This window comes from Esox lucius, chromosome 11 (assembly GCF_011004845.1).
Source record: "Esox lucius isolate fEsoLuc1 chromosome 11, fEsoLuc1.pri, whole genome shotgun sequence".
Taxonomy (NCBI): Eukaryota; Metazoa; Chordata; class Actinopteri; order Esociformes; family Esocidae; genus Esox; species Esox lucius.
The window spans coordinates 4,373,359-4,517,537 of NC_047579.1; the positions used below are offsets into that span (position 1 = coordinate 4,373,359).

Here is a 144,179-nt window from a genome sequence, read left to right on the forward strand (position 1 = left end):
CTCCATCCCTTCCAGCCTAAAGGGCACTGGTCTGCCAGGAGCCTGGAGGAAGAAGGATGCAACCACAAAGCGGTCAAGTCCTACAGGAAGTCAGGGGACATGCGGAGAGACTGCACTGTAGACAGAAAACCCACAAAACTGGTACCGCTTGGAACGGGGGGCGGGTTAGCACAGTCAACCCCCCAACCATTCTACCGCCAGATGACACAGATCATAGAACTGTGGAGCATAATGGGATAAGTCGCACAAGCAGAAACAGTAAGGAGCTGCGACAATGTGGTCCAAACCAAGACACATCAAACACACCTAACAGGGACCCCTAACAGCAACATATAGAAGCCGCCAGATCGAGGACGCCATGATGGACCTGACCTGTAAGTCTTTGCTGTCTTCTTCCCAACTCATACCGTGCAAAGGAAGCACGGCCAAACTCTAAACAAATGCAGACTAAGGGATGTATCCTCACCACAAACAACAACGCACAAAGGGAATATGACCTAAAGGGAAGGTTCAATTGCAGAGAAGAGTCAAGAAAGGTAAGAAGCATCATACAAAATAATCTCAAAACAGGCAAGACACATCCAATGTAATGTTTTTTAACTGCTTATGGTTTTATGTTGTCTATTTGTTATTCTTAAATAACACTTAAACTTGCTGCTGCCTATCTTGGAAAGGATGCTCCTTAAAAAATGATTTTTAATCTCAATGATCCTTTCCTGGTAAAATACATAAAGTGTTGGAGACTATTATTGAGGAAGCCTATTTGAACACTTTGTAGCCTTTTTCTTGAACACAAGAACTGTGTTACCTGTAGGAATGTATCAATCATAGATCTCCAGGTATACTGTAGGAATAACTTTGTGTGTGTGTGAATGTAACAATAATAATGTGCTAGAATGTAACATTTGAATGTAACATGACAAATCATTTAACTAATGAAGCACTGTTATTTCAAGACTCAACATATGCCCATGTTTTGTAAGCTGTTTTACCACAGATTTACTTTGCAAATGTTGTCTGCTGTGCCCCTTAAAATTGTATAACTTAAATTAATACATACTGGCCATACTGCATAGCTATGTTCACATTATGAGTTTGGGTTAGTTCTGTTCCACAGCTAACTAGCTAAATTATAACACACTGTTATTTGTATGTACCTTTTTCAGTTACTGTACCCCCAAAATGTTTTACACTGCTTTCAGTACCCATGAAGTACCCCCTCATGTTAATTTCACTAGTAAGTCTATGGTGTCATGAGTGTTTTCAAGTACACCCTGTGGAGAGGCCAAGTACCCCCAGGGGTCCTAGTACCCCTGGTTGGGAACCACTGGCCTATTAGATATCTAACATAGGTGCACGAGATGATTGTTCAGTGAATACAATCGACACGTCTTATATATGGAATTTGATAAAGCAACTTCATGGTATGCATAGAGTAATAAATAAACAACTAGCCATTTGCTTCAGAAACCCCGACTGGGTGTATATTTTTTACTCGCAGAAATCCAAATTAAGTTCCATACACAACAGCATGTCTACTTGTAACAGGCTAATGTAAAAAGCCTAAAGTGTAAACGAACTGGAGCTGTTGATGTTGCCCAGTCTGGTTGACCAATGGAGATGCATTTCCTCTCTTAAACCCACCCACCGTGAAAATTGCAACTGCAAAAAAAGAAATTGAGAAATCCAAGGTAACATAAACAAAAACTGCAGCCAAAGACCGTCGTTTTATCGCAATAGCGTTAATGAGTGCTGTACATGCTCATACTTTTCAGTTGGCCAACATTTCTAAAAATCCTTTTTTTGTATTGGTCTTAAGTAATATTCTAATTTTCTGAGATACAGAATTTGGGGTTTTCATTAGTTGTCAGTTATAATCATCAAAATTAAAAGAAATTAACACTTGAAATATATCAGTCTGTGTGGAATGAATGTATACATTATACAAGTTTCACTTTTTGAATTGAATTACTGAAATAAATCAACTTTTTTATGATATTCTGATTTTTTGACCAGCACCTGTATATCCCTATACACTTCAGAATGTATCTGTCTGCTTCTGTCTTCTGTCACATCATCAATAAACACTATTGACACAGTGCCATCAGATGATGTGGTATGCTGTTCCAGAACTGGGCTGGCTTTTTTAGATGTTTTTTGGCAAAGTCTAATCTGGCCTTTCTATTCTTGAGGCTTATGAATGGTTTGCACCTTGTGGTGAACCCTCTGTATTTGCTCTTGTGAAGTCTTCTCTTTATGGTAGACTTGGATAATGATATGCCTACCACCTGAATGTGTTCTTCACTTGGCTGGATGTTGTGAAGGGGTTTTTCTTCACCATGGAAAGGATCCTACGATCATCCAGTACCAAGGGCATAAGAGTCTTTTTAATATGTAGTTCTTTGTCTATGACTACGTTAGATATAGACACACTCAGGTTTAAAAAAAAAATTAAAAGGTGTTGGCATTATTTACCAATGAACTGCGAATAGGACCAGTGCAACCAACACAGTTTCGCTCAGAGGTAGTCTGGTTGAAAATAATGGGGGCAATAATTGTTTCCACAATGCTAACTTGCAATACTCATTATGTCTGGAAAGGTTGTAGCAAATAGATAGTTACCCCAAACGATGTTGTCTACTCAATATGCTTTCTGTACCGTTGCCTTGCAGGTGTTGATAGGACTCACACGTTCAGTGTGAACATTCCAGTTTGACTTAAAGAAAGCAGAGATGTCTGAACATGCAATAGCATTGGTAAATTATACCTTGTGTGACTTCTTTTGCATGCTGGAAAGGCATCTCAGATAGATGATAATATGACTAATACTATAATGATGTTGGTAACATATCAGTCAAGCATGTTAGTCCAGCTTTAAGTTTTCCAATCTGCTCCTATAGACCGCATTGAATTATTACTTACTATCCTACCTGTTGGTTTGTGGCCTCTCCCTCCCTCGCTCAGACTACCTTTCTGATCCATGCTATTGTTATGACTCCCTCTCTCCTGAATGAAGTAAACACATACAGCACAATCCTACGTTCAGCTGCTGTCCTGCTATTAGAGATCATATTTAATGACTCTGATTGATTTACAGGATGACAGATCAACAGTCTATCTTGGCCTTGCACTTTCAATACTTTACCTGTTGGTTTGTTGCCTCTCCCTCCTTGCCTGTTTGTTCATGCCTATCACATTCCTACCATGATCATACGTAGCATGAATCAAATTCTTAAAATATTGAACACACTTTGGCTATATCTAAATGATTCAAAACATAAACTGAAGATTTGTTTTTGCCAGCTTATGTGTGTAGATTGTTACCAAGGACCGTGGCTACTTACACTCCATTCTTGACTGGTGGTAGCTAGCTACTTGCAGACCATATGGTGCTAAGACAGAGATTGTGCAAATCATTTTAGCAGAGGTTCTTCCTTTCAAATCATTCACTATCACTTTTTCAAACCGCAACAGGAACTACAGTGTTATCTAGCAAGCAAGCTACTGTAACTTTTGTTGGATTAAACTTTAAAGTAAAGATAACTAGCTAACTATGTCAATTTTTTTTGCCAGAAGAAAGCTTATTTTATCACGTTCGTTCTATAGCTATGAAAATCTATTGACGTTTATACACGTTGTACTGACTGTGAAAACAAAACGTATAGCTACAGTAATACACTTAGCCAGCCTACACAAACCGCATGTAATGAAAGAATGAATGAGAATGTTGGATTCGGAAGCGACCGAGACGTGACAAGTTCCTATTTTTTTCTAAATAAAGTATTACGCACAACATTATTATTGCGGGGGACACTTTAACCGTTTCTAATATTGGAAACGTTATGCTGGCAACATTAGAAATTCCGTAGCAACAATAAGACTTCCGGTTTTCGGATTTTGCCTTCAAAAAAGAAGTCCGCGGTAAAACGCGATTTTAATAATATTATAAGTATCGATTTTGACAATTTGCTTAGTGTATATTGTAAAAATGTACTGTAGGAAATGTTCAGGAGACTATATAGAGTGATTATATGCAAAGAAATCAAGGGGCACTATGTATTTGCAATTGTTGCTGGTGTTTAACTCCGGCCATACCATTGGCCACAATGTAACTCAATGCATATGAAATATATATTGCCCTATAGAAAAAAAAACTATTTTATACACCGCAGTGAATGTATTGTAGGAAATGTTTAGGAGACTATATAGATTAAATATATGCAAAGAAATTAAGAGGCACTGTGTATTTGCAATTGTTGCTGGCATTTTAATCCACCCATTCCATTGGCCACAATGTAACTCAAAGGATATTAAATATATTGGCCTATAAAAAAAACTGTTCTATACGCCGCAGTGAATGTATTGTAGGAAATGTTCAGCAGACTCTATAAAATGATTAAATGCAAAAAGAATCAAGGGGCACTGTGTATTTGCAATTGTTGCTGGTGTTTTACTCCGCCCACCCCATTGGCCACAATGTAACTCAAAGGATATTAAATATATTGGCCTATAAAAAAAAACTGTTCTATACGCCGCAGTGAATGTATTTGATTGTTAATGTGCAAAGAAATCAAGGGGCACTGTGTATTTGCAATTGTTGCTGGCATTTTACTCCACCCATTCCGTTGGCCACATTCCAAATTGCTGAATAGCCTTTAGATCCATTATTCCTTTTGTTAATGGAGGTGATTATCACCACTTGGTGATTACTTAACAGTTCAGCCAATGATCTAATGTAGTTGTCAATTACTTAAATTAACTGGCCATTAGCCTGCTGTATCACCTTTAGAGATGTAGATGTAGGATTTTATCTGTAGAAATATAAAATTAATGTTTAATGTGAATGTGATACTGAAAAGCAAGGGTATGTTTGCATACTTTCTCTGTAAGAAGTTTTGTTCCAGTTTTTAGCTCCATCAGAACAGTACCAAATGTTTTTACTACTGATAACACCAACATGTAATTACAGTAGGGCAAAAAAGTATTTAGTCAGCCACCAATTGTGCAAGTATTCCCACTTGAAAAGGTGAGAGAGGCCTGTAATTTTCATCATAGGTATACTTCAACTATGAGAGACAGAATGAGAAAAAGATATCCAGAAAATCACATTGTAGGATTTTTTATGAATTTATTGGTAAATTCCTTGGTAAAATAAGTTTTTGGTCTCCTACAAACAAGCAAGATTTCTGGCTCTCACAGACCTGTAACGTCTTCTTTGAGAGGCTCCTCTGTCCTCCACTCGTTACCTGTATTAATGGCACCTGTTTGAACTTATTATCAGTATCAAAGACACCTGTCCACAACCTCAAATAGTCACACTCCAAACTCCACTATGGCCAAGACCAAAGAGCTGTCAAAGGACACCAGAAACAAAATTGTAGACCTGCACCAGGCTGGGCAGACTGAATCTGCAATAGGTAAGCAGCTTGGTGTGAAGAAATCAACTGTGGGAGCAATTAAAAAGAAAATGGAAGACCTACAAGACCACTAGTAATCTCCCTCGATCCGGGGCTCCAAGCAAGATCTCACCCCGTGGAGTCAAAATGATCACAAGAACGGTGAGCAAAAAAATCCCAGAACCACATTTGGGGACCTAGTGAATGACCTGCAGAGAGCTGGGACCCAAGTAACAAAGGCTACCATCAGTAACACATTAGCCGCCAGGGACTCAAATTCTGCAGTGCCAGATGTGTCCCCCTGCTTAAGCCAGTACATGTCAAGGCCCGTCTGAGGTTTGCTAGAAAGCATGTGGATGATCCAGAAGAGGATTGGGAGAATGTCATATGGTCAGATGAAACCAAAATTTAACTTTTTGGTAAAAACTCAACTCGTGTTTGGAGGAGAAAGAAAACTGAGTTGCATCCAAAGAACACCATACCTACTGTGAAGCATGGGTTGGAAACATCATGCTTTGGGGCTGTTTTTCTGCAAAGGGACCAGGACGACTGATCCGTGTAAAGGAAAGAATGAATGGGGCCATGTATCGTGAGATTTTGAGTGAAAACCTCCTTCCATCAGCAAGGGCATTGAAGATGAAACATGGCTGGGTCTTTCAGCATGACAATGATCCCAAACACACTGCCCGGGCAACTAAGGAGTGGTTTCGTAAGCAGCATTTCAAGGTCATGGAGTGGCCTAGCCAGTCACCAGATCTCAACCCCATACAAAATCTTTGGAGGGAGTTGAAAGTCTGTGTTGCCCAGTGACTATTAAATTTACTTGTGCTATAGTTATCCCAATCAGTTGCCAGGTAGCATCTCGTTCACAAATCTCTCATTTGATAGGCCTGTAATATATAACCAGGTTAGTAGAACCAACCCCATTTGCAGACAGTCCTTGTTTGGACTCTGCTTGGATCAGCTTACATTTGTACTGAATCACTGTTAAAATTTTTTAAGAGGCTTCGTTTCTTCATCAGGTTGGCAATTTCTTCTCAATTTGTTGGTTTTCTGTTTGATTCATGTTGGTATGCATATGTTGTTAATTTCATTTGCCTGAGCAAAATTCTGATTGATTGAATGATTTTTATAGCCAAATGTAGAGACAGAAAATCAATACACACAGCTTCTCCTTATTGGCTTATTTAGATTATTTACAATAAAACTGATAATCACCTCCATTAACAAAAGGAATAATGGATCTAAAGGCTATTCAGCAATTTGGAATGTGGCCAATGTAATGGGTAGAGTAAAATGGCAGCAACAATTGCAAATACACAGTGCCTCTTGATTTCTTTGCATATTATCAATCTATAGAGTCTCCTTGACATTTCCTACAATACATTCACTGCAGCGTATAGAACAGTTTTTTTTTATAGGCCAATATATATTTCATATGCATTGAGTTACATTATGGCCAATGGGGTGGGCGGAGTAAAACACCAGCAACAATTGCAAATACAGAGTTCCCCTTGATTTCTTTGCATATAATCATTCTATAGAGTCTCCTGAACATTTCCTAAAATACATTCACTGCGGCGTATAGAATAGTTTTTTTTCTATAGGCCAATATATATTTCATATGCATTGAGTTGCATTGTGGCCAATGGGGTGGGCGGAGTAAAACACCAGCAACAATTGCAAATACAGAGTGCCCCTTGATTTCTTTGCATATAATTACTCTATCCACCTTCCTTGACATTTCCTACAATACATTCACTGCGGCGTATAGAACAGTTTTTTTTTATAGGCCAATATATATTTCATATGCATTGAGTTACATTATGGCCAATGGGGTGGGCGGAGTAAAACACCAGCAACAATTGCAAATACTGAGTGCCCCTTGATTTCTTTGCATATAATCATTCTATAGAGTCTCCTGAACATTTCCTACAATACATTCACTTTGGCATATAGAATAGTTTTTTCTGTAAGAGTCAATATGTATTTCATATCCTTTGAGTTACATTGAGGAAAAAGAGGGTGTGGAAATATTGTGTTGCTAGATGTAGCACACTGTTCCCCATGATTAGACAGGTTTGTCTTACTCTACACATTCTCCTGGACATTTCCTACACTGCTTTCTCTGTGGAATATTCAATAGTTTATTAGTTATGAGGCAATATGTATTCCATATTCTTATTTTCGAAATTACTCTTAAATATGATCATATTTGAATTGTTGTCAATGTTTTGAGAGGTACATGTTCTCAAACAATTAATAAACTCAATTTATCTCAGTTTTTAAGTAATTCGTTGTTCTCTTTTATTTTGAAAAATTCCAGATTTTTGTGACCCGGAAGTGTTTCTTTAATGTTGCTCACAAGACGCAGATAGCAACGTGCTTTCTGAAGAGAATCCTGTAGTATTCTTTAGGTATGTTCGTTAAGTAATACATATATATTTACAGTTATTACATGCGTATAAACGTGCGCATTTTGTAGTGAAGTGTTGTGTTTAACTAAGTAACTTTAATTACGCCAACTAAGTTACTAACGTATTTTGCTTCGGAATAATAGAACCAACTTCCGACGTCTATTTTGGAATTTCATTAATTAGCAAATTACTTACAATAAGTACATTTATTTATTTACCCTAGGCTAAGACTGGCCCTGACCTATTTTGAATCCTCGGCTGAAAGTCAGTTGCATTCCTATAACCTGGGAATATTTTCTGGCATGCAAATGTTATGTGGTATTCAGTTTTTTTGCGACTTTTCGATCATAGTGGATTGTAGTGTAGTTGTAAATCTCTTGGAATGCTGAAACTGTACATTACAAGTTACAGTAAATTGCAAATGTGTGAACAAGAATTATGGTTGGTCATATACAGTATATAATCCAACTCAATATACTGTATACTTAATCAGTTGGAGAATATACTGTATGTATTATATAGTGTTTTATATGCTGTATGTATTTTACAGAATCACCACCCTAAGGGCATAGATGTTTATGTGACCGCAGTAGTATTCAAACCCACAACCTTGGTGTTGGTACTTTGAGCTACAAATTACCACTGCATTGCCTATGTATTACACAATACTGTCATAAAAAGGACATGATTGCCACCCACAGCAAAACCACAACTGGTAACTGTATTACCATAAAAACCATGTGAACACTGGCAATCAGGGTTTTTCCTGGCTCAGAAGGGGCCTTTTGGGAGTGAATACGCATGACAGTAAGCATGATTGGTCTGTGTAAAGTAAAGGAAATTAGTTACCATACGACAGAAATCTATGCATTTTCTTATTATTTCTGACCATTTGATAAACAAAAATGTCTGTCATGCTTCAATAAATGAAACCCCATTAACAAAACTGGTTAAAAAATAAATAATTGTATTACAACATTGGAAGGGGGAGCGGGGAGTGAGTTTGAGGGTGAGGGGTGTGGGGTTGGGAGAGGGGAGTGAGTTTGAGGGTGAGGGGTTGGGAGAGGGGAGTGAGTTTGAGGGTGAGGGGTGTGGAGAGGGGAGTGAGTTTGAGGGTGAGGGGTGTGGAGTTGGGAGAGGGGAGTGAGTTTGAGGGTGAGGGGTGTGGGGTTGGGAGAGGGGAGTGAGGGTGAGGGGTGTGGGGTTGGGAGAGGGGAGTGAGTTTGAGGGTGAGGGGTGTGGGGTTGGGAGAGGGGAGTGAGTTTGAGGGTGAGGGGTGTGGAGTTGGGAGAGGGGAGTGAGTTTGAGGGTGAGGGGTGTGGAGTTGGGAGAGGGGAGTGAGTTTGAGGGTGAGGGGTGTGGGGTTGGGAGAGGGGAGTGAGTTTGAGGGTGAGGGGTGTGGGGTTGGGAGAGGGGAGTGAGTTTGAGGGTGAGGGGTGTGGGGTTGGGAGAGGGGAGTGAGTTTGAGGGTGAGGGGTGTGGGGTTGGGAGAGGGGAGTGAGTTTGAGGGTGAGGGGTGTGGGGTTGGGAGAGGGGAGTGAGTTTGAGGGTGAGGGGTGTGGAGTTGGGAGAGGGGAGTGAGTTTGAGGGTGAGCGGTTGGGAGAGGGGAGTGAGTATGAGGGTGAGGGGTGTGGAGTTGGGAGAGGGGAGTGAGTTTGAGGGTGAGGGGAGTGAGGGTGAGGGGTGTGGGGTTGGCAGAGGGGAAGCAGTCAGTTGCAGAGGTCACATCTTGCTTCAGAGTATTTCACCCTCCTCTTTTTATTAACTAAATAAAAGGATCTGACAAGACCATGGTAGTCCATCTCATCAGCCTTCGGTCTGTCAATGGCCGCCCTGCAGCACACGTCAAGGTGGTCATTCTTCAGCTGCTTCCTAAATTGTGTTTTCACCTGTTGAAAATTGAATGGAGAATGTAATGATTGTGCTATCAACAAATATTATTAACAATCTTTTAACATTTTGGAGTGGGGCATACACTGCATATTGCAGATTACACATCATGTTAACTTAATTCACCAGCTTGAGATCACAGAACAACTGCTCAGCGTCTGCAGTCTGGACAGGGGCAGTGATGGAAACTGCAAGGGAGAGATAAATTAATTACATTGATAAATGACTTGTCTTTCCCTGTCAGCAACTCATGATGTCTCTGTCTGTGTTCAGGGGCAGTAATGAATGCAATATCGGCTGAGCAAGGCTCCTAGTCTCCATCTGTTTACAGTAGACTGGGCCTTGGGCCGAGCAGAAACCACTGGAAGACTCCCTTGTGGGGGTTAGATTTAATAGCAGCAGGGGGCTCCTGTTTCTTGTATTCTACAGATGAACAGGACTCTAGTACCTTATTGGGGGAAGCTACGTTAACCAAAGCCCCCCATATAGTAACTGTCCAGGTTGACATACATCAGCCTTTGGGTTGTCTGGGCAACTGACATTCTATGATTTTCTGTGCCTCCTGGAGCCAGCAGTGTGCAACCTTGCATTTTCTAGGCTACCTCACAGTGGCAACTATTCCTTTTATGTGCATTCTGCAGATACTAATTCCGTCACCTACACTGTTGAAACAGAATATAAGCTTGAACCTAGCAATGTTCACTTAGAGCAATTATCTGAGCAATTGTCAGGCTTGTACTCTGACTTGTTTTGATGATTGCTCCCATGGATCCATGAAATTGAACTTGAAATAATCAACTGTTATACGAACCAACAGAAGTTCCAACAGAAAATCTTCCACACCATGTTGAATGGTAATTATTAAATGTCCTGCAAATTGTCACTGACCCTTAGGTCTGGGCTCTTGACCCTCTCTGTGAGTATGTCCCACTCTTGCAGTTGGACAGACTCCTCCAGTCTGGGAATCTGCTGAGCCAGAACCTGCCTCTCCTTCACACCAAAGTTTGGAGCAGGGTTTGCCAGCAGTTTACTTGGTGTGAAAATACCAAAGATTTGCGGGGCACTGGTGCTGGGGAAGCGGTTATCAATGTTTTCCACCAGCATAGTGAGGAATGGTTCCATCAGCTAGTATGAAAATAAATCATGTCAAATTAATAAATTATAAATAGAATTTATATATAGAGTATATACACTGTATCTAGATGTACTGTATTTACAACTCCAGAAAAAATGAAGAGACCACTGCAAATTGAACGCTTCTGTTCCTCACTCAAAACCTTCCTTTTCAACTTAAAAGTAAATCCGGTGGACAACATCTGAATCCGAATTAGACACTGAATAAAAGTAGCAGGGTTAACACTGTACAGTGGTTGTGGTATTTCTGTAATAACAAACAATATGGAAATTGGCTTTCAATATTCAAACATCCTTAAAGTTTTAATAACAATGGCCCCTACAAAGGTATATTCAATTAATAAACATTCACCTTTTCATTCTTTTTTTGAAGTACGCATCTGTGCATGCTTTTTGGGGTAATAGCCTATTGATCACAAGTTCTTGTACAGTAAAAGAGGAGGGGTTTCCACAATTCTTTATTTTACTGTATCAATGTTATTCACAAATGAAAGAAAAACGAACGTTGTGTCATGACATTAAATAGCTTTGGCAGTGTAAAGTTAATCTTCCGTCTCGCTAGCAATTGCACAGTACTTATGTAAAGTAAAAAGTAGATGCTAGTAGGCCTATTACTGGCTAATAAAAGCCATACAGTCCATAGATGCGATTTGTGGTGGAAGTAAACTTCATACGGAACGTTAGTCACTTTAACACAATGATTAATGGTGTCTAGCTAAATAATCAAACTTGGCGTGATGTTTATGCGTGACAAAATGATCTAATGTCAAGACGCAATTTTCTGATGAGGTAGTATGTCGGAGATCACAGTGTAGTGGTTAGCTATTCAACTGTTATTGTATGGACAACCATCTACAGTAATATTTGTACAAAAGTACACTTACTTTTGTACAAATACAAAAGTAAGTTCACTTAATAAACGTTCTGATGCCCATGTTACTTCAGCAAAAGTGTAATGGCTGGGATAAAAGTGGCATTTAGAGACTATACAGAGGTAGACTGACTACCAGCAAGCCCTGTGTTATCCCCAGGTTATGACCCCGGTTTAATTCCCTGCTCAGATGTTCCAGCTTTTGTCTCAGAAATATTTATCCACTCTGCACGTTTCAGCCGTTGCACAACAATATATATCCACTATGTAATACCATGAATCTCATATACACTCACCTAAAGGATTATTAGGAACACCTGTTCAATTTCTCATTAATGCAATTATCTAATCAACCAATCACATGGCAGTTGCTTCAATGCATTTAGTGATTTAAGCAATTTTGAGTGTGGCATGGTTGTTGGTGCACTTGAAGTTGAAGACTGGAAGAATGTTGCCTGGTCTGATGAGTCTCGATTTCTGTTGAGACATTCAGATGGTAGAGTCAGAATTTGGCATAAACAGAATGAGAACATGGATCCATCATGCCTTGTTACCACTGTGCAGGCTCGTGGTGGTAGTGTAATGGTGTGGGGGATGTTTTCTTGGCACACTTTAGGCCTCTTAGTGCCAATTGGGCATTGTTTAAATGCCACGGCCTGCCTGAGCATTGTTTCTGAACATGTCCATCCCTTTATGACCACCATGTACCCATCCTCTGATGGCTACTTCCAGCAGGATAATGCACCATGTCACAAAGCTTGAATCATTTCAAATTGGTTTCTTGAACATGACAATGAGTTCACTGTACTGAAATGGCCCCCACAATCACCAGATCTCAACCCAATTGAGCATCTTTGGGATGTGGTGGAACGGGAGCTTCATGCCCTGGATGTGCATCCCACAAATCTCCATCAACTGCAAGATGCTATCCTATCAATATGGGCCAACATTTCTAAAGAATGCTTTCAGCACCTTGTTGAATCAATGCCACGTAGAATTAAGGCAGTTCTGAAGGCGAAAGGGGGTCAAACACAGTATTAGTATGGTGTTCTTAATAATCCTTTAGGTGAGTGTATTTAAAATAATAATTGTATTACGTGACCCTTTTATACAGTTATTGTTTTCTAAAGAAACTAACCAGCCATGGAGTGATTGGAGTCATTGTTTTCATTATGATAGTTATTAGCTAGCCATCTACAGTAATCTTTGTACAAGAGTACACTTTAATTCCGTAAATAAAGATTCTGTCCACGTTATTTCAGCAAACGTAATCTCTGAAGTAAAAGTTGCATTCCTGCTGTTTAAATAGCTTAACAGTTAAAAACTGCCACATAGGAAACCACAGATCAAAACCAGCCAGAGACAACCACATTCATCTTTTCTAATTGTGGGCTGGCTGACCTAGGCTTGCCTGGTTCCTTTTCTGGTTTTAAAGTAGGCTGTGATTGTGCCTACTTTAGAATCAGGTCCAGACAGATACCGGTTCTCTTTTCACATTTGTAGCACACAACAGGAGATTGTGTCCGACGCTTTCTCACCTACTGGAAATACTCTGGTTTAGGCGAGGGGTGCAGGAGGCTGGACATAACGGAAAAAGTATGCTGTAGTTGTAAATCAGCGATATATGATTTTCACCAGACATGAAACAGCTTTTATTTTGTAAGAAATCACAGGAAGGCCTCCCCCCCATTAGCGCAAGCTTCGTAGCGTAGCGTTCAGGTGCAGTCAAACCGATGCATCTGCTGGTTTATAAATCCAGAGCGAGCTGCCTGTGTAAAATATAGCGGCTGTGGATGGGAGGGGAGTTGACTGCCTGGAAGTGAAAGACGTCGTATATAAGTTCATGTTCTGCTTGTTCAACAGTTGTTTGATAGATTACTGTTATTGCTATTCAACATTCGGAGAGGATTAGACTTTTTTTCTTCAATTCTTGTCATTTTGGTGCTGGTGATTTTCCTTTGGCACTCGCTAAAACCTCTTTGGGAGGCATCAAAAATTCCTCTGCAGGAAAAACCCTGGGCAATGTCTTTGAAAATGGAGCGGGATAGACAGCAAGTCAGGAGTAAATTAGACCTCTGGATAGTGTCAAAGTACAATCTGAGCTGCTGTGAAAGGTACGTCTTTGTTGATAAAGTAGCCTTCTACCAAGCCAAAACTCCACATTGTCGGCTCAAAATCATTGGCCAGTTAGCAACTTTCAATGTACCTGGACAATGTGGGATGAACATATTCATGTGTGTAGCCATATCCAAAGACGGTGTAGTAGGACAAAAGCCCCATCTTGGGTCTTACAGTTCTGTGGCTGCTGTTCTTCAATGAAATTCTGTGCAATAATTCTGTGCGAAATTCTGTGCGATAACTTAAATATACAGCTCCGGGAAAAATTTAAGAGACCATTGCACCTTTTTCTGTCAAAAAGGAAGGTTTTGAGTGAGGAACAGAATATTTCAATTTGCAGTGGTCTCTTAATTTTAACCCTTATGTTCCTCACTCAAAACATTCCTTTTTGACTTTTTTGGAAAGGAAAGAAAAAGGTGCAGTGGTCATTTTATTTTCTGGAGGTGTATTTTTGTCAAAATTATTAAAACTAGCCTAAATAAAAATGTTTAGCCAAAAAGAACAATGATCTGATCAAGATATGGTGTGGCTCTCTGGAGTCATTAAAATGTTTTAATCCAGATATTGTGTGTTACATTATGTCTTAACAGGTCTATGTAGAGAGAAGACAACAGGTGCTGCCTCAAAAATTTGTAACCCTGAAGAAATAGATGAGTGGTGTCCTGTCTCTAAAATGAGTCATGTTTTTTCGAAAAAGGAGACCAAAGCTAAGAGGTGAGGTGATCATTTTCAGAATGTGTTTCCTCATTTGAGTTCAGAATTGATGAGTTGAAGAGACAAATATAATGTTTGTTCCTTGTGTTTTGAAGACCAATCCAGCCGGAGAGACAGGCCCCCCCTGTACCCAGCTGTGTGTCCGTGAAGAGTGACCAGTCTATGGAACTACCTATAGTTTTCAGAGGGGATGACTCTTCTGCTGAAAAAAGGTAAAAGCAAATGGGTCATTATAACTTCAAGAAATTCCCATTTAATTTAATCTTTGACTATCCTTTTTCAACAGTATTCATAAGGACAGAGAAAGTGAATGGATGTCTCGAGTGAAAGAATACTAGTTAGTTAAACTGGTTCTTGCCCTTCAGTAATTGCTGAGAGAGCAGGAAGGAAACATCAATAGGCCATAATGTTATTAATAAAACAGTGGTTGGATTTTGTACATATTTTGAAATGACTGAGTTAATGTTTATCTAACAGTTTTTTAATCCTGGTCCTATATTCTGAAACATGCCCAGCACTAACATCAGGTTAAAATAATAATCTATTGTATTCCTTAACTGATCTGTTCAGTATTGCTAACATTTATAATATTCTAATATTAAGTAAACGTAAGTGGAGGAAAACTAAACTTCAAATTCACTATGACATCTATAAACAAAGCCTTGGTAGCTTCAACAATGAGTTATGCAGGGCCAGACAGCAACATTTATCAGGAATGATCAACAAAAATATCAATAATACCCGCACTCTATTTGTCATGGTCGACAAGCTTACAAACCCAATAAAGCAGATAGCATCAGAACTTATGTCCTCTGTGAAATGTAATGACCTTTCGTGTTTCTTTAAGGAAAAAATTATATGTATTAGACGGAACATCAGAACTACACAGTCTAACAAAGACTCTGTACCGTCACCACGACCACTAAGACATAACTCACATTTTAATACAATTGATCAAAAATCCCTAGAAGAAACAGTTGGACATATAAAAGCTTCCACTTGCTGTCTCGACACACTGCCATCAGACTTTTTAAAAACTATTTTTAACTCGATAACAATGGACCTACAGCAAATAGTTAATAGCTCTCTGCAATCAGGCATTTTCCCACCGTCTCTAAAAACAGCTGCCATTAAGCCCCTATTAAAAAAGAGAACACTGTATGCATCTATAATGAACAACTATAGACCTGTATCAAATCTCTCTTTTATAGCCAAGATCATTGAGAAGGTTGTCTTCAATCAACTCAGCAATTTTGTGACCTCAAGCGGTCTCTTAGACAAATTTCAGTCAGGTTTCCGACCTCACCACAGTACTAAAACGTCCCTGATTAAAGTTTTAAATGATATACGGCTGAATACTGATTCTGATAAAATAACAGTTCTGGTTCTATTAGATCTCAGTGCAGCATTTGATACTGTAGATCATAGAACACTTATAGTTAGGCTGGTAAAGTGGGTAGGACTCTCCAGGACAGTCCTTGATTGCTTCAGATCTTATCTAGATGGCCGGAGTAACTTTGTCACCATTGGTAATCATGAATCTGATAGGCTGGCTATGACATGCAGAGTTCCACAGGGATCAGTTCTCGGACCGCTTCTGTTCAATCTCATAAATACCTGGATGAACCAAAATTGTCTACAATTAAATCAAGATAAGAGATTATTGTGTTTGGCAACAAAAATAAAATAACAAGTATTAGTAAAGAGTTGGCCCTTAAAACCAGGGATCAAGTGCTTAATCTTGGTGTTTTGATTGACTCAGACCCCTCATTTAACAGTCATATCAAAGCGGTCACCAAAACAGCATTCTATCATCTAAAAAAATATAGCCAGAATCAAAGGCTTTGCATTGGCTTCCAGTCAGTTACAGAATAGATTTCAAAGTGGTGCTTTTTGTTTATAAATCTTTGAATGGTTTAGGACCCGAATACATTTCTGATGTGTTTGCAGAATATATGCCGAGCAGGGCTCTTACATCCATGAACACAGGTAAGCTAGTAGAGCCCAGAGTCCAAACTAAACATGGAGAAGCTGCGTTTAGCACTTCCATCCATCCATCTTCTCCCGCTTTATCCGGGGCCGGGTCGCGGGGGCAGCAGTCTAAGCAGGGATGCCCAGACTTCCCTCTCCCCAGACACTTCCTCTAGCTCTTCCGGGGGGACACCGAGGCGTTCCCAGGCCAGCCGGGAGACATAGTCCCTCCAGCGTGTCCTAGGTCTTCCCCGGGGTCTCTTCCCGGTGGGACGGGACCGGAACACCTTCCCAGGAAGGCGTTCCGGAGGCATCCGAAAAAGATGCCCAAGCCACCTCAGCTGACCCCTCTCGATGTGGAGGAGCAGCGGCTCTACTCTGAGCTCCTCCCGGGTGACCGAGCTTCTCACCCTATCTCTAAGGGATCGCCCGGCCACCCTGCGGAGAAAGCTCATTTCGGCCGCCTGTATCCGGGATCTTGTCCTTTCGGTCATGACCCAAAGCTCATGACCATAGGTGAGAGTAGGAACGTAGATTGACTGGTAAATCGAGAGCTTCGCCTTGCGGCTCAGCTCTTTCTTCACCACGACAGACCGATACATCGACTGCATTACTGCAGAAGCTGCACCGATCCGTCTGTCAATCTCCCGCGTTTAGCACTTATGCTATACAAAACTGGAATAAACTACCAGAAGATCTCCATTTTTAAATCCAGGTTTAAAGCACTTCTCTTCTCACGTGTCTATGACTGAGCACTTAAACTTAACCACGCTGTTTAGCCTTATAGCTTCCCACTTTTAATCGTTAGTCATATAGCTTCCCACATTTAATCTATTGATGTTTTCTTATTCTATTTTTTATTTTTATTATTATTATGTACAGTAAACCCCCAGTTATCCACGGTTCCACATTCGGGAACTCAAGTAAAAACGCGCAAATTTCAGCCATCCAAGTCTATTTTTTTCTATAAAAATACATAAAAACACATTGTTTTATGTATATTTAATGTAAGTGTTTTATATCTTCTATATGCCAATCAAAAAAGTAATAAAGTGAAAAATATTAAGGGTAATGGGGCATTTTGTGTAGGGTAACTTGGGTAATGGGGCATTTTGTGTAGGGTAACTGGGGTAAAGGGGCATGTTGTGTAGGGTAACTGGGGTAATGGGGCATGTTGTGTAGGGAAACTGGGATAATGGGGCATGTTGTGTAGGGTAACTGGGGTAACGGGGCATGTTGTGTAGGGTAACTGGGGTAATGGGGCATGTTGTGTAGGGAAACTGGGATAATGGGGCATGTTGTGTAGGGTAACTGGGGTAACAGGGCATGTTGTGTAGGGAAACTGGGATAATGGGGCATGTTGTGTAGGGTAACTGGGGTAACGGGGCATATTGTGTAGGGTTACTGGGGTAACGGGGCATGTTGTGTAGGGTAACTGGGGTAACGGGGCATATTGTGTAGGGTTACTGGGGTAACGGGGCATGTTGTGTAGGGGAACTGGGGTAACGGGGCATGTTGGGTAGGGTAACTGGGGTAACGGGGCATGTTGGGTAGGGTAACTGGGGTAACGGGGCATGTTGGGTAGGGTAACTGGGGTAACGGGGCATATTGTGTAGGGTAACTGGGGTAACGGGGCATGTTGTGTAGGGTAACTGGGGTAACGGGGCATATTGTGTAGGGTTACTGGGGTAACGGGGCATATTGTGTAGGGTAACTGGGTGTTAGGGAGTGATTTTTAAGGGTGCGTCACTTATCCGCCATTTTCCACATCCGCGAGGGTTCTGTATTCATTTGCTTTGATGTTTTCATTTGAGTATTTGTTTTTATGTTATTGTTTTCAAATATTTTTCTTTGTAAAGCACATTTAATTGCTTCGATGTATGAATTGTGCTATATACAGTGGGGAGATCAAGTATTTGATACACTGCTGATTTTGCAGGTTTTCCCACTTACAAAGCGTGTAGAAGTCTGTAATCTATATCACAAGTAATCTTCAACTGTGAGTGACGGAATATAAAACAAAAATCCAGAAAATCACATTGTATGATTTTAAAGTAATTAATTTGCATTTTATTGCATGACATAGGTATTTGATACATCAGAAAAGCAGAACTTAATATTTGGTACATAAACCTTTGCTTGCAATTACAGAGATCATACGTTTCCTGTAGTTCTTGACCAGGTTTGCACACACTGCAGCAGGACTTTTGGCCCACTCCTCCATAGAGACCTACTCCAGTTCCTTCAGGTTTTGGTGCTGTCGCTGGGCAATACAGACTTTCAGCTCACTCCAAAGATTTTCTATTGGGTTCAGGTCTGGAGACTGGCTAGGCCACTCCAGGACCTTGGGATGCTTCTTACGGAGCCACTCCTTAGTTGCCCTGGCTGTGTGTTTCGGGTCGTTGTCATGCTGGAAGACCCAGCCACGACCCATCTTCAATGCTTTTACTGAGGGAAGTAGGTTGTTGGCCAAGATCTCGCGATACATGGCCCCATCCATCCTCCCCTCAATACGGTGCAGTCGTCCTGTCTCCTTTGCAGAAAAGCATCCCCAAAGAATAATGTTTCCACCTCCATGCTTCACGGTTGGGATGGTGTTCTTGGGGTTGTACTCATCCTTCTTCTTCCTCCAAACACGGCGAGTGGAGTTTAGACCAAAAAGCTCAATTTTTGTCTCATTAGACCACATGACCTTCTCCCATTCCTCCTCTGGATCATCCAGATGGTCATTGGCAAACTTCAGACGGGCCTGGACATGCGCTGGCTTGAGCAGGGGGACCTTGAGTGTGCTGCGGGATTTTAATCCATGACGGCGTAGTGTGTTACTAATGGTTTTCTTTGAGACTGTGGTCCCAGCTCTCTTCAGGTCATTGACCAGGTCCTGCCGTGTAGTTCTGGGCTGATCCCTCACCTTCCTCATGATCATTGATGCCCCACGAGGTGAGATCTTGCATGGAGCCCCAGACCGAGGGAGATTGACCGTCATCTTGAACTTCTTCCATTTTCTAATAATTGCGCCAACAGTTGTTGCCTTCTCACCAAGCTGCTGGCCTATTGTCCTGTAGCCCATCCCAGCCTTGTGCAGGTCTACAATTTTACAATCTTACAAAGCTCTCTGGTCTTGGCAATTGTGGAGAGGTTGGAGTCTGTTTGATTGAGTGTGTGGACAGGTGTCTTTTATACAGGTAACAAGTTCAAACAGGTGCAGTTAATACAGGTAATGAGTGGAGAACAGGAGGGCTTCTTAAAGAAAATCTAACAGGTCTGTGAGAGCCGGAATTCTTACTGGTTGGTAGGTGATCAAATACTTGTCATGCAATAAAATGCAATATCTATAATATCTATAATATAACTTATTCCTATTAAGCTTCCTTCCAAGGATATTTCTTTATTCACTGGAAGTAGAACGCATCGGTATGTTTGTTTTATTTAATGCAGACTGTAACGTAACTCTCTTAGTCTATATATTAAGTGTCGTTTTATTTGGAAAGTATAGTTTTAAGGGACTGTATAAAATAAATAGCTGGCTAGATGGTCTAATACATTTTGTATTTTGTTGTTATGGACAGAAAACATTGACACAAAGACGTTTGCTAATGTAAGGCAATTTATACATATCTCTGCATAACATATTACACTTTACATTAAAAAAATTATTTAATACTTCTCTTTTTGGCAGGAGTGGGTAGGGTCGACTATTCAACGTTAAAAGCTGAGGATTTATCGATAGTGAAAACATTTGTCATGCACATTCCTAGTTTAAGCACACACATCGTTTGTGCATAGGTGACATGAATAAGGTTTTGAAAAACCAAAAGGAGTTTTCGGTAAAACAAAACATAATGTTTGCCAAATGAATAGGCTATGAGAACAGGGCATCTCCACGGGTCTGTCCCAGGAGTCCTTGCATGGAAATGGGTTTATTTCAGTGCCAGTGCATAAGACCAGACTCCTTAAGCGTTTTGGACTGGTGTTGAAATGAACTCGTTATCCCCATCGGAACCCCGGTGAGAGACCCACAAAGACACGCCATGAAAATAGATGACTGTCGCCAAAAGAAATTCAAAGAATTCCTGATGAATTACAAAAGAACACGTTGGTCGTTGAATGTGTTATCAGAAATTCAAAAATGGTATGATAAATTCCTCAAAGATGGTCTTGAAAGAACTTTGAAGGAGAGAGTGTTGGGGCATCAGCTGAACTGGCAGGCAGAGATTTTACATTGTGCTAAGGTTGGATATTTCTCATTATTTTCAGTGTGACATAAAGCTAATTCAGCAAATGTTGAATATGAATAATTGTGGGCACTGCTGAACTGTGACTTCCCATCACTAACTATACCCACCCTATGCACTTCTGGACTAGTCTGATAAGATTTTTCTGTTCACTTGTCATTGCTGGTATTCCTGTATTTCATTTGCACATGCCGACTTGCACCTTAAACTTGCACTTTTACCCTGCCCTCACTGCACATTGCACATTTAGAACTGCCACTGTACTTGCATTTTCAATTGTTACATGAACATGTCCACCTTGGGAACCTTATTGGTGCTATCCCTGCATTTCAGTTGCACTATCCCTACTCCTTCAATTTGCCTTGTTTTATAAATTCAGAATGCCATTGAGAATATCCACAACTATTTATCTCACTGGTACATACATTATACTTAATACCTGTAAATGTTCTGTAAATTTGTTACTTTTCCACTGCACATTTAGAATTGCCATATGTAATGCATTTTCATAAATTGCACACCTATTCATTCCACTTGTATATTCATATACTTGTATTTGTAAATTTTTCTGCACTCCTCTATTTGCACTTCTGGTTAGACGCAAACTGCATTTTGTTGTACTCGTACAGGCCATGTTTCTCATTTGACTTAAGAGTACATTTGAGCAGAAATGTTTGTCTATTTTCTGTTGAAGGCCAATTCAGCAGGAGGGAATAGTCTCCCCTGTATTGAGCTGTGAGTCCATGAAGAGTGACCACTCTATGGAACAGCCTATATTGTTCAGAGGGGACGACCTTTCTACTAAAAAGGGTAAGAAACAAAAGGGTCATTTTGAGTTGACAAAATTGATATTCCATTTCAGTCTGTAGTTTTAATATTTCTTCCTTAATAACCATTTATTGAAATAGGCTATTAAACGTAATAAATTCCTCTGTGTGTGTGCCCCTGTGCATTTGTGTACGTGTGTTTGTATTGGGGTTTTTGTTTCACAGACTTAATCGAGGCCAAAATCCTTTACATATGTTTTTTTCTGCATATAAATCTCAAAGTTCTCCCCAAAATCTCAGCTCGCCTTTGTGTGTCGGCATGGTTAAACATGATTTTGTGCAGTGAATATGACTTTTTTCATATTGGCAGTGTTGACAGATTTCCTGCCCAGTTGGGTTATTTGTAAAGACAGTGTGGGGGCAAAAATGGACTTGCAGATATGGTTGTATAGAAAAAAATATTGTTTGGGTGTTTTAACATTTGTTTTTACCTGGAGTCCACTGGTAAATTTCGGTTTACTGTCAATGAAACCTGGCTATCCTGCATGAAAGATGAGACCTGTCCTGACATCATGGAGGTGAATAACGTCGGGAAACAACAAGTAGATCTTTGACCCGAAAGCATATGAAATTATTTTAATGAAACTTGAATTGGTTTATAATTTGGTCTAAGTATAAACTATCATTTTGTCTGATTTACATTGTAGTTGTCTTGACTCATCATGAAACTGAAGTGCTTCTTTAGCCTTCAATGAGGTACAGGGGGGCTGCACTGAAAATGTCTCTCTGTCAATATTTGAAGAATGTCCTGTTCATAGTATTTGGAATATACAAAGCTGAAGCTAAACATTGAATGTTTGCCCCCTAAGTTGCAGTTATGTTTAGTAGAATTTGATGAACTTATCTTTTAACATTTTTGCTGTCCTTTCAACAAAATGTATTTTTATGGGAAATTACTCTCAATAGTAATAGTAACTCTAACTATTTCAGACCCCTGTTTCTGTAACATTACAGTCGATGCATTCATCTAAGTTGGATATAAATTATTACCTATAAAATACTATCTAGCAGGAGATGCCAAAATGTTGTTATTAATGTTATCAGGGTCTGCTAGGAATATGGTTAAGCTGAAGCTGAAAGTATTTTTTTCCCTTTCAGGATTCCTTTCAAGACAACAAGAGATAAAACAAGAAACATGTAAGAGGAAAATCAGGAAGTAAGTATTTCAGAACAACAATGTTCTGTTAATAACTTCAGAGCAATAATGTATTTTAATGGACAGGGTAGGATGAACACCTGAAGTAAAGGACTTCTAGTCACACCCTGCTTCACTCCACCTGTGCTGTCTTTATGGTCCACCCACACCAGGTGTGTCGCATCTCCCCATTACCCCTTGAGTATTTAATTTGTGCACATCCCTTGTTCCTGTGGCAGTTTGTTTTGTGTCATATGCCAAGGGTCTTTGCATTTTTTCTTATGCTCCCAGTGTTTATCTCTAAATCCCCTGTGTACTGTATCCCCGCCTATCCACGACCACAAACCTGCTTATGGCCTGCAAGCCTTAACGCCTGTGTACCGAACCTCTGCCTGCCCCTGACCTACACTTGCGTTTGCCTAACAATAACTTTGTTGTTGGAACGGTTCTTCTGAGTCTGCATTTGAGTCTAACTCCTGAGACCTGAGATTTAATGATGGGAAATCAAGGCTTCTGAAGCATTCAAGGCTTTCATGAAATTGGGCAGAAAAACTGTTGATGGACCAGATAAATGGGCCTGTGGCTGGATCACTAATGGACACACGGCCCCACTTCAGTCAGGTGCCAGCCAGGTGGAGGAGGGGTTCTGGTATGGGCTGATATCACTAAGGATGAGGTAGTTGGAGGTAGATGGACTTTCTTCAAACAGTGGTACAGGAAGAAGTCATGAATGCCATGATCTTCATGCAGGACAGTGCTCCATCACATGCATCCAAGTACTCCACGGCAGCGCAACAGGTCTAGGGGGCTCCGCTCCACTCATATAACCGGAGTTACATTTATTACATTTATTTTTTAGGAGGACATGAGGTCCTGGTCCACACCTGCGGAGTACCTGGTTTGGGGGGCCCGTTGCTGTCCCGGTCCTTGTCCATCTGGTCATGCTTCTCACCTAGTCTAAATGTAAATAGACTCTGGATTGAGCCCACATGCATTTATTAATTATTGCAATTGGACTTAATATCTCACAGCCAGAAGAGGACTGGTCACCCCTCTGAGACTGGGTCCTCTCTAGGTTTCTTCCTAAATTTCAGCCTTCTTAGGGAGTTTTTCCTAGCCACTGAAATTCAACTGTTGTTTGCTCCTTGGGGTTTAAGGCCGGGTGTTTCTGTAAAAGCACTTTGTGACAACTGCTGTTGTAAAAAGGGTTTTATAAATAAACCTGATTGATTGATTGACATTCCCGGTAACTAACGTTATATGTTGTGGAGCTCCGCTCTCCTAGTGGTTCACAGCGGAGCGAGCGAGCCAAGGATGTACTCCCTGCCGGACCAACAGGCATGACTCGCTAAGTTTAGTTAAGAAACGGTCCTCTAAAACCCCAAGACGAAACATCCCCAATAACTGACAAAGTCATTGAAGGAATGATCGAATGCGTTAATGACGAAAATCCTCCCCCAGGGCAGACCTATGAACACATAGGCCACCCCAGGAAAAGAAAGGATGTTGAGCTCAAGCGAAACTTATCCGTTCCACATAAAGCACAACAATAACTCACGCACCACACATCACGAGATGAGGGGGATGCCGAGCAGCGCCGGCAGAGATTGGGGGAACAGGTAGTGAGACAGGGGCAAGAGCCGACGATGATACCTGGCGTTTGAGCCTGTCATAGCGAGTGTATTGAGAAGCCACAACGGTTATATCTGTAACCTTCTGTGCAATTTCAGGACGCTTGGTAGCCCGCGAAAGGCAGGAAAGAGAGAAGCCCGACATTTGCATATGCGGACGTTTTGCTAAAGGCGACTGGACATCTTCATGGCAACACCGGGCTGAAAGAGCGAATACATTTGGGACTGGCCGGCAGTGGAAAGAGAGACGTCTCTGAACCCGCTAGCCAGCCCTTAAGTCAATGGGAGGTGGCAGGTAGAGAGGATAGAGTAGTTATACCTATAACGTCCTGAGAAAACTCACTACCCTGAACATAGCTAACATAGCTCTTACCATTACACTGAAGGACTTCACCGGAACGGGAATCTTGCGGAGGGAATCTGCAACGGAGGAGCGGAGGGAATCTGCAACACAACCAGGACAAATTTGGACAGGGACAGCTATGAGTCGTCAGGCCAGTTAGTCCTCAGAAGTGACCCGTGTCTTCCCCTGTCCCTCCTTAGCGTAGAGGCAGAGACTGAGCAAGAAGCATTGGTAGCCGCATCAAAGCAAAATGACTGTGGGGTATAAACTCAAAGAAATCTCACAATGTTAGCTGAGTGAGCAGATCTGGGACGAGAACGAGTATTGTGTCATTGGTTTGCGGTCATTGATGTAGAATTATGACTCGTCAGGCATGACACATGACCACCATTGCTAGTAGCAACACATGGAATGAAAAAATCTAAAGCATCTTTAAATCACAGCAATTACAAACATGAATTGCAGCAAAAAGAGAAAGACATGCAGATAAAAAGTATGGCGCTCGGCGCCTTGGAGCTGACACTGGACGTAGAGCTGGCCGGATGGACAGGCGTCTACCCATCCAGTCCACACGACGTTGGGGAGGCAGTATGGAAAGGCTTGGGCCAAGAACAGAAGGCACCCCCCTAAAAATTGTCTGAGGAGGCCTCATGGGGTGCTGCTGGACGAGGTACGGAGGCAAGCCGCGGACCCAGGTTTGGGGACCGCGCTAGCTGCTTGTCACCCCCGCCTTTCTCCGGGAAGGCTGGGATCATCTGGCACCGAACAGGGTCCCGTTTGAGCACCCCCTCCGTAGCGTCCTCGTCCACCTCGTCGTACTCCACCTCCGAATCGTCCAACGAGAGGGAGTCCGATCCCCAGTCTCCCTTCCAGTTGTACTCCCCTCTTGTCTGTGACATTGGAGGGGAGTAGCCAAAATTAGCTCGGAGATTCCTCCTTTAGCATCTCCGGCTTCTCCCATGGCCACTGGAAAGTCTCCATGTGACAATGGCGGGGTTTTTCAGACCTGCTGGTTCCTTTCTTTAGATCGGTTATTCTGTCATGATTTGGTGGTGGAATGGAGGGAACCAGGCGCAGGCAGAGGACTTTCAAGCGTGTATTTATTACAGCAAAAACAAACAAACGTATACATGAAAACAAAATAAACGGAAGCACACTCACCAACACGTATAATGACAAGCAACAATAAACGAGGGGAGCAGAGGAGAAACATTTAAACACATACTAATATGGGCTAATTGGGACCTGGTGTGCGTGATTGAAGACATGTGACAGTCCAGGATGTGTTTGTGAATGAATGGAAACCGGGAAAAGCGGAAGATGAAGGAGCCGTCTGTTAATTTGGTGCAAATTAATGTGCCAATAGATGTGCTGGAGAGGCAACAGCAAGACAACCACAAAAAGGGAATGGTTTTGCAGGAGGTAGCCACAGAAAAATAGCTCTCTCCTTACCTTTCCTGACTGATTCTTCTTTAGTTTTGTGTTTTGTTAGTGTCCTACTGGTAGCATGAGGTGGTACCTGCAGCCCATTCAGGTTGCAAAGATAGTCCAGCTCCTCCAGGATGGCACATCCATACATGCCGTCACAAGAATCTTTGCTGTGTCTCCCAATACAGTCTCAAGAGCACGGAGGAAATATCAGGAGATGGGCTGTTACACAAGAAGAGTTGGACAGGGCTTTAGAAGGGCATCAAGCTTCTTTGTGTGAGGAGGAACAGGAGGAGCACTTCTAGAGCCCTACAAAATGACCTCCAGCAGGCTACGTACTGGAGTGCATGTTTCTGACCAAACTGTCAGAAACAGACTCCATGAGAGTTGCTTGAGGACCCATCTTACTGCTAATGTTTGTCTCTGGAGATTTCATGGCTATGTGCTGGATTTTATGCACCTGCGAGCAATGGGTGTGGCTGAAACACCTGAACTCAATATTTAGTTGGGGTGTCCACATACCTTTGGCCATATAGTGTATGTCAATATGCAATAATGTATGTCTCTTGGCATGAAGTGTATTTGGTCTTTCTCTATTAGTAGTACTTAAGTAGTAAGATAGAAATAATGGTCAGGTCTTGTACTGCAACCTGCAAATATATCAAAGCCCACAATTGTAATTTAAGGGAGTCTGTTCGTCTGTCTATTGGGCCCAAACATGTTTGATAGACAATCTAACTTGGATTGTAAATATCTACAGTTGTTTTATCAAAACATTTTTTTACTTTCAGTCTGGGAATATTACATATTTGAGTCTTCGGGGCCGTCTTTCAAATGTAATCATCAGAAACCTTTGTTTAGAGTTTTTTTGTTAACAACAATACAACAACATTTTTATTATGCCTACTAGTCAGTGCCTGAATTGCAGTTGTATTAATCACAAAAACTCCAAAAGAAATGTTGTGTCAAGAAGTCTCAAACAAACAGTAGTTGCAAGTCAAAGCTGACATACAGGGATATACTAACACTTAACAGTATAGTTGCTCAATGCCCCAAAAACACAGCATTGAAAATGACCACAGATTTGAATTTGCATCTTTGTGATCCAGTCTCAATAAAAATATGTATGTCATGAGCTTCATGAAGCTGGATTTTATGGCAAGGCTGCCATTCATAAACTGTTTTTATCCATGGCCACAGCGCAAAAATGCATAACTTGCTGTAAGCAGCACAAAACCTAGACCCCAGAGGAATGAACAAAGTTATCTGATTTTTAACCCTATTTCATACATCCAGGCAGGTTTATGTTTGAAGACTGCCAAAGGATGCCTTCAAAACCCCAATACACACCTCTAAATTAATTCAAAATTCAAACCTGTTCCATGGCCTCTCCAAAAACCAGATCTGAACATCACTGAAACTTTATGGGAAGTTCTGGAGTGCAGAGTTCAAAGTGGATTTCTACCTCCATCAAAGAACAAGAGGCTATTCGTCTTGAAGAATGGTGCAATATCCCACTACACACAGTTCAGGGCCTGTATGACAGCATTAGAAAAAAGACTGCAACTGATATAAATATATTTATGTTGTTTTGTGCACCCCTGTATATGCCTATATATTTATCTTTGAATGTGTAGATGTAATAGAATGCTTGTCCACAGAGACCAACTGCTGCCATCAGAGTCAAAGATTCTTAGTGGCCAGTCTTTCCAGAGTCATCAAAAAGACCTGTCCTCAGTTTTCAGTGTATGTTTTTCTGCTTTTTTCACTATTTTCTTTCAAGTAAAATGTATGTCAATCATTATTGTTTTTCATATTGTTCTCATATTTAATTAACTTTGATTTAGTATGATGTTAACTTTTTCACAATGCCTATTTCAGTTGCTTGAAGTGAATATCATGAAGTTTCTGAAGAAAGAGTTGAAGAGGTTTAAGGAAATGCTGAGTTCAGATCTCCCAGAAGGCTTTCAGTGTCAGGAGGAGGATGTGGAAGTTGTGGCCCCTGAAGATGAGGAGGTGAGCAGTGCCAAAGAGGGGGCTCTGAAGATCACACTGCATTTCCTGAGGAACATAAACCAGAAGGAGCTTGCTGACAAACTGGAGAAAAGTAAGAGTTTATTCTATTGCTGTTAAATTTTGAGGGAAAATGCTGTATATAGTATGGCATCCAATGGGATCCAATTTTATCCCCGGATAATGTAGAATTGCTATCACAAACCGGCAGCATTTTATTTCTCATTGCATCTTCTCTGCAAAATAATGTTTGAATAGAGAATTACACCTATATCCTACACAGTAATAAATACAGGCTGTTTGAACCTTTTATATCTAGTAAATGACAAAACCATAGCTACTTGTGTAGGCCAATGCAATACATTTTGTCTAGAACCGCAGATACTGTCACTTTGCCTAACAACTACACCTATCGTACTCGAGCTGGCTTTATATAACCTTTAGGTCCCCTTGTGGTCCGTTTAAATATTTTCAGGTTTTCTCCCAGGTGTGGGTATTTCCCAGCTATAACTCACAAACCCTTTTTAAAAATCTTATCTAACCAATGCTGATCTTCTGTCCGTCTGTGTTCTCTGCTCAGAAGGGGTCAGAGATCAGATCTTTTTATGGCGGGGACTCAAGTCTCGTATTCTTTCTCGGGAACGAACCTGCTCAACCCATGTCTTTTTACCCTAACATATACTATCAAAAATACTTTATTAAACCCAGAACCAACACCTCAAGGAATTAATGTATTGTTTACCCAACCTTGGAGCAAACCATAGTCCTTATTTGGGTTCTATGTAGGCCCTCCCCATTTCTTCATAGAGCTGTTGAAAGTTTTCTGTTTTACTGGGGTCTTTGTTCGGTTCACAGACAAACACCAAGGGGGAGGGGGGTAGTTGTACGTCATCCGTCTCAGGTCCTGGTGTAGATTAACACCACGGGGGAGGGGGGTAGTTGTACGTCTTCCGTCTCAGGTCCTGGTGTAGATTAACACCACGGGGGAGGGGGGTAGTTGTACGTCTTCCGTCTCAGGTCCTGGTGTAGATTAACACCACGGGGGAGGGGGGTAGTTGTACGTCATCCGTCTCAGGTCCTGGTGTAGATTAACACCACGGGGGAGGGGGGTAGTTGTACGTCATCCGTCTCAGGTCCTGGTGTAGATTAACACCACGGGGGAGGGGGGTAGTTGTACGTCATCCGTGTAGATTGATGATCCGTCCTCAGCTGCTGATCACAAAACCCTCGGCTCACCTCCTGTACTCTGCCCTTTTTCTCAACAAGACCTGGATGTTAGTTTTTTTATGCATGCGGACATTTAACACACCTGGTGTTATGAAAGGCACACAACTGGAGACGGTGCACCCTTTATTTCAGTTGTAAAGGGTTGTTTGGGATATCAGCATTGTCAGCGTTTGTGGCACATCTTGGTGTTTTGCCCAGTTATGGTAAACATCACTGCAGTCCTTTATGAGGACAGTTTGGAAGTTTTGTAAACAATGAGATTCTTATTTGTCCAGACAGTTTGGCTAACAGAATGGTGTATGTACAACCCCGTTTCCAAAAACGCTCTAAATAATGATCGCGTACCCAGTCGTCAAGGGAGAGAGTAATTCAATTATTTCTTGCAGCATCTGATAGTCCATTGTTCATGAGGTTACAGACTCAGTGTATCATCTCACTCAATCATTTAATCTGTATATTTAATTGAAAATAGTACAAAGACAGCATATTAAATGGTGAACCAGTGACATTTTATTGTTTTTGGAAAAAGATATTTCCATTTTGAATTTGATCCCAGCAACACTTTTTAAAACATGTGGGACAGGCATGTTTATTACTGTGGTTTTTGTTTTTTCCTATAAATTGGTTCCTCGTTCACACCTAAACAACCAGTTGAGAGTAGAAACTAACCAATTAGTGACCTAATTAATCAATTAAGTATAAGGTGAGACTGAAAACCTGCAGACACTCAGCCCTCTGTGGAACTGTTTGGACACCCCTGGTTTAAGCGTTTGAGAACTGAGGAGACCAAGTGCTGTAGTTTTGAACGGGAAATGTTTTCACATTCTTGCTTGATAGTGGATTTCAGCTTTGCAACAGTTCGGGGTCTCCTTTGTTGTATCTTTCGTTTCATAATCTGCCAAATGTTTTCAATGCAGGCAGGCCAGTTCAGCACCTAGACTCTTTTACCATGGAGCCATGCTGTTGTCATATGTGCAGAATGTGGTTTGGCATTGTTATGCTTAAATAAGCAAGGCCTTCCCTGAAAAAGACCTTCCCTGAAAAAGCCAGCATCACAGATGCTGGCTTTTGAGCTGTGCACTGATAGGTAGCCGGATGGTCCCTCTCCTCTTTAGTTGGGAGAATACGGTGTCCATGATTCCCAAAAATTATTTAAAATGTAAATTTGTCAGACCACAGGACAACTGTTTTCCACATTGCCTCAGTCCATCTTAATTGAGTTCGGGCCCAGAGATGGCGGTGGCGTTTATGTATCTTGTTTATATATGGTTTCTTCTTTGCATGGTTTCAACTAGCATTTGTGGATGCAATGTACTGTATTCACAGATTTCCACTACAGAGTCTTGTCTTTTTGTAATGTAGTGCCACCTGAGGTCCCGAAGATCACGGCCAGATTAGTGAATCTTCTTTTTTTTAAGATCTTTGGTCAATAAAGTTGACGACTCCCAAAATCCAGTAAGTACCAGTTGAAATCATAAAATAGCTACATAACTAGTAGTGTGGAAAACCTGCCAGTTCCAAAGATGGCTGATCTGCCTGGAAGCATGCCTCCATCAACCCGTTTTAGTCCACATGCAAGGGCTGTTTTGGGCCATTCACAGTGAAGATAAGTCACCGGCATGAGAAGCAATAGGATATTATCTTTAAATGCATGACAACGTACTATGTGCATCTGGATTTACTCCATAACATGGACAGTGACTCCTTGATAGCCTTAAAAAAGGTTTACACCCAGAAGAGGTAAGCTTTTGGAACTTCTGATAAGGGTACATATTTCAGAGGCGGTGGGAAGGAGCTACAAGACTCCTTTGCTGCTCTGTTGCCTGATCTAGTTGAGTGGCTAGTTGAGCATAGCCTAACTTTCCGGTTTAACCCGCGTCATTCCATTCATTATGGTGGGTCCTGGGAAAGGAAATATGGTCAATAAAGAAATCTCTGAAAGCTGTTCTCAGGGATCAGACTGTGTCTGAAGAGGTGCTGGGCACCGTTGTTGTGGAGGTCAAAAGCATATTAACCTTTTCAGGCCTAATTAAACGAGCGTGAGGTTTTTTGCATGTGATTTCAGTACTTGCTCAGAGTTCCGGAATGATATCATGACGTCACAATAAATGTAATCTACAGCTGCCCAAAAGCAGTTTTGTAGTACAATATTCAGTATTGTAGTACCTCCTACAAGCATTCCTATTGGTTGTCCGCTGTGCTCTGATTGGCTTTCCGCCAACCCCTCATTCACACATAAGTGGCATGTAGTTGTTGAAAGCGGAATTGCTCCACTCCTAGCCATTTAAAAAAGGCTTCCCGACCCGCTCCTTGAAGTGGAATGGCAGATCGCAAAAAATAGAGCAGTTTTCTTTTCTTTTTTTCTTCTCCGACATTTTCACTTAGGAGTGTATTCACTTTTGTTGCCAGCAGTTTAGACGTTAATGGCTGTGTGTTGAGTTATTTTGAGGGGCCAGCAAATGTTCACTGTTATACAAGCTGTACAGTCACTACTTTACATTGTAGCAAAGTGTCAGTTCTTCAGTGTTGTCACATGAAAAGATACACTCAAATATTTGCTAAAACATGAGGGGTGTACTCACTTTTGTGATTTACTGTATGTTATGTTTTTTCTTCAGGTAAGCTTCCTGTCATTAGCCATGGTGAATTCAAATCTAATTTAAAGAAGAGGTATCAGTGTGTATTTGAGGGCATTGGTAAACAAGGAAGACCAACACCTCTCAATGCAATCTACACAGAGCTCTACATCACAGAGGGTGGAAGTGGAGAGGTCAATAATGAACATGAGGTGAGACAGATTGAGACAACAACCAGACTAGCAAGATCAGAGATGCCTATCAAATGTAACGACATCTTCAAACCCTTACCTGAGCAAGATAAACCTATCAGAACTGTGCTTACAAAGGGAGTCGCTGGTATTGGAAAGACAATTTCTGTGCAGAAGTTCATTCTGGACTGGGCAGAAGAAAAAGCCAATAAGGATATCCAGTTTGTATTTTCACTCCCTTTTCGAGAGCTCAATTTGATGAAAGGGCAAAAACTCAGTTTGATTGAACTCCTTAATCATTTCTCAATGGACATAAAAAAAACATCAATCTTTAAGTACAACAAATACAAAGTTCTGTTAATCTTTGATGGTCTGGATGAGTGCCGACTGCCCCTTGACTTCAAGAACAACAGGATCTGTTGTGATGTCACCGAGTTAACGTCAGTAGATATGCTGGTAACCAACCTCATCAAGGGTAATCTGCTTCCCTCTGCTCTCCTCTGGATAACCTCCAGACCTGCAGCAGCCAATCAGATTCCTGCTGGGTGTGTTGACCAAGTGACCGAGGTACGCGGATTCAACAATCTACAGAAAGAGGAATACTTCAGGAACAGATTTATTAATAAAGACTTGGCAAACAGAATCATATCACACATAAAGGCCTCAAGGAGCCTTCACATCATGTGCCACATACCAGTCTTCTGTTGGATTTCTGCAGTAGTCCTTGAACACATGCTGACACATAAGAGGGAAGACATTCCCAAGAATTTGACTGAGATGTACACACACCTTGTTGCATTTCATATCAAACAGAAGAATGAAAAGTATTCTGCAATAAAAGGGGCCGATCCACAAAAAGAGAGCATTCTGTCACTGGGAAAACTAGCTTTTCAACAGCTGGAGAAAGGTAATTTGATTTTCTATGAAGAAGATCTGAAAGAGTGTGGTATGGATATCAATGAAGCATCAGTATACTCAGGACTCTGCACACAGATCTTTGAAGAGGAATGTGGGCTGTACCAGGACAATGTGTACTGCTTTGTGCATCTGAGCATTCAGGAGTTTCTAGCTGCTGTATATGTGTTTTTCTCATTTGTTAACAAAAATGACGATCTAATGGACAAACCAAAGGGCATCTTTTCATTGCACTCCAATGACAAGTCTGAAATCACGTTCTACAAGAATGCTGTGGATAAAGCCTTACAGAGTGAGACTGGACACCTGGATCTATTCCTCCGCTTCCTTCTGGGCCTCTCACTGGAATTAAATCAGAAGAACTTACAGAGACTACTGACGACACCGACCAGAAGCAGCTTACAGGGCCATGGAGAAACAGTCCAATACATCAAGAAGATGATCAGGGAGAATCCCTCTTCAGAGAGGTGTATCAATCTGTTCCACTGTCTGAATGAACTGAATGACCATTCTCTAGTGGAGGAGATCCAAAGATACCTGAGTTCAGGAAGTCTCTCCAGAGAAAAACTGTCACCTGCACAGTGGTCTGCTTTGGTCTTTGTGTTACTGACTTCAGAAGAGGAACTGGATGTGTTTGAGTTGAATAAATACTCCCCATCAGAGGAAGGTCTTCTAAGGATGCTGCCAGTGGTCAAGACCTGTAGAGCTGCTCTGTAAGTACAGCCATAAATACTGTAATATAAACAAACAAATCAGTGTGGTCACATCAAATGTTTTGGAGTCCACTAAATAGGGCTGTGATGGTAATCAAAGTATGTGTACCTATGATAAAAATTACCGACTTCTATATGCTTTGTAAGTATGAAAACCTACAAAATCGGCAGTGTATCAAATACTTGTTCTCCCCACTGTATATGGCATGTACTACAATCAATTGGGGTTCACAAATGCTGTGTTTCCACTGTGACAGAACATTTTGTTTTTATGTAGATAATCAAGGAAGCGCAATATAACCCCTCTAATGCTGCACATGTCCCTGCTCTCCATGAGTGAGAGTTGCATGCATACTGTTTCATTTGACAAGCAGTAATGTAATGTTGCCATTGTTTTGAAACTATTCTATACACTATAGTGGGCATGATGACAACATACTCGTATTTCTATCCAGACTGTCAGGTTGTCAAATAACAGGGGAAGGCTGTGCTTTTCTGGCCTTAGCACTGAAGTCAAACCCCAAACACCTGAGAATGCTGGATCTGAGTAACAATGACCTGAAAGATTCAGGAGTGAAGCTGCTCTCTGCTTTGCTAGAGGATCCACAATGTAAACTGGAGACTTTGAGGTGAGTTATTGTATTTTAAACACATTCCCTATGATAACACAACACTTCATTATTAAACATGACAACAACATGTGGAATCTGAGCATTAACAATTACAATATGAATGTACGTTTCATTGGAAGTGAACGTGCCTAGTAATGAGAACAACAGAAACATCTCTCTGTAGGTTGTGCTTTAATGACCAAAGGAATGTTTACGATAGCCATTTGGCATGGAGGTTACTGTCTTGGAAACCTGATCTTTGCTAGTTAGAAACGCCCTTAAATGTATAGGCTAGCTGGTAACCAACATTACAGTGAGAAGATAATGGAACGTTCACCGAATGACATCTGTGCTGTAATTTTCCAGATTCCACACTTCAAACCGGGAACTTTAAGCTGATACACGTATGCTGTGGCTTCACATTCATTAAAGGGATAATTTGGCTCAGATTCATATTTGGGTAAAAGTACACTTACCCTGAGTTGTTCCTGAAGGCACATACAGACATTTTTCTAAACAATCCATTATTCAGCTCTGTCCCAGTCTGTAATTAGCATTATTAGCATCATCCAAATTCATGAATGGAAATGGTACGTCCCACATTACAAAAGCTGCGTTACAAGCAGAAAAATACTTTGTTTGCAACTCAGAGATTGAGCCTTACTTGTTTGAACCAAAATGCACAGAGGATGAATTGACCAAACTAGAGGCTCAGACAGCAGCTGAGGAGGAGGGCAATGGTGAACCAGTTAATCCCCAACCCTTGCCCAGAATATACAGAGACTGTTGGTGTAGTTGTGGATCGTGCAATCTAAAACTGAAATGGAATGCTTTTGTTGGAACGAGTGGGAACTATTTATGACAACGATGGAGAACATCAATGGCTCAGTCCCAGAAGTTGGACTTGTTCCAAGATGTGTAGTTGATCATTCGGATTTCGCCCCTCTCATAACTCCTGGGTTGCTGGAGATTTTTTTTACATTCCAAAAATAAACTGGAAAAGACGTTCTAGGCCCGAGGGCCCCAATGTCCAGCTCTCAAAAGACTATGTAGCTACCTAATATTTGCAAATAAGTGTGTAAGGCAAGGCAAGTCTATTTGTATAGCACATTTCATACACAGGAGCAATTCATTGTACTTTATATTATTAGGCTTAAAATTTTTTATAAAATCAGACATACTAAAAACTATATTTAACAAAATCTATGTCCAAGTTAGCAATACAAACCTAGTTATTTGCCAACCCAGTTCAAAGTAATTTGATGAGAGGAAGTTTTAGAATGTCTCATTGACTGTAGGTTTTTTATTTGGTCCATACCCAGTGTCTTGTGATGAGACAATCTATTTATAGTCAAAAGCACTATCTTACTGCTTTGATTCAAACAGCAGGCTAGATTGCTGTTTTGCTGAACATAGCCAATCAGGCAGGCATTTCAATCAATCAATCACATTTATTTATAAAGCCATTTCTACATCAGCAATTTACAAAACAGTTTACAAAACACCCGGCCATAAACCCCAAGGAGCAAACAACAGTGGTGTTGAATTTCAGTAGCTAGGAAAAACACCCTAAGAAGGCTGAAATTTAGGAAGAAACCTAGAGAGGACCCAGGCTCAGAGGGGTTACCAGTCCTCTTCTGGCTGTGCCAGGTGAACATATTAAGAGTACAAATTGTAATAATTAATAAATGCATGTGGGCTAAGTTTGAATAGTCCAGAGTCTATTCAAACTTAGTCTAGGTCGGAAGCATGACCAGATGGACAAGGACAGGGACACTTCCCTTGTACCTTTGCAAACAAAACATGGCCGAGGCATTTTCCTCAATTATGAATATAATACTGAAGTCCACCGACAAAAAGGGGCAAGCTAGCGAATCTATCTATCTTCACTTAGCTTGTTGAGGTTAAAGTTCATGCCCACCTCGATGACATCATTGCTGAAGAACCGAAGCTGTGTGTGGTGGATATAGGAAATAGTTTGCTAATGCCAATTTGACGTCAGCTTGCTTTTTCTTCAGTATACAGTTACAAAAATTCACTTCTGGCGCGACAGATTTCCAAATGTAGTTTGAAGTGTTTTGGATTAGTTTTCCAACGAATGCGGTTCCGCATCCGTCCTGCTGCTTTTTGATTTTAGTGCTGCTTTTGACACTATTAATCACTCCCTCTTCTCTTTGAGAGACTGGAAACCCATATTGGGCTACGTGGACATTGGGCTACGTGGACATTCTAGCCTGGTTTAAATCTTATGTATCTGAAAGATATCAGTTTGTTAGTGTGGATGGCATATCTTCTGACTAGTCAAAGGTATGCTTTGGTGTTCCTCAAGGCTCGGTTCTGGGCCCATTATTGTTCTCACTATATATGCTGCCTCTGGGCGAAGTAACCCGAAATCACAATGTACATTTTCACTGTTATGCTGATGACACACAGTTATATATACAATGAAGCATGGAGAAGCCCCAAAATTAGCTACTTTGGAAGCATGTGTTTCAGATATTAGGAAGTGGATGACAGAGAACTTATTGCGCTTAAACTCAAGAAAAACAGAAATGCTTGTTTTAGCACCCAAGAAACAAAGAGCGTTAGCAGATCTCACTGTGAACCTCGACGGCTGCATGGTCATATCCCAAAAAACTGTAAAACCCTCGGCGTTACCCTTGACCTTGACCTCTGACGAATCCATACATTCGTTACTTCTAGACTAGATTACTGCAATGCTCTTCTTTCCGGTTACCCTGGCAAATCAATAAATAAAGTTCAATTAGTGCTGCACATGGCTGCTAGAATCCTAACTAGAACAAAAACAATTGAACACATTACTCCTGTACTAGCGTCCTTACAACTGGCTGCCTGTTAGGCTCCTACTTACCTTGCTAAATTATCCAGCCATACATACCTACACGTAACCTATGATCGCAAGATGCAGGCCTTTTAATTGTACCTAGAATTTCTAAACAAACAGCCGGAGGCAGGGCCTTGTCTCATAGAGCTCCACTACTGTGGGATTGATCTGCCAATTAAGGTTAGAAATGCAAACTCCATAAAAACTTTCAAGTGTCTACTAAAAACTCATCTCTACAGCATAGTCTATGATTAAGTGTAGCCTGGCCCGGGGGCGTGAAGGTGACCAGTAGGCTTGATACTGTCCACCCTTGCTGTTTTGCCAGGTGGGCTCTCATCGCCACTGGGATGCCCTCCCTCCAAGGCCTTTCGGGGGAAGAGTCACTGGCTTGTTGTTGTGTCTCTGTTGTGCACTTGTGCAATTGGGCTGTACTCTGCTGGCAATACTCGGCCCTCATTCAGGGTGGTTGCGGTTGGTGGGTGTCCCTTTGGTTGATGCCTGGCAATGTGGGTGGATTGATTTCCTGCCTGTTGGGCCCTGTCCGGGACCTCCCCCGGGTAGGGCCACAGTGTTGCCGGACCCCCCCGTCTCAGTTCCAAAGTCTTACACTGCAAAACTATTGTGCTGTGTCAGTTCTCCTTCCCCATTAAGTTCTCCTTCTCAACTATAAATCATTGTTGATATGATGAATGCATTTTCTGAATTTTCCCAGTCTCCTCCCGTTTTAAACTTTAGGAGGAGTACCTGGTTTGGGGGACCCGTTGCTGTCCCTGTCCTTGTCCATCTGGTCATACTTCTAACCTAGTCTAAATTTAAATAGACTCTGGATTTAGCCCACATGCAATTATTAATTATTCCTTTTGGAGTTTTTCCTAACCACTGAAATTCAACACTACTGTTGTTTGCTCCTTGGGGTTTAAGGCCGGGTGTTTCTGTAAAAGCTCTTTGTGACAACTGCTGTTGTAAAAAGGGCTTTATAAATACATTTGATTGATTGATTGATTGACTGTGCAGCTTTTGTAAAGCGGGACGCACATGTTTCCATTCATGAATTTGGAGGATGATAATAATGCTAATTACTGCTGAATAATGGATTTATTTTTTTATTTTTATAAATGACTGTATGTGCCTTCAGGAACAACTCAGGGTAAGTGGACTTCTACCCAAATATTAATCTGGGCTGAATTATCCCTGTAACTATACAACCATGCAGTTGTAGCTCCTGATTAACTGAGTAGTAGGGGCAGCGACAATATATCTCTTTACATTTTTATATTTTCACATACATGCATTCATTATTGATTTCCTGGCATAATATAATGACCAGCTTGATTATAGGGCACTGTTTTTCAAATCTCTGAACAGAATTATTGTGGATATCATGATGTGTAAAATAACACCAGTGTGATTAGAACATGTCATTAGAACCCACCATTAGAATGTCTAGGTACGAGTGATGTAACAAGGGCTGGTCAGACCGCACTTTTATTTACTCACAATAAGGTCTAACATTGTTTATAACTTTTCATTAAGTAGTTAGCTAACAATAAGAAGGTAGCTAAAATGTTTGGACCCTGCTATGTTTGTTTCAACCAAAGATAAAGTGAATAAGATGAGTGTCTCGATGGTCATTTACATTTGCTCGTCTTCCGGACAGACATGCGAATCTTTGGTCAAATATACTGTCACGGCTTACAAGGTATGTATCTAGAGCTGGTTTGGAAACTTGTGTGCCTGAGCTATTCAGATAAACTTCCACAGGACTTTGTTGTTAAAAAGGGTAAAAAAAGAAGAATCATTTATTACGTACAAAATTCCTACTTTGTAATTACTCTTATCAACAGAAGTTAATCTTAAATTAAGTTGAACTAAAACGACACAACGCACTATGGTAAGGAAATCGTATCGCTCCCAAGCTAAGACCTTACGAGTAACCAGCAGTGGCAAAAACGCAACTTAAAACAATAACGTGGCACGAGACCTTTTTACCAAGTAAATACCCAATCATCCTAATGGAGTTAATCTGTCAACAGTAATCTAAGGACTAACAGTAAATGATTACTAGTCATTTTCAAATAACAATATACACCAAAATGCCATAAACAAATATTCAATATATATATATATATATATATATATATATACACACACACTCACCTAAAGGATTATTAGGAACACCATACTAATACTGTGTTTGACCCCCTTTCGCCTTCAGAACTGCCTTAATTCTACATGGCATTGATTCAACAAGGTGCTGAAAGCATTCTTTAGAAATGTTGGCCCATATTGATAGGATAGCATCTTGCAGTTGATGGAGATTTGTGGGATGCACATCCAGGGCACGAAGCTCCCGTTCCACCACATCCCAAAGATGCTCTATTGGGTTGAGATCTGGTGATCTGGTCATTGTCATGTTCAAGAAACCAATTTGAAATAATTCGAGCTTTGTGACATGGTGCATTATCCTGCTGGAAGTAGCCATCAGAGGATGGGTACATGGTGGTCATAAAGGGATGGACGTGGTCAGAAACAATGCTCAGGTAGGCCGTGGCATTTAAAAGATGCCCAATTGGCACTAAGGGGCCTAAAGTGTGCCAAGAAAACATCCCCCACACCATTACACCACCACCACCAGCCTGCACAGTGGTAACAAGGCATGATGGATCCATGTTCTCATTATGTTTATGCCAAATTCTGACTCTACCATTTGAATGTCTCAACAGAAATCGAGACCATCAGACCAGGCAACATTCTTCCAGTCTTCAACTGTGCAATTTTGGTGAGCTCGTGCAAATTGTAGCCTCTTTTTCCTATTTGTAGTGGAGATGAGTGGTACCCAGTGGGGTCTTCTGCTGTTGTAGCCCATCCGCCTCAAGGTTGTGCGTGTTGTGGCTTCACAAATGCTTTGCTGCATACCTCGGTTGAAACGAGTGGTTATTTCAGTCATAGTTGCTCTTCTATCAGCTTGAATCAGTCGGCCCATTCTCCTCTGACCTCTATCATCAACAAGGCATTTTCGCCCACAGGACTGCCGCATACTGGATGTTTTTCCCTTTTCACACCATTCTTTGTAAACCCTAGAAATGGTTGTGCGTGAAAAAAGTGTTCCTAATAATCCTTTAGGTGAGTGTATATATACAGTACAGGCCAAAAGTTTGGAAACACCTTCTCATTCAATGCGTTTTCTTTATTTTCATGACTATTTACATTGTAGATTCTCACTGAAGGAATCAAATCTATGAATGAACACATATGAAATTATGTACTTAACAAAAAAGTGTGAAATAACTGAAAACATGTCTTATATTTTAGATTCCTCAAAGTAGCCACCCTTTGCTTTGTTGATAGCACTGCAAACCCTTGGTGTTCTCTCAATGAGCTACATGAGGTAGTCCCCTGAAATGGTTTTAACTTCACAGGTGTGCCTTGTCAGGGATAATTAGTGGAATTCTTTCCCTTATTAATGGGGTTGGGACCATCAGTTGTGTTGTGCAGAAGTCAGGTTGATACACAGCCGACAGCCCTATTGGACAACTGTTAGAATTCATATTATGGCAAGAACCAATCAGCTAAGTAAAGAGAAACGAGTGGCCATCATTACTTTAACAAATGAATGTCAGTCAGTCAGTCTTTGAGTGCAGTTGCAAAAACCATCAAGCGCTACAACGAAACTGGCTCACATGAGGACCGCCCCAGGAAAGGAAGACCAAGAGTCACCTCTGCTGCTGAGGATAAATTCATCCGAGTCACCAGCCTCAGAAATCGCAGGTTAACAGCAGCTCAGATTAGAGACCAGCTGAATGCCACACAGAGTTCTAGAAGCAGACACATCTCTAAAACAACTGTTAAGAGGAGACAGTGCGAATCAGGCCTTCATGGTCAAGTAGCTGCTAGGAAACCACTGCTAAGGAGAGGCAACAAGCAGAAGAGATTTGTTTGGGCCAAGAAACACAAGAAATTGACATTAGACCAGTGGAATTCTGTGCTTTGGTCTGATGAGTACAAATTTGAGATCTTTGGTTCCAACCGCCGTGTCTTTGTGCGGCGCTGAAAAGGTGAACGGATGGATTCTACATGCCTGGTTCCCACCGTGTAGCATGGAGGAGGAGGAGTGATAGTGTGGGGGTGCTTTGCTTGTGACACTGTTGGGGATTTATTCTAAATTGAAGGCATACTGAACCAGCATGATACCACAGCATCCTGCAGTGACATGCCATCCCATCCGGTTTGCATTTAGTTGGACCATCATTTATTTTTCAACAGGACAATGACCCCAAACACACCTCCAGGCTGTGTAAGGGCTATTTGACCAAGGAGGAGAGTGATGGAGTGCTGCGCCAGATGACCTGGCCTCCACAGTCACCGGACCCAATCGAGATGGTTTGGGGTTAGCTGGACCGCAGAGTGAAGGCAAAAGGGCCAACAAGTGCTAAGCATCTCTGGGAACTCCTTCAAGATTGTTGAAAACCATTTCAGGTGACTACCTTTTGAAGCTCATCAAGAGAATGCCAAGAGTGTGCAAAGCAGTAATCAGAGCAAAGGGTGGCTACTTTGAAGAAACTAGAATTTAAGACATGTTTTCAGTTATTTCACACTTTTTTGTTAAGTACATAATTCCACATGTGTTCATTCATAGTTTTGATGCCTTCAGTGAGAATCTACAATGTAAATAGTCATGAAAATAAAGGAACGCATTGAATGAGAAGGTGTGTCCAAACTTTTTGCCTGTACTGTACATATATACAAAACACACACATACAATATACTATGGCAGAATGAAGCTTAACACACACACACGGCAGTATTTACTATGGCAGAATGAAACTCAACACAGCTTGATAGGCAGTCACTAGAGAACATCAGAATTGGCAGGTCCGCCAATGACACCCCATTTTCTACACAGGTGAGAGCAGGTTCACACTGAGCACATGAGACAGACGTGAAAGAATCTGGAGAACATTATGCCGTGGTGAACATTATGCTGCCTGCAATATCATCCAGCATGACAGGTTTCGCAGTGGGTCAGTGATTGTCTGGGGAGTCATTTCCTTGGAGGGTCACACAGACCTCTACGTGCAAGCCTGACTGCTGTTAGGTATTCATTCATTCATTCATCTTCTTCCGCTTCATCCGGGGCCGGGTGGCAGGGGCAGCAGTCTAAGCAGAGATGCCCAGACTTCCCTCTCCCCAGACACTTCCTCCAGCTCTTCCGGGGGGACACTGAGGCGTTCCCAGGCCAGCCGGGAGACATAGTCCCTCCAGCGTGTCCTAGGTCTTCCCCGGGGTCTCCTCCCGGTGGGACGGGACCGGAACACCCTCCCAGGAAGGCGTTCCGGAGGCATCCGAAACAGATGCCCAAGCCACCTCAGCTGACCCCTCTCGATGTGGAGGAGCAGCGGCTCTACTCCGAGCTCCTCCCGGGTGACCGAGCTTCTCACCCTATCTCTAAGGGATCGCCCAGCCACCCTGCGGAGAAAGCTCATTTCGGCCGCCTGTATCCGGGATCTTGTCCTTTCGGTCCTGACCCAAAGCTCATGACCATAGGTGAGAGTAGGAACGTAGATTGCCTTGCGGCTCAGCTCTTTCTTCACCACGACAGACTGATACATCGACCGCATTACTGCAGAAGCTGCCCCAATCCGTCTGTCAATCTCCCGTTCCATCCTTCCCTCACTCGTGAACAAGACCCCTAGATACTTAAACTCCTCCACTTGAGGCAAGCACTCTCCACCAACCTGAAGTGGGCAAGCCACCCTTTTCCGACTGAGGACCATGGCCTCGGATTTGGAGGTACTGATTCTCATCCCCACCGCTTCACACTCGGCTGCAAACCGTCCCAGCGCATGCTGAAGGTCCTGGTTTGAAGGGGCCAACACGACAACATCATCCGCAAAGAGCAGAGACGAAATCGTGTGGTCCCCAAACCTGACACCCTCCGGCCCCTGGCTGCGCCTAGAAATTCTGTCCATACAAATTATTAACAGAACCGCCGACAAAGGGCAGCCCTTCCAGAGTCCAGACTTTTTTGGAAAGGAAAGAAAAAGGTGCAGTTGTCTCTTATTTTTTTCCGGAGCTGCATATTAGAGTTAATTTCAAAACGTTTAAAGTTTCCATAGGGGTCCACACTCCAGTGTCTTTATAACACCTTTTAAAAGTGTTGGCATTTTAACACTATAATAGCGTTAATATCAACTCTTTGAATAGTTGACATTTAACAGTACGTATTGTTAGTTTTTCAACACCAGTGAGTAGTGATAGATATAAATTCTCATAAGAGTAATTAATTAACTCTCAGTGTGATTTGCATACTACAATATATGTATAAAAATGTGTTCAAAGAGACATAGCCCTATTTAACAAGGTACTCAAAAACCAGCTTAACACTAGAACCGCCAAATACCTACGCCAATTGATGATTGAGTCATTTTGCTAGCTACACCCTCCTCCTTTCATGACTTTTCCTAAATAGGCCCCAACATTGTTGAGTTGTCAGAATTCTAAACTCACAAACCGAAAACGATTTAGAGCTCATTTTCTATCGCACCCAATTTACACGAGCATCAGAGCAGAGCAATTTCCCAGATTTTTTTACCACAGAACTTGCCGTTGGTATCCAGGCAGCCACAAATGTTACCCAGGCGCTAATCAGCCCTCAATGACTGCATGACGTCAATGGATGAATGCCCGATACTCCCAGATCATCTGGTTGAATTTAAATGAACTTACAAATGAAATACAAGATTTCCAAGACCATTCAACAAATTAATTAGGCTATTATTGAAACATAATACAAAATATATTGGCTACTCGACAGTTCAACCTATGTATCACACATTAGTTTTTCATTAGGGGATTCAGCTTCTTGTGTCGGATAATTCCTCAAATGTTAATCTAAAATGTAAATCTAAATAATTATTCACAAAAGAATTACCAACGATATTCTTTACCAGTAACCAATTACCAATCCAACAAACATATTACACATTACTGTTTTAATTAGGAGAGAACAAGAAAAAAAAAATCAATGTCTCTGCTACTCTGCTAATCAAATTTCGTTATTCATGTATGTCATGGTGTGGTAAGCAAGGAGACCAGGCGCAGGATAAATTGTGAAACAAGGGTTTACTAAGCTGAAAAGCATCAAGTGTAATACAAACAATGAAGGGCTAAATGGCTAGAACTGATGCAAATGAACAAGAGCACTAGGCAAGAAAAAGAACTAACACACACGGACAACTAGCAGACAATACTCCACAAAGACTCCAACAAATACAAGGGCAGTTATAGGCTGTAGCAGTGAGGAACAGGTGTGTGTAATGATGGGGAGTCCTGGGTGATGGGATGAGGAACAGGTGTGTGTAATGATGGGGAGTCCTGGGTGATGGGATGAGGAACAGGTGTGTGTAATGATGGGGAGTCCTGGGTGATGGGATGAGGAACAGGTGTGTGTAATGATGGGGAGTCCTGGGTGATGGGATGAGGAACAGGTGTGTGTAGTAGTGGAGAGTCCTGGGTGATGGGATAAGGAACAGGTGTGTGTAATGATGGGGAGTCCTGGGTGATGGGATGAGGAACAGGTGTGTGTAATGATGGGGAGTCCTGGGTGATGGGATGAGGAACAGGTGTGTGTAATGATGGGGAGTCCTGGGTGATGGGATGAGGAACAGGTGTGTGTAGTAGTGGAGGAACAGGTGTGTGTAGTAGTGGAGAGTCTGGGGTGTTTCGTGAATGCGGTGCTAGCAGCTGGAAGAATGGACAGTGGTGGCTAATAGACCGGAGACAGGGAGCAATGTAGTTGAGCTTCCCCAGGGAGAGGCGTCACCACAGGAGGCACAGTAACAGTGTAGGCTACTGTAAATCATCCTTTGATCATCCTTTTACTCTGCTAATCAAATTCACAAATCAAATTCATTGAATAATACAAGAGAGACTTGGAAAGAGGCTACATATCCTTGGATCTATCAGTTTTATTTCTACGAATGGGCTGTAGCTGGTTATTCATTTAAATGTATCGTGTTTATCTAACAACCGTGCTTTAGGCCTATGTAGGCTATTCATGTGGATATTCTTTGATCTTCACAAATTGATAATGTCTGTTATTTTATCATCATTAGAATGAGATCAAAATGAAAACAACATTTTATTGGATTTATCTTTGAATAATATAAGTGTGGTGTAATTTTCATTTTGTACATTTGTAGGACCTAATAAATCATTCTTCGTATTATTTTGTAAAAATGTTGTATATTCTTGTATTTTTCAAATTCATTTAATATTTAATACATACACATTCTGTTGCTATTTTTAGAATATTCTATATAGTTTGATGACAACCCAGTAGATGAACTGATGCTCTGGCTGGATGGTGATGCTGCGGAGGAGAATGTCTATGTTAATAGGGTCAATTCGTATGCTAATGACGAGAAACTGTGTTTGGCCCTGGCGATTACTGGGGGTCTAAAAGGCCTGGCGGTTCCAGTGTTAAGTTTGTTCAGTACCACACTCTCTAGCAGATTGTGCATGATGTCAACAGGATTGTTATCAGTGCTATGGAAATACTGTAATGAATTGAGGACACTTTTTAACACCATATATTGACTGCAGTTCAGGATTTTCCTGTAGTGCATTACAATGTTCAGTATGAACCTTTTTGGAACAGCAAATTACCCCAGGATGATTATCAGTAAATATAGATTGAACTTCTTCTTACCTGATTAAACAAAACATACCGCAATGAGTTGCACTGAAAGATTCCACAAACCCTAACAAGTGATTTAAAGCCAAATTATCTCCTGTAACATGAATGACTGAGCCAAACAATGGTTGTTCAAAACAAGGAAGCCGTGTGCTTTCGGTTTCTTTGATTTTCAGGTAATCAATAAGAGGCTTTTATTATCACATCAAAACTGTATGTTTTCAGAACTTCAGTACAGAATAGAGCTGCAAGATGTACATTTATCATTACTGAGTTTCACTTGGGTGGAAGATTTTTTAGAATACATTTGACGCAACCAAGTTTGTGGATCCCCCTTATGGAACCTAGAGGTGTAGCAGTTTCAAAATCGTCATAATAGAGAAGAATCTGTAAAGCATGCTTTTGCTGTGAGAACAGGACATGGTTTTGTAAATATGACCCATCATTGATGTCTTTGTAAATACCATATACACCCTTTGGGCCCTGTAAAAAGCTCTCTCTTACTTGACTGTTTTTGAATATGGATGCCAGAATGGGCACATACATGCATGTCCGTAACAGGAACCTGACTTTAGACACCTGTAATTCTATCTTTGTGCAAATCCAGTCTCACCCCACACAAACCCTAGGGCCTAACTATTTCATATTAACATCATAATATTTGTGCCTCTTTGACTCTGTTAAGCTGGAAAAAGATTATCTAATTTATCTAAGTAAATGTCTGAACTCGCACTTTCATGAGAAACCGCTTTAAGAACTGCTAATGTTACTGACATAATTGATCTAATTAGTCTCTAATGGGCCTCTGTCCCAACTTTTCTTTAAACAAGTTGCTGGGATCAAATTCAAAGTGGGCATATATTTTTCAAGAAACAATAAAACAACATTTGATATGTCATCTTTGTGCTACTTTCTATTGCATATATGGTTTAAATGATTTGCAGATCATTGCATTCTGTTTTTATGTACATTTTATTCAACGCCCCAACTTTCTGAATTTTGTTATTGTTTATAACAAGCTAACCCTGGCTTGCTACAGTCATAGATCACTCAAATCTCAGCATGGACTTATTATCCTAGGAATATAAAACAGTATTCTTGACACAGTTGTCATGATGAGATACATGGGCATAACTCCACGTTGCATACTGCACTACACAACATTGCACGATTGTATGATTTTGAAAGGTCAGGAGATCAACTCGTCCAAGACACATTTGCCTTTTGCACAGGAAATTCTTGTTTGCACCACCCTATGCTGGAATACACAATTCAAACAATTCCTATTCTCTTACCCTAAAGGACAGCATTTAATGTTCTAGTGAATTTGTGTTTGTCTCATGAATAGGATTTTAATGTCAGTAACAGTTTGAGAAATCTTATTGATCTCTCTACAGGCTTTCAGGCTGTCTGGTCACAGAGCAAGGCTTTGGCTATCTGGTCTCAGCTCTGAAGTCAAACCCCTCACACCTGAAAGAGTTAGATTTTCGCTACAATCAGATAAAGGATTTCGGAGTGAAACAGCTCTCATCATTGCTTCAAGATCCACAATGTAGACTGGAGGCTCTAAGGTGAGCTATAGTATGTATTTAAAAGATATAATTCCCTGGAAACACATGATGTCCCCTCCTTATATTGGTGGACATTTTCGTCCCACAAAGAAGATTTTATGTGAATATTAGTTTGTGAATCATCTTAAACTCTATACAGGCTGTCCTGGTGTTTGGTCACAGAGGAAGGTTGTCCTTCTCTGGTCTCAGCTCTGAAGTCAAACCCCTCACACCTGAAAGAGCTGGATCTGAGTAACAATGACCTGAAGGATTCAGGAGTGAAACTGCTCTCTGCTTTGATAGAGGATCCACAATGTAAACTTGAGACACTGAGGTGAGTTGTATTGTGTTTTTATGTACCCAGACGGAAAACTTAATTTCATCAAGATGATAACAACACCAGAGGCTTTGCTAACTTGTGAAAATTATGGTTTAACCTTGGCATGACAGAGTTGACAAACGCTTTATTGGCTGAACTAGAAGAGAACACAATAGATTAAACCACAGGAAACCCTTAAGCAATACTTATTTCCGGATTACATTTTTGACATCACGGTAATTGCTCTTCTACATACTTCCAAACAGACGGCTCAATCTGTAAAGCTTGTGGTTCTGACATTAGGCAAAGTATCTGAACATCATGGTACCAGCTGATGTCCTCCCGGGGACCTGGCCAAAATAACTTCTGTGAGCCATTGCGGTGCAAACACTTAACATTCACAAAGTGTCCTTCTACATCCATGATGACACCTGGGTGACCTTTGTTGTCATTATTAACGACGCACCACTCTCCAATCTGCTTTAACTCAATCATTTCTGGTCTCCTATGGATATCTGGTATTTTTCCACATGCTTGGGACTGAACATCAGCTATTGCTGGTACCTATAGTGAAAAAAACAAAAAACATTAATACACTTTTAACCACAACACATGAAAAAAGATCAGATTTGACAAAGCTACAGTCCGTAATCCAGATAGGAGAGGAGGGCAGGGACTTCAATTTGATTGGCTGTAGCAGAATATAAAATACCAGTCAAATTCAAGTCCCTGCTCCCCTCTCTCGACCCACAATAGCCAAAACAAACCAGGGCAGATGAACTAGGGGACAAGGCCATGTAGCTTTAACTGACTATTACCAACTGACTATGAAGAACAGCTCAACAGATGTGTCCAGGCATTTCAATATGTCATATATGCTCTGGGCATCAGGGATGTCACCTCCATGGCCCACAGTCTGGTCTGCTGACCTCTTGAGGGTTCCACCCATGCTGTCTGGCACCCCCTTACCATGGCTAGCCTCAAATAAATTCCATGTTATTTCTTTGTAGCCATACTTGCAGGGTTCCATTGAGAGGTAGAAGAAATGTCCCTTTTGTCTGTACTGTGTAGCTGGCTTTCTCTTACTACCTTTAGAATTGGATCAGGGTGTGCCCAGAAGGGTACAATGAAGAACTATGCAAGTTCCTCATTGCATCGGTAAGCAACCTCTTCTGCATCTATTTCTTCAGCCGTGTGATTGTTTGTTTGCGGCTGGTCATCATTCAAAAGACATCATCTCGAAGAATACAGGATGTAACTTTTTTTTTATCCCAGTTCGACTGGCACACTTCCTCCCACGGTAGATAAGATCCACACGATACCTTGCCCTCTTTAGAGTAGCCAAAAACTGTCAGGGCATACTTTTGGAGCTTGTACTTCTTCACTATATTTCCAACACAGTATCACAGGATTTTGTGACATCTAGACAAATTCAGTATTTTCTAGTGATCGTAAAAGGCAGTTTATTTCATGTACAGGACAAGATTTTCTTAATGACTCATGTCATATACAGATCTAGTTTTTATATATATTACACAATTTTCTTCATAATTTCTTTCAGCAACAGCTTCAGCTTTGCATGTGTATTACACAAACATCTTTCTAATGCATTAAATACAATACATTGGCTATTGATCCCGCACTTATGGTAGCTGGTTTTCACAAAAACTGCAAGATATTCATTTGGAACACATTAGATCTGGGAATACATTTCAGGCTGTGTAACGACGGTCTCAGTATAGGCTACATATGAGGTAACTGCAGAAAAATCATGTCATGTACAGGAAAAGTGGTTGCCTACAGTACGAGGTTCGCCATAGGAAGAAAAACATGTCCTACACACGAAGAAATGCCCTTTTACATGTGCATGTCACACATTTCTAATAAGAATTTCTAATAAAATTTGTTGTGTTGATATTTCCAGTGACCACTTTCACAATCAAATGGTTCCCTTTGTTTGTTTTTGCATTTTTGTATTTTCTCCTAATAACCTCAATGTATGGAAAAAAGGAATGTATGGAAAAGAAGAGTTCTTCTGATGAGTGAACTAACTTTTTGATGCCCTAACACAGCATTGACTGTGGCACAGGGCGATTTGGATTAGACTTTCTTTCTTGGCCCTATAAAACCTCTTCTTAGATTTCTCGGTTTTAGTTCTCTTTTGCCAGCTGTGCCTCAACAAACTCCTTCAATTGCTTTCCCCTTGATGCCGTTGGCTGAAAAACTAATTATTAGTTAGAATTTCTTGTAAGATTTTATGGAGTTAGTTATCAGTATTTCATTTTATGGTGATAGTAACATTTGACAATTGTCCTTCAAATACATTTAAACTTTCTAATACATACTATAGCTCAACTTCCATGTTCTAACCTGGAAAGCCCTGGCACAGGCTGATTTTAAGGAATTTTAGGAGATTTGGGAGGTGTATCTAACTTTAGCAAAGTACTGGCTCTGGCTCAACTTTTTGCCCCCTCTTCTCTCTCTTACTGAGTTCATTAACACCCTTCTTCTTTTCAGTTTCTCTGTCTTTGTTCCATTTGTCCCTCTCTTTCTCTAGGTACTTTCTTCTTCTGTCTGGGCCAGCATCAAAGCTTTCTCTATCTCCGAGCTATCTCAGCTCCAAATGGACTCATTCCCTGAAAAATATAATTCAAAATGTTCCCTTACAAAGAGTCCCCCTTTAATTGGTGGTCCGGCTTAACTAGGCTTGCCTAGTCTTTTTGCACAGCTGTATTTTTTTTATAACAGGCAATGAAATCCATTAAACTGAATTTTGTTTTAATTAGTCTGTTGTTTTTATTACATAGAAAAAAGTTTGTAAAATATTGTCAAATTAGGATATTATTCTAGTAGCGCTAACTCAGATTCTATTTTTCAAAATAAAAGCCGTCATTGAAATATACAGCTTTGGAAAAAATTAAGAGACCACTGAACCTTTTTCTTTCCTTTCCAAAAAGTTGAAAAGGAAAGTTTTGATTGAGGAACAGAAGCGTTCAATTTGCAGTTGTCTCTTAAATTTCTCTCTTTTCCAGAGCTGTATAAGGCAATATAGTTAACAATCTAGTCTGCACATTTTATGTTTAATGACCAATGTTATTCTTGTCTGTTCTTTTTCACAGACTAGATTTTTAACTATATTGCCATATACATTTCAATGAGGGCTTTTATTGTGATAACAAAAATCTGAGTGCTTCCTGCATAATATCCTACTGTCAAAGATGTTGTGGTGGTGTGCAGGGAAAAGGAGCCAAACGCAGGAATTGTCATTGTCAATTCTTTATCCAAGGTATAATTCCCAAAATTAAAAGGAGAAACAACTGAACACATCCGTACAAAAATCCCCAAGAAAAGGAAAGCGTCGGACGGGCGTGCGTGCGTCTTCCACGCACGTCCTCATTACACCTACTGCTAAAATAATGCTAATGAATCCTCGAATGGCCATCACTACCCATAATGACAGGGTGGACAGCAATTTCAGAGACACATACAAAATGTTTAATATTATATATATATTGACCTGTGCATTGTTTGTCACTATATGTAAAATCATGTTAATATCTCTGCAGGCTGTCATGCTGTCCAGTGGCAGAAGAAGGCGGTGCTTCTCTGGTCTCAGCTCTGAAGTCAAACCCCTCACACCTAAAAGAGCTGGATCTGAGTAACAATGACCTGAAGGATTCTGTAGTGAAGCTGCTCTCTGCTTTGCTGGAGGATCCACGATGTAGATTGGAGACTCTCAGGTGAATTTGCCCTATAGTATTATTTTTTTGACGCTTTGTTCATTGTTCTGATTAGGTAGTTTTTTTTACCATTTATTTCCAAGTAAAGTGATGAAACTATACCATGCATGATTACAATTCTCCCCCTTGCCAATGAACGATTCCACAAACCTCTTCATCAAATTCTCAGACAATTGCTCACATGCTGCTTAACATAGAACCTAAACAGCGTAACTGTCTATCTCTTCAGGTATACACTACCGATCAAAGGTTTGGGGTCACTTTGGGTATCCATTAAAGTCACACCAATTGGATCTGAAATACAGTGCAGACCTTGTTAGTGTTGTAAATTACCTTTGTAGCTGGAAATGGCTTCCTTTTTTTATATTTTATATCAGTCGTTAATGTCAACCAAGTCAATGGTGAATACTGTCATTATTAGCCTCATTTCTGCACCCACTCTTTTTACCTTTTTCTTTCTGTAATGCATAATTTCACACTTAATCACACAAACTCACACAAAAAAGACTAAATACAGACAAACACAATACTATGTAAGTGGTTGCTTTTATATCTGGAAGATAAACCACAGAAAAACCACAAAAACAATCAGCACGTAGGTTAGTGCATCAGTCTCCAGTGAGACTGTAACAATGTGTGCAGTTGAGAATCCAATGCATTTGTCTGAGTGACACTCAACAACCTCCCCGGACATGGAAAGCACCACATGTTCTTGGTGTAGTCATTATGCTATTTATTCAGCACAGATCCTGTTTCTGGGATATGTACACATGTACAGTGGATATAAAAAGTCTACACACCCCGGTTAAAATGTCTGGTTCTTGTGATGTAAAAGAATGAGATAAATCATGTCAGAACTTTTTCCACCTTTAATGTGACCTTTAATGTGAACAATTCAATTGAAAAACAAACAAATCTTTGAGGGGGAAAAATAAAAATAAAAAAACTCACAATAAGTTGGTTGCATAAGTGTGCACACCCTTAAATTAATACTTTGTTGAAGCACCTTTTGATTTTATTACAGCACTCAGTCTTTTTGAGTCTATTAGCATGGCACATCTTGACGTGGCAATATTTGCCCACTCTTCTTTGCAAAAGTGCTCCAAATCTGTCAGATTGCGAGGACATCTCCTATGCACAGCCCTCTTCAGATCACCCCACAGATGTTCAATTGGATTCAGGTCTGGGCTCTGGCTGGGCCCAAAACGTTAATCGTCTTCTGGTGAAGCCATGCTTTTGTGGATTTCAATGTGTGCTTTGGGTTGTTGTCATGCTGAAAGGTGAACTTCATCATCAGCTTTATAACAGACGCCTGAAGGTTTTGTGCCAAAATTGCCTGGTATTTGGAACTGTTCATAATTCCCTCCACCCTGACTAAGGCTGAGGTAAAACAGCCCCAAAGCATCATGTTGCCACCACCATGCTTGAGTGTGGGTATTGTGTTCTTTGGGTGATGTGCAGTGTTGTTTTTGCACCAAAAATACCTTTTGGAATTATGGCCATAAAGTTCAACCTTGGTTTCATCAGACCATAACACATTTTCCCACATGCTTTTGGGGGACTTGATGTTTGCTGCCCTGGCAACATGACTTCAGCCGGGCATGGATGTTTTTCTATGTAAAAAAAATCTTCCCTCTTGCCACCCTACCCCATAGCCCATTCATGTGAAGAATACAGGAGATTGTTGTAACTTGTAGCACACAGCCAGTACTTGCCAGAAATTCCTGCAGTACCTTTATTGTTGCCTCTTGGATGCCTCCATGACCAGTTTTCTTCTCGTCTTTTCATCAATTTTGGAGGGACGTCCAGTTCTTGGTCTCATGTCTCAGTTGTGCCATATTTTCGTAACTTGATGATGACTGTCTTCACTGTGTTCCATGGTATATCTAATGCTTTGGAAATAGTTTTTTACCCTTCTCTCTTTCAACAATGAGATCCCTCTGATGCTTTGGAAGCTCTCTGCGGACCATGGCTTTTGCTCTGAGAATTATATATAGGTTATTGTACGTTTTTTTTCATTTTTCCCCCTCAAAGATTTCAGTTTGTTTTTCAATTGAATTGTTCACATTATAGGTCACATTAAAAGTGGAAAAAGTTCTGACATGTTTTATCTTTGTCTCATTCATCACAAAAAACAGGCATTTTCACAGGGGTGTGTAGACTTTTTATATCCACTGTATATACTGTTGGTTGGTATGCTATATGCCATTTCTTCATAGGCAAAATACAGTTTTTTATGATTATTTAAAAGCTTTTAATTTAAAGGACAGAAGCAGGTCCTGTAAATGAGACACGGTTGATGGATCACTTACATTTCCCAGAGTTTATTGTAGCCCGCATAAGAAATATGCTGTTAGATGTTTTCTACAAAGCTTTTATATTCAAAAGCTGTACAATATAATTTAGCAATTTATGTTGTTACTTTATGCCTCACCTTTTGTGCCTAGACCACTTTGTTTTCAAAGTAATACTTAGCCATATGCAATATTTTAAAAAGCATAAATATTCTGTAGCAATTAAGTTTGAGTTGTAGGTTATTGGCCAATTATATAGACCATAACACATTGTCACAGCTTGAATTCCTGATGTTAATTGTTGATGTTTGTAAATTAATATTTGGGGGTACCAGATAACACTGGTTAATACAGTGTGTTGTATTACTTTTGGAACATGATGACACTGGTTATAGACTGTTTTGTATTACAAACCCAATTACAAAAACGTTGGGACACTGTTCAAATTGTGAGTAAAAAAGTGCAAAGAATAAATTACAAATCTCATAAACATATATTTAATTCACATTAGAATACAGATAACAATTTCAATTGTTGAAAGTGAGACATTTTGTAATTTCATGCCAATTATTGGCTCATTTTGGATTTCATGAGAGCTACACATTCCAAAAAATTTGTGACAGGTAGCAATAAGAGGCCAGAAAAGTTAAATGTACAAATAAGGAACAGCTGGAGGACCAATTTGGTACTTATTATGTCAATTGGCAACATGATTGGGTATAAAAAGAGCCTCTCAGAGTGGCAGTGTCTCTCAGAAGTCAAGATGGGCAGAGGATCACCAATTCCCCCAATGCTGCTGCGAAAAATATTGGAGCAATATCAGAAAGGAGTTTCTCAGAGAAAAATTGCCAAGAGTTTGAAGTTATCATCATCTACAGTGCATAATATTGTCCAAAGATTCAGAGAATCTGGAACAATCTCTGTGCGTGATCTTCGGGCCCTCAGACGGCACTGCATCACATACAGGAATGATACTGTAATGGAAATCACAACATGGGCTCAGGAATACTTCCAGAAAACATTGTTGGTGAACACAATCCACCGTGCCATTCACCGTTGCTAGCCAAAACTCTATAGGTCAAAAAAGAAGCCGTATCTAAACAGGATCCAGAAGCACAGGCGTTTTCTCTGGGCCAAGGATCATTTAAAATGGACTGTGGCAAAGTGGAAAAGGTGTTCTATGGTCAGAAGAATCAACATTTCATTTTGGAGAACTGGGACGCCATGTCATCCAGACTAAAGAGGACAAGGACAACCCAAGTTGTTATCAGCGCTCAGTTCAGAAGCCTGCATCTCTGATGGTATAGGGTTGCATGAGTGCGTGTGGCATTGGCAGCCTACACATCTGGAAAGGCACCATCAATGCTGACAGTTATATCCAAGTTCTAGAACAACATATGCTCCCATCCAGACGTCGTCTCTTTCAGGGAAGACCTTGCATTTTCCAACATGACAATACCACGACAATGGCTGCATAGAAGAAGGATCCGGGTACTGAAATGGCCAGCCTGCAGTCCAGATCTCTCACCCATAGAAAACATTTGGCGCATCATAAAGAGGAAGGTGCGACAAAGAAGACCTAAGACAGTTGAGCAACTAGAAGCCTGTATTAGACAAGAATAGGACAACATTCCTATTCATAAACTTGAGCAACTTGTCTCCTCAGTCCCCAGATGTTTGCAGTCTGTTATATAAAGAAGAGAGGATGCCACACAGTGGTAAACATGGCCTTGTCCCAACTTTTTGAGATGTGTTGATGCCATGAAATTTAAAATCAACTTATTTTTCCCTTAAAGTGATACATTTTCTCAGTTTAAACATTTGATGTGTCATCTACACTCACCTAAAGGATTATTAGGAACACCACACTAATACTGTGTTTGACCCCCTTTCGCCTTCAGAACTGCCTTAATTCTATGTGGCATTGATTCAACAAGGTGCTGAAAGCATTCTTTAGAAATGTTGGCCCATATTGATAGGATAGCATCTTGCAGTTGATGGAGATTTGTGGGATGCACATCTAGGACACGAAGCTCCCGTTCCACCACATCCCAAAGATGCTCTATTGGGTTGAGATCTGGTGACTGTGGGGGCCATTTCAGTACAGTGAACTCATTGTCATGTTCAAGAAACCAATTTGAAATTATTCGAGCTTTGTGACATGGTGCAATATCCTGCTGGAAGTAGCCATCAGAGGATGGGTACATGGTGGTCATGAAGGGATGGACATGGTCAGAAACAATGCTCAGGTAGGCCGTGGCATTTAAAAGATGCCCAATTGGCCTTAAGGGGCCTAAAGTGTGCCAAGAAAACATCCCCCACACCATTACACCACCACCACCACCAGCCTGCACAGTGGTAACAAGCCATGATGGATCCATGTTCTCATTCTGTTTACGCCAAATTCTGACTCTACCATCTGAATGTCTCACTAGGTGAGTGTATATATATAAGAAGAAAACGATGTAACACACAAGGTTGATTAGATAATTGCATTAATGAGAAATTGAACATCATCATCATTTTCTTCCGCTTACCCTGGGCCGGGTCACGGGGGCAGCAGTCTAATTGAAATAGAAATTGAACAGGTGTTCCTAATAATCCTTTAGGTGAGTGTATGTTGTATTCTGAATAAAATATTGAAATTTGAAACTTCCACATCATTGCATTCTGTTTTTATTTTCAATTGTACAATGTCCCAACTTTTTTGGAATCGGGTTTGTACTTTAGGTGCAACTCCATTTCAAAAATGTTGGGACACTGCTTATAATGTAAATAAAAACAGAATGCAAGGATGTGCCAATCATTCAAACCCTATATTCAATAGAAAATAGTTCAAAGACTGTATATCAAATGTTGAAACTGGGTCATTTTATTGTTTCTTGAAAAATATATGCCCACTTTAAATTTGATGCCATCAAAATGTTTTAGGAAATTGACAGTGGCAACAAAAGGCTGGAAAAGTTGTGTCATGCTAAAAAACTAAACCTGGTGGAATATCACACAACTAATTAAGTCAGTTGGCAACAGGTTAGTAACATGATTGAGTACTAAAAGATTATTCCAGAGCAACGTGGGGCCGCCTTCCCGTGGGCTCACCACCCACAGGAGGGACCATAAGGGGTCGGTGCGTAGAGGATCGGGCGGCAGTCGAAGGCAGGGGCCTAGGCAACCCGATCCCTGGACACGGAAACTAGCTCTAGGGACGTGGAACGTCACCTCGCTGGCGGGGAAGGAGCCTGAGATAGTGCGTGAGGTTGAGAGGTTCCGACTGGAGGTAGTCGGAATCACCTCTACGCACGGCTTGGGCTCTGGAACCACACTCCTTGAGAGAGGATGGACTCTTCATCACTCTGGAGTTGCCCATGGTGAGAGGCGGTGGGCTGGTGTGGGTTTGCTTATAGCTCCCCAGCTCTGCCGCCATGTGTTGGAGTTTACCCCGGTGAACGAGAGGGTCGTTTCCCTGCGCCTTCGGGTCGGGGATAGGTCTCTCACTGTTGTTTGTGCCTATGGGCCGAACGGCAGTGCAGAGTACCCGACCTTCTTGGAGTCTCTGGGAGGGGTGCTGGAAAGTGCTCCAACTGGGGACTCTATCGTTCTACTGGGGGACTTCAACGCCCACGTGGGCAACGACAGTGACACCTGGAGGGGTGTGATTGGGAGGAACGGCCCCCCTGATCTGAACCCGAGTGGTGTTCAGTTATTGGACTTCTGTGCTAGTCACAGTTTGTCCATAACGAACACCATGTTCAAGCATAAGGGTGTCCATCAGTGCACATGGCACCAGGACACCCTAGGCCGCAGGTCGATGATCGACTTTGTTGTCGTTTCATCTGACCTGCGGCCGTATGTCTTGGACACTCGGGTGAAGAGAGGGGCGGAGCTGTCAACTGATCACCACCTGGTGGTGAGCTGGATCCGATGGCGGGGGAGGAAGCTGGACAGACTCGGCAGGCCCAAGCGTACTGTAAGGGTCTGCTGGGAACGTCTGGCCGAGTCTCCTGTCAGAGAGATCTTTAACTCCCACCTCCGACAGAGCTTCGACTGGATCCCGAGGGAGGCTGGAGATATTGAGTCCGAGTGGACCATGTTCTCCACCGCCATTGTCGAAGCGGCCCCTCTGAGCTGTGGACGTAAGGTCTCCGGTGCCTGTCGAGGCGGCAATCCCCGAACCCGGTGGTGGACACCGGAAGTAAGGGATGCCGTCAAGCTGAAGAAGGAGTCCTATCAAGCCTGGTTGGCTTGTGGGACTCCTGAGGCAGCTGACGGGTACCGACAGGCCAAGCGGACTGCAGCCCGGGTGGTTGTGGAGGCAAAAACTCGGGCCTGGGAGGAGTTCGGTGAGGCCATGGAGAAGGACTATCGGCTGGCCTCGAAGAGATTCTGGCAAACCGTCCGGCGCCTCAGGAGAGGGAAACAGTGCCCTACCAACGCTGTTTACAGTAGAGGTGGCCAGCTGTTGACCTCAACTGGGGATGTCGTCGGGCGGTGGAAGGAGTACTTCGAGGATCTCCTCAATCCCGCCGTCACATCTTCCATTGAGGAAGCAGAGGATGAGGGCTCAGAGGTGGACTCGTCCATCACCCGGGCTGAAGTCACTGAGGTGGTCAAGAAACTCCTCGGTGGCAAGGCACCGGGGGTGGATGAGATCCGCCCTGAGTACCTCAAGTCTCTGGATGTTGTGGGGCTGTCTTGGTTGACACGCCTGTGCAACATCGCGTGGCGGTCGGGGACAGTGCCTTTGGGATGGCAGACCGGGGTGGTGGTCCCTCTTTTTAAGAAGGGGGACCGGAGGGTGTGTTCCAACTACAGGGGGATCACACTTCTCAGCCTCCCCGGGAAAGTCTATGCCAGGGTTCTGGAGAGGAGAATACGGCCGATAGTAGAACCTCGGATTCAGGAGGAACAGTCTGGTTTTCGTCCGGGCCGTGGAACACTGGACCAGCTCTATACCCTCTACGGGGTGTTGGAGGGTTCATGGGAGTTTGCCCAACCAATCCACATGTGTTTTGTGGATTTGGAGAAGGCATTCGACTGTGTCCCTCGCGGCATCCTGTGGAGAGTGTTTCGGGAATATGGGGTCCTGGGTCCTTTGCTAAGGGCTGTCAGGTCCCTGTACGACCGAAGCAGGAGCTTGGTCCGCATTGCCGGCAGTAAGTCAGACTTGTTCCCAGTGCATGTTGGACTCCGGCAGGGCTGCCCTTTGTCACCGGTTCTGTTCATAATTTTTATGGACAGAATTTCTAGGCGCAGCCAGGGGCCGGAGGGTGTCAGGTTTGGGGACCACACGATTTCGTCTCTGCTCTTTGCGGATGATGTTGTCGTGTTGGCCTCTTCAAACCAGGACCTTCAGCATGCGCTGGGACGGTTTGCAGCCGAGTGTGAAGCGGTGGGGATGAGAATCAGTACCTCCAAATCTGAGGCCATGGTCCTCAGTCGGAAAAGGGTGGCTTGCTCACTTCAGGTTGGTGGAGAGTGCCTGCCTCAAGTGGAGGAGTTTAAGTATCTAGGGGTCTTGTTCACGAGTGAGGGAAGGATGGAACGGGAGATTGACAGACGGATCGGTGCAGCTTCTGCAGTAATGCTGTCGATGTATCGGTCTGTCGTGGTGAAGAAAGAGCTGAGCCGCAAGGCGAAGCTCTCGATTTACCGGTCAATCTACGTTCCTACTCTCACCTATGGTCATGAGCTTTGGGTCATGACCGAAAGGACAAGATCCCGGATACAGGCGGCCGAAATGAGCTTTCTCCGCAGGGTGGCTGGGCGTTCCCTTAGAGATAGGGTGAGAAGCTCGGTCACCCGGGAGGAGCTCGGAGTAGAGCCGCTGCTCCTCCACATCGAGAGGGGTCAGCTGAGGTGGCTTGGGCATCTGTTTCGGATGCCTCCGGAACGCCTTCCAGGGAAGGTGTTCCGGTCCCGTCCCACCGGGAGGAGACCCCGGGGAAGACCTAGGACACGCTGGAGGGACTATGTCTCCCGGCTGGCCTGGGAACGCCTCGGTGTCCCCCCGGAAGAGCTGCAGGAAGTGTCTGGGGAGAGGGAAGTCTGGGCATCCCTGCTTAGACTGCTGCCCCCGCGACCCGGCCCCGGATGAAGCGGAAGAAGATGATGATGATGATGATGAAGATGGGTCTGTCAGAAGCCAGGATGGGGAGAGGTTCACCAAAAGACTAAGTGGGCAAATAGTGCAACAATTTAAGAAAAACATTCTCAATGTAAAATTGGAAAGGGTTTGGGGATCTCATAATCTATGGTACATAATATAATTAAAAGATACAGAGAATCCGGAGAAATCTCTGAATGCAAGGGACAAGACCGAAAACTAATATTGCATTAAAAACTACAGTGGAAATCACTGCTTGGGCTCATGAACACCATTGTATCTGAAAACCATTGTTCGTGAACACTAAGTTGCTGCATCCACTAATGCATGTTAAAACTCTACCTTGCAAAGAGGCAACCATTTATAAACAAGATCTAGAAATGTTGCTGCCTTCTCTGGGCCCAAGCTCATTTAAGATTGACTGAAGCAAAGTAGAAAACTCTTGTCTGACAAATCAAAATGTGAAAAAAATAAATAGAGTCGTGAAATACTCTTAAACCAAAAATTTAGGAGTCCTTAAAATTAGGATTGACACACCAATTGTTTTTAGTAGTTTCTCTTAAATCAGCAAGTTGGGAGCTACTTTTAGCCTATAGATATTTTGTGTCTACGGCCCCAGGAAAGGAGCCTGCGTAGAACTGAGGAGCGTTATCTGTAACCTAGACCTCAGTGACCCCTTTTTCCGTCAAATCATTTCTTTAATCCATTGATTACACCCTCTGATGTGGTGTGGGGTGTCTTTGCTTTTTTCAGTGTCTTTTGAATAATAATCTGCCACTAGCAGGTAAGTGTATATTCTCAGAGAGAATTTTTTTAAATTATGTAAACATGGTATAAAATTCAGAACTAAATGATAAATGGCAGGTTATGACAAGATAATAGTCTGTTCAGTTTCTTTGCTGAGGGAGAATATTTCCTTTAGCTGAGATTGCGGGTGATCAGGTTGGATTTTTATCAATGTCCAATAGTATTAGGTTAAAGAGGTTTCCCTGTTCCATTCCATTAAGGAAACATTTTAGTTCTAGTAAGGTCGGCAACAGCAATGTTTCTTGGGTCAATGATGTCCTATCACACAATTCTAACTCTAGGGACTTTCAGATAAAACTCTGTGAGACATTGTCACCCCCAAGTGAGCCTGACTGCACCCCTTTTTCTCATTACACAGAGATAATTTCTTTGTCAGAAACAGTTTGTGAAATTATTGCAGGTTGTCAGGCTGTCTGATCACAGAGGAAGGCTGTGCTTTTCTGGCCTCAGCTCTGAAGTCAAATCCCTCACACCTGAAAGAGCTGGATCTGAGCTACAATCACCCAGGAGATTCGGGAGTCACATTGCTCTCTGCTGGGCTGGAATATATGCACTGCAGCCTGGAGAAACTCAAGTATGTTCTGTATATGTCAATCAGTACTTAATCGTGTTTCATGAGAAATTATGTTTGTTAGCCTTATTTAATGTCGCAATTGACACGTGATGGGATGCTCTTGATGACTGCTGTCTGATTCCCAGTTTTAATATTTACTTCCATTATTAGAACAGCAAATTCCTAATTGTGTCTGATCTTTCTTCTCTTTGTTGGGGTTTTGGCACTGTATTTCTAGTGTGTTTCTGTCTATGAAGATTATAAAACCTGGCTATATCCACTAGCATTTAAATGTTTGGGGACACTTAGAAATATCCTTGTATTTTAAAAGAAATGCTAATTTTTGTCCATTTAAATAACATCAAATTGATCATAAATACAGTGTAGACATTGTTAATGTTGTAAATGACTATTGTAGTTGGAAACAGCAGATTTTTGACTGGTTGAGTATCTGGAGCATCAGCAGTTGTGGGTTCGATTACAGGATCAAAATGGCCAGAAACAAATAACTTTCTTCTTCTGAATGTCGTCAGTCAATTGTTGTTCTGAGAAATGAAGGCCATTTCATGCAAGAAATTGCCTAGTGTTGACTCTGCTCTGAAAACTGCTGTACCACTAACAGCAGATGTGTCTACTCTAGCTGTGAAAATCTACAGCGAGCTTGAAGCTAGTTTATTGTTTTATCTCGCACAGTAAGTTAACATTACTAAATTGAGAAATGGATGAGTTGCCACTGTAACCAAACTGATGTCAGCCGCATGCAACATAAAATAGTGAAGCAAACAACATGTTAAAGTTATTGCCTCACTTCATCCAAATGTAGCTTTTCGATAAAGTTACAACTTTTAAATTTAGCTAGAGAGTTAAAATAGACAATGTTGTCCAAGATGCTCCACTCAGAAAGTTACAGATTATTGGAACATTTGTTTTGGCTGAGTTATTAGGGCAGCATCCTGGCTGAAAATGTATCTTAAAAAAAAAATATTAAGCCAAGAGCATGAATACAGGTGCTGGTCATATAATTAGAATATCATCAAAAAGTTGATTTATGTCAGTAATTCCATTCAAAATGTGAAACTTGTATATTATATTCATTCATTACACACAGACTGATATATTTTAAATGTTTATTTATTTTAATTGTGATGATTATAACTGACAACTAATGAAAATCCCAAATTCAGTATCTCAGAAAATTTGAATATTACTTAAGACCAATAAAAAAAAAAGGATTTTTAGAAATGTTGCCCAACTGAAAAGTATGAACATGAAAAGTATGAGTATGGTCCTTAAACCAGGTACTGGTAGCTTTGGCACTGTGGGCAGGTGCCAAGTCCTGTTGGAAAATGAAATCTGCATCTCCATAAAGTTGGTCAGCAGCAGGAAGCATGAAGTGCTCTAAAACTTCCTGGTAGACGGCTGCTATCCAAAAGGATAGAAAAATAGTATGTATTTTATAGAGATTGTCACTGTATTGTCTTCTCTGCTTTTTCCCCAGTCTGGAGCATTGTGGAAAGTGCCGGCTAAAATCAGGACTGAAGAAATGTGAGTGTTTAATTAAGCATTCATTGGTTTGTGGGTTCATGAGTGTTTTAATTTCCAGAATGTAGGAATAATGAAATACAAGATGCATCTGTTTTCATAAATTAAATTAATCATGATGACTTATGATATTGTTCTTTGGTCTCATCCATCAGATGCCTGTGAGCTCACACTGGACCCAAATACAGCGCACAGAAAGCTCTCTCTGTCTGAGCAGAACAGAAACGTGACACATGTAAATGTGCAATCATATCCTGATCACGCAGAGAGATTTGAGAACCAGGGACAGGTGCTGTGTAGAGAGGGTCTGTCTGGACGCTGTTACTTTGAGGTTGAGAGGACCGGGGGAGAGGCTGCAATAGGACTGACATACAAAGGAATCAGCAGGAAAGGATGGGGTTATGACTCTACTCTTGGATACTATAGCAAGTCCTGGAGTCTGTACTATGTTGGTGGCAGGTACTCAGCTAGGCACAATAAGAAGGAAACTGACATACCTGTCACCTCTGGCTCCCACAGAGTAGGAGTGTATCTGGACTGGCCAGCCGGCACTCTGTCCTTTTACACAGTGTCCTCTGACACACTGACCCTCCTGTACACATTCAACACCACATTCACTGAGCCCCTTTATCCAGTGTTTAGGCTTTATGAAGACTCCTTGGTTTCCTTGTGTTAGGTGTTCCCTGTGTCAAACAAAACGTAATGTTTCACTCTTATCACGGTCATGTTCAGTAGGACACACCCTAGTACATCATAGAGAGAATACCTCAGTAGTAAGTAAATATCATATGTTATTCCTGGTTATTTCACAGGTTCAATCTTCAGTGGTGTATTGTCAGAATCAATTACAATGGTCTGTAAAACCGTTTTTATAAATCATTCATCTTGCTTTCTTTTCATTAGTATTTGTTAACATTGGTGTCTCTACTTTTCAATGTATTCTGTGACTGAATAACAATGATCCAGATTTGACAAAACAAATAAAGGTGTCTAAAAATGGAATACAACTCGATGATTATAAAATGAATGTGGTCTCACATAAGTGTACAATCTCCTTGATGTTATTAAGTGAAGCACAATGATCTAGAAATAATCAGTTTCAGCTCACCTTGTGTGTTACATCGTTTTCTTTTTATATATATATTACAATACATCTTTTGAAAATAAAACATATATATTAAAGGGACTTATACACCAATCTCTTTTTTTGCATATATTTTCTTTATTCTTAAAATATATATATTTTTACCCATAATCCTACTATTCCTTCCCTAATTGGATTAAACTAATGGGCGACAACACTTATGCTTCTACTTCTAGTCTATACATATGCCATCTTATATGGACTCAGTATGTTTTACATCAGTTAAAGATTGCATTTGTTTATTTACTTTATTTATTTTCTTTTGGTAACCTTCCGCTACCCTCAACCCATTCCATCAACAGTATCACTAAAGACCACCCGATTTTTATTTCTAGATACAGCTCCAGAAAAAATTAAGAGGCCACTGCTCCTTTTTCTTTCCTTTCCAAAAATATTGAAAAGGAAGGTTTTGAGTAAGGAATATGACAGGTTGAGCAATTATTATTGGATTCAATTTGTGCTTTGTTGCAAGTATGTGAGATGTTACATTACTTTTGAGTATTAGTGTGTTTTCACTGTAGTATTCTGAAAGCCAGGATAGAATGAGAGGTCCTAACAAACGATGTGGTTTATCTCCAGTCATTGTACTTCACACTTATGTATTTTGAATGTCTTGCACATAACTGTTTTAGCATAGTCCTCAAGTGATAATGGGGACCTAATGTGGGCAGTTGAACTGTCCTTCCAGGTATACTGTTGTGACAAACACAGACTGCACCAACTTGAAGCATATTCAAAATTTGTGAACAGAGGAGACGAGAGTTGAAATGTCATTACAGAGACTGCATTTATAGTACACAATGACTTACAAAATGACTTGATACACTTTTTTTTCCCAGTTTTGAATGACATCATTGTGTATCTTGCATTTGAATAAGAAAACAACTATTCTGCACCCAAAGGTCAACCTGCATCCCATCCAACCAGTTCAACACCAACTCCAGGTCTTTGTGCCTTAATTGACTTGACTGAAGAGGACTTAACTCCATTGACTGCAGCGTTGCAAACCTCTGTGGGAGGGCTGAGGGAGTGCAAGTCTGAAACATTTCCTGTCTCAAGACAAATGCAAGAACTCAATGATCGAGGCAGCACCGACTTCCCACAGTTTATTGATGAATGAATGTCAGTAAAAGCCAAGTATTTCTCAAGGTGGGAATTGTCTCTTCCAATCCCCAAAACAGGCACACTACAGACTTGGCCAGTGGTGAAGAAAACATTGAACTGGAAAGTTAACCCAGGTGTGTAAGTTGTTTATTCGCTTGAACCATTCAAGGACAATTAATGTTTTTTTGTCTCGTTGGACTTGGGTAGGAACTTAATAGTGGCTACAAGTTTATATTTCATCCTGCTTGACACGATGTGGCATGGGAGGCGGGACACAGGCACAGAGAAAACGTAGTTCAAATACTCATGCAAAACAGAGCCGTAGACATGAAACAACAGCGGGGAACTGTCAGGGCCATCTACGTCCTCAGAGAGGGCCTAAAGATAGATACTAATCTGTAGATATTTTTATCAACCATAACTTGGAAATTTGTTTTCAATGATTTAATTTTTTTTGTCTTAATTGTAATGATCTTCCTATTGAATTTCTTCAGTTTGTGTTGAATGAAGAAGGGTTAATATCCAAAACAAAAAATATCAAATTAATATTTTTCTTTGGTAATCTAGCTAGGCTCAATGCTCATTGCCTAGGCCCTCAGGCTTTGAAGAAGGCACCAGCCAACGTAATTTACTTCAAATAGAGCAGCATTTTGAAATGATAGTAGAATCATCCAATCACAAATTGTGTTGTATTAGATGGGACAAATGTATGATGCCTCAAAGCACTCTAGAGGGGCTAAGTATACGTCACTAATTCAGAGCCAATAGACATGGAAAGGCCATCTCCAGTCGCTGCAACAATGTCATACAGTTAATAGCCCCATCATTCCACGCAATCCCATCCAGATCAACACCAGTCAGTGCCACAACATGTATCCCTCTAGACAACACAACCCCATCCAGATCAACACCAGTCAGTGCCACAACATGTATCCATCTAAACAACACAACTCCATCTAGATCAACACCAGTCAGTGCCACAACATGTATCCCTCTAGACAACACAACCCCATCCAGATCAACACCAGTCAGTGCCACAACATGTATCCATCTAAACAACACAACCCCATCTAGATCAACACCAGTCAGTGCCACAACATGTATCCCTCTAGACAACACAACCCCATCCAGATCAACACCAGTCAGTGCCACAACATGTATCCATCTAAACAACACAACCCCATCCAGATCAACACCAGTCAGTGCCACAACATGTATCCATCTAAACAACACAACCCCATCTAGATCAACACCAGTCAGTGCCACAACATGTATCCCTCTAGACAACACAACCCCATCCAGATCAACACCAGTCAGTGCCACAACATGTATCCATCTAAACAACACAACCCCATCTAGATCAACACCAGTCAGTGCCACAACATGTATCCCTCTAGACAACACAACCCCATCCAGATCAACACCAGTCAGTGCCACAACATACATCCATCTAGACAACACAAACCCATCCAGATCGACACCATCCAGACCAACACCATCCAGAGCAACACCATCCAGATCAACACCAGCCAGACCAACGCCATCCAGATCAACGCCAGCCAGACCAACACCATCCAGATCAACGCCAGCCAGATCAACACCAGCCAGATCAACACCAGCCAGACCAACACCATCCAGATCAACGTCAGCCAGATCAACACCAGCCAGACCAACACCAGCCAGACCAACACCATCCAGATCAACGCCATCCAGATCAACGCCAGCCAGATCAACGCCAGCCAGATCAACACCATCCAGATCAACACCATCCAGACCAACACCAGCCAGATCAACAGCAGCATAGTGATGCTATGTCTGTCGAGTACGTAGGGTAATTCCCACTGAAGCTGCGCACCGAGGCTTGAATCGTTTTCTGAGAAACACATGATCGATGACAGACGAGGCCTCACTCATCTGCAGACCCCCGAGATCACTTTGCCTTTTGTGTCGGTTTCGGGTTGTGGATTTAAGGATGCAAAACTTCCCTTCTTTTGTGGGTTGTCATTGGTTGGTTGCTGCTAAGAGTATGAAGAGCTTGTTGTAGATGTTGAGAGTCGAGGAGTTCATTAAGTGTTTTTGTATTTTTTCACATTTTTGTTCAGAGGCGATTGTAAGAAGGTTTTGTCAAGGACTCTTTTCAGAGCAGTGACAAAAGCACATTCATTTTCCTTGACGTGCTTACAGAAACACTCTTCCACAGTCACAGATTCACTCATTCCCTTCAGGAGCATGCACAAATGTGTCCCTCTTTATTTCAGTTGTCCTTCATTTGCAGTCATTTTAGTCAACCCACATACAGCATTAGCTACAGTGGGGAGAACAAGTATTTGATACACTGCCGATTTTGCGATCCTACTTACAAAGCATGTAGAGGTCTGTAATTCTTATCATAGGTACACTTCAACTGTGAGAGAAGGAATCTAAAACAAAAATCCAGAAAATCACATTGTATGATTTTTAAATAATTAATTAGCATTTTATTGCATGACATAAGTATTTGATCAACTACCAACCAGTAAGATTTCCGGCTCTCACAGACCTGTTAGTTTTTCTTTAAGAAGCCCTCCTGTTCTCCACTCATTACCTGTATTAACTGCACCTGTTTGAACTCGTTAGCTGTATAAAAAACACCTGTCCACACACTCAATCAAACAGACTCCAACCTCTCCACAATGGCTAAGACCAGAGAGCTTTATAAGGACATCAGGGATAAAATTATAGACCTGCAAAAGGCTGGGATGGGCTACAGGACAATAGGCAAGCAGCTTGGTGAGAAGGCAACAACTGTTGGCGCAATTATTAGAAAATGGAAGAAGTTCAAGATGACGGTCAATCTCCCTCGGTCTGGAGCTCCATGCAAGATCTCACCTCGTGGGGCTTCAATGATCATGAGGAATATATCGGCAGTGTATCAAATATTTGTTCGCCCCACTGTCTTTGGAGTAATGGGTTGTGTGCATGGCTACGGATTCACAAGGTCCTGTGTTTGAGTTTCCTCAGTGTTACTTGGTGAAAAATATTTCTTTACAAATTCATGACTATTACCTGGTCTAATGATGATTGTAACTACAGTCTTAGTATATTATAAAGCAAGTAACCCTATAATCTGCTGATACCAGTCAATAATGACCCTAAACACCAGATCCCCCTCTCCTACATTCCTTTTCTTATCCAAACATGGGGACTCAGTACTTTTAACTAGTAACCCATTTATACATGTATAGGACCAAGTACACATCAGTTCAAGAATTTCCACAACAGCTGTCTCTAATTGGGGAGAACAGAAAGCAGTACCGCAGAGATGCCTAGAGTCCCCCAGTCAGGACCTGACATCATCAAATTACTTTTAGATTCCGTCCACTTTTGATCCCCGAACAGAATCATTAAACCCACAAGTCAAGGGAGAATGTCTTTATTTGCATGAGTCCAAGATGTTGGACTTCCATAGTTCTTACATGTTCTCCAAATTTTTATTTTATTTTACAGCATATTTACATTAGAACCTTCAGTACATCCTCTCCACTCTCTGTCTTCCAATCACATAAGTATATTCCATGTCTTAGTCTTATATGGCCTGAAATAGTGTCCCCGCTTGAGTTCTTGGCTCCACACACACACTTATCAGGCTGTCTGGGGTGCCTCAATAACTGATACCAGCTGTTTGCTATTAAATCAGATTATACAGAAGCTGTGTTGTATGGTTTTACAAACATCAGCAAAAATAATAACTTCCTTTTATATTTATTATTTCTAAATTGGGTTTTACAGAGGTGTGATGATTCATTCTATTACTCACTAATTACTCACTACTAAAGTTATTTTTCAAGATCATGATTAGAGTGAAACAACATGTTGAGCTTCAAACAGGGTCCATCAGATACAGAGACACTGAGGAGTCAGAACAAACCCTAATCCCTGGATAGAGCTCAGTGAACTTGTTGTGGAATGAATACAGGTGGGTCAGTGTGTCAGAGGAGACCCTGTAGAAGGACAGAGTGCCGGCTGGCCAGTCCAGATACACTCCTACTCTGTGGGGGTCTGAGGAAGTGACAGGGATGTCAGTTCTCTTATTGTGCTTGGCATAGTATCGGTCACCATCACAGCAAAGGATCCAGGACTTAGCATTGTATCCAAGCCTACAGTCACTACCCACTCCTCTCCTGTTGATTCCTTTATATGTCACTCCTATCCCAGCCCCTCTCCCACTCCACTCTACCTCCCAGTAACAGTGTCCAGACAGACCCTCTCTACACAACACCGTGTTCAAATCTCTCTGGGTGATCAGGATACGGCTGCTCCTCTCTCCTACATCTCACCTTTCTGTTCTCCTCTGACAGAGAGAGGTTCCTGTTTGCTTTGTTTGGGTCCAGTGTGAGCATACAAGCATCTGGTGGATGAGACAATTTTCAAATCATTATGATTCATATTTTCATTTAATCTGTATTTTAAACACACTCAGAGGATACAGACAGACACACACACACTAACATACACACATTCGCAGACCAAGTTTAAAAAAAAAACATGCACAAACAACCACACAGATGCATGCACATCTACATGCCTGTCCAGTGTCTCATCAGTATTTGGTTTTTCTAACAGAGATAAACTTCTAGAAGATTCCAATTTATAATTCCATACACATAAATTAGGGATAATCACACATATAATTGTATTGGATATTTATCAGACCCAAATGTTTATGAAGCAGAAAAGGAACCAGGCAAGCCTAGTGCAGCCGGCCCACAATTAAAATGATAAATGCTATTGCTCTCACTGGATTCAAACCCTGCTCATGAGTGGCTGTCTTTAACCACTACATCACAATACACAACGGCCTAGTGTCACTATAGCATCTCAACATTAGATCATTGTGTCACGCATTAACATCATGCCAAGTTTTCATATTTCACTGGACACCATTAAGTATTGTGTTAAACTGACTAACTTTTCTTATTATGTTTACCTCCACAACAAATAGCATCTATGAAATATTTGGCTTTTGCCACTGGCCGTTTTAATAGCTTGTTAGCCAGTAATAGGCTTACTAGTATCTACTTACTACATGGAATAGTCATAAGTATTGAGCAATTTCTAGCAAAACTGAAGTTGAACTTTACACTGCCAAAGCTATTTCATTTCATTACACAACAAAATTAGTTTTTCTTTCATTTGTGAAGGACATTGATACAATAACCATCAATATAGGTGACGATAACTGACTTTTTCTTCAAGTGAAAAGACGAGAGAATCGTGGAAAACCCTCCTCTTATTCTCCCCAAGGGATTTTGATCTAGCCTGTATTAGCCAAAAAAGCATGCACAGATGCATACTTCAAAAATCCACAACAAAGAGTCACAATATAACAGTTTTATTTTAAGCTTACTATAATGTAGCCAGCAAGGTTTTTGGCTATCCTGACCAAAAATCATGCACGGATGCGTACTTCAAAAATCCACCAGTAATGGTTGCAATATAACTGTGAACAGTTTTATTTTAGGCTTCCTATAATGCAGTTATTGATTGGTTGTAGCCAGTGAAGATTTTGTCTGTCCGGGAAGAAATCCTAATGTATAATTTGACTGTGATGAGATTCAAATGCGGGACCTATTAGTTGCAGGTCCGTGTCTCTAACCACTACGCTATTTAACAAGGGGTAGGCAGACAGGCAGGCAGTAAGATATATTCACTCTTCTTGGCCGGCTCCGCTTACATAGTCCGGCAAAATACAACATTTCCAGTTTACCAACGGTTGGAATTTTAGTATGCAGAGGAAAAAAGTTGAACTTTTTCATATTTTTCATTATCTACACCAGATGAGGGTCAGGTAATTTGTAATAAATGTAATTCCTTAATGTTTTAGAATGAGATGCTTATTACATCTGTCGGATCCTGCCCGTCACACCTATTTTCAGTATAGGCTGTTTAGTCCATCAGGTGCTTGTATTTTGCACAACAATAGACTTGAGACTGAAGGGCAAAGGTTGTAGTGTGGTGAGAGCAAGAAGCACACGCCACTATTGCTTACAGAACTAGAGTGAGATTGATCACCCTCCCGCTGTGCTCTGATAAACATGAAATTCCATACTTTCCTGCAAAGCACTTAATGTATTTACTTATACAATCAGGAAGATGTTAAGGGTGACGGAGGTAGAGCTCTCATTGAGCCTAAGAACTCAAGCCCAACCCAGCCCAACCCAAGCCTGATGAGTTGAAAAAGGCCATCCAACTTCACTGAAATGTAAGGAGCATTAATCTGTCACATGAAAAGAGCAGAGAAGGCACATTTAGAGAATATTATTTATTAGTAAATTATTTTTGCAATCTTAAAATGGCCTACTGCTGTCTCACCAAAAATGAAATAATTACTACAGGAGACCGTCATGAAATTTAGCCCCACAGGATCAATAGAAATGATCTTAACTCCTCTTTCAGAGCAGTTGTACTTCTGAAAGTCTTTTTCATAGTCCATTTAGTGTATTTAGAAACGCGCTCATCAAAAGCAACTTATAGCAATATGTAAATACTGTAAGTACACCCAAAACCACGGTGACTTTGAGATTTATCAATATGGACGTTGGCGTACGGCACTCTCAAATCCTACGCCAGCTCAGGAGGTGGTGTACGCACGTTTTGAGTTAGTGCGGAAATGTGCAGGAAAAAAAATCCTAACCCACTGACAAACTAAAATATATGATATATTATGACCCACTGTAAAACAAACAACATAATAATTACAAACTTCAGTGTTTATTTTTGTGCAACATGGACTTCAATGTTTAATTTGTGTGACTTTACCAAAGCATTTGTTTTATATGTATTCCTTCAGATGCGAGTCTGTGCGCTTTACATGACGTTTCAGGGTTAGGCCCGGCAGTTGCGCACGGACTGGGTTCAGTAATAAAAGGCTTTTAATGACCAAAATATAATTCAGACTGACAAAATAATAAAAATGACATTCTTCTTCTTTTAAATAATAATAATAATAGAAATAATAATAATAACGACATTATTCTTCTAAATAACAAAACACGTCATTAATAATAAATATCATAAAATAATAAGACGAATATTACAAATTGTAATGCAATTATTAATGTGAATGAATGGTACTCCACATCACATCATCATCTTTTATTCCGCTTTTAAAACTGCCAAATAAAACTATTTTATTTATTTCTACCTCCCTGGTGATCGTCTCAATCTCCACGTCAGAGATGTTTCTCTTTTTTGCCGTCTTCCGTGTGTCCATGGCGTAAAATAAGGGCGTGGGGGAAGCGGAGACATGAATATATAGGGGCGTGTTATTCCAATGACGATCGTTTTCAACCGCGGCATTTATCAAGGGCAGGTATTGCGTACACCTGGATTTTAAAGGTATGCACAGCTTCATAAATCAGGCGGTGAGAGGAGTGTAAGCAAAATCTTACGCCAACATATACGCCCGTTTCTACGCAAGAATGATAAATGAGGGCCATTATGCCTGAGGTTCAGGACAGACAAAAACTTGCTGGCTCTAACCTTATGTAGCTACGTAATAGGAAGACTAAAATAAATCAGTCCTGGTGGATATTAGGATTTGTTCAGGATAGACAAACACTTCGCTACCTACACGATTCTCTCGTCTTTTTACTTGACAAAAGTCATTTGTCGTCCTATATTGATAGATACTCAATGTAATTCACAAATGGCTAATTAGTTGTTAAACGGCCAGTGGTAAAAGAGGATTTGTTCAGAATATACAAAAACTTTGCTGGCTACAAGCTTCTGTAGCTACGGGAAGCCTAAAATCTTACTGCAGTGATGGCCAAAAGAGGCTTCATTCGCGTTATTTTAGCAGCAGGATATTATGCTGGCAGCACTCAGATGTTCATTGTCACAATGCAAGTCATGATTGAAATGTATAAGACAATATAGTTAACAATCTAGTATATAAAAAACAACAGACAAGAACAACATTGGAACGGACATTAAACATAAAATGACAGACTAGATTGACAGAATAGATTGTTAACTATATTGCATTATGTAGTTCAATGATGGCTTTTATTTTGAAAAAGAAAATCTGAGTTAGCACTGCTAGCATAATATCCTGCTGCTAGAAGAACGGCCATCACTAGTTTACTGTTATATTGCGACTTTTTCTGGTGGAATGTCTAATAGTCTTAGGATTTCTTCAGGATAGTCAAACACTTTGCCGGCTACACGATTCTCTCGTCTTTTCACTTGATGTAAAAGTCAGTTATTGTCACCTATATTGATACAGTAGTTATTGTACCAATGTCATTCACAAATGGCTAATATGCCGTTAAAACAGCCAGTGACAAAAGCCATACAGTTTATAGATGCTATTTGTGGTGGTGTTAAAATTAATAAGGAACGTTACAAAGTTTAACACAATGCGTAATGGCGTCAAACAACTTATTAGTAACTAATACGTTTTTAAACGGCCAGTGGCAAAAGTCATGCAGTTTATAGATACTATTTGTGGTGGAGGTAAACTTAATAAGAAACATTACATGGTTAATGGTGTCTAACGAAATATTCAAATTTGATGTGATGTTAATGCATGACAATTTTATATAATGTCAATATGCTATACTTACACGGTCAGCTCTGTGGTGTTGTGGGTAAAGACACAGCCTTTCACGTGGGCGACCTAGGTTAGACTCTTGAGATGGCAGCCATAATCAACACTTTCTATTGTGGGCTGGCTAAACTAGGCTTGCCTGGTTTCTTGTTTCTATAAGAGTTAAGTATTTCATATTCCTAGGGTGAAGGATGAACTTCATGATGTTATATTTTATAAATAATTATTAAAATGAAAAAAAATTGACTAAGACTAGAGTAAATCTAAAAAGGGCAGCTGAATTCAACATTGGTGTGAGTGGGTTGAGGTTTTCGGTCTGACTTCACATTCCCTGGGACTCATGCAATGGTATGGAACAGAGTGAGCTGCTCTCTGCCTGGTCTCTGCGGGTGGGTTGGTATGTATTTGGTGGTCTGGTTCTGTGCCCCATTTACTGGCCCTGTTTGAGGTACGGGATGTCCAGTTATTATTCAGGCCATGAAAATAGACTTGGTGGGAAAGGGCCTTAACTCATAAGTCAAAGAAATATAGAGAACTGGCAAAATAATGAAACTATCCACTTTTTACAGATATCGGTCCTCATGGGTATAGAAAAAGAAAAACACACACGAACGAACACATGCGTATGCAAACACATAGCCACAGAGACACGAACTCACATCCCAGTGAAAGTTTACACACAGTCAATTGCATTAAAATAACTTACATTTATTCAGCCCTGGTTTCAACCTACACTCTGCAAAAGGCTCTAAACTGTGAAAAAAGAAAAAACGCACACTGTCATTTACTGACATACAATGCATCCTAATGCATAGTGACATTTTTTATGGCTTTAATGCTTCAATCTTAATAGTAATTTAGCTCTTAATAAAAAACACAGAGCAGATCATCAAAAACTTTAATACACACAAACTTTAATACACACAACACAACCTGAATAATCCTTACTAACCTGAGAACTTCATAGCACTCATTAGGTATTGGGAAAACATCTAGAGAACATACTTGAGTTTCTCCAGTCTCCAGTGTGGATCCTCCAGTCCAGCAGAGAGCAGTTTGACTCCTGACTCTCCTGGGTGATTGTAGCTCAGATCCAGCTCTTTCAGATGTGAGGGGTTTGACTTCAGAGCTGAGGCCAGAAAAGCACAGCCTTCCTCTGTGACCAGACAGCCTGACAGTCTGGAGATAGTTTTTCATGATTTCAATAACATCAGCAGTTGAATAGAATGTACATCAGAAAGATATTTCTTATAAATAACACAATACTGACCTCAGTGTCTCAAGTTTACACTGTTTATTTTGCAACCCATCAGCAATCCGGTGTACTCCTGAATCGTGTAGTTCATTTTTACTTAGATCCAGCTCTTTCAGGTGTGAAGGGTTTGAAATCAGAGCTGAGGCCAAAAATGCACACCCTTTGTCTGTGACCAAACACCCTGACAACCTGCAAATAGTTGATAATCTTCTCACAAACTGAAATTCACATAAAACCCCTCCTTGTGTGAGAAACATATATTATGACTCACCTAAGAGCCTCCAGTTTACATTGTGGATCCTCCAGGAAAGTAGCAAGCAGCTTCACTCCTGAATACTTCAGGTCATTCTTACTCAGATCCAGCTCTTTCAGGTGTGAGGGGTTTGACTTCAGAGCTGAGACCAGAGAAGCACAGCCTTTCTCTGTGACCAGACAGTCAGAGAGGCTGCAAAGATATTCAGATAAAAAATGTTTTATGCTACTCACATGTAAATCTTCTTTCTAAGAAAAACACATCATTACTCACCTCAGAATCTCCAGTCTACATTGTAGATTTTGCAGCAAAGCAGAGATTGTCTTCACTCCGTTATCATGCAGATCATTGTCACTCAGATCCAATTGTTTCAGGCTTGAGGGGTTTGACTTCAGAGCTGATACAAGGGAAGCACAGCCTTCCTCTGTGATTCCACAGCCTGCCAGCCTATAGAGAAAATGTCCTGCTTACATTAACATACTTAGTATCAGAGTACCCTCTAAAGATTGCATCATTGTCTTATCAACTACACTGTAGATCATACTTTCAAAGAGTAAAACATTCCGTTTTTTATGAACTGACTCTATTCTCTATTGAATGCTGCTCTATTTAAACTTCAGTGATAGACAGTCATTGATGGTTTAAGTAAATGTATAAGGATTTCATGCAAGAAGGGAACTGGATATCTTAGAGTTAAAAGTTATTAATGGACCATAGGCCATAAAACATTTTAACATTATTATTGTGTTTTGTACTTACAAAGCTGTTCTGCAGGTTTTGACCACTGGCAGCATTTGTATTACACCTTCCTCTGATTTGAAGTATTTCCTCAGATCAAACAACTGCTCCTCTTCTGTCAACAACACAAAGACCAGAGCAGACCACTGTGCATTTGACAGTTGTTCTCTGGAGAGACTTCCTTTACTCAAATATCTTTGGATCTCCTGCACCAGAGAATGGTATTTCAATTCATTCAGACTGTGGAACAGATTGATGCACCTCTCCGAAGAGGGATTCTCCCTGATCTTCTTTTTGATGTACTTGATTATTTCCTCATGGCTCTGTGAGCTTCTTCTGGTCTGTTTCAGTAGTCCTTGTAAGTGCTTTTGATTTGCCTCCAGTGAGAGGCCCAGAAGGAAGCGGAGGAAAAGGTCCAAGTGTCCAGCTTCACTCTCCAAGGCTTTATCCACAGCATTTTTGTAGAACATGACTTCAGACTTGACTCCGAACATTATTTCAATGTTACTGTAGGTGGATTGTGGTTTGTCCATTAGATTGTCATTGTTGTTAACAAATGAGAGAATCACATATACAGCAGCTAGAAACTCCTGAATGCTCAGATGCACAAAGCAGTACATTTTGTTCTGGTACAGCCCGGATTCCTCTTTTAAGATCTGTGTGCAGACTCCTGAGTACACTGAAGCTTCAATTATATCAATGTCACACTCTTTCAGGTCGTCTTCATAGAAAATTAGATTGCCTTTCACAAGCTGTTGAAAAGCCAGCTTTCCGAGTGACAGAACGTTGCTTATATTCCAGTGTGGATCTGTCTCTTTCCCAGAATACTTTTCATTCTTCTGTTTAATATGAAACACAACAAGGTGTGTGTACATCTCAGTGAGAGTCTTGGGCATCTCTTCTCTTTTATGTTTCAGCATTTGTTCAAGGACTACTGCAGAAATCCAACAGAAGACTGGTATGTGACACATTATGTGGAGGCTCCTTGAGGCCTTTATGTGTGAGATGATTCTGCTGGCCAGGTTCTCATCAATAAATCTCTTTCTGAAGTACTCATCTTTCTGTTGGTCATTGAACCCTCTCACCTCTGTCACCTGGTCAACACACCATGAAGGGATCTGATTGGCTGCTGCAGGTCTGGTAGTTATCCAGAGGAGAGCAGAGGGAAGCAGATTTCCTTTGATGAGGTTTGTCAGCAGCACATCCACTGAACTTGACTCTGTTACATCACAACATATTTTGTTGTTCTTGAAGTCAAGGGGCAGTCGGCACTCATCCAGACCATCAAAGATGAACAGAACTTTGTAACTGTTGTAGTTTTGTATTTTTGATTTCTTGATTACCATTGAAAAGTGATTAAGGAGATCAGTCAAACTGTGGTTTTCTGTTTTCAACAAATTCAGCTCTCGAAATGGGAATATAAATGGATATTGGATATCCTGATTTGCTTTCCCTTCAGCCCAGTCCAGAATGAATTTCTGCACAGAAATTGTTTTTCCAATGCCAGCAATTCCCTTTGTCAGCACAGTTCTGATAGGTTTGTCTTGTCCATTTAAAGGTTTAAAGATGTCATTACATTTGATAGCCAACTCTGGTCTTGCTTGTTTCCTGGTTGCTGTCTCAATCCGTCTCACCTCATGTTCATTATTGACCTCTCCACTTCCACCCTCTGTGATGTAGAGCTCTGTGTAGACTTTATTGAGAAGTGTTGGTCTTCCTTGTTGAGGTATCCCTTCAAAAACACACTGAAACTTCTTCTTCAGGTTAGATTTGAGTTCACGTTGGGAAATCACAGCAAACTCATCCGGATGAAGAACTAACACAGAGGATATTGTTAAAGAACATTCATATTATTGCTATTTAAATACCTGCAGTATGGTTGGATTGTGTTCCAACGTTGTAAATAACAAAGGAACTCACAGGGAATTACACACTGGTGTCTCTTATCTTCTCTATTTCCCCGTTCAGGTCTTATTAATCAACAACAACAACACATCACCTATGCTACTTGACAAAATTGCTAAGGTCTAAAATGTGTTATAGTATCACTAAGTGAAACAGCTAAATACAGTTGCTTAAACGGTCCTCAAAATGGGGCATTCAAGAGTTAAATGAGACAAATCTTACACATTTCCAGTGTGTCAGCAAGCTCCTTCTGGTTCATGTTCCTCAGGACATGCAGTGTGATCTGCAAAGCCCCCTCTTTGGCACTGCTCTCCTGCTTCTCAGCTTCAGGATTGAATATATCCTCACTGTCCTTCTGACTTCCAAAGCCTTTTGGGAGATCCAAAGTCAGCATTCTCTTGAACGTCTTCAACTCTTCCTTCACATATTTTATGATATTCTGTTCAAGCAACTGAAGTAGACAAAGTAAATGAGTTCCTATCAGAGTGAATTAAATAAGAAAACAATATTCATGAGTGATAAACTTTACTTGAAGTGAACCGAAAGAAATGTACCTAACAGGAACACATACATTGAATATGGATGACAGGTTTGTTTGTTGGACTGCCTGACCTCTGATCATCTTTGACTCGGATCTCTCCTGTTGGTCTCTGTTGAAAGGATACGAAATTACATACAGCTCCGGAAAAAGTTTAGAGACCACTGCACCTTTTTCTTTCCTTTCCAAAAAAGTCAAAAAGGACTTAAGAGAATTAAGAGACCACTGCAAATTGCACGTTTCTGTTCCTCACTCAAAACCTTCCTTTTCAACTTTTTTGGAAAGGAAAGAAAAAGGTGCAGTGGTCTCTTAATTTGTTCCGGAGCTGTATACAAATCCAGAGAGGGCATTAACACACATTTGCATACCATACATCTAACAGTTTACCCTAACCCTAATTTAAACCTTCAGTCCAAGTCCCAAACATCTGATATCTAGCCGATTATCACTTTCCCCTGATTTTACTAATGTTTGTGTACTTGATAGATAGAGAAACGAGTACAAAGATTTTACATATGCTGGGTATACAGCGCATATTTAAACATTGAAATGTTCTCCAAAAGTTATTTTGTAGTCTAAACAAAAGTGAATCACATGCTCGAGCCACCACCTTCTTAGGTAACATTGTAAGGAGAAAAGTCTGAGTTATACAGGTGCTGTTCTCATTTAATTAAAACAACAATAACTAGTTTCCACTATGTGAGTAAAATGAAAGTGAAATCAAACAGTCTCAGTCCCAAGGTCTTAGGCTGCTATATTATTGTGCTGGGGGATTGGGTCAGTTCTCCTTCCCCACTAAGTTCTCATTCTCCACTATAAATTGTTGTTGATATGAGGAATGCATTTATTAATTATTCCAATTGGACTCTTAATATCTCACCCGGTACAGCCAGAAGAGGACTGGTCACCCCTCTGAGCTTGGGTCCTCTCTAGGTTTCTTTTTAAATTTCGGCCTTCTTAGGGAGTTTTTCCTAGCCACTGAAATTCAACACTACTGTTGTTTGCTCCTTGGGGTTTAAGGCCGGGGGTTTTGTAAAAGCACTTTGTGACAACTGCTGTTGTAAAAAGGGCTTTATAAATAAATTTGATTTAAATTTGATCAAAAAACCTACAAAAAATAGTATATAAAGTGCTCTGCTTACATCAATTGAAATTAGTTTCATACAATGCAAATGTTTTTGGTTGTCTCATACATAATTGAAAAAACTTTGCCATAAAGAAGTCAGGGGATTGACATAGAACACTTTACAGGAAATAATTTGTTTTGGGTCAATCATGTAATTGAATTATATTCATGTTATGTAAGCCTGAGTCCATTTGTTTAATCTTGTCTGTGGATTTGCCAATGGCAAAGAACTCATTTTGTAAAATGTTTTGCTAATGTGCAAATATAAAGTTAATGTGTCATCCATACATTCAAAATATAAAGTAAATGTTTCATCCATACACTCAAAATACAAAGTTAATGTGTCATCCATACACTCGAAATATATAGTTAATGTGTCATCCATACATTCAAAATATAAAGTTAATGTGTCATCCATACATTCAAAATAAAAAGTTAATGTGTCATCCATACACTCGAAATAAAAAGTTAATGTGTCATCCATACACTCGAAATATATAGTTAATGTGTCATCCATACATTCAAAATATAAAGTTAATGTGTCATCCATACATTCAAAATATAAAGTTAATGTGTCATCCATACACTCGAAATAAAAAGTAAATGTGTCATCGATACACTCGAAATATATAGTTAATGTGTCATCCATACACTCAAAATATAAAGTTCATGTGTCATCCATACATTCAAAATATAAAGTTCATGTGTCATCCATACATTCAAAATATAAAGTTCATGTGTCATCCATACATTCAAAATATAAAGTTCATGTGTCATCCATACACTCAAAACTAATCTCAAATTCAAATGTGTTGCGCATATGCAGGGTGGGGGCATATGGATTTGTTTTGGAAAATATATGCGTCTATTTTGAATTTGATGCCAGCAACATGTTTCAAAAAGGTTGGGACGGGCATGTTTACCACTGTGTTGGATCAACTCTCTGGAATGATCTTCTAATAGACAATCATGTTACTGACCTGTTGGCAATAAACCTAATCAGTGGGGAGATGTTCCACCAGGTTAGGTTTTTTAGCATTACACAACATTTCCAGTGTTTTGTTGACTCTGTCCAAACTTTTCTGAAACAAGTTGCTGGCATCAAATTCAAAGTGTGCATATATTTTTCAAGAAACAATCAAATGTGTCAGTTTCAACATTTTATATGTTGTCTTTGTACTATGTACTATTTGTATAAATGATTTGCACATCATGGCATTCTGTTTTTATTTACATTTTACGCAGCGTTTACGCATTTTTGGAATTCTTCCATGGACCCACAGCTGGGAACAGGGGAGGATGGTCTCTCCTGCTGCACCCCGGAAATAATATAAAGGAGGATACCAAGGTATTGTTGACCTTCCTAAAAACTGAAAATGTTTACCTCTAGTTGGAAATACTCACCCAGAGCTAATCTATTTAGCTATTTGAAGTGCTTTAGAATTGTTTCTCAAATGAAACATCTAAGTTGTGTTTTACTATTTAATTATTATACTAGAATACAGTACCTACACCAATACCTAATACACACCTGGACAGTGTAAGTTAACAATCTAATTATTTTGCTAAAAAGATTTGGAGCACCAATAGCTAATATACATCAAAAGAATAGAATAACAATTACATTATTATACCTAAACACCTGTATCAATATATAATACACACCTGAACAGTGTAGGTTAACAATACAATGTTGTACTACAGCACCAATGCTTGATACAACACCTGATAAATGTATATACAGCATATATTATACAATTGTACACAATGCATACACCATTACCTATAGTACACACACACATTAATATACAACATATACATATCTTTCTCCTTCTTACCCTGGATGTTCCTCTCTGTGACCAGTCCCTCTTAATGGACACAGAGCTGGGTATTGGTGAGGCTGGTCTGTCCTGCTGGATTAGGCATCAACACAAAAGAGACAAACATTACCTGTCTAATCAGAGAATCAACAGTCCAACATTACCTTAAGACAAAAAGGTTAGCAAATCCGATTTAATGAAGTTAAGAGCTTTGCAACTTTCTTCAAGTGCTGTTGCAAAAATCATCAGGCGTTATTATGTAACGGGTTCTCATGAGGACTGCAACAGGAAAGGAGTTACATCTAAGGATGAGTTCTGTAGTGTTACCAGCCTCGGAAATTGGCAATTAACTGCACCGGAGATTGCAGCCCAACAAATGCTTCAAATATATTTTGTATGGGCTACTTAAAGGTAGCGTATGGGTTTTTTGCTGCATAGAGTAACATGATCAGGGCCTGTTCAAGTTGCTGAATACACAAATGTTATTCCAGCACACACCCCTCTTGGTTTACCTGACAGTAAATGCTTAGGAATTTATTCCATAAAATAAGACACCTTTCACTTTTGTTCTAGTGTCTGTCATTGTGTAAATAATATTTCTTCCCCTTGCCCAGGACCTTCTTCTCTGAACTCTACAGGTCGACCCATAGACCAGTCACTTTTCATGAAGAGATACCAAGGTGTTGTTGACCTTCCTAAAATCTGAATTAGATCACAAAAAAGAAGGACATTACCTGTTTAATCAGAACTCAGATAGGAAAACATCAATCATTTAATAGAGTGCAATCTCACCTCTTGGACTTGGTGTCATGCTTCCCAGAGAGACTCATTTTAGAGGCAGGCTCCCCAGCTTTCTCATCCCAGAGAGACTGATTTTAGAGGCAGGCTCCCCAGCCTTCTCATCCCAGAGAGACTCATTTTAGAGACAGGCTCCCCAGCTTTCTCATCCCAGAGAGACTCATTTTAGAGACAGGCTCCCCAGCTTTCTCATCCCAGAGAGACTCATTTTAGAGACAGGCTCCCTAGCTTTCTCATCCCAGAGAGACTCATTTTAGAGACAGGCTCCCCAGCTTTCTCATCCCAGAGAGATTAATTTACAGTGCTGATCTCTAAAAAAAGACCCACTATTTTGGTTTATGTTGGTTATAACATGACATCCTCCACTGATGTAGTATTACTCCATTCTCAAATGTTTTTACCCCCCCCCAAACAATTTATTTTTCTTGCAACAACTTGATGGTGTTCTCTGTTTTCAGAGGTACTATATATATATATATATATACACACACATATACACACACTAGGACTGCACAATATACAATATATATTTATTTCAAATGGAAAACCAGCATTATATCTGTCTGATATAATGTAATTTACTCTGATTTATTAATTATTGCATACACAGTTTTTATTATTATTTTAAAACACGGTTTGTTGCTGCACTTGGTTGACATGCAGGATCTGCTTGTGCCTGACAAAATGATGAGCGAGGAACAGGCAAAAGACAGAAATTGAGAATTTTAATGCAAAAAGAAATGCTCCGTACAGACAAGATGATGTTGACCAAAAACAGGTACTTTGTCGAAAGTGCCTTGCAATTGTTGCCACAACATGACCATTTTGTTCGATCATTTAATGCGGCACCACAAATCTTCATATGACGAGTGCAAAGCATCTCAATGCCGTCCAAAGCAAACATCTATTTTGGATGCATTTGGCAGCGTTACACCATATGAGAAAGGTTCGAAGCGGCAGAGAGCAATCACAGATTCAATAACATTTCACGTCGCCAAAGACATGGTACCAATTAACATGTTTACCAAAGAGGGTTTTAAAAACATGATCCGGTCGCTTGACAAGCGGTATGTAATGCCATCACACAACTATTTTTCTCAAGTTGCCACCCCAGAGCTGTACGAGAAATGCAAGGCACAAATTGAAAAAGAGCTGTCACAAGTGGAATATTATACAGGAACAACGGACCTGTGGTCCAGCCGGACAACGGAGCCCTACATGCAGTCTGACTGTACACTTTATTAATGAGGACTTCCACCTGAAAAGTCGCTGTTTGCAAACTTCATTTTCCCAGAGGATCATACAAGTGAGAACATCACAACAGGGATGAAAGAAGCTTTAGCTGATTGGGGCCTAGATGAGAGTCGTCTACTCTGTATTACAACAGACAATGCTGCAAACATGGTGAAGGCTGCACCTGAACAAATGGACCAGGTTGCAGTGCTTTGGCAGCAGACTGCATCTTGCAGTTGATAAGTTATGCCCAATTGCGCATTCTATTTTATTACTGTTGCTATACTATTACTGTTACATATTATTACCTAGCAACCTGTTCTGAAATATAAAAATGTTCATTAGTTTCATACATTTTAATTGTAGAGGATGGGGCTGGGGAAGAATGAAGGATACATACTGTCAGATTGATAGCCAAAGCTCTTTCTGAACACATCCTGTATTTTTTCATATCGCAATACATATCGCTGAAAAACAAAATATTGCAATGCCAGTTATTTCCAATATCGTGCAACCCTAATATACACACATATATAAACTTTATGATATTTTTACACAATATATACATGTTTGAAGAAAATACATTATTAAGCATTTTAAGACAACAATTAAAATGTAAGACCATCTATTGCCAAACACAGCTTCTTTAATACTGGAAATTTCACTTGACTTACTTCAAGTGAGCGGGTGCTGCTGTTAGCAAAGCCTGCTGTGGTGCACTGAAATTGCTGTAATCATAAAAACATGCATACACACCTTTAACTCTAAAGATAAACAAGAGATATGATATGCTTGTGGAAGAGGAATAGAGCAGTTTCCCTGCATGCACCCTGCAGATATTTATTTTGGTAAAAGCAGTTCAGTTCTAAGGACACCTGAAAGGCTTATCATGCAAAATGATACCTGAGGCAAAGAACATGTCAATAGGCTTTTCTAATTGTTTGATGCCAATTTTCAGGACATAGTTGTCTGATGTGTGGCATGATGTGATTTTTGTGGTGTCTGAAACATCGGGTGTGACGTACGAATGGATGAACAGGGACAGATCTATAGTCCACTCCCCAATACCCTGGAGGACAACAAATATTCCATAATACATTTAATTTGGCATATCCTGCTATCCAGAGAGCATTACTCTTAAAATAGCAAGGTTGGACAACCACACCATCCAGTACTAATTCTAATAACAACGTCTTACAGTGTTTGTTATATTTCAGTTATTCTATTGTGCTGCTGCTCAAATAGTACATGGTTTAGGGGTTCGTTAGCCAGTCTGAGCCTCAAGGTACAAGAACGAGGTTTTGCTTGGTTTAGTATTTTCTTTTGTTTGTGGACGTGGCCTGTTCTGTTTGTAATCTCATTAGAACAGGCTACATATATAGCTTGACTTAATGGGATCCCATCATGTTTCAGACAGATGATACGACACCTTCTAAAGATACCACGGCTAAGTGGGGAATTTTGAACCCTGACCATTAAAAGGGATCCCTGTCTGTCCGTAACAAGATCTTCAGGCCACAGATAGGCCTACTCTTGCCCTTCTGTTATTAGAGCGTCTCTCGAGACTCATTTTACAGTTTGACATGTCTGAAATACCATTTAATATTGCCCTGGATTTTCTCAGGGGTATCAACAGCTTTCTATCCAGTGTAGACCTGCATATTCCAGGCAGAACTGTTTCTTGCATCACAGGTCACCCATATTTGTATTTCATATTTAGACTTGTTTTGAATATAATGGTTTATCAACCCACACATTCAAAAGAAAATAGCACCTTCCCAGACATCCAGTCTCTGCGAATATTGTCATGGCTCTTAATGGAGACACAACTGGTTCTGCTCCATCGTATTCCTTGCCTGAAGTTTCATCCGGTACAACAGAAATGGAACTGTGCACATATACTGTAATGATTGTAAATCTCCCCTCTCTTCCCTTACTCTCCCCTCCACAGACAAACACGTACACACACTTTTAAAAAAAACGTAACCTCTCAAACTGTATGAATTTCATAAAATAATGTCTCCACGGTCCAGGATTAGGCTAGATAATCTGAAAAAAAGCAAACGTTTTCTTTGAATAGCACCCACAAAACACCAGTCTCAATGCACTATATTCTAAATGTGCTTAATCGTTTTCCAAGCTCTGCACTTGAAAAATCTGAACTGTGTTTCAAATTCTTCCATAGTTGTTTAGAAATGACAAATGATAGCTCACACTATGAGGCTATAGCTGAGTAATCCATGCACTGGCAAAACTCTAGGACATAACATTATACACTGATCAGCTTTAACAATATGACCACTGACAGGTGAAGAGAATAACACATATAATCTCGTTATCATGGAACCTGTCAGTGGCTGGGATATATTAGGCAGCAAGTGAACATTCAATCCTCAAGGTTGATGTGTTAGAAGCAGGATAAATGGGCAAACGTAAGGATCTGAGCGACTTTGACAAAGGCCAAATTGTGGTGGCTAGACGACTGGGTCAAAGCATCTCCAAAACTGCAGCCCTTGTCTTTTAGCAAGCAAAAATGGTTCAGGAATGTTTTGAGGAACACAACAACAAGTTCAAGGTGTTCGTTTGGCCTTCAAATTCTCCAGATCTCAATCCAATTGAGCATCTATGGGACCATGGAGGTCCCACCTCGCAACATACAGGACAGTAAGGATCTGCTGCTAACGTCTTGGTGCCAGATACCACAGCACACCTTCAGAGGTCTAGTGGAGTCCATGCCTCAACATGTCAGGACTGTTTTGGTGGCAAAAGTGGGACCTACACAATATTAGGCAGGTGGTCATAATGTTATGGCTGATCGGTGTATATTCAGTGTACGCTTTCATAAAGCATAACTCATTTTAAAAGGTAACATTTCCCCTCCTCATTCCTTGGATGATTATTTTTGTAAGCGTTTGACGCGTCTCTCTATTTGCAAATAAACTGTTCATTGTGCCAAGGGAATTTTGTTTCTGTACTTACTCCTTTAAGAGTGTCAATCGATGAAATTGCCATCACACATCACTTGGTGTCTCTAATCATATCCTAGCTGGTCATCCGTGCATGGCTAGGTCTCTGGAGCCTTAAATCCTCCCCCGCTCGTGGACTGGCTGCGAAAAGGGTGAGAGTCAGGGCGCCCGGCTTATATGATTTTGGGGATTCATCAGTACAGGTACCCGGGCTTACATTTTGAAATAAGGAGGTAAGAGTGCAATACAGTTGTGGCTGGACTGCAAGGTTAATAATCTGCAGTAAATGTTGGACCTTTTGAGAGGTTGGACATTTTTAGATCTGGACATCTTTAGACCTTTGAAACTAGATTTACTGGGTAAATCGGGGACATGGGTAAATCGGCAGTAAGCCATTGATCATCCCTCATAGTTACGGTGAGTGGAGTTTAGACCAAAAAGCTCTATTTTTGTCTCATCAGACCACATGACCTTCTCCCATTCCTCCTCTGGATCATCCAGATGGTCATTGTCAAACTTCAGACAGGCCTGGACATGCACTGGCTTGAGCAGAGGGACCTTGCGTGCGCTGCAGGATTTTAATCCATGACGGCGTAGTGTGTTACTAATGGTTTTCTTTGAGACTGTGGTCCCAGCTCTCTTCAGGTCATTGACCAGGTCCTGCCGTGTAGTTCTGGGCTAATCCCTCACCTTCCTCATGATCATTGAAGCCCCACGAGGTGAGATCTTGCATGGAGCTCCAGACCGAGGGAGATTGACCGTCATCTTGAACTTCTTCCATTTTCTAATAATTGCGCCAACAGTTGTTGCCTTCTCACCAAGCTGCTTGCCTATTGTCCTGTAGCCCATCCCAGCCTTTTGCAGGTCTATAATTTTATCCCTGATGTCCTTATAAAGCTCTCTGGTCTTAGCCATTGTGGAGAGGTTGGAGTCTGTTTGATTGAGTGTGTGAACAGGTGTCTTTTATACAGGTAACAAGTTCAAACAGGTGCAGTTAATACAGGTAATGAGTGGAGAACAGGAGGGCTTCTTAAAGAAAAACTAACAGGTCTGCGAGAGCCGGAATTCTTACTGGTTAATAGGTGATCAAATACTTATGTCATGCAATAAAATGAAAATAAATTATTTAAAAATCATACAATGTGATTTTCTGGATTTTTGTTTTATATTCCATCTCTTACAGTGGAAGTGTACCTATGATAAAAATTACAGACCTTTACATGCTTTTTGGCTCGGTGCACCACCACAATGGATTTGAAATGAAACAACTGAGATGCAATTGAAGTGCAGACTTTCCGCTTTAATTCAAGGGGTTGAACAAAAATATTGTATGAAACACGTAGGATTTGCAACCATTTTCATACACAGTCCCCTTATTTCAGGGTCTCAAATGTAATTGGACAAATTAACACAGTCAAAAGTAAAATGTTTTAATACTTTGTCGAGAACCCTTTGCAGGCAATGACTGCTTGAAGTCTGGAACGCTTGATATCACCAATTGATGTATTTCTTCCTTTGTGATGCTTTGCCAGGCCTTTACTGCAGCTGTCCAGTTGTTGTTTGTTCGTGGGTCTTTCCTCCTTAAGTTTTGTCTTCAGCAACTGAAATGCATGCTCAATTGAGTTGAGATCAGGTGATTAATTCAGCCATTGCAGAATATTACACTTCTTTGCCATACAAAACCCCAGGGTTGCTTTTGCTGTGTGTTTTGGGTCATTGTCCATCTGTAAAGTGTCCAATCAACTTTGCTGAATTTGGCTGTATCTGAGCCTACAATATATCCTTATAGACTTCAACCGGCAGCTTCTGTCTTCTGTCACATCATCTATAATCACTAGTGACCCAGTGACATTGGAAGCCACGCATGGCCATGCCATCACCCTGCCTCCAGCGTGTTTTACAGATTATTTGGTATGTTTCAGACCTTCCCCAATGCTTTTGTCTTCCCATCATTCTGGTACAGGTTGATCTTAATTTCATCTGTCCAAAGAATGCTGTTCCAGAACTGGGCTGCCGTTTTTAAATGTTTTTGGCAAAGTCTAACCTGGCCTTTTTATTCTTGAGGCTTATGAATGGTTTGCACCTTGTGGTGAACCCTCTGTGTTTGCTCTTGTGAAGACTTCTCTTTATGGTAGACTTGGATAATGATATGCCCTCCTTCCTGGAGAGTGTTCTTCACTTAGCTGGATGTTGTGAAGAGGTTTTTCTTTACTATGGAAAGGATCCTACGATCATGCACCACTGTTGTCTTCTGTGGACGTCCAGGTCTTTTTGTGTTGCAGAACTCACCAGTGTGTTCTTTTTTTCTCAGAATGTACCCAACTGTTGATTTGGCCACTCCTAATGTTCCTGCAATCTCTCTGATGTTTTTATTTTGTAGTCTAAGGGCGTCCTGTTTCACTTGCATTGAGAGCGCCTTTGACCACATCTTGTGGGTTCACACAACTGCTTCCATATGCCAATGCCACACCTGGAATAAACTCCAGACCTTTCACCTGCTTCATTGATGAAGAAATAACAAAGGAATAGCCCAGACCTGTCCATAAATCAGCTTTTGAGTCAATTGTCCAATTACTCTCGGTCCCTTGAAAAAGAGGGGGCTACATATTAAAGAGCTGTAATTCTTAAACATTTTCTCCAATTTGGATGTGAACACCTTCAAACTAAAGCTGAGAGACTGCACTTTAAGCCCATACGTATTTAACTGTATGTATTCTGAATGTATTTTGGACAGACAGCCAAAATAACAAAACTTGTGTCAGTGTCCAAACTGTAGGAATGGTACCTTAAAAAGAATATTCTAAGGCACATTAAATGTACCTGAAAGGACATCACAGCATCTGGAAAAAACGGTGAGTCTCGATGTGCATGCTCCGATGCTCCGGTAGTGTCAACCAGACGGCAGCAGTGTGAACAGACCATAGCCTGGGTGGTTGTGATCTTTAATGATGTTCTGTGCTTTCTTCAGGAATCGTGTATGGTAGATGCCTTGCATGGAGGGGTTTGCTCATTATTTTGTTGTCCAAAGTAAACGAATAAACGAATGAACGAACGATACCTGGACCCACCTGATGCTACAATACAAGTCCAAGCGCAGATGCAGCCTCACTGATGAACATCTTGCAGCAGTACCGCACACTGCTTCAGCACACTGCTTCAACAAAAATGACTCCTGACTTCACCTCACTTGTCACCGCCCATATTGAGAGAGGCTCTCCTGTTCATATTGAGAGAGTACCCTATAAGTTGATTTCTTGGGTCTGGCCTGCTGGAATTGCAAATAGTACAAAAAATATACTGTATGAAGTTAGATGACGGCAATTATACCAACATTTGCATTGAGTAAAAATCTTCAGAAGTGATTTCATAGACTTATGTCTGCCCTAATAACTATTATACCTATATAACTTTTATACACTATACCTTATGTAATGTAGCTTACTCTGTTGTGTTGAAAGTTAAGTTTTAAGGCAAATATGTGTTGCAACATTTCTGTTGAGTAATAACCCTAAAAAGGGTTTGCCTGCCATAATAACAGTTGTTAACAGAAAATAATTTAAAAAAAATTGTTGACGTAAATGAAGTTCTATTATGAAAACGGTGTTGCATGGAAAATAAATATGCATAAATATAATATGCAAGTTTATAGAGTTAGCTATTTTGTGTGTTTTTTAGGTATGTTGTTTAAAAAAGTTATCTGGCCCACGATGCTCTCTGGCATTTTCAGTGTGGCCCCCCAGTGAAAAATATTGCCCACCCCTGCTATAGAGGGACTTGCAGTCTGCAGTGGATCAACTGTCGTACCAGGCACTAATGCAGCCTGAGAGGATGCTCTCAATGGTGCACCTGTAGAAGTTCACATTTCTTGAGTCTCCTCAGGAAGTATAGTTGTTTTTGGGCAGTTTTTACTGCTGAGTTTGCTTGTCTGGAAAAATGAGGTAATCTTTGATGAAACCTTAATTCAGAGAATCTCCACTTCATCTCCATCGATATGTATTGGGGCATGACATCCCACGGTCCACGGTCATCTCTGCAGACTTACAGACATTTAGAGAGAGGTTGTTGTCCTGGCATCATGTTGCCAGGTTCTTTACCTCCTCTCTGTAAGCGGTTTCATCTTTGGTGGAGACTAGACCCAGGTTGGTAGTGTCGTCCGCAAATTTGAGGATGATGTTGGAACTGTGTGTGGCAACACAGAAAAAGGGAGTACAGGAGGGGACTTAGTAAGTAGCCCTGGGGGTTTCCAGTGCTCAGGGTCAGTGTGGAGGAGGTGAAGCTGCCCATTCTCAACACCTGGGCTCTGCTCGTCAGGAAGTGCCCTGAATGTGATGTCTTTCTCTGGATTCAACATGAGAGGAACTGCTTCCTCCTATGGCACGATACGGAACTTAAAGAAACTGGGCAAGAAAAGTAGAGATCACCCCAGTGATCTAAATGTTAGAATAGTGTGCCCTCTAGTGTTTCCTTAGAGATATTACACAAGTCTAAACTTTTTTTGAAACGTGTTGCTGGCATCAAATAATTTTTGTATTTTATTCCAAAACCAATAATTTCTCAGTTTCAACATTTGATATGTTGTCTTTGTACAATTTTCAATTAAATGTAAGGATAAACGATTTGGAAATCATTGCATTCTGTGTTTATTTACATTTTAGGCAGCGTCCCAACCTTTTGGAATCAAGGTTCTAGTTTACGGTTGGCTGTGAATAAAAAATCAAACCAATCAAGTTATGTTTTCTTTTTAATTCTATTATATCACATTATATCTCATGTTAAGTGTCAATCGAAGTGTGTTTTGACTTCACCACCCTTGTTGGTGAGGTTCTGCAGAATCCATGGATATTTAACATTTCAGTCTACTATAAAGAAAGGCTATATAATAAGCCAATATGTCAAGACTGTGCCAGACGGAGTCAAATGCCATCAACTTTTAAGGGTCAAACAAAAACAAGCAAAGCCAATGGATTGATGTGACTGTTTGCCTTTAAACATCAGAATCATTGTGACACCTGCGCCCTCTGCTGCTTCACCTCCCCCTGCAGCGGACGGGCTCCGGCGTTCGACGTCACCGGCCTTCGGACACCATCGCCCATCTCATCATGCTTGTCACCTGTGTCCTGTTTAGTGCAGCTGTTCCTCATCCTCATCATTTCCCCCCAGTATATATGTTCCCTCTGCTTCCCCTGTCTTTGTGTGTAATTGTCTCTGCATGTAATAGAGCAGTGTACGCTTCAGTTCGAATGCATTTTGAGTTCTCGTTATAGCATTAAAGAAACTGTTTTCTATCACGCCGTTCTCCTGCTCCTCCTTTATCCGCCCCCCGAAGACGTGACAATCATAGTGATTCTCCTTCTGTTAATTTAACCAATTACCTGAAAGAAGGACAACAATGTAGCACATAATATAAGCAGGAGCTGAAAGAAAAACCAACAACAATATTTCTATATAATCAACAAAAATTCTTGCCATGGAAAACTACCAAGAGGCCTAGTACAGGGCATGGAGTAGGAGCACTCAAATTAAAGAAACGCAGGAATTCTTATTTCTATATAATCGTTTTCTTCAGTTATCATTTTCATGAAGATTCTTTGCAAACTTTCATAATGACTATTTGCAATATTCTCAGCCTCACCTTGAAAAATTCTCAGCCTCACCTTAATACTGTAATGGTCCCTTCCGGAAGGGATTATTCCACTTCGTGTTTTCTGTGTGTCCTTGTCTTGTCCTTGTATGGTCTTTCCTGTTCTTGTTTCAGTTAATCGGTATATTCAGTTCACCTGTGTTTAGCCCCCACCTGTTTCTGTTCTCCTCGTTTCTCAGTGTATTTAGTTCAGCCCTTTTCTCCTTGTCAGTGTTGGTCATCGTATGTGCATACACCTGTCATGTTTGTATGCGCCTGTGCCCCAGAATCACGGACCCTTTGAACTTTGGGACCCGGCACTCCGTTTAGTTTTCGTTATTTTTGTTTAATAAAGGAGGGAAACCCTCGAGCTTCTGCGCTTGCCTCCGTCTCCATATCTTCAATCGTGACAGAATGACCAACCCAACAGAAAGGAGGCAGCAGAAGTGGACGGTAGGGGAGTTCCTCGGATGGCCGGATTCAGACTCCGAGGAGGAGGACCCCTACCGTCACCCCCTGGACCGCTGGACCCCCCGGTGGCTCCTGCCCCTCGGCCGGCTCTCGTGGCCCCTGCCCCTCGGCCGGCTCTCGTGGCCCCTGCCCCTCGGCCGGCTCTCGTGGCTCCTGACCCTCCGCCGGCTCCTGACCCTCCGCCGGCTCCTGTGCCCCAGAATCACGGACCCTTTGAACTTTGGGACTTATTGAAGTGCCCGGCACTCCGTTTAGTTTTCGTTATTTTTGTTTAATAAAGGAGGGAAACCCTCGAGCTTCTGCGCTTGCCTCCGTCTCCATATCTTCAATCGTGACAAATACCACTATTTGTTCTGTCAAATCTGGGAAATTGTTAACAAGGCAAGATTTTTTCTTCTGTCAAAAAAAATACAATTATACATTTTACCTTCTGCAATGTTTACAAACAATAAAAAACACCATAAAAGTACAATGTTGTCAAAATTAGAAGCTTTAAGTTGTGGTGATTAATTCATAAATGACTATTGTTTACAGGTTGCCATGTACAGTGGATGTAAAAAGTCTACACCTCTGTTAAAATGCCAGGTTTTTTTAATGTAAAAGAATGAGACTAAGATAAATCTTGTCAGAACTTTTTCCACTTTTAATGTGAACAATTCAATTGAAAAACAAACTGAAATCTTCGAGGGGGAAAAGTGAAAAATAAAAACCTTACAATAACCTGGCTGCATCTCAGACACAATTTTATAAAATACTTGAAACATTACATTAAAATATTAACTCCAGAATGTATGAATTTCAGTAACTTTATCTGATCACGGATAATAACTTTAAATAATTGGATCATACCTGGCAAAATATTCATTTTCGATACTTGTTTTGTCCGAGAATTTGACAGACCCTTTTTACTATGTAGGGACTTAATTAAGGGACTTGTGGTCAACTTCAGTGAGGGTGTGATATTATTTTATGAACTCTGCAGTTTTTACTTTGTAATAGTTATTCAGAATTTTTTGCTACAGTTTCCACTTGACAATGGAACATGACCATGATTTCAGTGAAAAATCATGTCGTGTTTTGTACAGGGACCATCTGACACAGAGACACTGAGGAGTCTTCATAAACCCCAAACCCTGGATAAAGGGGCTCAGAGAATGTGGTGTAGAATGTGTGTAGGTGGGTCAGTGTGTCAGAGGAGACCCTGTAGAAGGACAGAGTGCCGGCTGGCCAGTCCAGATACACTCCTACTCTGTGGGAATCTGAGGAGGTGACAGGTATGGCACTTTTTGTTCCATCGTGACAGACTAAGAAGATTGTGCCACAACAGTCCAGTCTCCAGGTCAGTCCAGGTCGTTGTATCCAAACAGGGAGTCAATAAACTCTTTCCTGCCAACTCCTTTATATGTCACTGCTATCACAGACCCATACCCTTCCCTACTCCACTCTACCTCCCAGTAACAACGACCAGACAGGCCCTCCCTACACAACACCTGCTGACAGTCCATAAATCTCTCGGGGTGATCCGGATAAACTTGCTCTTCTTTCACCCATGTCACCTTTCCATTCTCCTCACACAGAGAGAGCATTCTTTGGGCTGTGTTTGGGTCCAGTGTGAGCTCACAGGCATCTAAAGGATAAGACCAGGACAAAATATTAAAAATAATACAGATATATTATACACACTTCTTTCTGCATGTGCATATTTTATTACTATATATTGGACATTAAAACAGACACACATGCATGTAGAAATGAGCACTAGCAAAAACATCATACAGCATACACGCAAATGCAAACTTGCAAACCCAGACGAATGCACTAAACAAACAAATGCAGAGACACATAAATGGTACTGTATTTGTATTCTGGGAGATTTATAATTCTACACTATATACAGTTGTGCTCATAAGTTTGAATACCCTGGCAACATTTTTGAAATTTTGGCATTGATTTTGAAAATATGATTTATGCAACAAAAAAAAATAGATAGTGATCATATGAAGTCATTCCTTATCCACATAGCTGTTTGGCTCCTTTGTAAATCCTAATACCAGAAATCACCCAAATCTCCCTGATCAAAAGTTTACTACATAACTTTGAATTATTTGGCGTTGTTACAGACACACATACACAGGTGAAAGTGGCAGTTAAATGCGAATTTCCCATACCTGTGGCATTTTAAATTCCAATTAGCCATTTTCCCTCCCTGGCGTCATGTGATTCATTAGTGTTACAAGGTCTCAGGTGTGAATGTGGAGCAGGTGTGTTAAATTTGGTGTTATCGCTCTCACACTCCCTTATACTGGCCACTGGAAGTTCAACGTGGCACCTCATGGCAAAGAACACGTATGAGTGCTGCCAGCATTGCTGCAGAGGTTGAAGGGGTGGAGGGTCAGCCTTTCAGTGCTCAGACTATACGCCGCACACTGCATCAAATTGGTCTGCATGGCTGTTGTACCAGAAGGAAGCCTCTTCTAAAGATGATGCACAAGAAAGGCTGCAAACAGTTTGCTGAAGACAAGCAGAATAAGGACATGGATTACTATAACCTGTGGTCTGATAAGACCAAAATAAATGTATTTGGTTCAGAAGGTGTCAAGCGTGTGTGGCGGCAACCAGGTGAGGAGTAAAAAGACAATTGTGTCTTGCCTACAGTGAAGCATGGTGGTGGGAGTGTCATGGTCTGAGGCTGCATGAGTGCTGCCGGCACTGGGGAGCTACAGTTCATTGAGGGAACCAATGAAGTTGTGGGTGTCTTGCACCCACTGTGAAATTTGGTGGAGGATTAGTGATGATGTGCGGATGCTTCAGCAAGGCTGGAATCGGGCAGATTTGTCTTTGTGAAGGACACATGAATCAAGCCAAGTACAAAGTTATCCTGGAAGAACACCTGCTTCCTTCTGCTCTGACAATGTTCCCCAACTCTGAGAGTTGGATTTTCCATTAAGACAATGCTCCATGCCATACAGCTTGGCATGGAGGTGGCTTGGGCATCTGTTCCGGATGCCTCCTGGATGCCTTCCCGGGAAGGTGTTCTGGGCCCGTCCCACCGGGAGGAGACCCCGGGGAAGACCTAGGACACGCTGGAGGGACTATGTCTCCCGGCTGGCCTGGGAACGCCTCGGTGTCCCCCCGGAAGAGCTAGAGGAAGTGTCTGGGGAGAGGGAAGTCTGGGCATCCCTGCTTAGACTGCTGCCCCCGCGACCCGGCCCCGGATAAGTGGAAGAAGATGGATGGATAATTGTTTCAAGACCATACTATGATATTAACCAGGTAGAAAGCATTCAAATCGGGACAAGAAGTGTTACTTACGTACCAACAGACGTGACGGCTGAGGAGATCCTTGAAGTACTCCTTCCACCGCCCGACGACATCCCCAGTTGAGGTCAACAGCTGCCCACCTCCACTGTAAACAGCGTTGTTATGGCACTGTTTCCCTCTCCTGAGGCGCCGGATGGTTTGCCAGAATCTCTTCGAGGCCAGCCGATAGTCCTTCTCCATGGCCTCACCGAACTCCTCCCAGGCCCGAGTTTTTGCCTCCACAACCACCCGGGCTGCAGTCCGCTTGGCCTTTCGGTACCCGTCAGCTGCCTCAGGAGTCCCACAAGTGAACCAGGCCTGATAGGACTCAGCTTGACAGCATCCCTTACTTCCGGTGTCCACCACCGGGTTTGGGGATTGCCGCCTCGACAGGCACCGGAGACCTTACGGCCACAGCTCAGAGGGGCCGCTTCGACAATGGCGGTGGAGAACATGGTCCACTCGGACTCAATATCTCCAGCCTCCCTCGGGATCCAGTCGAAGCTCTGCCGGAGGTGGGAGTTAAAGATCTCTCTGACAGGAGACTCGGCCAGACGTTCCCAGCAGACCCTTACAGTACTCTTAGGCCTGCCGAGTCTGTCCAGCTTCCTCCCCCTCCATCGGATCCAACTCACCACCAGGTGGTGATCAGTTGACAGCTCCGCCCCTCTCTTCACCCGAGTGTCCAAGACATACGGCCGCAGGTCAGATGAAACGACAACAAAGTCGATCATCGACCTGCTACCTAGGGTGTCCTGGTGCCACATGCACTGATGGACACCCTTATGCTTGAACATGGTGTTCGTTATGGACAAACTGTGACTGGCACAGAAGTCCAATAACTGAACACCGCTCGGGTTCAGATCAGGGGGGCCGTTCCTCCCAATCACGCCCCTCCAGGTGTCACTGTCGTTGCCCACGTGGGCGTTGAAGTCCCCCAGTAGAATGATAGAGTCCCCAGTCGGAGCACTTTCCAGCACCGCTCCCAGAGACTCCAAGAAGGTCGGGTACTCTGCACTGCCGTTTGGCCCGGAGGCACAAACAACAGTGAGAGACCTATCCCCGACCCGTAGGCGCAGGGAAACGACCCTCTCGTTCACCGGGGTAAACTCCAACACATGGCGGCAGAGCTGGGGAGCTATAAGCAAACCCACACCAGCCTGCCGCCTCTCACCATGGGCAACTCCAGAGTGGTGAAGAGTCCATCCTCTCTCAAGGAGTGTGGTTCCAGAGCCCAAGCCGTGCGTAGAGGTGATCCCGACTACCTCTAATCAGAACCTCTCAACCTCACGCACGATCTCAGGCTCCTTCCCCGCCAGCGAGGTGACATTCCACGTCCCTAGAGCCAGTTTCCGTGTCCAGAGATCGGGTTGTCTAGGCCCCTGCCTTTGACTGCCGCCCGATCCTCTTCGCACCGGCCCCTTATGGTCCCTCCCGTGGGTGGTGAGCCCACGGGAAGGCGGCCCCACATCGCCTGTTCGGGCTAAGCCCGGCCGGGCCCCATGGGGAAAGGCCCGGCCACCAGGTGCTCGCATACGAGCCCCAACCCCGGGCCTGGCTCCAGGGTGGGGCCCCAGCTGCGCCATACCGGGCGACGTCACGGAACTCAAAATCTTTATCATCATTAAGGGGGTTTTGAACCGCTCTTAGTCTGACCCATTGCCTAAGACCTGTTTGCCTTGGGAGACCCTACCAGGGGCATATAGCCCCAGACAACATAGCTCCTAGGGTCACTCGGGTACTCAAACCCCTCCACCACGTTAAGGTGGCAGTTCAAGGAGGAAATAAAGTTACAATCAGGAAATAAAGTTATAAACACTGTTTGAGCTAAATGTGAGTAAATAACAGCGCGGTCTGACCAGCCATTGTTACGTTACTTGTAGCTAGGCATGCTAATGATGCGTTCTAAACATGACGTTCTAATCACACCAGTGTGATCGTACGCTTCAGGGACCACTCTAGCCTGATCACACTGGTGTGACCGTACGCGTCGAACGGTTAAGAAACACCCTAAGGACTTCCGGTGTGGCGATGTAGGGGGGCGCAGCGATACGGATGGTCTCCCGATTTTTTTCCTTTTCATACACACCTTTTGCAGTGAATTTCACTTTAAAACCGACTAAACAACTAAGGAAGGGTTAACAAACTAAACGGTGCACAATGAGTAACGTTAATCCTAAACAGAAAAGTGCAGCGAAAGGCTAGCAAACTAGCGAGCATGGTAACTGCAGCGTCTCAAGATGAAAACCAAGATTCGGAGGGAAACATGGACGACTCCTTGTCCATGACACAACTTATTGCTGAACTTGCTAAACAAAGGGAAGTTCTCAAGGATGACATGGCTGCCCTGATACTAAACTCAGTAAAACCACTCCAAACCTCGGTGGATGCGTTACGTGAGACTGTAAACTCCTTTCAGAGGCGTCTGACATCAACAGAAACGATCGCAGGTGAAAACTTTGAGCGTCTCGTGGCAGCGGAATCTACAATCAGCTCCCTTAAGGCTCAAAACACTATGCTACTGGAGCGTCTGGACGACCTGGAGAATAGATCGCGCCGATCTAATCTACGCATCCTGAATGTACCTGAGGGGAGTGAGGATGGCAAAGATCCTACCGTATTCGTTTCAGAACTGCTGGCGAAGGCAATGGCTGAGGTATTCATGAGCCCACCATCGCTGGACAGGGCGCACCGCTCTCTCGGACTCAAGCCTACAGCGGGTAAGCCCGCGCGTGCCTTTGTGCTGTGTTTTCACTGTTACAGTGATCGCAAGCTTGCCTTCAGATGGGCCAGACAACATGAGGTGAAGTTCAAGGGAAATACACTGAGGATCTATCCTGATTTGAGCATTTGGGTTAGACTCTACAACTACATACATCATAACTATGTTGACAGAGACAATACACTGGTTAATATTTATATCAACTACTCTTATGTAACTAATAATCTATAAACAAGAGACATATTATGGGATTCACACAAAATAATTTGTGGAACATATCGGGATGTAAGCATGCAATAAAGCGTAAAAACAATCCTCACCTATCTCAAGCAAAACAAAACAGACAGAGCTATGCTGCAAGAAACTCATCTAAGTGCTGAGGAATCTGAGAAATTTAAAAGGGGGTGGATTGCTCAGGTATACTCAAGTACATTCAACACTAGGAATAGGGGTGTTGCTATTTTGATTAGAAAAAGCTTAGACTTTAAAGTTCACAGGCATATAATGACCAGGAAGGCAGGTGGATAGCCTTGGATTCAAGCTTAGAAGGACAGAAAGTTACGATTATGAATATCTATGCCCCCAATGTGTTATCTCCTGGTTTCTTTAGCGAAATTTGCAATATTATTAGAACTATTGGTAATCATAATATAATACTTGGAGGGGATTTTAATCAGGTTAGGAATACACAGCAGGATAAGTCAAGCCACAAACAGGCCATACCCTTAATGTACACAGCCATTGATACTATGGTAGATGAATGTGGCCTAATAGATATATGGTGTACACTTCATCCTTTAGAGAAAGATTTTACATTATTTTCCCATCGTCATGGGTCATACTCAAGGATTGACTATATTCTGATCTCAAAACAGTTGGTGAGTCAGGTTCAATCTGCTTCAATTGGGAATATTGTTCTCTCTGATCATGCCCCAGTAGACGTGGTCTTTACCACATCGAACTATAAAGAAAACACAAGATGGCGCTTTAACAATTCACTATTGCAAAATGAGACCTCATGTTCCTTTATACAAACGGCAATAGATGAATACTGGCTTTTCAATGACAGCTCTGTCCCTGATCCTGGTATAAAATGGGATGCTTTTAAGGCTTTCCTGAGGGGACGGCTTATCCAACATTGCTCGCTACGTAAATGCCTGGAACGTGAAAAAATTGTAAAATTAGAAGAAAAGATTAGTACCCTGAAAAAACAACATATTAATCATCCAGATCCAGTAACCCTTAATAATTTAAACAGTTTGAAATTGGAATTAAATTACATTATACAGAAAAAAGCAGAATTTGTTCTATTTTGCACAAAACTAAATTATTATGAAAAAGGAGAGAAAGCAGGTAAATACTTAGCCCATAGAGTGAATGGGCTTAGTACTCAAAACCTCATTCCTTAAATTTTTTATGACAGAAATAGACTGACTACAGAAGCCCGAAGAAATTAATAAGGCTTTTAAGTCTTTTTACCAAGATTTATATACATCGCAAGGGGAAGTAACTACAGAACAGTATGACCGATTATTTTCTTCCCTACAGACTCCATGTCTATCCACACAAGATAGCGACTCGTTAGAAAATGACATCACATTAGAAGAGATTAAGGGGGCCATACAGGACCTCAAACCGGGTCGGGCCCCTGGGGATTTCCCTCTATAAAAAGTTTTCAGAGGTGTTAGCCCCTAAATTGCTTTATGTCTTTCAGAATGCTCTGGTAAAGGGTAAGCTTCCAGAGAGTATGAGAACCAACATAATCACTCTCATTCATAAGAAAGGGAAAGACCCTCAACGATGTGCAAGCTACAGACCCATTTCACTTGGTAATGTTGATGGGAAGATCTTAGCCAAAATACTTGCAAAAAGATTAGATCAACTACTACCTACTATTATACATCCTGACCAGGTTGGATTTATCAGGGCTAGATGTTCAGCAGACAATATGAGACGATTATTACACCTTATGTGGAGCTCTAGAAATAACACTGACCCTGTTATGGCCTTCTCTCTAGACGCAGAGAAGGCCTTTGACAGGGTTGATTGGGGCTTCTTATTTCAAACACTTAAAATATTTGGTTTTGGACCTTTATTTACTAAATGGGTAAATTTACTGTACACTGAAACAGTGGTGTTGGTACTATGTAACGATATAGTGCTGTCGCGGTTTGAGCTACATAGGGGCACAAAACAAGGGTGTCCCCTTTCCCCTCTTATTTTTGCACTGGTCTTAGAGCCATTAGCTATTGCAATATGTAATAATCCAAATATTAAAGGTATTATAGCGGGCCAGCAAGAGCATAAGGTACTCCTATATGCTGATGATATCTTACTTGTCTGACAGTGCCCACAATGTGTTCTTTAATTGATGATTTTTCCCAGATATCAGGCTATGAAATCAATTGGACTAAGTCAGAAGTAATGCCCTTGTCCAAAAATTGCCAGGGGCTAACAGGGGTCCAGTGGCCATTTAGATGGGTCTCATCAGGCATGGTTTATTTGGGAATCAAACTTATACCAGGATTGGAAAAAATAATGCAGGTTAACTTTCAACCAATTGTTCAGGATATCCAAAATTTTTTACAGAACTGGAGTAAGCTTACAATATCCATTCTGGGTCGAATTAATTTAGTTAAAATGATAATTGTGCATAAAATTAATTATCTTTCATACATGCTTCCCCTACCACCATCCCTTCTGAAGGAATACGATAAGCATGTAGAATCCTTCATCTGGCAGGGGAAGAGACCCCTTTTTAATCGTACTGAATTATATTCTTCTAACGGTTCAGACGGGCTCTCTCTTCCCAGAATTGACTGGTATCATTGGTCTTTTTCGCTCTCGCAGCTGGCTAAAAACAATATAGCATACAATGAAGCCCCTGCTTGGGTGCATATTGAAAAATAACTAATTGCCCCCTTCCCAGCAGAGGCCTTCGTGAGACAGCTTGCCCGATCAATACCAGACCAAAATCCAGTTCTGAAATTTGTTAGGGAAAGCTGGATGTTGTATCACCAACATTCAAAACAAACCCCATGGCTAACAACTAGAGCCTCGGTGTGGCACAACACCAAGTTACGAATCTGCTGGATACAATGGGCTAATAAAGGAATATGGTTTTTAGATAACCTGTATGAGGGTGAACATGTGGTCTCATTTGATCACCTGAAACAAACTTACAAACTATTGAACACTGACTTTTGGAAATACCTCCAAATAAGACATTGTCTCCATGCCACCCTAAAAAATGGTCCTGACCCACCAACTGATGTACAGCTTTTGTCTGCTGCTAGTTGTCACAAAAAGGGGTTGGGCTCAGCCTTCTATGCCTATATTAGTGGTGCTAATGCACCTAACTTTAATGGTCTTAAAGTGGCATGGGAAAGAGACTTGGGGTGTTTGATCAAGGACGAAACATGGAAACAGGTTGTATCAAAATGGCATAATACTGTTCGTGAAACTCAATCCCAGTTGATAAACTATAAAATTCTTAATAGATGTTACTGGACGCCAAGCAGATTGGCTAGACTTAAACTAAGAGGTACTGCACTATGCTGGCGGTGTCACAAAGATTTAGGAACTATGGTTCATATGTTATATGAATGTGGCATGGTTGAGGAAATGTGGGAGAAAATTGTACAATTTGTTAATAATATTTTTTGCCTGTCATTAAAAAGTGTATGTTGGGTATCGTACCGGAGGATACACATTTATCTCGACAACAGAGGTTATGGTGCCGTTTAGCGATGGTTTCTGGTTGCAGAGTCATTCTTAGACATTGGAAGTCAGACACACCTTCCTCATATGATGAATGGATGGACCTGATATTGCTAGCTATGAACGGGTGATATTTAGAGCCTCAGGACGTCATGATCTGTTTAAGAATATGTGGGGTCCTTTTCTCTCCCTTATTGAGAATGTATTATAACAAAAGAGGAAAGGGGAAAAGGAAAGAAGGAAAGAAGAAGAAAGAGAAAAAATAAATAAAAAAATCCTTCCAATTATGTCTTGTACCTCTGTGTTGTAACCTTCTAGTCTTGTAAAGTCTAGACATTAGTTATTTTCTTCTCTGAGACCTAAATCAAATCTGCATTGATCTGTGTATTTTTAAATATTTTTTGGTGGGGGGTTAAAAAAGTTCTAAAGCATGTCACTGTCAACACTTAATCTCTAGCTGATGTTCATGTCATGTTCAAAAAAAGTTAAGAAAAATAAAAGAAAAAAAGAAACACCCTAAGGAGGACAGTACAGTGAATAGGCAAGTAACCAGCTGGTGTCATTTGAAATTAATTGAATCTGCATGATTGAAGAAGTTAGAGACGACATCAGTGTTTCTCAGGCTAGCTCCGGATCTTCGTCAACGGCTCGTGCAGCTGCAAGGCCCGGGCCAGAACAGAAGCAGTATGCGCACGGGCCTCATTTGCTGAGAGGGAAGCAAAGTTAAAGACGGAAAGTGCAGAGAAAGTCTTGGAGAAGGCTAAGCTAGATGCTGAGCCAGGAGCATTGACCCTACAGAGAAAAGCAGCAGCAGCTATAGCAGAGGCCTTAGAGGAAGGAGTGGAAATGGAAGGTGGAATTATTTTGAATAAAGATAATAAATTGTTAACCCATGAACAAGTTGCTGAACGTACCAATGACTTAATTAAAGAACAAGCCAAACTTAATAGCAACCCCACACGCCATTGAAGACCCCTCTCCACCACACACTAACGACACTATTATTAATGGGCAACACCCTATATCAATATATTCCCAACACACAAGCCTGAATTTGCAAGATTGTCATCAGACTCCAAGTACCGAGCTGTCCCTGCTCATGTCCTCCAGAATCCACCATGGCCTGACTCAGCACCACATAGCCAACCCACAGAACCTTTGGCTCAGCATTACGTGCCACAACACAACCTAGACTCGTTTCCTACAAACAAAGCTCCAGCTATGCTAGATTTTGCCAAGTACCTTGCGCGTCGCGAGCTGGTAAATACAGGACTGGTTCAGTTTGACAACTGGCCTGAGAGTTTCAGGACATGGCAGTCCAGCTTCATTCACACAATCAGAAGCCTAGACCTTTCAGCAAGCGAAGAGCTAGACTTGCTAACAAAATGGCTGGGTAAGGATTCAACTGAGCATGTAAAACAAATGCGTGCAGTGCACATTAGTAATCCAAATGCAGCACTGAAGAAAGCCTGGTACAGACTAGCAGAGTGCTACGCCTCACCAGACGTAATTGAAGATGCACTCCTCCAGAAACTGGACCATTTCCCGAAAATCTCAGCCAAAGACTACATCTATCTAAGGGAACTTGGAGATCTTTTGATGGAGCTTCAATCCATAAAATAACTTACCTGGGTTAACCTACCTGGACACCACATGCGGATCAGCCCCATCATACAGAAACTCCCTTATGCCCTCCATGGAGAAATGGATTTCCCAGGGCTACAAGTTTAAAGAGTTCTTTTTCCTCACCAAGTTCATTTGCCAGGAAGCTCGCACTAGGAATGACCCAATCTTTGCACTTCCGAGCACCAACACTGGCCCTGCAAGGGGAGAAAAGCCAAGTCACAGATATCCAAACACGAGAGCACCAATATATGTCAACAAAACACATCTCCACAGCTGCGGGTTCCGGTGCAGACATCATGACAACAAAGAGCGAGGGACCCAGTAAAAACACAATGCAGCATGCAGCTTTTGAAGCAAATTCCATTCCCTTTGCGAAAGGCCTTTCTTTCTTGCTGGGTTTTGGCTCGGAAGGCTCTGCATTTCCAGAGTGGGTGTGCAAAGGACTGCAAACTAGAGGTAAAGTGTTGTGAGTGTGAGAGCAACCTACACCAGAGGACTGCGTGGAGGGAGAAGACGTCCCAATTTCTTACAACAGTCAGCTCTCTCTGTACCGAGGTTTGTGGTAAAGGCCAAACAGATAGATCATGCTAAGTTGCTTAGTTAATGTATACCCACAAGGAGAGGGAGAGAAAGCAGTCAAGATATATGCCATGCTTGACGACCAGAATGACTGCTCTCTAGCCAGTTCAGACTTGAGTCTCCACACCATATTCACTCCGAATCTGTTCTGGACTCAAAGACATGTAAGAGAAAAGCAGACAGGTTTCAAATAGAGGCTGTGAACGGTGGTGTCAGTCTCGCTCCACTGCCAACAAGATGGAAATACCGACCCCAGAGGTAGCTCTTAAGCCATTGCCTGTCACATCCCAGAGCTTGATCCAAATGCCAATATCCTACTCTTGCTAGGGAGAGACATGGTTCGAGTGCATAAAGTAAGACAGCAGATCAACGGTCCACACAAATCCCCCTTCGCTCAAAGGCTTGGCTGGGTTGTGGTGGGTGAAGTATGCATAGGGAATGTTCACAAGCCCAGTGTGAGCACATTTAAGACCAATGTTTTGGATGAAGGACCCCCTTCCTTCATCCCCCCCTGTGAAAGCTTTGTGCAACTGAAAGAGAAAGTTAGCTATGGCTGTGAGAAAAGGTGACTGAAGACAACATTTGACAGAGGGTGTTCATCCAAACTGAAGACGACAACAAGTCTGCTCCGCCCATCGCAGATACAGTCTTTCTAAAGTCTATGGATAAAGAAGTCTACCAAGACGAGGCAAATGGCTGGGTTGCACCCTTCCCTTCAGAACATCCAGGCGGCTTCTCCCCAACAACCATGAACAGGCCCTCTCACGTCTAATTTCTCTACGTCGCAGTCTGGACAGAAAACCAGAGATGAAAGAGCAGTTCATTGCCTTCATGGGAAAGATCTTTGAGGACGCCCACACTGAGCCCGCACCTCCACTGGAAAAAGGTACGGAGTGCTGGTACCTACCGACCTTTGATGTCTACCACCCTCAGAACCTGGTCAGATCAGGGTGGTCTTCGACTCCAGGGCGCAGCAGTATGGTGTCTCCCTCAACAATGTGCTCTTTACTGACCCAGATTTGAATAACAACTTAGTGGGAGTCCTGATATGTTTCAGGAAAGAGTCAGTAGCGATCACACCCGATATCCAACAGATGTTTCATTGTTTCCTCATCCGACAAGATCACAGAAGACTACCGGAGGTTTCTGTGTTACTGAGATAATAACCTCACCAAAGACGTCTCAGAGTATAGCATGAAGGTTCATGTTTTTTGGCAATAGCCATTGACCTCCTCAGAAAGACTCAAGCGTCACAGGCCAAGTATAATTCATGCATGTACAAAATTTTTCAAATAGCGCAGCTGTCATGGACGCCTTGCCCTCTGAGTGTCACGGTCGTGGGATGAGAAGGACACAGGCGCAGAGTATAGGTAGTGAAGATAATCCATGTTTAATAAAAGAAGGACTCCAAAAAAACAAAAGGCAGCAACCAGTGACGTGGGTATTCCTTACACAGGATAAACAAATTGAACCACACCTCTGGGCCAAAATGAACCACACCTCTGGGCCTACAAACTGAACTTAAATAGGGTCCCCAATTGGAGGCAATAACTAACACCTGCCTCCAATTGGGGAAACCAAAAAAAGGATTAGAGGTGGCTAAAGGCCACCTCCTGTCCTGTCCTGGCTATGCCCCGAGCCCAGCGCAGAGATGGCTAGGGGCACAGCCAGGACGTGACACTGAGGACCACGCGAAGGGCATGAAAGACATGGATCTCGGCTTGGAAAATGCTCTTATCCAATGTAACTTAGGCTTGTGCTGGGAAATAACAAGGGATACATTCACCTTTGGAGTATCAGCCAATGAGAAACCGTTCACCTGCCTTGGTGTCCTGTCCAAGGTGAATCCTATATTACATAGGATTTGTCCTAGGCAAGGCAAAGCTAGCTCCCTTCTCTCATCCTACCATTCCTCGTCTCAAACTATGCGCTGCCGTGCTTGCAGTAGAGATGGCGGAGCTCATCTTGGAAGAGAGAGACCTCAAACCTGATTCTGTCCACTTCTACAGTGACTACAGTGTCGGTGGTTCTTGGATACATATACAATGAGACAAAGCGCTTCTACGTGTATGTGCACAATAGAGTTCAGTGCATCCGTCAGTCAATGCGGCCAGAGCAATGTCACTACGTGCCCACCGAGCACAATCCAGCTAACCACGCAACCAGGTCAGTTCCAGCATCACTCCTTGGTGAGATTACATGGCCCACTGGTTCGGCCTTCCTCCACAAACCCTCTGTTGGTCAATCAGAAAAATAGAACTTGTTTGAACTAGTGAATCCAGAGTTAGATGCAGGAATACAGCCTCAGGTGTCAAGCTTCAAAACTCAAGCCAAAGTGAGAAGCATCACTTCTGAATGCTTCAAACCGTTCTCCAACTGGAAGTCATGAGAGCCATCACGCTGCTTATCCATATTGCTTGCTCTCAAAACTCAACAGCCAAGGCAAATTAATGTAAAGGTTGGCAATACTGCAAACACATCTGCACACCAGGTGAACTCTCTCAAGCCAAGAACATCATCATCAGGACAACACAAGGAGAAGGTTTCCCAGTATAGCTTGCTGCGCTTGCTGGCAACAGAGACATTCCCAAGAGCAACTTGCTCATCCAGCTCAATCCTATAAAGGACGGGGACATTATCAGAATCAGCGGGTGACTAAAGCATGCAGAGCTACAATCAGGTGAGAGGAATCCTATAATTCTACCCAGGCAGGGTCATGTCTCAATACTGTTGGTCCAGCACTACCACAACCAGGTAAAACATCAAGGCCGTCACTTCACAGAAGGCGCTGTTAGGGCAGTAGGCTTGTGGATCATCAGTGGCAAAAGGCTCATCAGCTCTGTTCTTCACAGTTGCATCATCTATCGAAAGCTCCGTGGCAAAATGGAAGAACAACAAATGGCAGATCTTCCACCAGAACGCCTTTGCACAGCTCCTCCTTTCACTTTCATAGGGCTGGATGTCTTCAGCCTGTGGAATGTCACTTCACGCAGAACAAGAGGAGGACGCCCAAAGTAAACGCTGGGCAGTTATTTTCACTTGTATGAGCACCACAGGAGTCCATATCAAAGTGATAGAAACCATGGACACATCAAGCTGCATCAAAGTGCTCAGAAGGTTCCAGCAAAACAACTCAGGTCGGATTGCGGAACCAACTTCATTGGAGCAAGTAATGAGCTAGGATTGAAAAGGGAATCACAAGAAGCCACAGTTCAGAGGTACTTAAGCGAACGTGGCTGCGCATGGTAATTCAGTTCAAAGCTTGAGTGCAGTATATAGAGACTTAATTATCTATGAATGAGTTTGTATATTTTGTGTACACTGATGAGCCAAAACATTATGATCACCTGCCTAATATGCTTTTGGTCCTCAGAAACTGCAGACTCACCGAGGGATGTACTCTACAAGATCCCTGTGGTATCTGGCACCAATACATTAGTAGTTTAGTTTTAGTCCTATTACAGTTTCAGACGTAGATAAAGCCCTCAAACATTTGGACACGACAAAATCTGCAGGCCCTGACAAACTGGATCCTTACTTTTTAAAGTTAGTTGGTAATTTTATTTCCGTGCCCTTAACTTTTTAATCGGTGCTTGAACACAAATGTCATTCCGTCCATTTGGAAATCAGCTTTTGTAGTTCTCCTGTTAAAAGGTGGTGACCCTGCTATCTTAAATAACTACAGACCGATCTCTAAATTGTCTGTCCTGGTCAAGGTTTTAGAGTCTCTTGTCAGTGATCAATTGAAGATTTTCTTAGACAGTCAAAATTTTCTATCTGACTTTCAATCCGGTTTTAGAAAAAGGCATAGTACAACATCTGCAGCTCTTAAGGTTTTAAATGACTTTATTGAATCCATAGACAACAAGCAGCATTGTGCAGCCCTTTTTATTGACCTTTCTAAGGCATTTGATACAGTGGACCACACAGTGCTTAAGCACAGTGCTTGTGGAGGGCTGGACTTTCTGAACAAACTGTAAGTTGGTTTGTTAATTACCTTACAGACAGAACTCAGTGTGTGCAGGCGGAGGGCAATACCTCGTGCCACAGGGATCAGTGCTGGGTCCACTGCTTTTCATCCTCTATATAAATAACATAAATCATAACGTATCGAAAGGAACATTTTATTTTTATGCAGATGACACTGTACTGTATTGCTCAGCACCTACAGCAGTCCAGGTCCTCTCCCAATTACAATTTGATTTTAATATGCTTCAACAGAACATTTATGATCTAAAAAAAAATCTGCCTTCGATCATCACTTCTCAGGGTAAGAAGATTGAATGTGTTTCTAAATACAGATATCTCTGTATTTTAATAGATTAATCTCTTTCTTTTACTTATCATATTCAGCAGCTGGCAAATAGATTAAAACTTAAACTAGGGTTTTATTTTAGAATCAAATCCTGTCTCTCATTCGAATCTAAAAAGAGGTTAGTTGCTGAGAGTTTTCTGCTCTCTCTGCATGGAACAAGTTACAGAAACATTTGAAACTTAATAAGCTTGTCCCATTGGTTGCTTTTAAGAGGATATTAATTGACTTGGAAGAAGCCACATCTGGCTGTAGTTGTTCTGCATGATATTTTAAGGATTTGTGGTTGATGGATTTGCTAATTTAGTTGTTTTATGTTCTTGTGTATTCTGTGTTGTATGTATGGTTGTACTGCTGCCTGTCTTGGCCAGGACACTCTTGAAAAATAGATTTTTAATCTCAACAAGTATTTTCCTGGTTAAATAAAGGTAAAAAATAAATAATAATAATTAGTGACACATTCCTCCCGTAACCATTCCTCCCGTAACCATCATTCAAATCTTCTATGACTTCTGCCACAATAGACCTTTTGTCGGTAACAACCAGACGGGATAACCTTTGTCGCCCTCATGCATTGATGAGCCTTGGGAGCCCAACACTCTGTCATCGGATTGTGGTTTGTCCCTCCTCGGAACAGTGTCAGTAGGTACTCACCACAGCTGACCGGGAGCACCCCACAAGCCTTGATGTTTCAGAGAAGATCTAACCCAGTTGTCTGGCTATAACAATTGGGCCCTTGTCAAAGTAACTCAGGGTCTTTACTCCTGCTCATTTCTCTTGCATCCAACACGTTGACCAGAACTGATTGTTTGCTTACCATCTAATCTACCCAGATCTTGACATGTGGCCTTGTTAGGAGATAATCGACATTATTCGCTTCACCTGTGAGTAGTCATAATGTTTTTGCTCATCAGTATACAGCATAACCGTTAGGTCATACTATTAGGTATGGCGAGGTTTCTGTAGAAATCAGCCTCAGGCTACAAAACATATTTGTATTCAGACTACTGTTCAAACGTTTGGAGTCACTTAGAAATGTCCTTGTTTTTGAACGAAAAGCAAAACATTTCTCCATTAAAATAAAATCTGATTGATCATAAATACAGGGTTGATATTGTTAATGTTGTAAATGACTGTTACAGCCTCAAACAGCTGATTTTTAATGGAATATCTACACAGGTGTACAGAGGCCTGTTATCAGCAACCATCAGTCTTGTGTTTCAGTCGCATGTTGTGTTTGCTAATCCAAGTTTATCATTTTGAATAACAAATTGATCATTAGAAATCACTTTTGCAAATATGTCAATACAGCTGAACACTATTGTGCTGATTAAAGAAGCTATAAAACTGGTCTGCTTTAGATTAGTTGAGTATCTGGAGTAAAAGCAATTGTGGGATCGATTACAGGCTCAAAAAGGCCAGAAAGAACATTCTTCTGAAACTCGTCAGTCTTTTTCGTGTTCTGAGAAATGAAGGCTATTCCATGTGAGAAATTGCCAAGAAACTGAAGCTCTCATACAATCTGGTGTATTACTCTCTTCACAGAACAGTGCAAACTAGTTCTAACCAGAACAGAAAGAAGAGTGCGAGGGCCCAGGGCACAACTGAACAAGAGGACAAATACATTAGTGTCTTGTTTGAGAAACAGACAACTCACAGGTCCTCAACAGGCAGCTTCATTATACAGTACAAGCAAAACACCAATCTCTATGTCAACAGTGAAGAGGCGACTCTGGGATCCTGGCTTTTTAGGCAGAGATGCAAAAAAAAGGCATATCTTAGACTGGCCAATAAAAAGAAAAGATAAAGGTGGGCATAAGAATGCAGACACTGAACAGAGAAAGATTGGGAAATAAGGCCAGACAATATTTAGGTTTGTTTTTTTGTAATGCTTATCAAAGAATCAGAATACAAGCAAATATGGTTAAATAGGCGTGTGGGTGTTGTACAGCAAAAACAAACCATCTTCATTTTCCAGATACTCTACTGAGTCTATATGGTGTATGTACGAGTTGCCTCTCCAACGGATAAGTATTCTGGGTAGGTTATTTGACCTGTTTTAGAAAACATTCATGTTTGTTTCTGGCTGAGAAGGTCACAGCAATATACAGAAATAGACCAACAAGTCCCACAGGTTTTTTCCTTTCAGATGTACAGTAGTAACCTACTTGTTTTTATTACTTCTGTATTTTCAAGGTACTTCTTACTAAAATTCACTGCAAAGCAGGGCATGATTACAATGCAATGCATAAATGAAAAAAATATGACACATAAAAAACACAGAGAACCAAATGCATTTAGTGATAATGATGAACTAGTTATGTTGTATACATTAATTATGTATCTCGAATCTCTAATATAGAAGGACTATCACAGTTTGAGTCCCAATCATTACTGGGGCCTATACCTCTTGTCCATAACACTCACCCTGAAATATGTAGTGTCCTGCTCACCCTGCTCTGTGTGCTGCTGTTTGTGCCGTCCTGTCCTTGTGACAACTGTGTCTGATGTTTTGCTGTGTACAGACAAGAAGGCAGTTTTTAACCATCATATCAGGACCAGATTTTCTAGTTGGTTGCCATCTGAGGAAAAGCCTAGAGGCCTGAGTCACTCCCGCTAATCAGCTACATTACTAGCTGTACTACTAGCACTACTAGAAATACTAGCTTGTTCAACGGGAAATATACTGTGTTGGCTTGGTCACATGTTGGTCACAGATAATTCTATACTCTTTAATTCATCCATATCACTATTTAATGTGCTCTACATTCTTTGGGAGAACACAGAGCTACAGTGACTAATATATTTCAGCCTGTACTACTCACAATAATGATGATGCAATCCTAATATTTTTTATTGTAAAACTGTAATTGTTTGTATAGCCTTCCATCTCTGTGACCTGCGTCTTTACTTACATTCAAAGAGGTGTTAATAATGTCAGTTAAGACTGTAGTACACAGCATTAGAAAGCAAAAATTATTCACATGTATTAGTTACCTTGCTTTTGGCCTATGTTTGATTGGTGTGTTTAAAGTATTTTCTTAAATATAAAATAATAGGCCCGTTGACTTAGGGGACATATATACTGGAAAATAGTTTTTGCCGGACAGTGTAAGCGGAGCCGGCCAAGAAGAGTAGATGTCTCTTACTGGCTGACTGACCCTTGTTAAATAGCATAATGATTAGAGACGCAGACCTGCAAACAATAGGTCCCACGTTCAAATCTCGTCACAATCAAAACACATTATGTATTAGGATTTGTGAATAAAGTGGAAAAACACATGTCGCCTTGAGATGCAATACCTAACTCTTATGTTTCTTTGTGTCCACATGTTCTGTAGCCTACTATTTTGTTTCTTCATTTAACCTCAAGTTCGGATGTTTTGTGCTTCTTCGCATATCAACAGTTGAACAGGTACAGTAACATTATCTAACTTAGCTAAATCGTGTTTCTTAGTGTATCAACAAGTTAGTATATTTTCCTTATTCCTCGTAACTCATATCAACTGGAATGTAATGTTAGCTAAATCGTGTTTCTTTGTGTAACGTTATGAATCAATCAAATGTATTTTACAAAGCCCTTTTTACAACAGCAGTTGTCACAAAGTGCTTTTACAGAGACACCCATCCTTAAACCCCAAGGAGCAAACAACAGTAGTGTTGAATTTCAGTGGCTAGGAAAAACTCCCTAAGAAGGCTGAATTTTAGGAAGAAACCTAGAGAGGACCCGGGCTCAGAGAGGTGACCAGTCCTCTTTTGGCTGTGCCGGGTGAAATATTAGGAGTCCAATTGGAATAATTAATAAATGTATGTGGGCTAAATCCAGAGTCTATTTAAATTTAGACTAGGTCAGAAGCAAGGACAGGGACAGCAACGGGCCCCCCAAACCAGGTACTCCGCAGGTGTGGACCAGGACCTCATGTCCTCCTAAAGTTTAAAACAGGAGGAGACTGGGAAAATTCAGAAATGCATTCCTGAAATATCAACAACGATTTATAGTGGAGAAGGAGAACTAAGTGGGGAAGGAGAACTGACCCAATCCCCCAGCACAATAGTATAGCAGCGTAAGACCTTGAGACTGAGACAGGGGGGGTCGCCACTGTGGCCCTACCCGGGGGAGGCCCTGGACAGGGCCCAACAGGCAGGAAATCAATCCACCTACATTGCCAGGCATCAACCAAAGGGACCCCCACCAACTGCAACCCCCCTGAATGAGGGCCGAGTATTGCTAGCAGCGTACAGCCCAATTGCACAGAGAGACAACAGCAAGCCAGTGACTCTTCCCCCGAGTGCATTGGAGGGAGGGCATCCCAGTGGCAACGAGAGCCCACCTGGCAAGACAGCAAGGGTGGACAGTATCAAGCCTTCTGGTCACCTTCACACCCCCGGGCCAGGCTACACCTAATCATAAACCGTGCTGTAGAGATGGGTTTAATATAATTTTATAATTATTTTCATTAAATGTTTTGTTACCTGTCCTCTCTGAACTTGTGACTCCAACAGCTCTGCTATTGTTGGAGGTGGTACTTCAGGAACAAGACCAAGTTGTCTTGGTTCTTTGTGTCGGACAACTCTCTTCCTTGGCATCCCCTTGTTTGATCTTGGCCGTCTCCCCAAAATGGCTTTCTGGAGGTCAGGGATGTAGAGGCAGTTCTTCTACCACCAGTGTGCAGACACCCCATCTGCTAGACTTCTTTTTATAATTATCAGTAACTGTTGTTGACAAAAGGTAAATAACAGAGCGATAAATTACTCAAAATATTAAATTCACAAATACACATCTGTATTATCATCCTGTACAATATTAAGGAGAGTTGCATTCATTGTCCTCAGTTTTATTTAAGTTAAAACGATGTGCTTGGGACAGTCACACCATATGAGCTTCTTCATGTTTGGTTGAACATTTTAGAAAAAGTGATGCAAAACTGCATGAATGTTCAGTATGTTCGCATGAAACAGCATGTTCTGAACAATATAAAAAGGTTTTTGACAAGTAGAAATGTTATTTGTTTGTGTTTGATGCTCAGGACCACGAAAAGGCCATGTCACGTCAACCACCCATGTGTTCTCTTCTGTCACGTCAACCACCCATGTGTTCTCTTCTGTCACGTCAACCACCCATGTGTTCTCTTCTGTCACGTCAACCACCCATGTGTTCTTGTCTGTCACGTCAACCACCCATGTGTTCTCTTCTGTCACGTCAACCACCCATGTGTTCTCTTCTGTCACGTCAACCACCCATGTGTTCTCTTCTGTCACGTCAACCACCCATGTGTTCTCTTCTGTCACGTCAACCACCCATGTGTTCTTGTCTGTCACGTTAACCACCCATGTGTTCTTGTCTGTCACGTCAACCACCCATGTGTTCTCTTCTGTCACGTCAACCACCCATGTGTTCTCTTCTGTCACGTCAACCACCCATGTGTTCTCTTCTGTCACGTCAACCACCCATGTGTTCTTGTCTGTCACGTTAACCACCCATGTGTTCTTGTCTGTCACGTCAACCACCCATGTGTTCTCTTCTGTCACGTCAACCACCCATGTGTTCTCTTCTGTCACGTCAACCACCCATGTGTTCTCTTCTGTCACGTCAACCACCCATGTGTTCTTGTCTGTCACGTCAACCACCCATGTGTTCTCTTCTGTCACGTCAACCACCCATGTGTTCTTGTCTGTCACGTCAACCACCCATGTGTTCTCTTCTGTCACGTCAACCACCCATGTGTTCTTGTCTGTCACGTCAACCACCCATGTGTTCTTGTCTGTCACGCAGCAGACTATGATCGATGTGCCATTATTTGATCTAGGTTATAATGTGTATTGTGCTCAGTGGGATGTTTTCAAGGTATTATACAGTAGTAGTTACTTTGGATGTCAATCACTTGAACACCACTTTCAGAATCACATACAATACTTTACCAAGAATAGCTCTCTGTTATCAGAGCTTTTGCAACAAAACCAAAAGTGATTGACAATGTCTTATGTCCATGAGAGAAGTATATACAAGCCTTGCATCCTGTAAATGTGTTAAATAGTCACCATATTGGCTGTATACCCACCACAACATTGGCTGTATACCCATTAACTACGCATTGTGTCCTGTCCTTTACACCCATAGTACCACACATTTTCTTAGCCAGGTCCTTGGTCCCATGCAACATATGGAGGAAATGGACAATGCCAGTGTTCTTGCACTTCCCTTCATCTGTAATAGCACACGCTTTAAACACCTGCAAAACCTGCTCGTACGACCCAACATGGGAAATGGCAGTGTTGTACTTACTGATCAATGCTGAAATCTGAATGTGTGCATCTGTGCAGATTCCTTCAGTGGAACCTCTAAGCGGAGCTGGTCAATTGTCTTCCTTTTCCATTATGATTAGGTTCCTCTTGGTCTCCCGCTTGTCTATTGTACCAATTTTGAGAATATCTTTGGAGTTATTCTCGAGAGTTATATACAGTTGTGCTCATAAGTTTGCATACCCCGGCAGAAATTGTGAAATTTCGGCATTGATTTTGAAAATATGACTAATCATGCAAAAAATTATGTATTTTGAGGATAGTGATCATATGAAGCCATTTATTATCACAATCATATAAATCGTAATGATAACAGAAATCACCCAAATGGCCCTGATCAAAAGTTTACATACCCTTGAATATTTGGCCTTGTCACTGACACACAAGGTGACACACAGGTGAAAACGGCAATTAAAGGTACATTTCCCACAGCTGTGGCTATTAAAATTGTAATCTGTGTATAAATAGTCAATGAGTTTGTTAGTTATCACATGGATGCACTGAGCAGGCTAGATACTGAGCCATGAGGAGCAGAAAATAACTGTCAAAAGACCTGCGTAACAAGGTGATGGAACTTTATAAAGATGGAAAAGGACATAAAAAGATATCCAAAGCCTTGCAAATACCAATCAGTACTGTTCAATCATTTATTAAGAAGGCAAAAATTCTGGGATCTCTTGATACCAAGCCAAGGTCAGTTAGACCAGTGAAGATTTCAGCCAAAACTACTCTGGAAAGAAAACGGTGTGGTTGTTTCAAGGAGCACAATACGACAGTCCTTGAACAAAAATGACGAGACGAGTGACGAGACCAAAATAGAGCTTTATGGTCACAACCATATGTGCTATGTTTGGAGAGGGGTCAACACAGCCTATAGTGAACAGAATACCATCCCCACTGTGAAGCACGTTGGAGACTCACTGATGTTTTGGGGTGTGTGAGCTCTAAAGGCACGGGGGAATTTTGTGAAAATTGATGGCAAGATGAATGCAGCATGTTATCAGAAAATACTGGCAAACAGTTTGCATTCTTTTGCACGAAAGCTGGGACGCTCTTGGACTTTCCAGCTCGACAATGACCCTAAAAACAAGGCCAAGTTGACCCTCCAGTGGTTACAGCAGAAAATGCTGAAGGTTCTGGAGTGACCATCAGTATCCTGACCTTAACATCATCAAGCCACCCTGGGGAGATCTCAAACGTGCGGTTCATCCAAGACAACCAAAGCCTTTGCATGACCTGGAGGCATTTTGCCAAGATGAATGGGCAGCTACACCACAAGAATTCAGGGCCTCATAGACAACTGTTACAAAAGACAGCATGCAGTCATTGATGCTAAAGGGGGCATAACACAGTATTAAGAACAAAGGGTATGCAGACTTTTGAACAGGGGTCAGTTTTTTTTCTTTGTTGCCATGTTTGTTTTATGATTGTGCCATTCTGTTATGACCTACAGTTGAATATGAATCCCATAACAAATAAAATACATGTGTTTTGCCTGCTCACTCATGTTTTGTTTACAAATGATACATACAGCTCTGGAAAAAATTTAGACCATTGCAAAATTATCAGTTTCTCTGGTTTGACTTTTCATAGTGTTTGAGTAAAATGAACAGTTTTGTTTTATTTTATAAACTACTGACAACATTACACCCAAATTCCAAATTAAAATATAGTCATTTAGAGTATTTATTTGTAGAAAATAACTACTGGTCAAAATAACCAAAAAAATATGCATTGTTTTCAGACCTCAAGTAATGTTAAGACATCAAATTCATATTCATTTTTCAACAACAAAGTATTAATGTTTTCACTTAGAAAGAGTTCAGAAATCAATATTTGGTGGAATAACCTTGATTTTTAATCACAGCTTTCATGTGTCTTGGTATGCTCTCCACCAGTCTGTCACATTGCTGTTGGGTGACTTTATGCCACTCCTGGCACAAAGATTCAAGTAGCTTGGCTTTGTTTGATGGCTTTTGACCATCCATCTTCCTTTTGATCAAATTCCAGAGGTTTTCAATGGGGTTCAGGTCTGGAGATTGGGCTGGCCATGACTGGGTCTTGATCTGGTGGTTCTCCATCCACACCTTGATTGATCTGGCTGTGTGGCATGGAGCATTGTCCTGATGGAAAAAAATATTCTCAGAGTTGGGGAACATTGTCAGAGCAGAAGGAAGCAGGCATTCTTCCAGGATAACCTTGTACTTGGCTTGATTCATGTGTCCTTCCCAAAGACAAATCTGCCTGATTCCAGCCTCGATGAAGCATCCCCAGATCATCACCGATGCTCCACCAAATTTCACAGTGGGTGCGAGACACTGTGGCTTGTAGGCCTCTCCAGGTCTCCATCAAACCATTAGATGACCAGGTGTTGGGCAAAGCTGAAAATGTGACTTGTCAGATATGATGACCTTACTCCATTCCTCTACGGTCCAATCCTTATGGTATTTTGCAAACTTCAGCCTGGCTCTTCTTTGCTTCTCATTAATGAAGGGCTTTTTTCTAGCTTTGCATGACTTCAGCCCTGCCCCTTGGAGCCTGTTTGGAACCGTCCTCACCGTGCACTTCACCCCAGCTGCTGTTCGCCATTCTTTTTGTAGGTCATGTGGTGTCATCGGTTGTTGAGTGACATTTCGAATGAGTTGGCGGTCATCTCGATCAGTGGACAGTCGTTTTTGCCCTCTGCAGTCTGTAGTTTTGTTGTCCCCAATGTCTGTTGCTTGACCTTGTTCTTATGATCCACAGTCTTTGAAATTTTCAGGATGGAAGCAACCTTACGCTCACTGTATCCCTCTGCCAATAAAGCCAGAATTGAACCCTTCTTTTCCTCACTCAAAGCTATTCTTTTCAAGTATTTTGTCACACTGAATATATTTTTTTTAATTCAAATTACCTTTGGGAAAAACTACTCACACAGCTTTTGCCATCTAGCTGGTCCTATTGCAAGAGGATAGTGATGATCACAGCAGTGGTTTTAATGCTTTTCCTCGTTAAATTTGATTTGGTTCAGGTAATCACCTAATCAGTACCTCATTAAGTAAAATGACCTGTGCCTGTGTTTGAATTAACAGACACCGGAATAAAAGGGCTGCCATACATGTAGAGATACTGATTTAAGAAAAATTAAGAGTGATCTCTGTATGCTCAGTACTGTGCACAATGCCATAAGAATTTAGAAACTGTACATATTCTGCAATGGCAACAATAGACACTTCAAGTTTACTGTTATGCATATTATTAGCAATTAACTAGAAAAAGACTAAAAAATCACCAAGGGCAAAAACCTGGTTCTTTCTCTGGTGGCAGCTGGCGACAACTGTCCTCTTCTCCTTCCAAAAGTATTTTAGTGTCAACACAGTATGAGTCCTGGACAGTGAAGAATGTGTTTCTGGACACCATCCCCATGTTCATAAACTTAATAAGCAGAGAAACCTTGGAGTAATTGTTCCCAGAGAGAAGGATTTTGGTGGACAACATGAAGTCCCCTGGCTGCATGCCATATTTCAGGACTGGCTGGGAGTTCCCCTTCCATATGCTGTGACTGTGGGAACATATCTGATGGAGGAAAAAAGAGCAAAGACATGAAGTACAATAAGGAAAACTACCAAGCAAGGCTAAACAGAAAACAGACGGATGAACACCAAACCTTACTCATTACAATAGGGTTGCTGTGCCCCTTGACTTGGCTTGTGTTCAAAAGGTTGAGTCACTCAGTACCTGTCACTGTGTCTCTGTACAGACATTTTCATATGAAAAGCTCAAGGAATGAGGCATAGGTTTTCATCGTATGTGATGGATGTGTGCTGTCCGATGATGTCATCCTCACACAGTACTCTTGGATTTTCCGGAAAAGGGTGAATGTCTGGGATAGGAGACTCCTCACGATTGGGTACATCATGCACTGTTTCTTCCATCTCCATGACCAGAAGACTCTATGCAAACCTGTGCTTGAATTGCACTGTCACATACCACACATTAACAGTGGGATCATAGTCGTCATCTGAGCTGTCTTCCTCCTCTGTCTCATATTTACTAATACCAAAGTTGTCTTCATCGTCGCTGTGGGGAGCCAAGCTCTCGTCTGGCCATTAGATATTGAAAAAAACTGTGATGCATAATCAAGTGTGAAATGGATATTTAATTTACACACTGTTTATCAGATCATATAATTCTCATCCACATTACCTGGGTCCTCAGCAATGCTCATTGACCTCATGCTAAATACAAAATAGATTTGTTTCAGGGACATGAATACTGTACATAAAAAATTATAAAGATGAAGCTAAAACTGATCATGCTTTAAATGGGCTAATAACCTCTCTTCTAATGTTTCAACTTCAGTTGGTTCTGCTAGGTCACGATAGAGCAAATATTTTCATCCACAAATTGCATGGAACGAGATGGGTGACACCTTGACACACATGATGTAGAAAGGCCTGGGATCACTGCATTGACTATTTCATAAAATTGCAATAACATAAAAAATGAAAATAAAAAAAGTTACTGCATACACTATCAAAGAAACCCACAAAAACATGTCATTAAGAAAAGTATATTTGGATTACCCAAAAATTGGCAACAATGAAAGCTCATCGATATGATTCCACAGGTAATCTCGGGAAGATACATCTTTTCATTATACAAGTGTGTCTGAACAGGCAACATGTTTTGTCGCTGCACACCTAGTTTTTGTAGTCCGGTGGTGGTTTTGAATCGTGCTCTGGGGGACTTTGGATGCTGAGGCATGTGGGGGGTGCACTGTTTTCTATTGTAACAAATGATAAAACTGCTGTGTGCTATGGGCTGCTGGAGAAGAACTCTTGCGACATATGTTACATCCTCCAATCTTCCTCATGCTTGACTTGAAGTGTGACCAGTGAAGAGGGCTGCTTAGCCAATGACGGTTAAGATCCTGTGATATCGCGACAACCTAAGACAGGCATAGTCGTGCATCTGGTCACAATCCACAATATACATACCAGAGGTACATGTGTATGTAACACAGAAACAGAATCTGTGCTGAACAAATAGCACAATGACTAGACCAAGAACATGTGGTGCTTTCCAGGTCCGGGGAGGTTGTCGAGTGTCACTCAGATTCCCAACTGCACACATTGTTATAGTCTCACTGGAGACTGATGCACCAACCCACGTGCTGATTGTTTTTGTGGTTTTCCTGGAACGTGGGCCCTCACAACCCCGGGTATAAAAGCAATGGGAAAAGAGGGTGTGCAGAAAAAATGCTAATAATGACAGTATTCACCACTGACTTGGTTGACATTAATAATGACAGTATTCACCACTGACTTGGTTGACATTAATAATGACAGTATTCACCATTGACTTGGTTGACATTAATAATGACAGTATTCACTATTGACTTGGTTGACATTAATAATGACAGTATTCACCGTTGACTTGGTTGACAATAATAATGACAGTATTCACCATTGACTTGGTTGACATTAATAATGACAGTATTCACCATTGACTTGGTTGACATTAATAATGACAGTATTAACTATTGACTTGGTTGACATTAATAATGACAGTATTCACCATTGACTTGGTTGTCATTAATAATGACAATATTCACCATTGACTTGGTTGACATTAATAATGACAGTATTCACCATTGACTTGGTTGACATTAATAATGACAGTATTCACCGTTGACTTGGTTGACATTAATATTGACAATATTCACCATTGACTTGGTTGACATTAATAATGACAGTATTCACCATTGACTTGGTTGACATTAATAATGACAGTATTCATCATTGATTTGGTTGACATTACGTAATAGAGGCACACCAGATATGGTGCTAGTAATGACACTATTCACCATTGACTTGGTTGACATTAAGTAATAGAGGCACACCAGATATGGTGCTAATAATGACACTATTCACCATTGACTTGGTTGACATTAAGTGATAGAGGTACACCAGATATGGTGTACTTAGATTCAAAGAGATACTACTTAGCCTATACTGTTCACGAAATCAACTAGCTAAATTAATGCATGTCCTGTATCAACATTCACAAATTACATTGGCCCTTTTTATATTGAACTATTGTCCTGCTGCGAGGTCCAAGAATGTATTATATTGAATAATTTAGTTAGATCTTTTCTGACAATATCTTTCAGTATGAATTAATCCTAATGCTGCTTTCTGCCTTTACAGTATCAATGAAGTTAAGAGAACCTGTTTGAGTGGCAGCCATTTTTATTAAAGACATAATACCCCCTGCAACTTATTTCAAGGACTGGTGTGCCAGTTCCTTAAATTATCCACACTTTTACCTTGTTACAAGTTAATATTTTGGTACATGTTAATATGGGTATCATATTATACCCTTTTCCAGGACTGACTTTGGTATTTTATAAGCCATCTTGTTTTTCAGGCTAAGTAGTGTTTTTGCACCCTGCACTTATTTCTCAGTTGAAGTCTTCTTCAAAACCACACCTACCTCTTGGAGAGTGTTTCTGATCTGTTAATTAGTTCTTTGTTGGGCACTTTTTTGTCATTCACTACAGAGGTATTTTATTCTTCTTCTTTGACATTTTTTAACAAGGCAAATTGATTAATGACCAATTCTTATTTTCAGCATTGACCTAGGGGGAATGTTAGGGGTATATCAGGAGCAATTAGGGTTTACTGTCTTGCTTGGAGACAGTTTTCACCTTGACAGTAGGGAGATTGGAACCAGAAACCTCAGATGCTCTAACCACTGTGCACCCAACGCCACAACAATAAAACCTGTACTCCTAGTTTATACATGATATAATGTCTAAGCAACACGTTTGTTACTTATTCCTGCCCTGAACATTCCACAAAATACATAGAACTTCACTTTAAATACTGACAATGGCTCACTGACTAGGATCTCATTAAGCAGGCTGAGACAATGCAAATAGTGTCCAAAGCGTGGCTACTTTGAAGAATCTACAATATTTCGTTACATTTGTTCTGTTTAACACTTTTTGGGTTGCTACAAGGTTGCATATGTGTTATTTCATAGTTACGATGTCTTTACTATTATTCTACAATCTGGAAAACAGTAGAACTGAAGAAACACCCCTTAATGAGGAGACCTGGTAATAAATGTATATCATCGTCATCGTCTGGCCCTCAATGCAAAGAAAACCAAGGAGCTAATTGTGGATTACAGGAAGTAAAGGCTGCAGCCTCGCCCAGTTCTCATCGATGGTCCACATCTCCGAGGACCCCTTTAGGACCTTAGTGCTGCTATCTCTGCATCCTGGTTGCTCATGCTACCCTACTACAATACTCCTTTATTTGCCTTGTTTGCACTTCTAGAATACCATTTAGAATTTGCCATTTGAACCCAATCAACTATTATCCCACTTGTAACATACACTATATTTAATACTTGTACATTTTCTGCCTTCCTCTATTTGCCTTAATTACACGTTTAATATTGACATTTGAACTGCATTTGCCTTCATTGCACATCTATACATTCCACTTGTAACATACACATGCTTAGTACTTGTGAATACTTCCATCCTCTATTTGCACTTCTGGTTAGATGATAACTGCATTTCGTTGTACTGTATTCAGTAACTACTTGATAGGGTTTATGCCGTAGCTGTCTTTTTTTCTCAGTAAATGATTTGATGACAATGACCCCTGTTTGGACTTGTGGAAGAGGGTATGTTACTGAAAATATTTGAAGTTTACTGACATCTAGTGGTCTGTTTAGGTACTTCAGATTATCACACTGCTGTCCTTCATGTTTTCGGGCCCTCTAGGTGGCTTTTGTGAAATGCTAACGCACACTTCCTGAATGTGTGCTCCATGTGTAATCCTAACCCACTTTTCCAAACTCCAGAACTTTCACTCAACTAAATATTATCCTCAGAACAATTTTATCTGGCATTGAAACCAGACTTTTCTCTGAAGAGCCACACAAAAGTGACACTACTGAATACTACTTGTTGCTATTCTACTGTGTAATGCCAAATAAAACGTTATCGTTGTATCTATCATTACCATGATGTCAGAGATTATGCTGTAGTCTACTGACAATACACAAACACCACAACTGTTCCTGTTTGTGGTGTTTATTCTACTGTCATTTGCACTTGAAATGTACCGTAAAGGAATTTTGAAAGCCAAAACTGTTCAAGGAAAAGCAGGGGTGAACAAGTAAAGGCCTTTTTACATAGGTACAGTGTTACAGATAAGATAAAAGTTTATTCTAGCCTCAGACTCTTGCCTGACATGGGTCAGGCCTGAGATTTTCGTCTACATCAAAGGCTGTGTTTTCTCTTGCCAGGCAACGGATACATTTCCTGGCATACCTGACCCACCCCTTACAGGAGCATGGTAAAAGAAAGATTGATGATTTGTGAATCTAGGATTATTCATGTAGTTCCGGACCAGAATAGAATGATGGAAACTTCTATTGTCTCTAATGACATTTGAACAGGGCTGTTCTACTTGCACTTTTCTCTAACAAGAGCTTCCAATAGGCCATCCAGGAATGCCAGATACCTTTGTTATCTGCGCCAAGAGTGGCCTGGCACTGAAGGGTCCCATGGATCAAAGTGTGCTGGCCACAGACATCCACATAAACACGTTGGCATCTCTTCATCTTGGCTTTGTGAGAGTGAACCCTGACTAATCCACACACATGAACTCTTGTAAGGTATCAAGAGTATTTTCTAAATAAGATCATTATTACTGCGATAGATTTAAATGCAAAATCCAGCAAACCATATTGGAACAAGTAGACCATTGTGCATCCTACACTATATAGTGGAATATTATACATTAATTATTGCATAAACACATACTTGCGCATACTGAAAACAGCTCTTTTACTCCTGGGTTTCTCTGGATTGGAATCTGGTGCACTTATTTAATTCTCACATGGTTGTGCTGAACGATGCAATCTATTGTGGAAAGTCTGACTCTCTACACACTGGAAAATGTCTTTGTCTTCATTTATTCTTGTCTGGTTTTCTCTGCGTCGTATAAGGTTGTTTAACCATGTTCAAAATGGGTAGTTCCTAGGCGTGAGAACAAATGCATCGTCTAACACCATCAACTGGTCAGATGATTGCATGTCCCAATTCTGCAAAAGGAAACAAATCAGAATCAGAGTTTTATTGCCAAGGAAGTTTCACAACAAACAAGGAATTTGTTCTGGTTGTTGGTGCAACAATTTATAGGAAGGAATAAGGGAAACAAAAACAAATAAGAACAGTGGACTATGCATAAAAATAGTCTACTGTGGATTCATAAATAAAAAATTAAAAAGTATATGTAAGGTGCAAGATTATTCTCAGTTGAGGGTTGTGTGTGTATGTGGGGAGCGGGCTGTAGTCAATTTGGTTCCGAAGGTGGTGCCCAGAAAGTGAAAGGACTCCACAGAGTGGACTGGGGAGCCACCCAAGGCGAAGGGGGATGGGCAGTCGGGCTTCTCCTGAAGTCCACTATCATCTCCAAAGTGTTTGGCAACCATATAGATTTACATGCATTTGTTTTATAATTATGGATACAGGTCTTACCTTCATGTAATTTTCTGGTAATGCCCTGCTCGTACAGTTTCAGAATACAGTAGCGGAAGATTGTTTTACCATAAAGAGGATTAGAATTGTATGAATTTAAGTTTGGTACATTGAATGGCAGTGTTTTCTGTATGACAACACATGGTGACAAGTGTGCTTTACACAGAGGAGTGTAGAAATGTGCAGAAAAAAAAGTTGAATGTGCACCTTTCATTTGGATGTTTGCAACCACACATGAATATCCAACCACATATCATCCCTGTATTTGCGCACTCACAATCTCACATGTTACATCATTGAATAGATTAGCCAATGTAAAGTCTTAATGCTCCTTATGTTAAATATGATAAATGTTGAAAAACATTACAACAATCAGTAAAATATAAAGTATTGTGCTAATAATACTGCATCTGTCAAATAGTACATGTTATTAACATTCTTTCAGCTTTTGACTGAAAGTAAATAAAGAGGGATTCCATAAGGCACTATCCTTGGACCTCTGTGATTTTCAGTATCATTTTATTAGTTGATTCCTAGATGCACTCAAAGATATTATACTATATTATAAATTGGTCCCCGTTTTTTGAGTACCACATCATTCAGTTGTGTATTATATCAGCTATTTCATATAGAATAATATAATCTGCATATCAAATAGAATGCCGGTCATAAAATATAATTGTATTAAATTCGGTGTGATTTAAATCCCAGAATGTATGTTTATCTGTCTCAGAGTAGTGGTTACCAGATGATTATATTGGATCTTATCTTCTACTTATAAATAGATGAGAATATGAATGATTCAGATTCATCTTGTAGATTCTGACCTAGACAGTGCAGAGTTCCGAGCGATGACATCATATGGCTGTCGGCCCTTTCCTATCTCTCTCCGACATCGAGCCATTCAGTGAGGAAGGAGATGGACTCCGCAGTCCTCAAACTAACAAACACACGTACACGCAGAGGGCAGTGCCACAGTGCACGTACTGTATACTCTGCAGGAAGTTATTAACTGTATAAGATCAAAGCCAGTGGACAGGATAAACATTCTTTCCCCCAACTCCTCTAGGCAACAAACAGCTTCCTCCCCTGACTTCCTTTGCAGTCAGTCCCACCACCACATATTGTTACCACATGACCAGTCCTCTTGCTGCTGAGTAATATGTGGATCAAACCAGATTACTGGGCATATGACTCAGAACCATGGCCCGTATCTATGAAGCATCTGTGGGTGCTAATGTAGGATCAGGTCCTCCCTGTCCAGTAAATTATATTCATTAGGATCTAACTGGTTAAACTTAACCTAGTCCAGCACTCAGAAGGACACATCTAAATGATTTATAATATTTTGTGTTACACATAACCAAGACTCAAATCGACATGTGTAATTTATTACTTTTTGCAGTTGTATGTAAGTATTTTAAATATTTCACAATAAATGCACAAAAACAAAACATTCACCAGAAGTAATTGAAATATTTCACTTTGAAAGTATGAACAACTTTACTTGTAACATTAGCAAGGAGGAAAATGAATGAGTGTGTTCCAGTTTCCTCAGCTGTTTTTCATTATAATTATTATCAATGACAACTCATTTTGTTATTAGATTAAATAAAAAAAGTTTCTAAAATCACAGACAAGGCTACTTGTTTTTTTTTTTACTTACCAATATTTGTAGTAAATGGGCAAAATATGTACATTTTAGCCAGCAAAAATAATAATATTTTGGCTGCAATTCTTTGTAAAGTGAAGTGATTCATTTCCTTCTAGACTGACCACATGACTCTGAACTTGCAGTAGAGGGCAGTAGTCACAAGTAGAGCTCTGGCATACAACTCTGATCAAAAATACTTGCATGTTGTGGAGTGATTGTACCAAGTTGGTAACTGAGACCAGGAGGAAACTTGATAACAGATAACATTGGTTAAGGAGTGAGTAAATAAGCTACAGTGATTGTTGCTGGGAAGGACAGAAAGTGAAACTAAGTGGTTGCACCCCAACCACAGAGCTGTACACAATATGGTAACTCCTTAAACTCAGAACCCGCATACAGGTTGAAAATGGCAGATTTGAACACTCAAATGGAATGCAGAGGCTGTAATGCAATGTGCTTTACATGTCTTCAGAGTTCAGGCTCTGCGCTTCGCAGCTCTGCATGAGTTTGGACTGACAGCCATTCTACACTTTATGCATTACGCACGACAACAAGGGACACCTGATCCCTCCTTTGAATTGGTTAACGTTCATACATTTATGTAGGATGCCATGTATTTTGAAAGATTAGACGATAAGAATTCTAATAATGTAAGCATTATAATATTGAGCAAGCCGAACAAGTGTCCAGAATGACCCCTTCACAATTCCATATAATTTACTGTGTATCACTATGTTAAATGTAAAATAACAAGATTACATTGTGTCATACCCTGGGTGGTTCAGCAATACACTCCTGAATGAACTCATGACTCATTTATAAGTGAATATAAACACACCAAAATTAAAATCACTTTTTCAGAATTGCCTTGTGAAAGCTTAAGACTAATAAATAATTTTTTATAACTTAGCTAGTCATTTTGGGATTAGAACAAACTTTCAATGGCTCCCAGATGACCCAGTCCCAGATTGATTTAAAATGGGTCTCTTTTGGATTGCAATAAACAACGGTAATTGTGTAACGGCGGGATGCATGGCTGTACTCTGAAACAAAACGACTCTTGTCTGTGACATGAGAGCGGATTAAAATGACTCATGCCACTTTGCAAAGGTGCGTGACCGCTTGGAAGCACCAGCTACTCCTCATATTAGAGCCTCTAATGCCGCTGGGGCTGGATGAGACTGTGGTGACCACAGCAATACCTGGCCTTTCCTCGACATTCCCCAGAGACAGAGAAATAACAATCCCAATGCTCAGGTAGGCTGTCTAGCTCTGATATGGAAGGAAGCAGATGTAGGTCTTGGCGTAGAAGTCCTTCACGGCCTTCTCAAAGGTCCGTATATTATAGTTGGCATTTCTAGCGCTCATGATAGAGAAGATCCTTGAGGGCCAATATAAACATTTCTGGTTTTCATCTTCATAAAAAAAGGACTAATTGAGACCTAGCAAACTAAAGTGAGTGCAATTACCTACCTGGTAGAAACAAAACCCTGACAATGTTTTAACCCTCCTGAAGTTAAATAGCCTTTCCAGCACAGTTGTACTTCTTTCTTGAACAACTCGTGTTGTTCCTTGTTCAGATGGTCAGAATGTCTCTTTCAAGGGGTTCTGTCATTTTACTGCAGGATTGTTGAATTGATTGTCTACACTGAGTTTGGGGTCTAGTTTATACGGGACTATTAAAGCCTCAGCAGCAAAGTATGAGTGGGTCTGGGATCCACCTTTTAGTGTGTGGAGACTGGAGATGATGCATGGACTGTGTGTGTTCCTGATGTAATTATATAACAGGGACAAAGAAATCCTCAAACTGTGGTTGAATGAGAGAAAGGTAACATAAGAGGGACAAGTGTAAAGTCAAATGTTGCATTTAGAGTTGGAATTAAAGTTAGGATTATTATTATTTTATTAATATACCTTTATTTGAACAAGGAACACAGACTGAGACCAAGGTCTCTTTTACAGCTGGGCCCTGCGTATACAAGTTTACACACACAGTTTAGGTAAAATGATTAAAAACAAACAGGAAAAAAGAACAGTGGACAGAAAAAACTAGACTAGACAGAAGACAAAGCACAGGTGTTACTCCCTAAGGGATAATAGATACATGTAAGGTATTAGGGCACCAAAAATGTTTGTATTAACTTTAACATACAACTCAATTTAGAAGGTACAAGCAATTTAATCACTGTATTTCTACATTTACTCAACAATCTGTATGATAATTACAGTGTTTGGCCTGTTGCTCTTACTCCATGATTAAAGCTAAACTTTATCCACAGCCATGTCTACATAATATTGAGAAGAAATAAACAGAACGTTTTTGTCAAGAATGCTTCATGAACTGTTGATTAGCTGATAAACTTTTCATCAGATATTGCTGTAGACAGATTTATCTAAAAAAGGTGCAGGGGCTGGATTCTGACAAATGTTCTCATTTTGTCAGCCTAGTTTAATACCTGACTACCTCTAACTTCCATCATGAGTACATTCATGTAGCTTTGCCCAACTAGAATTGACCTGCGGTGCTAAGTCTCAGTTGACTGGTAATAACTAGTCAGCTATTTAAACTTTGTAGTAGGCCTAATTATCACCATATAACAGAGGGGGCGTGCAGAAAATGTGCTTAGGGGCCCTAACCTCCGGCAGTCTACCATTCATTTGTTAGTCACTCTCACACACATGTTGTCTTGGCATGAGAAATGAATGAAATGTGTTTAAAACATGCATCATCTCTGCCCAAAGCAAAATATGCAGAAAAGGTCTTTTTAAAATGAAAAAATTCAAATGTCTTCCAAATCTGTCACAGGCAGTGCTGTGTGTGCATTTGTATGTTTGAACTGAGACACAGGTGAGAGGAGAGAGGACTGGAATCTCTGTTTCAGCAACAGTTGAGAGAAAAGAGGCGTCTTGAGAATTCCCAAACACTAACACACACACACACACACACTGCATTTAGCTGAATGGTGTGTAATTGTTGAGGAGGGGGAAATGAATGGTGACTTGTTTCCCCTTCCTTTGGCCCGTGCGTCCTCCCGGTGGCGTCCTCCCCTCCAGGCATCATCTACACCAGCCGGCCCACAGTTCAGACTGGCCCAGGCTATGAAGGACATACACATGTTGAAGCAATCAGACCCCATAATTCAGAGGCTCTTAAAGTGAGGGCCAAACCAGAGAAAATGTACAGGGCATGTGTGTGTCACAGCCTCCCAAAGGACTGTAAAGTAGTGTATGTCTCTGTACTGTTTCTCTGACCGCTGTAGGGGGCATGTTACCCACAAGGTGACCCCGGATCGGGAGTCCCTGTTTTCCTGTGGGTTCGTGGTGGGGAGTTTAACCTACATTTCCTAGGCTTGACAAACAAGGTCAACTGAAAACTGAATAATGGTACCCTAGGCTTTTGAGTCAGATTTGCCAGAATGCAATGACCAGTGAAAGCGGACTACAGTGGCGCTCAGGTGGGCACAGACCAACTCATAGTCTTAGTGACTGACTCAGATATCAGTTGTGGCAGACTCCTATGGCAACCCAGCTCCAAAGTAATGGGGCCTACAGTTTCTCCAGATCCAGATATAACTCAGGAACTTTTACAGTATGATGTGACTAATCTGTTGCAAATATGTTAAATGTGGGCTATGATGAGATTAGTTTTTGTAATGTTGCATATTATTTTTCTATTCATGGAAGAAATACTGGCCATGGGGAGGATGAAAACACTTTTAAACAGCAGAAGCCTTGTACTTGTACATTTCAGTTTTATTTAAAACTGATTCTTTAATCTCTGCACTTTTACCCGTAAATTGAAGTTCAGTTTTTACAGTGGAAATAGAAAGAGCATATTGGAGCGATTTACCTTTTCAACGCTGACAAGAAGATCTCAACACCTCCTTAACATTTGCTGGATTGATTTAACAATGCAGAAGAGAATCTCTCCAAAGTGTTCTTCTCGTCAATACAAATATAATCTAGTTTTTTTTTAGATGTTTCTTTAAACCACCTGCTATGTTATGTTTCTTATCCATAGACACACATAAAGCAACACAGTTGGACAGGACAACTCTTAGGGGGTTTGCTAGTTTTATACAGGTCTGCACGGCATACTTTTTCCCTATGCAACTGTACGCCCAATTAAAAATGAATATCAGCTACTGTGTTTATTGATTCATTCTTTTTCATAATTTTGGATTGAAAATATCTAGGTAGACCACCCAACACGTGTTTGAATACAAACCCTATTAGGTTCCAATCACATATTCTCAAATAAATGGGCTTTAATCAGGGTTGGGTAGGTTACTTTTTAAATACAATCCGTTAGAGTTTCAAGTTACCTTTCCACATTTGTAATCAGTAACGTAACTTTTTGATTACTCAAACTCAGTAACATAATCTGATTACTATGAATTACTTTTAGATTACTTTCATATTACGAGGCATTGGAAAACAAATTGGAATAGCCTATAACCAACTGAACACCTTTTGCGGGATCAATCCATGTTACAGTTTATATAGCTGGCCAAAAACGGAAGTCGCCTTTTACCTTATGGGTTGTGTCTGCTACAGTGTCTTTGGAAATGTGTTTCTAAACCAGTGTTTTTACTTCAATATGATTGGGCTACATCTCTACATAACGCTAAAGGTCTGTCAGATATTCAGTCATTCCAATTAATCCAATAAACCTGGATCTTCCAGAATCTGACTTTTTATCTGAACATAACCCAAAATCTAATGATGCTTAAGCCTGTTCTGTTTATTCATGTTTTTAATTGCTTGAAAACATTGTTGAAAAATAAATGGCAATTACTCGAAAAGGGTATTGACATTGTTGTATATAAACATTAAGATACCCTTAGCCTTTCGCGCATAAACTAAATCTGCAGTAGTCTGATGATTTGCTCCACAACGAACATTGTCAAAATGCTGCAGTAACCCCCGGCACAAGAATGCACGTTTGCAATCGTGAACACTCGCATAGAAATAAGATTTACCCGCGCGAACGTAACCTGCGATTATTATGGCCACCAGTGATGGATTTTCAAAACGCAAATTAGAGTAATAAACTGTGATTAGAATCCTGTTTAAAGTAAATGACGTCAGCAGCCAATGACAACCAATGAACAAAATTTTCAGAGACGCAAAGCAAGCAGAATCACATGGCCTACCTGTATGGACGGAGTTGAAATGCAAATAATGGCTACGTCAAATGCAAATAATTATCCTTTGGCAGACGTGCTTCCCAACACACATTTTCTCCTCAAATTTCGTGGAAAATTCCATATAATGTTTTATCTTGAAGGCAGCGCCATGTTGCAGCCACATAACAAATTGTTGCCTATTCCTGTAAAAGTATTCCTGTAAAAGTTATTCCTGGCTGTGTTTTTCGGTGTATATTTGACAAATAAACCTTGAAACTTGAAAAAGATATAAGACCATGTAGGCCTATTGACTATCATTGCTATGAGAATTATGCGTAGAGAAAATAACTAAATAACATGTTATATGACTCGGCTAATATTATCGAAGATATACTTTTACCAGCCATCCAACCAACCAAAACCGGAGAAATTTAAACTAGCGTTTCCTCCGTCACTAAACTGGTTATGCGCGTCCACCTTTGCGCGCATGTTGATCACACACAAAAAACTGAGGCGCGCAATTCATATTTTGAATTGTAAATAACGATGTTTTTAAAACATTAAATAATAAACTCAAACATACAACGTGTCATAATTATTTGGCGCACATATTATTTTTCAATTGAAGTAATCCGAATGTAATCATATTTTTATTTTCTGTTTTTTCGTAATCCGTTACTCCCCAACTCTGGCTTTAATATAAATTCACTTCACCGCTTTACTTACCTCAGCCAATGGGACAAGGCGACATAGGACTATAATTATTAGCATACAGTTGATCAGATGGAAAAAATCTTTTTTACAGAACGCTGCAAGGTTTGGCTTGGTTCAGGAGTGGTGTGTTATCCTGCTTGGTTCTGTCAGGAGTGGTGTGTTATCCTGCTTGGTTCTGTCAGGAGTGTTGTGTTATCCTGCTTGGTTCTGTCAGGAGTGGTGTGTTATCCTGCTTGGTTCTGTCAGGAGTGATGTGTTATCCTGCTTGGTTCTGTCAGGAGTGGTGTGTTATCCTGCTTGGTTCTGTCAGGAGTGATGTGTTATCCTGCTTGGTTCTGTCAGGAGTGGTGTGTTATCCTGCTTGGTTCTGTCAGGAGTGATGTGTTATCCTGCTTGGTTCTGTCAGGAGTGGTGTGTTATCCTGCTTGGTTCTGTCAGGAGTGGTGTGTTATCCTGCTTGGTTCTGTCAGGAGTGGTGTGTTATCCTGCTTGGTTCTGTCAGGAGTGATGTGTTATCCTGCTTGGTTCTGTCAGGAGTGGTGTGTTATCCTTATTAAATAAACAAACTACCTGAGGATAGTGAGGATCCCTTATTGACATTTGTGCATTGTGCCCAGCCCATGCAACCTGGGGTTTCAGTGAATCTGATTGGTCTGCTACAGCACTCTGATGTAGAGTAGAGTTTTCTGGCGGATCTACCTCTCTGTGGTCTTGGAGGTATCTGTCACCCATGACACTCTAAATGTACCACTCATCAGTATCAAAAAGATGCAGTTATGGCAGCACAACTTGCCGTTCTAGACTATTTTAACCACTCTGTTTCCCATTGCAAGTAATAAAATGCTGCTATTAGTGAGGACTTCCTCATCTACACCAATCAGCCATAACATTATGACCACCTGCTAAATTTTCTGTCTGTCCCCCTTTGCTGCCAAAACGGCCCTGACCCATCAAGGCATGGACTCCACTAGACCTCTGAAGGTGTGCTGTGGTATCTGGCACCAACACATTAGCAGCAGATCCTTTAGGTCCTGTAAGCTGCGAGGTGGGGCCTCCATGGATTGGACCTGTTTGTCCTGCACATCCCAAAGATACTCGATTGGATTGAGATCTGGGGAATCTGGAGGCCAAGTCAACACCTTGAACTCGTTGTTGTGTTCCTCAAACCATTCCTGAACCATTTTTGCTTTGTGGCAGGGTGCATTATCCTGCTGAAAGAGGCCAATGCCATCAGGGAATACCGTTGCCATGAAAGGGTGCACATGGTCTGCAACAATGCTCAGGTAGGTGGTACCTGTCAAAGTAACATCCACATGAATGGCAGGACCCAAGGTCTCCCAGCAGAACATTGCCTAAAGCAGCACACTGCCTCCACCGGCTTGCCTTCTTCCCATAATGCATCCTGGTGCCATGTGTTCTCCAGGTAAGTGACGCACCCGGCCATCCAGGTGATGTAAAAGGAAACATGATTCATCAGACCAGGCCACCTTCTTCCATTGCTCCGTGGTCCAGTTCTGATGCTCACGTGCCCATTGTATGCGCTTTCAGCAGTGGACAGGGGTCAGCATGGGCACCCTGACTGGTCTGTGGCTACGCAGACCCATATGCAACACACTGCATCTATCAGTACCAGCATTAACCTTTTCAGCAATTTGAGCTACAGTAGCTCGTCTGTTGGATCGGATCACACGGGCCAGCCTTCGCTCCCCACGTGCATCAATGAGCCTTGGCTGCCCATGACCCTGTCGCCAGTTCACCGCTTTTCCTTCTTTGGACCACTTTTGATAAGTACTGAACACTGCAGACCGGGAACACCCCACAAGGGCTGCAGTTTTAGAGATGCTCTGAACCAGTCGTCTAGCCATCACAATTTGGCCCTTGTCAGAGTCACTCAGATCCTTATGTTTGCCCATTTTTCCTGCTTCAACACATCAACTTTGAGGACAGAATGTTCACTTGCTGCCTAATATATCCCACCCACTGACAGGTGCCATGATAATGAGATTCTCAGTGTTATTCACTTCACCTGTCAGTGGTCATGTTAAGCCTGATTGGTGTATGCCATTAAAGCAAGGCTACGGTTACTGCTCACAAAATTATATCTAGAACTCTGGACTCCTAAAAGCATGATCCATTCTGTACTTTGAATTAAATGTAATACGTCTGTTGCATCATTCAGAGTTAGTGCTCATACACTTACATTGTTAGACATGACTTCCTTAGCTCATAGCTACAAATCATTTAATTGTCAGAAGAAGCTAGTTCGACGCTGATGAAACAATACTATTTTCTCATGTGCCTAGTAAGCTGGATATTGTTGTTGTAGAGAAAGCTGGAGGGAAGCGCATATTTTGAGATTAGGATGGTCCCTCGATTGTTACATAGAGTAGGCTTTTATACAAAAACTCTGTACCAAAAACTTGAAGCAAGCTTGTAAGGACTGGGATATACTATATATACAATGCTGGTAGTTCGGATTTTTGTCAGTCTTGGTCATGCAGACATAATTGCAGTGCATGGTATTCATATTGCCGCCCTGCCTAAGACGAAGCAGTTGTCTAGGTATTGGTTTTTTTCAGCTGTTTTGGTATTTCAAGAAGGTGTTCTTGAGGTGCTGTCTGAGTAGGAGTTGTTTTGAGCCTTTTGTTCTTCACATTTGATTTTGTGGATCTAAATAAAGTGTGTGTGTGTGTGTGTGTGTTTGCGTGGTCGGAAGGTTAATCAAGACATTACCACCCTGATGCAGCCAAACTCAGACCACACCAAGATATAAAAGGCCCTATCATTTACATAAAGACCTCACAGGATTTTGGAGAATAACAGACTAAGACCAACACACCTCCTAAACAGTCAGCCTACATACAGTCCAAATTAAAGCCAAGGGTTGTCATTTAAATGAATAGTACAATTACATTTAATCTGACGTTCACTGTAAATGACACTGCATTTTAGCTCTGTCTCTGTCTGTCTGAGTGTAGACTACTCTCTAATGGAGCAAACAGCACAGTTGCTACATGTGTCTGCCAGAGGACGAGACTGGTTACACGGAAACCGACCCGCCTTACATACACACACTCGTAGACATACACACGCCAGCTAGCCTTATAGTATTCCACTTACTGCGCTTATCTGACTTTGCCACATGTGGCTGCCAGCTAGGGCCATCTCTCTGGCCGTCATTAGAAATCATTTCATCTGATAGGGGTGCCATTTGTCTTGGTGTCCAGGCTGGGGCTTGGCAAAATGTCTAAGGCTGGATCAATGCCCCTCCCCCCTCCCAGAATGATGGACTGAATAGGCAGAGGGGGTGAAAGGTTGTGCCAAACGTTGCCAGGTTGTGTGCGCAGGACACGGGGTGCCGAGGAGAGCGTTGCCAGGTGCGTTGTTGATGTTGGGCCCCTGTCTAAAGCTGACCAGCTGTTCTGGGACTATTAGCCAATTGCTTCCCTGGATCGGGCCCTCCATCCACTCAAGCTGAAAGGGGGAAGGTAGGGAGGTGAGTGTGGGGTGGGGGAGAGAGTACAGCCAATGGAACCTTCAAAATATGTCATTTAGAAACTGACTCCTACACGGCACATGAAGTTAGTTCATTGGGAATCGTTGTTCTAATAGATTTCTGTAAATTCCCAACTCTGTCCATGTGCTGGGCTTCTAAATAGTGAAAAGAAAATTATCATGGACTTTTCTCTTTAGATTGAGTTTTTGGACTAAACTTATTTAAAACATGGAAGATAAAAACTTTACTGTAGGACTCTATAGAACATTTTTACATTTGTTATTTCAAACAGGTTTAGAGAATGTGGAATTAAGTATTGTAAACTGCTCTTTGTTGTACACCAAGTTCTGCTCCCCCAGACATCCTGGTAATTCACCTCATTGGAAATACCTTGGGATACACCAAAGCCACCTTATTGGGGAATACACTAATGCCTTTGTAACCCACATACAGGTATTCTTTATAACATAAATAAATACATGAATAAATAAATAAACTGGTGTATGTCTTTAAAATGTTATTTTAGGCAATTGGTAATATATTTGCAGTTTTGATACTCTTCAGCAATGGTATGATTTAGGGATGTTGTTTCAGTCTGTCTAATATATTTTGGAATATATTAGCTGGAGACCATGCTGTAACCCTCTCTTCAAATAGACATCGTTGTGTAGCTTGTCACATTATAGACTCATTTTGCTAGCAACAAATTCAAGTTATGCATTGCCTTTACAGTGCTATATTTTCAAGTGAGTTATAATTTTAATATAATTTTTATATAAGTTTTCCTCTGACAACCTTGCGGACGCCAGAGGGTGAAGCTAAGTCAAGTCCAGCCCGGTGAAACGCATTTTTTGTGTGGTGGAGATCGTTGCCTGCGTTGGATCCATTGCAACTGTTCAGCGGGTTTAGAACGCTGAAGGATCATTAGGATTATATTATTTATGAGGTACCTCTAGCTTGGGTTTCAGTAATTAGGTTGTACATAACCATTAAAGTTTTATATAATATACCAAAAGTTAATGTACATCCTGTAATACTATTGCAAGTTGTTGTATTAATATATATATATATATATCTGTACATTTTTATTTTTATTTTTTATTTTATTAGAAATTAAGCCATTATACAAGCCTATACATGTGTTTCTATACGCTACGCTTGTCACGGACTCATAGAAGGTGGCTACGATGATCTCCCTCCTCACTGGGCGTGCCCTCAACTGGGTAATGGCGCTGTGGGAGGGCAGATCCGTGGAGCTGAGGTCATTCCCCAGAATCATTGTGCTGTTCCATGCGGTATTGGATCATCTCACTGAGGGGAGGGACTTCTGTGCTTTAGACAGAGAATGGACATGGCTTTTGGTTATACTCTGTAATTCCGGATGGTGGCCATGTCCAGTGGAAGGAGATGCGCCACTGTGTATTGCCGGTAAACTCCATCGGTTCCTGCTTCAGCTCATTCCGACCAGGGAGAAGGCTGAGCGTGACGTGCCAGACGATCACAGTCCTGGATATGCCCGTCAATGGCAATTGCCAGGGTCGTTGTACATGTCCAGTGGCCTGAGGACTGTGGATGGAGGTCCGAATAGAGCTTGTGGAAGCAGTTCCATGCTGCTGTACGCTTAGGTGCTTTGCGTATCGAAAACACCTCTAGCCCGTTCTGTTGTCCGATTGTGTTGTCTGGTGGCTTTCCTCATGTTTCTACAGACCTGATTGACTCCGGAGCTGCGGGGAGCTTCATCGATCAGTCTCTGGTATCTGGTCTCCACTCTCCAGCTGCCGTTGCGCTGGCTGAGCTCCTCATTGCCCTTCTAGGCTCTGGACGGTTGGCCCATGGGATGCGGCACCATCGCTCACGTGACCCGTACACTCTCACCATCAACGGATGCCATCGATCAGCCCAGAGGGTGCCCTCCCCACTAAAATCCCACCGGAATACACCAACCTCAGCGAGCTGTTCTCCAACGTAAAGGCCAGGTGTGTCCCTCCCCACTGTTCCTGGAACTAGCTGTGCCTAGACTATCATGGCCTGAACGACATGACCATCAAGTACCAGTCCCCAATGCCCTCATCCCTTCAGCCATAGAGCAGGTAAGGGGGTCAGGTGTCTTCACAAAACAGGACCTCCGAAGCGTGTACAACCTGGTGCGCATCTGGGAAGGAGACTGTGTTCAGCACAGATTCAAGCTATTATGAATATCTTGTTATGCCCTATGGACTGTCCAACGCTCCAGCGGTTTTCCAATCATTCCTAAATGAGGTGATTCGGGACATGGTAGGTAGATACGTCGTGTTCTACGTAGACGACATCCACTTCTACTTTCAAACCTGTTCAGAACATGTGGTCCATGTCCGTGCTGCCCTGCAACATCTGCTCAACCATCAGCTCTACGTTATAAGCAAGTGTCTCTTTTCGCCTGTCCACAGTCTCCTTCCTGGGTTACAACATCCCTCCTGAGCAGGGTAAAGATGGAGGAGTTGAAGGTGGAGGCAGTGAGGTTGTGGCCAGTTCCGAAGACCAACAAGGATCTCCAGAGTTTCATCGGCTTCGCCAACCTTTACCACTGGTTCATCCGGGACTTCAGTTCTATCACTGCGCCACTTACGTCATTGCTGAAATGCCAACATCAGCACCTCAGCTGGACCTCAAAAGCATAGAAGATGTTCCTCGACCTGAAGGGCCAATTCACCCCAGCCCCCCTCCTACGCCATCCGGACCTCTCCCAGCAGCACAGAAACCCCCTGTGCTTACTACTCGAAGAAGCTGTCTGCTGTGGAAAAGAACTATGACGTGGGTGACCAAGAGCTACTGATAGTGAATTTGGCGTTGGAGGATTGGAGACACTGACTGGAGGGCACCCGGGTGCTGTTCACAATACTGACCGGCCACCAGAGCCTAGAGTACATCAGGGTTTCTTGGCACCTCAAAACCCGCCAGGCCAGATGGACTGTGTTCCTTGTCCAGTTCTAGTTCAACATGACCTAATGCTTAGGCACCAAGAACCCCGGGCGGATATGGTCTCTCGTCTACACAGCTGGGGGACTGTCCCATCCTTCCCACGTCCTGCAACGTGTCCCCCGGGGGAGATGTACTGCTGTGTGCATGCAGTCTAAAGCGCTGAGGACAGCTCCAGCGGGTAAACTCTAACCCCTGCCAGTATCTCAGCCACCTCAGTCACACTTCTCCATGGTCTTTCTGACGAACGTACTTCCCTCAGAGGGGATCACTGCTATTATAGTAATAATAGACTGGTTTCATTTCCCTTCCCGGTCCCCCCTCTGCTCTACAGGTTGCTGAGGTGCTGTTCCAACAGGTCTTCTGGCTGTATGGGCTCCCGGAGGACGTTTTAATGGACTGCGGCCCCCAGCCTCACATCCAACTACCATTCTCCGGATAACGGACAGGCGGAGCGGGCTAACCAAGGGAGGTTCCTTAGGATGTACTGCTCCCTGTGTTTGTATGGATTGTTATGTCGTTATGTGTATTCCGGTGACCAGTGTGGTGCAGATATATAAAACACATTACCTGAGAAGTTGTTTACCTGTTGTTTTAGTTTAGTAGAGTTTTCGCCAACTCTTTTCTGCTCACAACCCTGTCACCTCACACCGAGGTACAGTCCTTAAAAGACTGTACAATTGTGTAGTAACAATTTGGGCATTTTTGCACAAATCAGCTGTCTCTTAAATGCACAAAATATGGGTTGCAAATTTGTGCACAAATCAGGCCTAAAACCACACAAAATGCATAAAATCTGACCTGAAAATCCCCTATTATTCACACAAATCAGGTCTCTCTAAAACACATAATAACTACAGAAATCCTTGACATAATTTTTTGTATGTTTTTGTGTGAACTCACTGTGAGACTGTTGTGTTGGTGGATAAACCAAAGCTGCCATATTAGTGGATTACAAGGCCACCTTATTGGCGCACACTGATGTGAAGAATGTTCCCTGGGACAACCGTGGTTTCATCTATTGTCACGCAGCTGAAACGTTGGATGTCAATAGAGCAAGAACATCCACCAAAGGACAGAGAAGGCTATGCACTCTATCAACTGCTGTTTGTTTGCGTGACGGGCATGCACACAATCCACCACCTTGGCATCACCATCATTGCCCTGGGCAGCACTGTTGGGATGGTGAGCATTTCAGGGCATAAGTGCAAAAACACCTTCTTCGAGAGGAACAGACCTGGATTATTCACTGTTCTTGCCTCCATAGTAAGCCTCATGACATGCCAACATTTGTTAATATTATTACTAATTACTTTTAATAGGGATGTCAAACCTAATGCTTGGACGGTGCTAATTTTTTACGTTTTTATTTTTTAAGAGTCAGAACCATCCATAGTGCAAATACATCTCCATTTTCTTTTACTGGCTACAGCAGGGAGAGTTATGTAGTGGCTGAATAGATTAAATATAACAAACTTAGCAAGCTGGCCAAATAGCCTTCGTTATCCAAATCAGATGAGGAAAATTCCAACAATTTTAACTTACAAATACAACACAGTTTTGACAAATCACATACAATAAACACTCAAACCATTTATGCAATTAAAAACAACATTAAAACTATTTCATAGTGCAGAAAAATATGGTACACCCATAAATGTACCATAACTTGAAATTAGGGTCCAGCCTTCCATAAGGATTAGAAACCTGGTCTTGTTCAGTCTTAACCAGTGCTTTATTTGTACATCAGGAGCTCCTGGAACACATTGGGGCACGTGGGAGACCTGGATCCTGTTGGTTTCAGGTCATTCATTACAAAATGCTCAAAGAAACTAAGGGTACACTTAAATCTGACATTGGGTTTTGATGGACGAAATATGTCAATATGTTTACTCAACATTTTGTAATTCATTGGGAACAAAATGACATAACGGTGAAGGGAAACCAAAATCACCAACTGATTCTGGCCTGGATTCAAACTCAAGATGAAAATTAAAGTAAACAATTGAAATCACAGGCTGTTCCAACCTGCATGAATTTCATCATGACAACTCATAATGTGACTCAGTAGTGCGTATGGCCCCCACTTGCCTGTGCGCACACCCAACAACGTCTGGGCATGCTGCTGATGAGATGGCGGATGGTGTCCTGGGGGATCTCCTCCCAGACCTGGATCAAGGCATCAATGAGCTCCTGGACAGTCTGCGTCGGATGCACCAATACATAACGTCTCAGAGGTTCTCAATTGGATTCAGGTCTGAGGAACGTGAGGGCCAGTCAATGGTGTCAATGCCTTCGTCATCCAGGAACTGCCTACACACTCTGGCCACATGAGGCCGGGCATTGTCCTGCACCAGGAAGAACCCAGGGCCCACTGCACCAGCGTAAGGTCTGACAATGGGTCTGATGATTTCATCCTGGTACATTGCAGTCAGGGTACCATTGGCTGGCACGTGGAGGTCTCTGCGACCCTCCAAGCATATGCCTCCCCAGACCATCACTGACCCACCGCCAAACGGGTGATTCTAGATGAAGTTGCAGGCAGCATAATATTCACCAAGTCCTCTCCAGACAAGGCCTTTCACATCTGTCATGTGTGCTCAGTGTGAACCTGTTCTCATCTGTGAAAAGAACGGGGTGCCAATGGCAGACCCATCAATTCTAGTGTTCTCAGGCGAATGCCAATCAAGCTGCGCAGTGCTGGGCTATGAGCACAGGTCTCACTAGAAGACGTTAGGCCCTCATGCCACCCTCAAATCGTCTGTTTCTGACAGTTTGTTCAGAAACATGCATACCAGTAGCCCGCTGGAGGTGATTTCATAAGGATCTGGCAGTGCTCATCCTGTTCCTCCTCACAAAAAGGGGCAGATATCGGTCCTGCTGCTGAGTTGATGTCAGCTCTGACTGTGTAATGGCTCGTCTCCTGGTTTCTCCTCCATGCTTTTGAGACTGTACAGTGAGACACAGCAAACCTTCTTGCGACGCCACGTATGGAAGGGCTATCTGGAGGAGCTGGACTAGCTGTGCAACCTGAATGGGCTGTAGGTACAGTCTCATACTACCAGTTGGGACAAGGAAATTAGCAAAACGCTAAACTAGAGAAGAATCAGTAAGGAAGGAGAGAGCAATTGTCTGTGGCCACCACCTGCAAAATCATTCCCTTTTTGGGGGGGTTGTCTTGCTGTTGCCTCTCTAGTGCATCTGTTGTCACTTTCATTTGCACTAAAACAGGTGACATTGATTCACAATCGCTTATGCTTCCTAACTGGACAGATTGATATCACTGAAATGTAATTTACTTTGCGTTATACTGTGGTGATTATGTGTTCCCTTAATTTTTTAGAGCAGTGTATATTCACTTTTTCTATTAAAACAGTTTAACTTAAAACAGACAGAAGAGGAACAGAAACAACAAGACTAATTTCTGTAAACAAGTAAAAACATGGGTAGTGGGAAAAATATCTGCACTTTTTTTACGTTTGTCAATCAACAGAATATATTTTTGTTGTTAGTTTTTTGAATAGTTAACTTATTTCTTCACAAATTTCTATCAAGCGGATTAAGAAAAAATATGTTTTGTTGCTCTCAATTTAAACTGCTCTTCCTGGGTGAGAGAGCAATGTGTTTCAAGACAAAGAGTCCAAGACTTCAAGCGAAAAACCAAAAACTGTTTTGTAGCTACTGAAGCTTGTAGCCAGTGAAGTTTCAATTTATCCTCAACTAATGCTAATTTGTTTTGTCCCTGGCTGCATTTAATACCCTGTCTCCTGGGTGGCAGACTGCATCTCTAACCACAACAGTATTTAACAATGGGTATTCAGTTAGTCAGTCAATCACTCACACACTCAGAGACATTCGCTCTTCTTGGCCGGCTCTGCTTATGCGGTCCGGCAAAAAGGGGAAAACACAAGCTATTGAAGGTAGGGGTATGCACACTTTTTTCCTCACTACAAAATTACATTTTTTGTGTGATTTGTTAAATTGGGTTACTTTCATCAGTAAATGTGGTTTGAAATTATATGTGAATTTATATTTTGGTGCATCAATCCTGGTAACTTCTAACTCTTGTTGAGCGAGGACCCTGGAAACACAGCAACGGTAGACACTAGCAGTGCCAGAAAGTTTTGATTCGGGGATCACTCACGTACCGTGGTTTGGAGTCCAGTGATGCCCATCATAGATGAACAGTCATTTGACGCATGGCTGTCAGCTCAACTGATGTGAATCGATACATTCCTGAATAATTCTTAGGGGTTCTAGGCTCATTCTTTGGGTGATTTAGCACCATCTCACCCTGGCCTGATGCCGCCAATGTCTGGAGAGCTGCTGTGTGTTCAGGCATTTGATCTAAACCCTGAATCACACCTAAGCTTCTCAAGGTATTTTCCTGTAGATGATGTTAAGCTGATGAGCATGCTTCATTTGTCCCTTCATTGGAGTGACATACATCAATACTGTGACTCATGTTCAGCCATTGTCAGCACCCCCTGATCAAATCATTTCCCCAAGGCCATGACCTTAGATAGAAAATATGGCAACATTACAACAAAATACTTGCGTCTTTATTAAAAAATGAATAAGGTAGTCTACTTCAAAGTAGACTACCTAGGAATCATAATCAGGGCAGATCTGCAGTGTATTCATAGCATAGAAATAATGTCAGTTTGGCTATTCAAGTATGTTTTGTTGAAAAAGCAACTAGTGACAACAGTGCCATTCTGAGGTTTTCTTCAAGGACCTGTCTGTATTTTGCTTTGTTGATCCCTATAGTCTTCCAGACCTCTGAGAAGCAAGTCCATGATGCTCCCACCACCATTCTTCACGGTAGGGATGTTGGCCCGGGGACGAGCAGATGTTTTTTCCCAGATATAGCGCTTCAGGCCTAATAGTCTGATTGGAGTGCTGCAGAAATGGTTGTCATTCTAGCAGGTTCTCCAATGTCATCAGAGTAACTTTGAAGTACTTTTAGGGTGGCCATGGGTTCTTGGTGACTTCCCTGACCAAAGACCTTTTTGCCCAGTTACTTAGTTTGTCTGGATGGAAGAGTCTTGGTGGTTTCAAACATCTGTCCCACTGTGCTCCAGGATAATTTTATACTATAGCAGTGTTTTTAATACATTTTCTTATATCTATTCACAATGATATCTCTGAGGTTTCTCTGGATTTCATGGCTTTGTTTTCCTCTGACATACACTATGAAGTGTGGGACCTCATATAGACAGGTGTGTGCCTTTCTAACTCCAGTCCAATCAATTACATTTGCTGCAGGTGGACTCCAATCACGTTCTAGAGACATCTAAGAGAAGATTAAAGGACACAGAATGTATCTGAGCTTCATTTGTAGTCATGGCTAAGTGTCTGAATATGTATGCGTGAGATTTCAGTTTTTCAATTTCAATATATTGGCAAAACATTTCTAAAAATGTGTTTTTGTTTTCCCAATATGGGGTATTGTATGCAGATTGATGGCAAAATTATAAATGTAATTACTGATTCAGCCTTTAACAAAACTAAATGTGAGTTAAATGAAGGGGTCTGAATACCTTCTGAAGGCACTGTATAGGTAGTTCTCCAATTTCCTCACGTTCTTCTCTTTCAGTTGTAGTAAGTCCAATTCAGGCTTATGGCCTTGTCTTACCATCACCATCCCAGCAGGCTTGGAAAGTTGAAGAACAAGATGTGTCCTCTAGAGTATATGTTTCCAAGCTGTTCTGTTTCGTATCACATCCCTTTCTCAACCAGGAAGTACTTGCCAGCAC

At 41.4% G+C, this 144,179-nt stretch overlaps 2 protein-coding genes and 1 pseudogene across 5 annotated transcripts; 1 reads left to right on the plus strand and 2 right to left on the minus strand.

Moving 5' to 3' along the window:
• The first annotated feature begins 7,742 nt into the window (after positions 1-7,742).
• Positions 7,743-63,924, plus strand: LOC105030953 (NLR family CARD domain-containing protein 3-like). 4 transcript variants are annotated; one of them, XM_020051309.2, is made up of 15 exons: positions 7,743-7,813; positions 14,418-14,541; positions 14,637-14,753; positions 21,442-21,557; positions 22,673-22,730; positions 27,773-27,857; positions 27,993-28,218; positions 31,970-33,746; positions 34,202-34,375; positions 47,295-47,468; positions 47,608-47,781; positions 51,333-51,506; positions 61,111-61,284; positions 62,762-62,808; positions 62,961-63,924. In XM_020051309.2, exons 2-15 carry the CDS (start codon positions 14,501-14,503, stop codon positions 63,479-63,481), a joined length of 3,858 nt encoding a protein of 1,285 aa, XP_019906868.2. In that variant the 5' UTR covers positions 7,743-7,813; positions 14,418-14,500; the 3' UTR covers positions 63,482-63,924. The 4 variants fall into 4 exon arrangements, with proteins under 4 accessions (XP_019906868.2, XP_019906870.2, XP_019906869.2 ...); XM_020051310.2 differs by lacking the exon at positions 7,743-7,813 and adding an exon at positions 13,446-13,823; XM_020051311.2 differs by lacking the exons at positions 47,295-47,468; positions 47,608-47,781.
• Positions 63,925-74,881: 10,957 nt separating this feature from the next.
• LOC105030952 (ribonuclease inhibitor-like) lies at positions 74,882-78,188 on the minus strand. The gene is made up of 4 exons (XM_034295604.1): positions 78,017-78,188; positions 75,425-75,548; positions 75,170-75,343; positions 74,882-75,087 (listed from the first exon to the last, which is right to left on the minus strand). The coding sequence occupies exons 1-4, from the start codon at positions 78,186-78,188 to the stop codon at positions 74,892-74,894; spliced, it is 666 nt and encodes a 221-aa protein (XP_034151495.1). The 3' UTR covers positions 74,882-74,891.
• Positions 78,189-93,328: 15,140 nt separating this feature from the next.
• LOC117595335 lies at positions 93,329-94,700 on the minus strand (annotated as a pseudogene).
• Positions 94,701-144,179: the final 49,479 nt, after the last annotated feature.

Excerpts from the sequence above, each read along its gene's own strand:
- LOC105030952 (XM_034295604.1), bottom strand. The coding sequence starts at position 78,188 with ATGCTGACTTTGGATCTCCCAAAAGGCTTTGGAAGTCAGAAGGACAGT. Across the intron at positions 75,344-75,424 it reads TGTAGACTGGAGATTCTGAG|CCTCTCTGACTGTCTGGTCA; the intron begins GTGAGTAATGAT and ends ATATCTTTGCAG. Across the intron at positions 75,088-75,169 it reads TGTAAACTGGAGGCTCTTAG|GTTGTCAGGGTGTTTGGTCA; the intron begins GTGAGTCATAAT and ends AACTATTTGCAG.
- LOC105030953 (XM_020051309.2), top strand. The coding sequence starts at position 14,501 with ATGAGTCATGTTTTTTCGAAAAAGGAGACCAAAGCTAAGAG. Across the intron at positions 27,858-27,992 it reads ACCTGTCCTCAGTTTTCAGT|TTGCTTGAAGTGAATATCAT; the intron begins GTATGTTTTTCT and ends TGCCTATTTCAG. Across the intron at positions 61,285-62,761 it reads TGCAGCCTGGAGAAACTCAA|TCTGGAGCATTGTGGAAAGT; the intron begins GTATGTTCTGTA and ends CTTTTTCCCCAG.